The 144179-nt window shown below is 44.5% G+C and overlaps 1 protein-coding gene across 2 annotated transcripts; it reads left to right on the top strand.

Moving 5' to 3' along the window:
• Positions 1 to 36891: 36891 nt before the first annotated feature.
• HTR2A (5-hydroxytryptamine receptor 2A) lies at positions 36892 to 114332 on the top strand. Of its 2 annotated transcripts, none has more exons than XM_075591150.1 (4): positions 36892 to 37303; positions 37734 to 38525; positions 41857 to 42057; positions 112711 to 114332. In XM_075591150.1, exons 2-4 carry the CDS (start codon positions 38075 to 38077, stop codon positions 113508 to 113510), a joined length of 1452 nt encoding a protein of 483 aa, XP_075447265.1. In that variant the 5' UTR covers positions 36892 to 37303; positions 37734 to 38074; the 3' UTR covers positions 113511 to 114332. The 2 variants fall into 2 exon arrangements, with proteins under 2 accessions (XP_075447265.1, XP_075447266.1); XM_075591151.1 differs by having other exon boundaries at positions 37693 to 38525.
• The last annotated feature ends 29847 nt before the right edge of the window (positions 114333 to 144179 follow it).

Here is a 144179-nt window from a genome sequence, read left to right as displayed (position 1 = left end):
CCACTTTTGAAGATTGGGACAACTCTGGCAGTTTTCCAGGTCTTAGGGATATGGCCTGCAGACAGAATAGAGTTGACTATGGAAGCAATTGGTTTGGCAATGGCTGGTGCACCAAGTCTTAGGAACCTAGATTGTAGTAAATCGGGTCCACATTGGCTGCTTAGTTTTAATTTGAGGAGCGCTTCTGTAATCTCCTCTTTGGATACTGAGCCAAATTGAAAATTGTGGGCAGTGTTGGGAGGGGTGGGGCTATATGGGTACTCCCAGGATGAGATTCAGGTTTGTGGTTTAGGTTGCGTTTCACTAATAAATTAGTAGCACACCCCACAAAGTAATCATTGAATGCATTTGCAATGTCAGTGATGTTTGTCAGAGTAATATCCCCCTTAGTGATATTACTTGGCTGTTGATGGTTAGAAGGCTGGAATATATTGTTGATACCCTTCCAGAAGTTAGCTGGGTTTGATGTATTCTGGAGGAGATTGTCAGAGTAATATTGTGCTTTTGCATGCCTTGTTTGACTTGTGCACATGTTCCACAGGCATCTGTAGTGGTTGAGATCCTTCGTAGCCAGTTACTTTGTAGCTTTTCCACAAGGCATCCATGAACTGGTAGAGTGCTATAAGGTCAGTTGAAGCCCATGGAAGGTGGGCCCCCCATACCCTTATTCTGAGTAGTGGAGCATGGGTATCACAGAGTTTTAAGAACTCGGATTGGAAATAGTCGAGCGCAGAATCAGGGTCGGGAATTAAATTGATTCTGTGCCAAGGGCAGTTGGTAAGGTCAGCCAGAAACTGTTGTGGGTTAAAGTTTTTAAATGTTCTAGTGAGGAGAACTTTAGGGCTTGAATGGGGTGGTTTAATTTTCCTTACACAGTACACTATTGCATGGTCACTGAAAATGTCAGGAAGGATGCCAGATGATTGAATTCTTCTGGGATTTGAGGGAAGAATCCAGTCTAGCAAGGAATGGTTGTGCGATTTCAGATTTGTCCATGTGGGTTGGGAAATGAGTTGAGATAGGTTAAGTGACTTGAGTTGTATCTGGATTTTGTGGTTTTTAGGGTCAAGCCAATTGAAGTTGAAATCCCCAAGAACTAGCAGCTCACTCTTCTTTTATATATTTTTTTATTTTATAAAGTTTTTAGGGGAATAAGTGGGGGTTTACATTTAAAATATATGGGATATCATATCATAGTATATTGTGCAAAATTAACGGGAAAAAGGGACTGCTTACATTTAGATTTCAAGAGACACTAGTATCATTTCTGCACAGTATTGCGACCAATGCTAAAACTCCCGGCCACGAAACACTCGCGAGTCAATTGTGAACAGCTTACAAAACATCAGGAGATCAGACGTAATTCAAGAGACCCCAGCGAAAGTTAATGACGTATATACATTTGTATATAGGGTATATACATTTCAATATACAGATATTTAAAGAAATATATATCTAAGTTATATATTTTCTGTATAGAGATGTATATCTGTATACTATTAATAACTATTAATAACTATTAAGAACCCTCCAGTAATATTGTATTGTAAAACAATCTAATTTATACAGAAAGTATAAAGTTTTTAGCAGCACCTAAAATAAAGCACATGAAGAGTTAAATACATGAGTGGTGCACGGGAACAGGGAGGAACCCTGATTTCCTCCAGGCGTCCTGCAGTCGGTGTATTCAGTTGGCAGTCTGTTGATTTGGTTTGATATTTTCTTGCTCTCTAGAGAGATATCTTTAGACTGGTTGTTTACCATCTGTTTGAATCTTGCCACAGTATCTGGAATAGACTATTGCTTCTCAAATTACTAATGCATTAGCACAAGTTAATTTACTTAAAATTTGTCTTATCTAATAACTGGAGAAATCTATACTGCATTGTATGAGACAGTCTGTATCTATAGAGGTAGTGTCTGCTACAAGTGTTGTAGGTGCTACCTCACTGTGGGATACCTATTGACAGACATTACTCATATATGTATCCATTGATGCTTAATTTCATGGTATTTGGGAGCACTTTTTTATGACAGGGGTAAGCGAAGTACTTAGATCGGATTAGTCTAAGGCAGTGATGGCAAACCTTTTTGAGCCCAAGTGCCCAAACTGCAAACCAAAACGACTTATTTTTTTCAAAGTGCCAACACTGCAATTAAACCTCACACGCCCCTCTATTAGGGTGACCAGATTTTGAAAATGAAAAACCGGGACACAAAAAAAATTATTAATACAACAAAAAACATTACTAAAAAAGAATATTATAATTATATTTATCTAATAGTGTCACCATTGATGCTGTATTATTCATTCTACCTCTTCCCATTCTCTCTCTACCATCTCCCCCATCACTGCCGCCAACAGAAATCATGCGCCCCCCCCCCCCCAAAGGGAGGGAGGTGGGAGGGAGGTGACAGGGAGGGAGGAAGGTGACAGGGAGGGAGGGAGGTGACAGGGAGGGAGGGAGAGAGAGAGGTGACAGGGAGGGAGGGAGGTGACAGGGAGGGAGGGAGGGAGGAAGGGAGAGAGGTGACAGGGAGGGAGAGAGGTGACAGGGAGGGAGGGAGAGAGGTGACGGAGGGAGGGAGGGAGAGAGGGGTGACAGGGAGGGAGGGAGAGAGGGGTGACAGGGAGGGAGGGAGGGAGAGAGGGGTGACAGGGAGGGAGGGAGAGAGGGGTGACAGGGAGGGAGGAAGGTGACAGGGAGGGAGGAAGGTGACAGGGAGGGAGGTGACAGGGAGGGAGGGAGGGAGAGAGAGAGGTGACAGGGAGAGAGGGGTGACAGGGAGGGAGGGAGGGAGAGAGGGGTGACAGGGAGGGAGGGAGGGAGAGAGGGGTGACAGGGAGGGAGGGAGGGAGAGAGGGGTGACAGTGAGGGAGGTAGGGAGAGAGGGGTGACAGGGAGGGAGGGAGGGGTGACAGGGAGGGAGGGAGGGGTGACAGGGAGGGAGGGAGTGACGGAGGGAGTGACAGGGAGGGAGGGAGGGGTGACAGGGAGGGAGGGTGGGGTGGCAGGGAGGGAGGGAGGGGTGACAGGGAGGGAGGGAGAGAGGGGTGACAGGGAGGGAGGGAGGGAGAGAGGGGTGACAGGGAGGGAGGGAGGGAGTGACGGAGGGAGTGACAGGGAGGGAGTGACAGGGAGGGAGGGAGGTGACAGGGAGGGAGGGAGGTGACAGGGAGGGAGGGAGGTGACAGGGAGGGAGGGAGGGAGAGAGGTGACAGGGAGGGAGGGAGGGAGGGAGAGAGGTGACAGGGAGGGAGGAAGGGAGAGAGGTGACAGGGAGGGAGAGAGGTGACGGAGGGAGGGAGGGAGGGAGAGAGGGGTGATGGAGGGAGGGAGGGAGAGAGGGGTGACAGGGAGGGAGGGAGAGAGGGGTGACAGGGAGGGAGGGAGAGAGGGGTGACAGGGAGGGAGGAAGGTGACAGGGAGGGAGGTGACAGGGAGGGAGGAAGGTGACAGGGAGGGAGGGAGGTGACAGGGAGGGAGGTGACAGGGAGGGAGGGAGAGAGGGAGGTGACAGGGAGGGAGGGAGGGAGAGAGGGGTGACAGGGAGGGAGGGAGAGAGGGGTGACAGGGAGGGAGGAAGGTGACAGGGAGGGAGGGAGGTGACAGGGAGGGAGGAAGGTGACAGGGAGGGAGGAAGGGAGAGAGGTGACAGGGAGGGAGAGAGGTGACGGAGGGAGGGAGGGAGGGAGGGGTGATGGAGGGAGGGAGAGAGGGGTGACAGGGAGGGAGGGAGAGAGGGGTGACAGGGAGGGAGGTGACAGGGAGGGAGGAAGGTGACAGGGAGGGAGGGAGGTGACAGGGAGGGAGGTGACAGGGAGGGAGGGAGAGAGGGAGGTGACAGGGAGGGAGGGAGGGAGGGAGAGAGGGGTGACAGGGAGGGAGGGAGAGAGGGGTGACAGGGAGGGAGGAAGGTGACAGGGAGGGAGGGAGGTGACAGGGAGGGAGGAAGGTGACAGGGAGGGAGGGAGGTGACAGGGAGGGAGGGAGGTGACAGGGAGGGAGGGAGGTGACAGGGAGGGAGGTGACAGGGAGGGAGGGAGAGAGGTGACAGGGAGGGAGGAAGGGAGAGAGAGAGGAGACAGGGAGGGAGAGAGGTGAGAGGGAGGGAGAGAGGTGACGGAGGGAGAGAGGGGTGACAGGGAGGGAGGGGTGACAGGGAGGGAGGGAGAGAGGGGTGACAGGGAGGGAGAGAGGGGTGACAGGGAGGGAGGGAGTGACGGAGGGAGTGACAGGGAGGGAGGGAGGGAGGGAGAGAGGGGTGACAGGGAGGGAGGGAGGGAGAGAGGGGTGACAGGGAGGGAGGGAGGGGTGACAGGGAGGGAGGGAGTGACGGAGGGAGTGACAGGGAGGGAGGGAGGTGACAGGGAGGGAGGTGACAGGGAGGGAGAGAGGTGACAGGGAGGGAGGGAGGTGACTGGGAGGGAGGGAGGTGACTGGGAGGGAGGGAGGGAGAGAGGTGACTGGGAGGGAGGGAGAGAGGTGACTGGGAGGGAGGGAGGGAGAGAGGTGACTGGGAGGGAGGGAGAGAGGTGACTGGGAGGGAGGGAGAGATAGAGGTGACTGGGAGGGAGGAAGAGATAGAGGTGACTGGGAGGGAGGGAGAGATAGAGGTGACTGGGAGGGAGGGAGAGATAGAGGTGACTGGGAGGGAGGGAGAGATAGAGGTGACTGGGAGGGGGAGGGAGGTGACAGGGAGGGAGGGAGCTGACGGAGGGAGGGGGTGCGAGAGGTGACAGGGAGGGAGGGAGGTGACAGGGAGGGAGGGAGAGAGGTGACATGGAGGGAGGGAGGTGACAGGGAGGGAGGGAGAGAGGTGACATGGAGGGAGGGAGAGAGGTGACATGGAGGGAGGGAGAGAGGTGACATGGAGGGAGGGAGAGAGGTGACAGGGAGGGAGATGACAGGGAGGGAGGGAGGTGACAGGGAGGGAGGTGACAGGGAGGGAGGGAGAGAGAGGCGACAGGGAGAGAGGTGACAGGGAGGGAGGGAGAGGTGACAGGGAGGGAGAGGGGTGAAAGGGAGAGAGGTGACAGGGAGAGAGGTGACAGGGAGGGAGGTGACAGGGAGGGAGGGAGGGAGAGAGAGAGGGGGAGAGGTGACAGGGAGGTGGAGAGAGAGGGAGAGCTGACAGGTATGGAGAGGATGACAGGGGGGGGAGAGAGAGACACACACACAGACAGAGACACACACCCAGACAGAGACACACACCCAGAAAATTATATAAATAATTTATTGACATTAATTAAAATTAAATAAAAAATGAAGACATTAATTGGACATTCCTCATTGTCATTCCTGACCTGACCTTGGGGCTTGTTTATATAATATAAAAATGTGCTAAATAAATAGCAGGGGAAAGCAGAAATATGGTTGTGCATTATTATAAATATATATGTTGCTACTTACACTTACAGTACTTATTGTACAGACTGTGTCACACGTGCAGCAGCAGCAGCAGCAGCAGCAGCAGCAGCAGCAGCAGCAGCAGCAGCAGCAGCAGCAGCAGCAGCAGCAGCAGCAGCAGCAGCAGCAGCAGCAGCTCTGCCTCTGAGCAGCTCCAGACTGTGACACACCTTCTCCTGTGCTCCTCGTGGCAGTCACTGTCACAGGTCAGTGACATCACTGCCATCCCATGGATCACTGCGGCCCCTCCCACCCGGCATCTGTCCAATCCCCTGCCGTCTTGCTGAGCTGCTCCCATCCTCCTCAAATGGCCACCAATCTCCTGCACCATTACTCCCTGGTAGTGTAGTGTGGTGTGCTCTGCTCATACTCTGCCCCCGGCTCTCGGCATTCTCACCCAATCCCCTGCAGCCTAGCATTCTACTATGAAGGAGTATGCCGGGGCAGGGCTTTGTAGAATGCCGGCCGGCACGCAGGGGAGGCAATTCAACAAGCGGGAAGCCAGTGGCCTGTAAATTCAAGAGCCCTCCTCCGCCTTCACCATCGCGCTGCACGCGTAGGTTTGAATAGACAGCGAAATCCAAACGACTGCCTTCAACAGCCGCTCTCATCTGCTGCACCCTCCCGCTGCCTGTCTCTTTAAATGGAGGCCGCGCCCCCTTCTGCGTCATTACGCGTCTGCACTTTCAGACCATCAAGCCTCCCGCGCTGAAATATCGTTCGGCTTCAAGAAAAAAATAAGAGAGGCTGGGCCGCGTGGGCGTCCTAACGGCTCCTCCTCCATTCCACCTCCCTCCAAGCTTCTACGTCACTGCCCCCCCTTCGCGCTCCGCGACCGGCCGCTCGTGGTGCGTCATCGTGCCGCGCGGTTGCCATAGAGACCAGGCTCCGCCGGGTGCATTGAGCGGCTTCCTCCCCCCTGACGGCGAAATCCAAAGGCGTGCCCACAGAGACGGCTCGGCGTGCCGGCAGCGGCACGCGTGCCACGCGTTCGCCATCACTGGTCTAAGGGAATGGGCCAGAAGAAGGGGCTAGGTGCCCCGAAACATTGCCCCCCTTATTCCCCAGTTTTATCCCCATTCCCCTTTCTTTCCCCTTGTCTATCTCTACCGTGCCTTCCTTCCCTATTACACTTTGTCGATCTTGTAAACCTCAGTAGTTTGTGACATAGCATTATGCATTTCTGATTTGTTATTTCACCTACATCATTATCATGGATATGTGTTTTTGTTTGCTTCATATAATTTACTATATATATATATATATATATATATATATATATATTATATTTATATATATAATTATATATTTTTACATATTCTATTGCAATCATTTTGTCTTTGAGTGCTGGGAACATAACCGCGTGTTCTGCGATTTAATTTATACAGGTTACTATTTTAAGTTAACCAGATCTCTCTTTCTCATAACTAGCCAACCGTCTTCAAATGGATCCTCAATTGGTATCTTTCAACTAAATATTACTGACAATACACTGGAATAGAGACATCTAGGATCGATATTTTAGGGCATCCATCCTAGAGGAGCGATATGTATAACTTGGAATTAATCTGATTCCTCATTTTTAGGTAACAGAGAGATTGGGGATCAAAGGATCAATTCAATCGAGGAACAAACCAGAAAAGGTGGTTCCCAAAAAAACATTTTTCTCTCTTGAGGGATGTTTCCAGGATAGCATCACCCCTAAGGAGAAATAGAGGCCGCGGCAAGGCTCCAGAGGAGGCAGTAGGAGGTGCATAAAAAAAGAGGAAGTTATAGCCCCAAAGGGGATTTTTAATTTAAGTGATTTGGTACTCTCTAAGTATCAAACTGCAGTACTGAATAAAGGTCTTCATGTTGCACCTTCCTTGAGACCTAACTCGTTTAAATTATTTGTTGATGCAAATAAGTTTCTAAGGAAAAATGAAAATGAAGTTCATAAACAATTGCAATCCAATAAGGAAATAGTAATTAAGCAAGCGGACAAAAGGTATGGGGTTGTAATTATGAGTTCTGAATACGATCTACAAAAAACAGAATTCTTGGGGACTCTAAGAGGGGAGTGATCTTTATTCCCTGTGCCCCCTTGCCGGGTGTACCCCTCTCTGCACACACACCCCTTCCCCCCTCTTTCCTCGGCTCCAGTGTCTGTGCATCATGACATCACATTGCCATGGCAACGTGATGTCACATGACCCTGCAGCGTCATTTCACGCTGTGTTGCCATGGCAACGCGTCTCAAGAAGTTGTCTGAGCCAAGGTAAGTGCTGTTAAGTGCACTTAATTTAAGTGCCTTTGGGAAGCGCGCGGGGCTTCAGTAAACCCCATGCCCCCCGCAGACAATCCTTACCTCACTTACGAGATACTACTCAAATAATTTATCTTTTGGACAAAATGATTTATGGAAAAGATTTTTTTGTTTGCGACTTGCGATGCCACAGCCCTTTACACAAGTATTGATCATAAACAAGGTGTAAAGGCTATAGATGAATTTCTTATAAGGGATAAAGAGATAAAGATGAAGAGGCTGAATTAATCATCAAAGGTATTGAGTTTATGCTTAAAAAATAATTTTTTTTGGTTTGATGACCGCTACTACCTCCAGATATGTGGCACGGCCATGGGAACCAGGTTCATGCCAAGCTATGCAAACCAATTCATGGGAATGTGGGAGGAGAACCATGGGCCTCATGCACTAAGCGCCGAATAAATGCATTCGCCAAGTGCTCCCTATCGGCATGATTTTGGTGATTTGCCCTCGCAGTATTCAGTAAGGGCTGAATCCATGCTGAATCCCTGCCGAATCACTGCGAAAGCAAAACGCAGATGAGCCGGTGATAAAAAAGCCTGGCTCCTGATAGCCTGGCGATAGGCCGTTTCTGCCGATATGTGTTTGCAGCAGAGAGAGATCTGCCGCTCTCTCTGCTCAAACATCGTCAAAATAAAAACATATCAAAACAACTTTTATTCATAGTGTAGATGTGCAGGGGGTCTCCGGAGCTGAACCGCATTGGTTTCAGGTACGGGGACCCCCTGCTTCCCGAGATACAGGCCCCTTTATGAGGTGCCGGTATCCCTCTGCATTTAATTGTCCCGATCACGTGACCGCGGAATGTAAACAAAGCATAGGGATACCGGCACCCCATAAAGGGGCCTGTATCTCGGGAAGCAGGGGGTCCCCGGACCTAAAACCAAAGTGGTTCAGTTCCGGAAACCCTCTGCACATCTACACTATGAGTAAAACACACATATAAATAAACAATCATTCCTTACCTTAGCGGCTATCCGCTATGGTAATTAAGCAGCCTTAATGTATTTTTAATAATATTGTGCGGGAGAAGGGGGTCCCCTGAGCTGAACCGCATTGATTTTTGGCTCAGGGACCCCCTGCTTCCCGAGTTACAGGCCCCGGTAAGGGGCATCGTGTGCCAGTGTCGCCGCCATCTTTATAGAGCCCACGTCACGTCTTGGACGCTATAAAGATGGCGGCGACACTGGAACCGATCCCCCAAACCGGGGCCTGTAACTCGGGAAGCAGGGGGTCCCTGAGCCACAAATCAATGCGGTTTAGCTCAGGGGACCCCTTGCTTCCGCACAATATTATTAAAATACATTAATGCTGCTTCATTACCATAGCGGATAGCCACTAAGGCAATGAAGGGGTTAAGGCATAATACAGTAATCGGCAAAATTACTATTATCCACAAATGGATAATAGTGCATTTGTCCATTTAAAATACATAAAGAACAATAAATACATTAAATACATATAGCCCTCACCCTTGTCCGGCTGCCACGATGAAGGCCATCCTCATCTTCATCCTGCCCATGCCCCCTCTGCTGCTGCAAAACAGAAACAAGAATAAAAACATCCAATGTAGTGTCCCCTAACCCCTTAATCACCATAGCGATTATTAACCGCTACAGTCATTAAGGGGTTAACCCACCCTCACCCACCACTCGGGAGGCCTACATACCCTCCCCCACTAACCCCCCACCCCATGAGGCCTAACCACCCTCACCCACTAGTCAGCCAGGAGGCCTACCCACATACCCTTGGGGCCAATACTCCCTCCCCCTACCCCCAGTACCCACAATAAAAACAATACACTGCCCCACAATACACATCATTCTATTTATTAAATACATAACCCACCCCCTGTACCCCCCATAAATACATGATTTATTCTTTTACATACAGGGTTCATACCCCAGGCCCCCGCGAGTCCCCGGTGGGCCTGACGGGTCACCTGACAGACCTACAGGGTACCAGCAACTTGTTTCATATAGGTTCTGGAGGCCTGTTGGTGGGTCCCGCCAGGCGCCATGGCCCCCAGGTGGTCTCCGCGGGTCACTCTGGGTCACAATTGGGTCCCCACGGTAGGCCCGCGGATGTCTGGGAGCCCCGGGTCAGACCCACAGGTGTCTGCGGGGCCTCGGGTGGTTCCCATGGGGGTCTGGGGACCCACAGGTGGGCACTACGGGTCTGCAGTGCCCCCACAAATGTGGGGCCACCAGTTCTTCCCCGCAGGTGCCCCTCATGGACCCACCAGCCTGATACCCGTGAGATACCAGAGGATTACCATGTGACAGGGTTTCAATGACGTCACATCCGTTCTCCCCAAGCCTCTGTCACATGGTCTACTAGAGCCAATCAGAGTTGGGATGGAGTTCCCACGCTCTGATTGGCTACCGCACCATGTGAGGCCGGCCATCTTTCTTTTCATGACGTCATCTTAAAGGCAATTGAAGCACAGCCATTCTGATTGGCTGTGCTTTCATTGCCTTTAAATGACGTCAACATTTTTTTTATCGGACAAAACACATGGTTTTCACGGCCCAATCAGGGCCGTGGGAACCATATGACGAAAATGTGACGTCATAGGCCTTTAAAAGCCTATGTCTTCTCATTTTGAAGGCAGACGCCGAGAAGGAAGGACCTCCTACGGAAGAAAAAGGCCAAGACGTGGCCGAAGAAGACAAGAAGACCCCGAAAGAGACCGGAAAAAGATACAAGAAAGAAGAATGAAGATGGATTACAAATAGAAGACCCGTGGATTGATTTGGTTTTTAATTTTAATGTTTATTATTTTATGGTTTATTATTTTATGGGTTCCTGTGCGTGGATTGGTTCGAGAGTAAGCTGTTCAACGGTAGTCGGGAGTTAATGGTAAGTGAACAAAAGAAATGTATTTTATTTAACTTGTTTTTGGTTTTTAACATGTGTATTTTTTATTTTTTTTGGTATATCATTTCTTGCCACTGTATGTATGTATGTATGTCTAGATCGATATATACATACAGGGTAAGAAATTATGTTGTTTTAAAAGATTGTTTTGCTGTGTTTAAAATGTTTTTGGCTATGCTGCTATGCATAAATGTGTGTGTCATGTATTTTACAATTAGAGAGATGTAATTTTTGCTATTGTATGGTGTACCTTAGGTCAGGGTGAGGCTTGCTTTTGTATATTGTATTCCTTTTGGTACTTATATTTTGTTTGAGGATAACTTGTTCTGTTCAACGATTCAATTAGTTAATTGTTTAATTGTTATGGATGGAATTTAAATTGTTTAGTGATTTAATTAATAAATGCTAATTGATTTATGGTTACTGGATTGGTTTAAATAGTATACTTGTTTGGATGTATTGGTATTTTGTTTGGAATATGTTATTGTTAACATTCATTTGCAATATGTACATGGTGCATAGATTGTATGCATCATGTATACAATGTAAATGCAATGTTTTGAGTGGCATTTGAGGCTTTTGATTGGCATTTGAGGATTTTGACTGGAAGATGAGATTGGATTTTTTAAGGAAATTGATTTAATTGTACTGTGTCTGTATGGAGAAGTGGTATTTGTAGTAGAGCATGTTTTTGATAACCCTTCTACATTTATTTGTATATTGGTTCATCGTGTGTGTATATATATATATATATATATATATATATATATATATATATATCTATTATATATATATATATATATGTATATATATATAGGTGCATGATGAAGCCACTGTACAAATGAATGGGTGAAGGGTGGGTATCGGGCCAGTGTGGCTTAACCCCTTAATTACCTTTGCGGTTATTATCCGATAAGGTGATTAAGGGGTTAATTGATATCTGAATGTAATTGCAATGTATTGGCTATGTGTTGGCTATGTATTTTGTGGGCAACGGAGGACAAGGATTGTGCTGGCGACGGGGGCTTCTTATTGATGAGCTCAGTAGTACTTTATTTATTTTAATATGCTAGTTAATGTGTTTAATAATGGACACATAATCTACTGCACCGACACACTTTATTCGAGCAAATACCCAGTATGTACCTGGCAGATACCTGGAATGCGCCGCTCCTCACCTCTGACAAGCCCCGTTGCGTTTGCCTTCCCAGCCTGGGTTCATGCCTGGCTGACGGGCGGCTAATCTGTTAAATGATAATGATAAGGATTTAATAGGCTGCAATGCTTCGCGTGTCTACCAGATGGCATAAATTCATGAATTGTAATGCAGTATATATATATATACTGTGCAGTATTGCAGCCAGCGGGAATAAAATGCTTCAATCCCTGCCGGAAAATAACTCAATGCACTCGGGCAGAAAACAGTCACAAACCTCAATACACCCGGGTATACCCGAATTCGTGGGACTAGCCAAGCTCGAATAAAGTGTGTCGCCAGTGTATTATCCCTATCTGGATAATAGTTATTTTGCACATTATTGTACTGTAGGTGTTGGGGGGGGGAGGATTGATGTATTGAATGTATAGGTCAGGTTAATTTATTTTACATAAATAACTTGTGAGATACCGCTCACCACAATATAAATGTAATTAAGAAGCATAGTGTAGTATAGTTCCTGCTTGTGCAAAGAGGATAACGTTTGACAGACAAAAACACACAAGGAGACAGGGAATCCTCCTGAAAGATCCTCATTAACTGCACAACAAAGCTAGGAATGGTTAGCAGGGTTTAAATACCCACTGTATGAGTAATTTGATTAGCTGTGAAGGTACAGGTAAGCAATCGCTCCCAGCACTGTGGGAGGGCAATTGCCACTAAAAGCCAAATGGCAAAAATAATAAATATTTTATTAATGAACCAAAGTAACACATATTAAATAGCACATACTCTAAACTATCATAAAAACAATTAAAACATATATGTAATGGGTGAATGGATTTCTATGGCATGTAACAGCTCGAATATACAACCTAGGGGGCTCCAGGTATATAGCATAAAACTAGATGTTCGTTTTGACCTATTGGGCGGACAGCATAGGTTAGATCATTCCTACAATATTAAGACACACAAATAAGTATATGTTTGTCTTGTATATGATATACGTATATAACTTAACCATGAATTAGTATGGATATAAATATATATTGGCCCTCATTAAATGCCACCCCTTTGACCAGTACCCCCTGTATAGGGTGATTATTGGATATACTTTTACTATTTAGCTATCCATAAATGCACTTATCGCCTGAAAAGCTTAGTTCTCACAACCCCATTGGATCATTTATTGTATGTGACTAGAACCGAGGAGTAACCAGTAAATGAGGACACTATATGTATAATCCCCACTTTACTTATTTATTTATGAAATTTCTGTACCTATGAGGTTAATATAGCTGTCTACCACTCTAATTGAGAGGTAGAGGTACCTTTAAGGATCGCACAGCACAGGAGCATATAAGAGGGCAGCTCTACTCTGTTGAACACCTCCCACCTTGAGAAAGCGCCACCCCCTATGTGCGAAACGTACGTCGGCATGACGTCCTCGGATTGACGTCGTGGATGAGGAAGTAACGGGTGAGATCGTTCTGATTGCAGTGGTAGTCACTGGTTGCTTATTGCAATAACTATATATGTTTATATTGGGCGCAGCTCATTGTTTGCTGTTTGTATCTGCCCTGCTATACACTTTTGAGCATACCGGTGAGTACTTTGACATGATGATGTGCCTTATGGCACAGGACTACTTACACTGTATTATATTCCACCCTGAGGTATAGAGACGTGATATGCACTAGCATCCTGACCTCAATTAATTGATTGTGTCTTACCTACCACGATCCATTGACCTGGTTCAGGGATTCATTTTGAGAGTAAATTGGATCTAACCACGGTTATCCCTGGACTGGCTGTCACCCGTTACATATATGTTTTAATTGTTTTTAATTGTTTTTATGATAGTTTAGAGTATGTGCTATTTAATATGTGTTACTTTGGTTCATTAATAAAATATTAATTATTTTTGCCATTTGGCTTTTAGTGGCAATTGCCCTCCCACAGTGCTGGGAGCGATTGCTTACCTGTACCTTCACAGCTAATCAAATTACTCATACAGTGAGTATTTAAACCCTGCTAACCATTCCTAGCTTTGTTGTGCAGTTAATGAGGATCTTTCAGGAGGATTCTCTGTCTCCTTATGTGTTTTTATTTATTTTACATTCAGGGTTTGTTCCTTTTGGTTCTGCGTGAGACCTCTGGAGACCACCTGCAGTATCCTTGGGTATCTCACAGGTATCAGGCTGCGTGGTCCATGGGGGACACCTGCGGGGAAGAACCGGTGGCCCCACATAGGTGGGGGCATCGCAGACCTGTAGTCTGTGGGGAAGAACCGGTGGCCTCACATCTGTGAGGGCACCGCGGACCCTTAGTGCCTACCCGTGGGTCCCCAGACCCCCGTGGGAACCACCCGAGGCCCCGCAGACACCTGTGGGTCTGACCCGGGGCTCCCAGACATCCATGGGAACCCAATTGTGGCCCACGGTGACCCATGGAGACAGCCTGGGGGCCATGGCGCCTGGCGGAACCCACCAACAGGCCTCCAGAACCTGTTTGAATCAAGTTGCTGGTACCCTGTAGGTCTGTCAGGTGACCCGTCAGGCCCACGAGGACTCGCGTGGGCCTGGGGTATGAACCCTGTATGTAAAAGGATAAATCATGTATTTATGGGGGGGGCACAGGGAGTGGGTAATGTATTTAATAAATAGAATGATGTGTATTGTGGGGCAGTGTATTGTTTTTATTGTGGGTACTGGGGGAGGGGAAGGGGGTATTGGCCCCAAGGGTATGTGGGTAGGCCTCCCGGCTGGGTAGTGGCTGAGGGTGGTTAGGCCTCACGGGGTGGGGGTTAGTGGGGGAGGGTATGTAGGCCTCCCGAGTGGTGGGTGATGATGGGTTAACCCCTTAATGATTGTAGCGGTTAATAACCGCTATGGTGATTAAGGGGTTAGGGGACATTACATTGGATGTTTTTATTCTTGTTTCTGTTTTGCAGCAGCGGAGGGGTCATGGGCAGGATGAAGATGAGGATCGCCTTCATCGTGGCAGCCGGACAAGGGTGAGTGCTATATGTATTTAATGTATTTATTGTTCTTTATGTATTTAAAATGGGCACATTCACTATTATCCATTTGTGGATAATAGAATTTGTGCCCATTACTATACTGTATGTGTTAGGGGGGGTTATTTCTTTATAAGTACAGGCATACCCCGGTTTAAGAACACTCACTTTAAGTACACTCGCGAGTAAGTACATTTCGCTCAATAGGCAAACAGCAGCTCACGCATGCGCCTGTCAGCACGTCCTGAACAGCAATACTGGCTCCCTACCTGTACCGAAGCTGTGCGCAAGCGGGGAGACTATAGACCCTGTTACACATGCGTTATTTACATCAGTTATGCGCGTATATGACAATTGCAGCACAGTACATGTATTGAAAGTGGGAAAAAGGTAGTGCTTCACTTTAAATACATTTTCACTTTACATACATGCTCCGGTCCCATTGCGTACGTTAATGCGGGGTATGCCTGTATGTATGTGTTTTGACATTAATTGGGTGGGGGCACAGAATTGGTACTGCAGGCCTGCGGGTAACACCCGAGGGCCCCCGCCGGCCTCTAGTATCATTGATTTGCATATATGTGTATGTTAGGGGGGTATAGGGGTTGTTGGGGTAATATATATATATATATATATATATATATTTATTTATTTATATTTATTTATTTATTTTAGTGTGGGGCTGTTGCTTGTGTATTTTTTTTATTGTGGGTAGCGGGGGTGGGTGAAGGGGGTATTAGCCCCAACGGTGGTTGTTTAGGGCTTGCGGGTGGGTAGTGGGAGGGCTTAACCCCTTCATGACTGTAGTGGTATTAACCGCTACGGTCGTAAAGGGGTTAAATGCACCCGCAACCCCCCCTCAAGCCCTAAACAACCACCAAGGGCCAAATACCCCCTTCACCCACCCCCGCTACCCACAATAAACCTGGCACGGCGGGTTAACCTCTTCATTGCCTTAGCGGTTAGCCGCTAAGGTAAGGAAGTGGGCTTTAAATGCATTTTTCCTGCCTTGGATGCATGCCGGGGGGCTCCAGTGCTGCTATTAGCGGGTATCAGCTCCGGAGACCCCGGCATCAATCCCAGGCAGGAAAAAGGCCTGATTTTTTCTAAGTGTCGACCTTGCCGATGCTTATACACCACCGACGGATTGGCGATAAATTCACTTTTTGGCAGTGCCGATCAGCAGCGAAAACCTGATCGGGGCTACCTGAATTCAGCCGAGTTCAAAAAGTGCCGATAAGTGGCTTATTGGCAACCGCCTGCCGATAATTTTTTATCGGGAAGAAAAAATGCCGATTTTGGCCACTTATTGGCGCTTACTGAATCGCAAAGGCTTTTTGTGGCGAGAAAATGGCGATAAAACGCTTTTCGGCGCTTAGTGCATGAGACCCCATGTGTGGGTTGGTGGTGAGCTCGGAGTGGGCTTGGTCCTATGGTATCGATATATATATATATATATATATATATATATATATATATATATATATATATATATATATATATCAATGATATTATCTTTATTTGGAGAGGAAAAGCGGAAGCAGCTTTGGCGTTTATAAATAATTTAAACCACAATCATCCCAATTTAAAATTTATCTACAATATGATTAGAGGTGAGATGCAATTTTTGGATTTAAATCTGTATGTCCACAAAGGCAAAATCAATGAAAAAACACATTTTAAAATTGCTCATAAAAAAAAATCACTGAGGCAGCGGTGATAAGCCACTTATCCCAGCTTTTCGTCATATTCATAAACTCGCGCAATTCTAGTAGCAGTGATTAGGTTATGAACGCCTATCACCGCTCTAGAATGGTGATTTTATCACAAATCCTCACGCCAGAAAAAGTTGGCGTAAAGGTGTTGGAAACCTGCAGAGAAGCGGTGAGATGGGACTTTGAAAAAAAAATGCATTTTTTCTGCATAGGATTGATGCCGGGAATCTCTGGAGCTGATATCCATTAATATTAGCACCAGAGACCCCTGGCATGAATCCTATGCAATAAAAATGCATTTACAGTAAACTTAAATACATAGCGGATAGCCTCAAGAACCCCCTACTTACCGAGATACAGGCCCCGTTATGGGGTGCCAGTATCTCCTATGCGTTTAAATGTCCACGGCCATGGGAATAAAATGCATAGGAGATACCGGCACCCCATAATGGGGCCTGTATCTTGGGAAGTGGGGGGTCCCTGAGGCTGAAACCAATGCGGTTCAGCTCAGGAGACCCCCTGCTCATCTAAACTATTAACAAAATTTTAATTTATACACATAAATTTCGGGCGATATTTGCACAGGGAGAGACGGCTCTCTCAGAGCAGCTCTCTCTGCAGCAGATACAACTCGCCGGGTAAGGCCTTTTCAGAGGGTCATTCATCAGATCACCGCTAATCGCCCGTTTTGTGAATTTTGCTATGACAGGTAATGAAGGCTTTCTGAATACTGTGATAGCAACGCTCATAAAAACGGTGATTTAAATGACCCAGTGATTTTTTTTATGAACCTTTAGTGCATGAGGCCCATAGTGTTCTTTCCTCCTGTTACTTCACACATTTTAATTATTCCGATTGTCTCTGTTCCCATCAGTTTTGTATTTTTGTATTTTTGTATGTGTACATTTATTCACATATACAATTAATTTTACATACTGTATACTTAAAAAGATATATCATATAGATATTTTTTAATCCAAATTTTCTAAATTCATTTTTGGCATTATAGTTATTTTTAAGAAATTTCCTTTTTTGATCATCCATTGGATGTATCATCATTTTGACAAAATGACTCTCACTCTGGACATTTAATCTCTTGCTTATAATTGGATTTATTAACCTTCTGTTAATTATTGCAGGAGGTTCAGTAGAATACAGTAAGAATTTGACTGATTGTCAGTTACGGTAACATCATTTATACTGGCTGTCACATGTAGATCCAATTACTGTTTGTTTAAACATTATGCATATTGGTGACTAACCATTGTTTGTCTTTTTATTGTAGCTATTCACAACTATGATCAATTTAATATATCCATTGAATTAATGTTGTGTTGTATTCACAGATTGTGCTAGGATTAGAATTCCTTTTTATCTATGTTAGGTGCTCATGAAATTAAAAATGTTCCTTATATAATCTATGATTGTGCATTTAGGATTTTTGTATTATATAAAGTATATACAGTATGTTCGTAATACTATTCATTACAGTGATTATTGTGTTAGGTCAATTGTATATTCGTAGTCAGGAGAAAGGAAAAATGGCAAACAGCCAAAGGAGTGGGTCACCAACAGATTGAATGAAAAAATAATCCTTTATTGGTCCATATTGAAACCGGAGGTAGACACCCTCCTACTCGTTTCATGTATCACTCCTTGATAAAGTGTATTTTGATACACGAAACGCATAGGAGGGTGTCTACCTCCGTTTTCAATATGGACCAATAATGGATTATTTTTTCATTCAATCTGTTGGTGACCCACTCCTTTGGCTGTGTGCCAGTTTTCCTTTCTCCTCGTTACATCAAGCACTTGGCTGCATGCCAACCAGGACAATTGGATTGGGGCACATATGTGAGTATTATTCTCTTTATTTGTGCATTGTTTTATACTGTGAGTCCAGGGACCATCCCTATGAAGATTTGGCAGGGGACATTGCTATCTACCCCATATCTAGGGACAATTGGTCTCCTAGGGGACTTTACATCTTTATATATCTCAGTAGCCCCAATTCCAACACCTACCTGCATTATTTGAATTACATGGATCCAGCGCTGGAGCACATTAATCACTAACCATTCCTCCAATATCCGAAGTCAGTTTGATTTGTGCTGATCATAGAAATTTTGTAATAATTGGATCAAGCTGAAACTAATGTGGTCATTTAGACTAAGGGTTTAAATACCATGGAACTGCGATGATCTAACAGAAACCCTGAGGAAGCCAAGGATTTCGGTGAAACGTGTAGGGTCTTTTAGTTCCTTGAGGCCACCGTACCTGGAGCTAAGTTAGCTGACGTCCTACATTCTCGCAGTTCAGAATACAGAGAGGTGGACCAGGCAGCCGTGTGCACGAAGGACCAGAGCTAGGAGCCAGGTTGGAGTGCGCCTCAAGTCGCTCACTGTTTTCAAACAGTGGGGAAAGTGTGTGTGTTTCCTTTCCCCCCTGTGTTGTATGTGACCTATAGTAAAACTTTATTATACCATCTGCGTTTCTAAATGTGTCTCTCTCTGCATGAAGTTTTACTATATTCCAGAATATGTGATTCAGCTCTATAATGGCATGGAAGAAACTGCTGTAGAAGATCAGTGATGTATTTGGCATGCATTTGTAATTGCCCAGTTTTATTGTCACAATTTTTAATTCACTTATTTAACTAGTATGTGCTGTGGATACCTATCTGTTGCATATATATAACAATAACTATTATAGTATACTATTACTACTAGTATACTATTATAGTATAATATCTTCGTTCTTACCTTTATAAACATTATATTATAACGATAAAGATGAAGCTATATTGGGTATTATTGATTGTTTCGAGTCCCGGGCACAGAATGTAGTCATTAATAGGGATATGGTGGATGTAGGTCTTTTAGTTGATACACAATATCTCAGAAACAGCACTGGCTTTTATTTTTGATACTTATTGTGACAGAATTGCTTCACACTGTTTGTGCCTATCAGGCGATTACCTATCTAACAGGGCATTAGCAAACTGTTCAATCAGTCTATTTATTTTATTTCATGGTACTTAAAAAAGGTTACCTTTTATATCCTAATAATGTATCACTTTTTGAGGTGTGTGTGTGTGTAAGGATCCGTGATCGGCGGCACGCTCAGCATGGTGTCCACCTACCCCAACCCGCGATCGGGTGCTCCGTATCCTCCTCCTCCCGTGACACCGGTGCCGCTGGTGCTGTCCGTCAGCCTCGGCTCGGGTGTGGATCCCACGCTGGAGGAAATACTGTCTCTGCTGGCCCCACTTCCAGGCTATGTCCTCCAAGTGACATCACCAGCATGCAGCTTGCACGCACTGTGTGCGATGGCGCACACGCGCGCAGAATAGGATCCTGGCTTCTGTTCACTACTCCACAGCTGCCTCCTACTCTGCCTATCACATCGAGGGATATTGGTGAGTCCTTCCTTGCAGCCTCTCTTTTGGCCCAGGGCACTATATATGCTCAGACAGAACCTTGGCAAGATTGCTGAGCATAAGACTTAATTCAGTGCGAAGTGCTTACTGTAATTCCTGCCTCAGTGTCTGGTACCTGTGTCTACTGTTCCTAGCTCTGTCTTGTCTGACCTTGGCTTTTTCTGGACTCCTTACTTCTCTACTCCTGACCCCGGCTTACCAACGACGATCCGCACCTCTCCAAACCCGACCACGGCAAAGTACCTACGACGATCCCAACCTATCCAATCCCGACCTCGGCAAGTATCTTCTACCACTCTGACCTCTATAACCCCGACCCAGCTACAACTACCAATCTACACTCTGGACACACACTCGCGGCTGGAGGTTGGTGTTTTTGTCAATCCCCACCTCAGCCCTGCGGTCACGTCCTGTTTGTGGGGAGCACTCCATTACAGTATGCTCAGCCCTACAAACATGGACCCCGCTAAGGTGGAGCAAGTCTTGAGCACGCACGCTGGCATGTTGTCCAATATTGAAAAATATTTAGAACAAAACAACCGACGCATGGAGTTGAGGCAACAAAACCTCCTATCTCTCACCAACTGGGTGCAAGCGTCTCCTCCTAGTCCTGTTCCTTCGGGGGCTTCTGCCCCTGTCCTTACTTTGGTGTCCATGACCACGACCTCAGAACCACGACTTCCTACCCCCAATCGTTATAGTGGCGACCCGCATGGGTGCCGGGGCTTTTTGAACCAATGTTTAATCCAATTCGACTTAATAACTTCTCGATTTATTTATCAATGATCCAAGGTGGCGTACATTATTTCACTGCTTACCGATGATGCCCTGGCCTGGGTCTCATCCATCTGGGAACGGAGATCGGATCTCACCCATGATAATCGCATGATTTACCCTGGAATTCTGCAGAGTGTTCGACATGCCTGGCTACAAGGTAACTGCTGCTTCTTCTCTTTTGCACATTTCCCAGGGAAACCGCCCCATTGCTAGATATGCCCTTGAGTTCTGCACCATTGCCGCTGAGACTTGATGGAAAGATGAGGCGTTGACGGCCACCTTCTGAGACTCAAATGGACGAGCTTGCCGCACTAGAACATCCCACCGATCTCAACACATCCGCGTTGACCAACGATTGCAGGAGAGGAGATCCAAAAGACCCCATCACCGGCAAGCCACTCCAAGATTCAGTAGTCTGTATGCCGTTACGGCTGAACCGCTCCCGCCAGATATCCAGGAGCCCATGCAACTTGGCGGCATTAACAAAGGTCTGAGACTGTTTAATAAAACAAGTGAACTGATAAAGCTAATAGAATTTAACAATAGATATCGGCAAAGACCGTTGTTGAGGCTTTCTTACTTCAGTATTGGAGATGCAACCGTGTATGAGCTCCAAGAGCATAGATAATAGATGCCAAGCAGGGCAAAGTCAGTATTGAATATTGTTAAGTGGAGTTGACACCGGGATATATATAGCGGGTACAGACTGTAATAATGGAGCAAAAAGCTAATAACGGGTATAGCAAGAGAGGGCTGCAATAACGGGGAACACAAGGTACTCACTCAGTCCCTAGCCCTGGCGATTCTGCCCGGTGTGGAGTCCATGCGACTCACAAGGAATCACCGCTCTGCTCTCCTCCTTCCAGCTCCAGTCCTGTGTAGAGCCGTCTCCCTCTGTGTCTGCGGCTGCTTCCGCTTCCGGTGGTGAACGCTGATCCTCGCATGTGACAGCAGAGAAGGGGAAGGATCCGTGGTCCATCCGCTCCAGGCAAAAAGGTAAGAACTCACCAGCAAAAGGGGTTAAAAGCTAATTTATTGGGCTACATAAAAACAAAAAAACAGACAGTACAAACTCTCCCACGCGTTTTTGAAAAAGCGCCATAGTAGGCGTGAAATGCGTGGGAGAGTTTGTACTGTCTGTTTTTTTTGTTTTTATGTAGCCCAATAAATTAGCTTTTAACCCCTTTTGCTGGTGAGTTCTTACCTTTTTGCCTGGAGCGGATGGACCACGGATCCTTCCCCTTCTCTGCTTTCTTACTTCAGTATACTGATGTTTGGTTCCCAAATTTGTACACCATAGATATCTTAGAGGTATTACGGAATCCGTTACAAGCAGTATACATGCTTTACTAAAATCATAGGCTACTATATCATAGAATAGGGTACATCCACTGTGCTACGGAAAAAAACTATATGCTCTATTTAGTTATCCAGTGCACTTCAATCACGGAGCACGCCTCGAAATTTGTAGCGAGTACGCAGTACTTTCACTTTCACGGCTCACTCAGACTCTAGGATTTAGCCTCAAGATTACGTATGATACATTTGGAAAATAAACATGCTATACTATTATGCGATATGCCTATGAAATCATTCGATAACCTGTCACATCTTTAATTGACTTTAGATTTATCTACTCACATTTAGGAAGGCTATCAATCCTCCCATCTGGCTCCTTTCAGCGACAAAGAGTTACTGATCATTACTATATTTTCAGCAACTACGGAGCATGCGCAGTGATAGTCTACCGAACTAATCACCTAGCCACCTTTACTATTTCAACTCAGGACAAACACTAGCCCTATAATAGGCATATAACATTATCTTGTTGAATTATCCACTATATATCCACAGGACACAAATAAGCCTAAATGCAGCACTTTCATTTAGGTGTTAAATCGACCCTAACGAACCTACACTAGGATCGTGTTATTCTGTGACTGTCTGCATTAATACCACTCTTTAGTAACAGGAGTTTAGCCTACCGATTTGCATCTAATTGGACACCACTCTCCTCAGTGCATTTACTCGCTGTTTTTTGAAGATCCTTCTTTGTAGAGGTTCCTGGTATCTAAGGTGTAGCAACCTTAGTCAATAAGAACATGGAACAAATTCTTTCCCAGATTTTATTCAGAGACAAGTTCAGAGCGCAGCATCACAGCGTCAAATTATACAGGCATCCTTAGCACAGGTTATGGATGGAGAATTATTCAATTATAGGCAGTTGTATGATAATTCTGACAGCTTCTTAATAATTCTGAAGACTCTAACAACCTTAATAATTCTGAAGTCTCCTCCCACAAATCCACATCTTTATACCCCTTTAACGGATTTCCGATAAAGCCAAATAAGTACTTGTTTTTCCCCAAAAGTGTTACTTTTCCAGGTGTTCCTCATCAAATTGTGTCATACATTCCTACTCTGTCTCATCCTCATTATTTCTTAACCCGTTTACCTTTCTTGATACCTGGCAATATCCTGTTTTTCCAATTATCTTTTTCTACTGATATACTTGAACTTCATCCCAGAATTTTATCTCTTAATGGTGAAAGTTGAGAGGCCCTCTTGATTATATTTTCATGAATATATTTTTCCTTTTCTTTTTAACTTCATATGTACCAGATAGTTATAAAGAGACAATATGGCGTCTCTCTGGTTTTAGATATACATGTAAGAATAGTGTGCAAGATATATTTGTATCTCAGAATATGTGAAGAGATCTCATACTATATCTCTTTATGAGTTTCAGGTTTGGCTTTCTTTTGTCTAGTTAATATCACACCATTCTTCAGTCCCCCCTTTAGTTCATAAACGAACCTGCATTAATGAACTACCCTTTTGTTCCTCTGAATACAAGAGATCTCCGTCAATGTATTCACATCTTTCTCTGTTATCTAGACCTAGTCCTGCAATGTGTTCACACATAAGAATACATATTATGGTGTAACATAGTATTTGTGTTATGGTGTGAGATGTGGCACCATATTGGGTGTTATATGACTTATTTTGTGGCAGTGGTTTGCCTGTTTTGTCCATCGGTATAGTCTTTTTCATTCCGGATTGGAATTCTTCATTCCCACTTCTTGGTTGTGTTGTCATCATTAGTGTTGGTTCCGGTTCAGTTGTCATCTCTGGTTCCGGTTCAGAAATTAGTCTCTGTACTTCATGGAATGGAAGGGGTGGGGTCCCGAAGAGCCGTTGGTACCATGGCTGCGGTGGTACTTGTGGGGTACCTACATCAGATCGTCTGGGGTCATCTGGTACCATATGGTGAGGGTATCCAAGGAACTTCCGGTACATCTACTCCGGATCCATATCCTGAAAAACAACAAGTACAGCATCACTCCTTATCAGTGGCAACCTGAAGTGGCAGAAGCCTGCCTTTGTACAATTTGCATTGATCAATGTGTACCCACATAGTGGTACCTTTATGAGGTTTACAACCGTTGCTGTGTCTCTGAGACACTTTTTCCACATGTATCACTGTAGAGCCCAATTTATCAAGAATTTTGTATGGGCCTTCCCAATTTGCCTCCCAGGGGCCTGGCTTACAAAATGTCTTTATCAAAACTATCCCCCCTTTGATAAATTTGTCAGCACCATTGGCGGTAGTAGCAACTGGTTTTGCCATGTTGCAAGCTGCAAATTGAGACAAACTTTGAAATTGTGTCTGTAAATCTTTCAACCATTCTGATCGTGCAGCCGCTGCGATCATTGGTCCAGATAAAGTTGGTTCATTAGGGAACCACACTGGCATTTTTCTTCCTGTCATGAGTTCAAATGGTGACACTTGTGTTGCCTGAGATGGTGTTGCCCTAATGCTTAGTAATACTGCGGGGATGTGTAGGGCCCAATCTTTACCTTGGTCTAAAAGGCATTTGCGTATATGTGTCTTGAGTGTACGGTTCATACGCTCTACTATTCCTGCAGATTGTGGATGGTAGGGTATGTGGAATCTCTGTTGTATTCCCAGTAAACCACATAGGGCCTTTGTGATGTTTCCTACAAAATGTGGGCCGTTATCACATTCCATTACCTTTGGGAAACCCCAATGACTGAAAATATGAGTCCACAGGGCCTTGGCTGTTGTTAGAGCAGTGCAATTACGCACAGGGATAACCTCAGGCCATTTAGTGAATACATCTACAACCACCAACCCATAGGCATACCCACCCTTAGCTTTTGGAAGTGGGCCTATAAAATCAATTTGGATGTTTTCCCATGGTCCACCTGCAATAGGTACTCTCTGTACCTGGGGCTTTTGACCCTTGGGTCTCGGATGTGTTTGGGCACAGATAAAACATTCAGCACAAACATTTTTACATGTCTGCACTAGTGTGGCACTCCAAAACTTGTCTTGCATTACTTTAGTTAACAAATCTGTGCCAATGTGGCCCATTGTGTCATGATTGTACTTGACTAATAAAGGCTCTAAATGTGCGGGCAAAATGGGTAGTAAGCAACCCGTGTTAGTTTGTTTACACAAAATTCCTTCCTGATCAGATAATGAAGTGTCAGTGGACATTGTGTTTCTCAAATGTTTGATGTTGGGGTCTTTTGCCTGTTCTCCTTCAAATGCAACTGACTCAATAAAAATTGTGGGTAGGCCCTTACTCACAGAGCTAATATCCTGTATTCTCACTATAGGATATAAAGTTTCCCCATATCTGGCGGCATCCTTGGCTGCAATGTCCGCCTCAAAGTTTCCCATAATTATAGGATCCTCTGAAATTCCTTGATGAGCTTTTACTTTTAACACTGCTACTCTGTCAGGTGCATCAAGGCCTTCCTGGTACAGTTTTTCTAGTATGGCTGCATGTTGTAAGCCTTTACCTGATGCATCAACTAAACCTCGTTTACACCACAGAGGTAAATGTTCTGTTAATGCTCGCACTACATATGAGCTATCACTGTAGATGTTTATCTTTCCTTCCACATTCTCAATAACCCATTTAACAGCTTCAAGCTCAGCCCGCTGTGCGGAGTATGAAGGTGGCAGCTGGAATTTAAACATTTTCTTTCCCTCAGGGTCGTTCACTGCAAACCCTGTCCAAAACTGCCCATCCTCCCAGTAACGAGCTCCATCTACAAATACAGCAGGAGCCGTCTCATCCTTTTCCTTAGCAAAGGGAGAGGCTTTTTCCCGCTGGACTTGAGTGTGACAATCGTGTAATGTACCCTCGTACTGCATAAGCTGAGGTAGAATGTACTCTCAATAGCATGTGTTTTTGTTCTAGAGGGCTGGACCCTCCAGATACATGTATTAGGATAATCAATAAGCCATCCTTCTCTCTGCATGACCTCTGAACCCAAGATAGTAGCATGCATAGCCTCCGTTTTCCACATTGCAACACAGATAACATGATCTTTTAAATAAACCACTACCTCCGGGCACAAAACAGCCGGGGTAGCTTTGCCATTGAAGCTCACCAAGACCGCTTCTTCAGCAGCCTCGGGGACCCTCAAAGGCAAACCTGTTGTAGAAACGGATGCCCCACTATCAATGAGTATTTCAACCTTTATCCCCTCTATCACTCCTAGGAGATGTGGTCTCCCGTCACCTGCTAAGGATATATTTGCAACAAATGACAGAGTGACAGGGGGGGCACACCCCTATGCTGAACTCACGGGGTTGCCCTTCTCCATGTTTCCCATTCCCTGCTCCCCAGTCCCTACTATTGCTTCTAGCATTTTCTGTGCCTGGTGATAGGGACTTGTGTTTGGCATGGGGTTGTGTTGGTCTTTATATTGTGGTACTGGTGCGGGGGGTGAATACTGTTGTTGCATAGGGGACATGGGTGGTGCTGTGGGCTGTGGGGGTCCCCTATGCTGTGGGTAAAGCCCATTCTCATTACCCTCTGATCCCCCTTTGTACCCTTCTTGTGCCTGATCATACATCAAAGATCTACAATCCCTTCTCATGTGTCCTGGCTTGCCACAATAATAACATACAAAAGGAGCATTTTGTCCCTGTCCTCCCCGCCCCCTCCCCATACCTCTTCCTCTACCACGTCTGGCGTTTGGATTGTATGTGGGATTAGGGTAGGTCGGGTTGTAGTCATTACCATAGGCATCAGGACCTGTATTATTATACCCAAAAAGTTGTCTCAATTGTGTTCCCCCTTCTGAAACCAACCCTTTGTTTATCAAAACTTGTGCAGCTGCTTCTACACTTGGGGCTGCCATAGCCAACACTTTTATGGCAGGGTCAAATTCCTTTATTTTCTGCAAAAACTCAATTATGCATTGTTTGTTATCTTCCTCAGTCATTTGTACAGACTCTTTCCCCATAACCAATTTCCAAGCATTTTCCCAGCTTATAGCACATGCCTGTAGATCATCATGTGGACCAATTCTAAAGGAATCCAGGGCAGTATGTCCCAGTTGGGGTACTCCCGTGACAGCCTTTACAATGGTGCGCAATCTTTGACCTGCATTCATATACGTATTGGTACCCAAACCTGCTGTACCTTCTTCTATGGGTTTTCCCACCTGTTCTACCTTGTTAGCAACATGCAATGGGAGCCACAAAATCAGTGCTTGGCAAGCTATCTGATCTGACCAATTTAGCCTGCGTCTCCATCCCTCAAAACATTCCATATTCTGAAAAGGTCCCTTAGCATTGTCATAAGGTGTTATAGATTTGACTGCCTTCATAATATTCTGACCTCCTGTCAGTGTGTCGATGTCTGGTGCAGGTGAGGGTGTGGAAGTCTTTCTAGGTAGAGGGAATCCTTTGGGAGTTAAAGGAGCGGCAAGAAAATCTTTGCTTGCAAACCCTTTAAACACAGACTCTGCATTAGTGGATTCCCCAAACCTTTTAATGCAATCATCTTTGTGTTGTAACTGGGCTTGCATTTCCCTCAGTTCATCTTGTAACTGATGTAAATGTTGATTGGCTCCTTCTCTATACTCGGCGTATTCTTTCATCGTAATCTTATGCTGTTGTTTTAAAGTTTCAAATTCCTCATCCCTATCTGATTCCTGGGCTTCCTCCCCCTGTTTTGCCTCTAACCCAGCGATTTTTCTTGTGTGTAAGTTACTTCTAATAGTCATCTGATCCTGCAAGAATTTTAATTGACGCCATAAATCAGGACATCTTGTGCAATTTGGATCAGTTTGTACAGCTTGCGCATAGCTTTGAATTAAAGCTGTACCTGTCATTTGCTGTTCATAAATAAAAACCAGTTTAGTCAATAGCTGGAATTTTTTTATGTTCTTATTCTTGCTTAATTTTTTTGCATCAATATCTTTAAAAGCATTCATAACCTGTTTCAACAGAGAGTACCACAAATCTGCACAACCCACATTCTCTGGGGGTGTGAGGGGTAATTTACTCTGATTAGCCTGTTCTTGGATAAAATCCATACTGTAAATTAAGTGAATCAACGTTACTCACGTACTGTTTTAGTGATGCTGCCTCTATGAGCCCTGGCGCTGGAAAAATCCTTGTCGACTAGGATTCTCACAAGCTCTGCCAGGCTTTCAAAAGGCAGGCGATCAACTCCTTGCGAATCCTCGATTGCACAGACCTGGAGTGTCTCTCCGTGATCGCTTTTGGTCTTGGTGGCCACCAATAAATTCCACTGGATAAAGATATCCGTCCGATGCTTCTTTTCTTTTCTTTTCCTCAGGTTCTTTTATCCGGACCCCTACTCACACGATTGTGGGTGAGAGGAAGAAGGACTCACCCCTCCTGGGGCTCACCCCTTCTCCCCCCCTTTGTGAGTAGAGTTAAGTCACGGACTCAGGCACTGGCTCGCCATTGAAGATCCTTCTTTGTAGAGGTTCCTGGTATCTAAGGTGTAGCAACCTTAGTCAATAAGAACATGGAACAAATTCTTTCCCAGATTTTATTCAGAGACAAGTTCAGAGCGCAGCATCACAGCGTCAAATTATACAGGCATCCTTAGCACAGGTTATGGATGGAGAATTATTCAATTATAGGCAGTTGTATGATAATTCTGACAGCTTCTTAATAATTCTGAAGACTCTAACAACCTTAATAATTCTGAAGTCTCCTCCCACAAATCCACATCTTTATACCCCTTTAACGGATTTCCGATAAAGCCAAATAAGTACTTGTTTTTCCCCAAAAGTGTTACTTTTCCAGGTGTTCCTCATCAAATTGTGTCATACATTCCTACTCTGTCTCATCCTCATTATTTCTTAACCCGTTTACCTTTCTTGATACCTGGCAATATCCTGTTTTTCCAATTATCTTTTTCTACTGATATACTTGAACTTCATCCCAGAATTTTATCTCTTAATGGTGAAAGTTGAGAGGCCCTCTTGATTATATTTTCATGAATATATTTTTCCTTTTCTTTTTAACTTCATATGTACCAGATAGTTATAAAGAGACAATATGGCGTCTCTCTGGTTTTAGATATACATGTAAGAATAGTGTGCAAGATATATTTGTATCTCAGAATATGTGAAGAGATCTCATACTATATCTCTTTATGAGTTTCAGGTTTGGCTTTCTTTTGTCTAGTTAATATCACACCATTCTTCATTTTTCAGCAACAGAGCTTCAATATCTCTCTCATGTACTGCGGAGTATGCGAAGTAAACACCTCTCTGCACGGCTTACCTTTAAAAGCAGTATAGCACTTACTACAGGCAGCGGATCTGCCCCTATATCAGCAGTAGTGACTACACCACTGAAGTTTATCATAATAAGAACTTCTTTAACCTTGTGCTATACCCCTCCTCTTGTTCTAGTTTACCACTACGACATACTATATCCATCAGTATACAAGGTGTTTATACCAAGAGCCTACTCTTGGGCTTTTTTAGCTTCAGTTAAACATTTATTAATCATAGAACAACAGTGACATTAGCTAATAGACGTTTACCAATCACACCACACACACTGTTTTAATGTACACTATTTATTAATAAAATATTTTAAATACATTTTTTCACCCCTGACCGCATTATTCTATAAAGGTCTGCAGTGCGCCTGTATCAGGGATCTCCCTGTACCTCCCTCTGGTACATCCACATGCTCAATTATAGACTGGACTGACATGGAACCTTTCCTGTGGAGTCCTCTATGCTTCACGAACTGCGCCGTGCTTGTACAGAGAATATGTGGGGTTTACGTTCCTGGAGAAGAGAAGATAAGCCTACCTGATGCTTGCATAGAATTCTTCTCCCTCAGGCTTGTGCACAGCCTGGTTTCCTCTTCCTGGTCTTGGTCTACGCATGTGTTGGTATCTCTGCTGATTTCTTAGTGCTGGTTGGGCAAAGCACTGTCTCCCAGAGATATGGTGGCTCAGAGTGTCCAAAAAACAAACGCGTTTCACCTGTTGGCTTCCTCAGTGATGTAATGTGGTAGGGGTAATACAGCATATTTATAGCAGTTTTCAGTCTGATCTTAGCTCCTCCCAGCTGTCAGTTTAATCTCTTATTCAGCTGTTTCTACATGATTCCAATGATTTTGCTTGTCTATCACAATGCGGATTATAACTCTTGTAATTACTGCAGTGACTTTAAAAAGGTAGGGTTCAATTGAATTATTAAGGGATGTGTCAAACCATAATATACAAATATAAAAATGGATATTAACCTATTGGAATAAAATCTTATTAGACCACAAATATACAACCTATACACTACAAAATGGACTAGTGTCCAACAATATAGCCAACACATGCACAGACCAAGACCAGGAAGAGGAAACCAGGCTGTGCACAAGCCTGAGGGAGCCTCTGCATGCTGTGGGGACTAGCTGACGACTGGAAGCTGGAACAGTGACTGCACAGACATCCCAGGAGAAGGGATCAGCATAGAGAGACTGCACAAGAGGATACATGCTGCAAAGCCAAATCACAAAGCTTTTGCGTTTGGACGTTTGTGAGTGCATGTTTTATCTTTATTTTATTGTGATTAAAACGTCATTATGCCATATTCTTCTCCTCTCTATTTTCAAGTCACCATTAAGAATAACCTGGAGGAGTACATATAGTGGAAACTAAGCACAGGCAAGTGTTAAGTTTTTTTCTGTCATTTAAACTGATACCTACCTATATTATACCACTCGTTTGTGTATGTGTTTTCTTTCTCTCCTACATACAGTATACACTGGAGATGAAGAAATAGAACCACGTGCTGGAGGACTCTATTTTTTCTAGGTGAGTGGAAGACGGCCTTCAATACTCGAGATGGCCATTATGAGTACCTCTCATGCCATTCAGCATCTGCAACGCCCCTGCCATTTTTCAGGATTTCATTAACTACATTTTCAGAGATCTGCTCAACCAATACGTCATAGTATACTAGGATGGCATAATGTTTTTTTCCAAGTCTCTACAGGAACATTTGGGTCATGTCAAGCAGGTACTTCTACACCTACGTGAAAAACACATGTTTTCCAAACTGGAAAAGTGTCAGTTCCACCACAGCCTTTTTGGGTACATCATCTCTGACACCGGCCTTGCCATGGATCCAGCCAAGGTGAAAGCGGTCCTGGATTGGCCTCGTCCCAGAACCTTTAAAGCCGTACCACGCTTCCTGGGCTTCGCGAAATACTAACGCAGATTCATCCAGAATCTCTCTTCTGCGGTAGCACCCATTACGGCCCTGACCAAAAAAGGTGCGGATCCAACTTCATGGTCTTCGGTGGCCATTCAAGCCTTCGACCACCTGAAAACTGCCTTCACACCCATCCTCATACATCTGGACCCCAACCTACCTTTTACCTTAGAAGTAGATGCACCTGACATCGGGGCCGGAGCTATTCTGTCACAGAGGAAGACTCCCCACGCCAGACTCCATCCGTGTGCATTTTTTTCTAAAAACAATTCTACCGCCAAGCAGAATTATGACGTAGGTAACCGGGAAAATCTAGCCATCAAGTTAGTCCTAAAAGAGTGGAGACACCACCTACAGGGCACGGGAAACCCTATTACCATTTTGACAGACCACAAAAACCTGCTCTACATCGAAGGCGCTCGACAGGCTCGATGGACACTTTTTTTTCCCGTTTCAATTTTTTTATCTCATACTTACCGGGCTCGAATAATGTGAAGGCCGATGACCTCTCCCATCAGTTTCTGGTGGAGGACAAGACCGAGGACCAACAGGAGACCATACTCCCCTCTAAATGCGTAATTTCCCCCAACACTTTCGATGCCTTGGAGAATATTGTACAAGATCAGTCTCACATCCCTGAGGGTTTCCAAGTCCCAGAGGGTCGATTCTTTACTGCACCGGCCTATCGGGGGAAGGTACTGGAATAGGATAATTCTTCCAAATCATCAGGACATCCAGGTACTAGGAGAACTACCGACTTTTTGGAGCTGACCTTTTGGTGGCCCGGTATGCAAAAGGATATCAAGGAATTTGTTGCTGTGTGCTCTACATGTGCTCGTAATAAGACTCCCCGGAACAAACCGCCAGGCTTTTTTTGACCTCTTCCCATCCCAGACCGTCCATGGACTTCATAGGGGAATTACCCAGTTCCAAAGGGATGAACACCATCTTGGTAGTGGTGGACCACTTCTCCAAGCAGACTCAGTTTGTTCTGTTGAAAGGTATTCCCAACGCCTCCAAACTAGCAGATGTCTTTATTAAGGAAATGTTTCATCTCCATGGGGTACCACACGTCATAGTTTCCGATCGAGGTTCACAATTCATTTTTAAGTTTTGGCGCTCATTCTCTCGAGTTACCAGCCCCAACCAATGGTCAGACGGAGTGTACCAACTAGTCGCTAGAGCAGTACATTCGATGCTTTGTCTTGGACACCCAGGATGACTGGACTGACCTTTTGCCCTGGGCTAAGTTCGCGCACAATAATGTTCACAGTGAATCTACTATGGAGTCGCCCTTCTTCATAAACGATGTTTCCACCCATCTCTTCTTCCCATCTCTACACCCAGATCTGGGGTGCCAGCTGCAGACAACAGAGTATGTTAAAAAAAAAACACAAAACAGCGCACAACGCTCATAGTGCATTAAAATTTATATTAATCAAATAGGTATGACAGATAAGTATTATGCGTACATCAATTATGAGTTAAAACAGCAAGTCAAGGGATGTTACCCAAGCGCCAACCAGGTATCGCCAGCAAGATGTCATCTGGAATCATCACAGGTAAGTGCCTCCCGGTCTTAGGGGATATCTTTGGTGCCTTTGAGTAGGATCTCCTGCTCACACAAGTTCCGTTTCTTCATCTGTTTCGAAACGCGTTGGAATAACTATGATTTTAGTCTATGAGTGGACTAGTGCATCCTGAAGTTCATCATTTAGCTGTAAGGAGATTGCGGTGCATGTTATACACCGTCGCGGGGGAGTGACATCACGAGCTGTGAGACAGAGAGACAAGTGGCTGCAGACACACAGTATACCACTGCCTGTCAATACTCCCATAAACGGAACATAAAAGGATTTGGGCCAGAGGAACGTTCCTTGATACCTCGACATGCTCCCAGACTCATCCGGTCCTTTCATTCTAAATACCCTCACAAGCCATCTTGAGACTCCCGGAGGTCGCTCCTGAGGGGGTACTGTAAGGATCTGTGATCGGCGGAGCGCTCAGCGCGGTGTCCGCCTACCCCAACCCATGATCGAGAGCTCCGTTTCCTCCTGTGTCGCTGGTGCCGTCCGTCAGCCTCGGCTCGCACGCAGATTCTGCGCTGGAGGAAATACTGTCTGTGTTGGCCATGCCTCCAGGCTACGTCCTCGCGGTGACATCACCAGCGTGCAGCGCACATGCACTGTGCGTGGATAGCGCGCACACGCCGAATCAGGTCCTGGCTTCTGTTCACTACTCCACAGCTGCTGCTGCCTCCTACTCTGCCTATCACAGCGAGGGATATTGGTGAGTCCTTCCTTGCAGCCTCTCTATTGGCCCAGGGCACTATATATGCTCAGACAGAACCTTGGCAAGATGGCTGAGCATAAGTTCTTCATTCATTGCAAAGTGGTTACTGCAATTCCTGCCTCCGTGTCTTGTACCTGTGTCTACTGTTCCTAGCTCTGTCTTGTCTGACCGTGGCTTTTTCTGGACTTCCTACTTCTCTACTCCTGACCCCGGCTTACCAACGACGATCCACAACTCTCCAACCCCCACCTCGGCAAGTATCTTCTACCACTCTGACCTCTATAACCCCGACCCGGCTACCACTACCAATCTACATTCCGGACGCGCTCTCTCGGTTGGAGGTTGGTGTTTTTGTCAATCCCCACCTCGGCCCGCGGTCACGTCCTGTTTGTCTTGAGCACTCAGTTACAGTGCGCCATTATAGGGGTTTTTTTCTTCTATTGTGAATACAGTGCTACATTGAAAAAAAATATTGCAGGAATCCCAATTTTTAATAATGCTCAATTTTAATGCAACTCCTTTTAGTGAATCTAGCCCAAAGTGTTCCAAAATGCAACCTTACTTCTATAGTGGTAGTTGTTTTCTTTTTTTGCATGAGCTTTGTAGGATTTCCTGGTGAAATATTGTTGTCGGTAGCCAGCTTTCGACGGCAGAGTGTTTAGTAAATAATACATTTTGTGTAATTACTCATTTGCATGCTTATTTGCATATGCAGCATTAAACATAGCACTGCCATATCTCCACAGGAAAAGAAAACCTTATCTCTGCTTTACCACTGGCAATATGGCTTTAGCACATGTCAATAAATACAATTGGTGTTAAACAAAATAACAGTATTTTTTTATATATAAACCTTTAGTGAATGAAGGCCTTTCATAGAACATTTGTTGCCATCCAGGAATACATTCCCCATTATTCCCTCTCACAAACTACTACTGAATATGTTGTGTTGAAAATGAAAAGTGGTGTTTCTTAAAATCTCCTTATGGGAGAAACTGTTGTGGGGGAGGGGGGAGCCTGCCGTAGAGTAAAAGCTGTGCTATCCGGCATTTTACCAACTGGCAGGCTTTAGTATCCGGAATTTCTGATATACCCCTATACAAATCTTCAGTGTAGTAACCGGAATCCATCCCGAAGCTGCCCGACACCTCCAGATCGCTCAGAGTATTTCCGAGTGCACTCGGATGTTTACAGTATTACAGTGGTATTGCTATTTGATTGGGGAGTACCTGTATATTATATTACATTTTAAACGTTATAATCTATTGTCATTCTTTGAACATTTGGAATACAGGTATGGTATTACTTAAGTAATAATCCATGAAGAACAGGGCATTACTGGCCAATAATTCCCTGTTCTGCGGGGATTATTACTATTATAGGCTAAATGTAGGCCTTTTTTTAATTTTTCATAAAAAATGATACATATTTGTAGTCATTGATTTTTATCAGTGTATATACCTGTGTAGAAAAAAGTAGTAAAGTAGATGAGAGGGCTGAGGGGTGGGAGAGAGAGAGGTTTAGGGGGGAAGAGAGGTGTAGGGGGAGAGAGGTGAAGGAGGGGGAGAAGAGAGAGGTGAAAGAGGGGGAGAAGAGAAAGGTGAAGGGGGGAAGAGAGAGGTGAGGGGGGGAAAGAGAGAAGTGAAGGAGGGGGGAAGAGAGAAGTGGTGGGGGGGGAGAGAGGTGAGGGGTAAGAGGAGGTGAGGCTTAAGAGGGACGTGAGGGGTAAGAGGGTAGTGAGGGGGAGGAAGAGGGAGGTGAGGGGGAGGAAGAGGGAGGTGAGGGGGAGGAAGAGGGAGGTGAGGGGGGGGAAGAGAGAGGTGAGGGGTGGGGGAAGAGAGAGGTGAGGGGGGGAGAGAGAGGCGAGGGGGGGAAGAGAGAGGTGAGGGGGAGAGAGGTGAGAGGGGAGATAGGTGAGAGAGAGAGAGAGAGGTGAAGTGGGAGAGAGAGGTGTGGGGGGAGAGGTGAGGGGGGAGAGGTGAGGGGAGAAAAGAGAGAGGTGAGGGAAGAAAAGGGGTGAGGGGGAGAATTGGGGGGAATGGAGGGGGAGAGGTGGGTGGAGGGGGCGTGGGAGAGAAGTGGGGGGACTGTGATAATAACTATAACTAAATAAAAAGAAATACAAATTACTTTACAGTAGCACAGGCAATAGATGTGGTGAGAAATATTACTTTGTTGCAAGCAACAAAGTTACCAGTTGGGACAAGGCAGCTTCTGACAGCACTAGGGGGAGAGAGGGGAGAGAGGCTGCTTGTGCTGCTTGTTCAGTGTGATCAGTGAGAAGAGCAGAGGTGCTGCAGTTAAGATTTAAACTTGCCGGGTTTTTTCAGCGTGAGCCCCTGCTTCTCTGCTTTGAGGTGAGTTGGCAAGTTGTCAAAAATTCCGGGCATTACTGAATGAATAATGCCCGGAATTCTGACCAATCAGAGAGCAGGGATTTCAGTAATGCCTGGAATTTTACTGCTTTAGCCTATAATCTTCGTTAACCGGAATTTGTGCTTATATGCCACCTCTCATGTCCAGCACATGCTACATAACAAAGCTTTTGCTGTATGTAGTATTTACAGTAGTTCTATCCAATAAAATGTTTTTCTTTTGCTAAGTTTTGCTAAGCTTTTTTTCTAATTTTTGTAGCCTGAAGACTTTGATAAATAGACCCTAATGTTTTCATCATACTATGGAAGTAGATTGACTTTGAAATTAAGATAAGGCATGTAATAATGTCTTTAGTGTCCAAAGAAGCCTGCAAAGCTGTTTTAAGTAAATGTTTTGCAAGCCCTCTTGGCACTGATAAGGTTCCTAAAGATTGTAATGGTATCATGTTGAGCTATAGAAATTATGTAACAAAACAATATTACAACAGATAGATTGCTGGGGATAGATAAATCACCAAACATGCCTAAGGAGAATATTTTATTCAGAGAGCTGATGTATAATTGTGCAAATACTGTCCCTGGAGAAAATCCTAAATTTAGATTTTGTATAAATTGACTTTTATTTCCACCAGTTTGCCAGCAAGCTTGTGTATAACTGAGTAAAGAACCAAAGAGAACCTAAAAATGTAAAAATATATCATATTTAATACCATATACAATATGGTTAGGTTACCCTATGTGATACAAATACATGTTATTTTCAAGCATACATTTGTTTCTAGCTATGTTTTCAATGTCCCTTGTTCAACACTGTATTACTGTATGTGTAGCACACACCTTTTTTGCATCATTCTTAAAAATGCTAGTTTTTCTGTATCTTTTCTAATATGAGACAACTATAGTGAACAGCAAAGCTTGAACTGTAGTAGATAAACAACTATTGGGTCTGCTCCTTTATGCTGTTGCTACCTAGCAGTTTATGACATGTTATGTAGTGGGAGGTCTGAAAACTGAACAAGACATTCTGCAAGAAATTACATTCCAGTTGCAATCAGTATGTAATCCCATTGTGAAGACTGCTCTTTCTAGTTAGTGTAATGGTGCCATGTGTGTTTTATTTGAAAGAAAACTGTGGTTTTGGATGCATAGCCTTTCATAACAATGTCTAAAGATAAAGCCAACAAGCTGGACAGATCTGGGAAGGAAAAACAAGATCCACATTACAGGGGCTGGTTTCATTCTGACATGCATTTGCTAAGTCAATGAAATTGTGGCTGGAACAATATTGCATAAGGAGTTATAAAGAAAACGGACCTACTGTAACACTGGCTTACTGTAGTAAAGATGCATCCTGGCATGGAATTCACTTAATGCAATAAGTGTCTTCATTATGTAAGTACTGGTTTTTTTTAATGTTTTTTTTTCTCATGTGTAATGTAGAAAGATGCTGGGTTGTGTTGAGTATTGTGTTGTGTGATAGGGACAGTTTACTCATGTTCTGCTAATAACGTCTCTGTTTTACAGATGTTATTTTTAAACACAGCCGTTCAACAGCATAATCAATAGGGGGAGTCAATTTTAATCTATTTGGGAGAATGTAAAACGATTCAGGCAACCTGGTTATTTGCATACACACATTTGAGACTTAATTAGTCATTATAATGAACATGGTATGTAATTAAGAGATTTACAGTTCTACAAGGGTTGAATATTAGGGTCATGTTTTTTTTTGAAGTACAGTAGCTCACACAACTTAGATTTTTGTTCTGTTCCCTTCGCAGGTCGTTCTAATACTGTTATGTTTTCAACTGTGTTTTGTCAGATTCTAATAGAAGGGCATCATGGGCAAAAAAGAAGAATGGTTTCCATTTGGAATGTGCTTGTCCTTTATGAAACTCCAAATCCATATTATTTAACCTCAGCTGAAGCCTTAGACCTTATCATGGATTGAACACTGTACATCTCTGTTCTGATGCTTGACTTTAAAAGAAACAGAAGAAAAATGTGCTGAACCTCAAATCATTGTTCGTGGCAATGAATGTGTTCTTTTAATTGCTTTGATCTTCCAAAATAAATGGATTGAAAAGCAAAGAGAATCAATGTAAAAACTCAGGGTCATCATCATTTTCGATTTCTCGCCAGTGAAAGAGAAAAAAAAGACCAATGCTGGAAAAAAGTTATTCATTGTTCTTCTTTCAGATTATTTCTCTGCACAACTCAGGTTTAAATATGGATATTTTTGATAAGGAGAAGTTTGTGAATATTACTAAGAGCTCCTTGATCCAACTGAATCATGACAGAAGATTTTACAGAAGTGATGTTGGAGCAGGAGGAGCTAACACATCTGAAATATTTAACTGGACCATGGCTTCGGAAAATCTAACACATCTCACATCAAAGGGAAGTTCATTTTCTTTAGAAAAGAACTGGCCAGCTCTTTTGACAGTTACAGTGATTGTGGTGACCATTGCTGGGAATATACTAGTCATTCTGGCAGTGTCACTAGAGAAAAAGCTACAGAACGCCACCAACTATTTCCTGATGTCCCTTGCCATAGCTGATATGCTTTTGGGCTGCCTTGTTATGCCCGTCTCTATGTTAAACATGCTGTATGGTAAGTATCAACTATCTAAAGTACAATGCACAGCAGTTGTTCAACCTCTCGTTTGCCAACAGGGCCTGCAGTATTTTGCACAGTGATGTCTTGTAGGCACTGCAGGCAACGAATCGGTTAAGAAGTTTTAATTGGGCTGCATTTGGGGATTCCGTGTTAGAGGAAATTGCTACATACTCGTATATTCTGTAAGGCCCATGGAATGTAACGTGAAAGAAATTAACTGCAGTATATCTGTATGAAAAAAACACACAACTATATTTACTTTATCAGAGAAAAAATTAACTAGCAATATATGTGAGCTATATGTTATTCCACTGATTTGTGAGCATAGGTATGGGTTATCCAATATCAACGTAGCATAATAAGTATAGTATGTTTTCAAGCATGGTACAGTGAATACACACACACACACACACACACACACAGACACACACACATTGCTATAGTTTATTACTAGTGTACCCAATATTTGGCATCGTAATCAGACTCTTAACCGTCATTTACAGTACTTAACAGAATACAATTATTATTTCAGTCAAATAAACATAGTATATTTTCTCAGATCAAATGTACATATGAACCTCTTACTTGTAGTTGATCACAGTTCTATTTTTGTATGGTGCGTATACTGTAGATAATTAACATAGAAACGTGTGTGTGGGAAATATTTCTCCTTCACAGTCCCCAGATTGCAACAATCTTCCATAATTAATTATTTTGCAATTACATAACTAGGGGGGAGTTAAAAGCGTAAAATGTTAAAACAGTTTTAAAAAGAATATACACTTGCTTGCATACACCCCCCACTCTTGTGTATTATGATAACCCCATAGACCAGAAAAACTTGTCCCTTGTTGGTATAATTTTGAATGCGTGAAATTAAAAGGTTCCATATCAGTGAGGGATGTGCGAACCTCATTAAAACCCTGTCAGTGCAGAAGCATTTGAGAGAAACATGGGAGGCTTAATATGGCATGTACAGTACTGCACTGGAGATTATAACTTCCAATACAATGTCTTCTGCTCAACTCTGAGAAATTATCTGCATTATCCATTTTATATTTGTAATGACTATCCGATTAGTCAAATTGGAAGCAGCAGTGTTCAACTGCGAAGGACAGTGGGTGGTGTGAAAATAGCAAATGGCATATTAAACTGTGAATTTTAACACATGCATACAATAGGCAAGAATGCTCATGCTAATAGAAGTTTACAATGTGACATTAATATCAATTCAAGACAATATGCATTATAAGCAGACATTTACATTTAATGAAGTCCTTTACATGTAGTGGAAAGAAATTATAGTTTTTCTAGGCATGAGTCACACATACTGTAAGAACATAAGAATAACAATGTTCTAAAGTGATATATATATATATATATATATATATATATATATATATATATATATATATATATCACAATGTAACAGTATTGCACACTAGTCTCCTCAATAATCCTGATGCTTGTCACAGAGCATAACATAAAAATATATAGTTAACAGAACTAGTCCGATGACAGGCAGCAGGTTAGAAAAAAGCAATTATATTTAAGAATAACAGGACACCAAAACCAACGTTTCGGTCCTCAACAGGGAGCTTCCTCAATTGTTTTTTTTCTAACCACTGTCTCTCTGTCATCAGACTAGTTCTAGTAAAACAATTATATATAATGAAAATGAGCACACCATGCCACTTTTTGTCTTAAATCCATGGATTTAGGACAAAAGGTGGCACTGTGTGCTCATTTGCATATAATTTCCCAGAATCCATTGCTGAAGTGGAAGCACTGTATGCTAGGTGATAATGGTGAAAAGCAGGTTGCAGACCTGTCTAAGACATGTAAATGGGCTCACAAGTAATATTTTTATTTGCTACAGTATATGCTATACTGTGGAGGGTTTTCAGTCACCTTTTCACCCACCATAATACATATACATATATAATATATATTTTAAGCATGATTAACATTGAGATAGATAGCAGTTGTACCATTGAGACAAGACAGCAGGTTTAGATGATCTATTGCAGAGATGCAGCACCACTTGCTGGATGTTCTGTATCTCTGTAGCCTTTGGTAACAAAAGATCTGAACATTGAAAAGATAAATCCTTAAAGCTTCTCCAGACTACAGAATAATAATAGTAAAAATAATATTTTTTCACATAATGTTGGCAATATAGACAGCGCTGTATTTATAATTTTTCAGACAGGAACCTTTGTCCCGTAGAGCTTACAATCTAATTTTTTAGTGTTTGGGGCAAAGGGAGATAAACTGATTTGCCCAAGGTCACAATAAGAGCTCACATTGGGACTTAAACCAGGTATACATTTTCTTTTTGTTTTAATGCAGAACAGTTTTTATAGCCAGTTTAGGGCTTTAAGGGGCACAATAATGTCACAATGAACCTCATAAATGGTTTAAGATACACTACAAAAAAAACTTTAAATCACATGTTAAAGAAGTATTTTGAACATGCATCTCTAAACATCAATATATAATGGAAGATTTCGCTGCTCAATGTGTGCGACTTGTATGGGGTGAAGGTTATCAGATTAGAGTAGTTACCAGATACACGTATACCGGTAGATGCATTTATAAATTATGAATATTCAATTCTGTATCTAGGACCTACACTTTGATTGTAATGCTTTTATCAGAAATCTCCCTCAAGTATGAGTTAGTATACAGTAAGGTGCTCTGAGTAATGATCTACAACTACATCAATATAGACACTTGTGGATGCAAGCAGAACAAACTGAACTCCACATCTACCATTATGTGCATTATACACTATGAGACCTTTATACATATCCCAAAAAGTGTTGAACAGTTTCGACTGAATAAAGAAGCATAATCTAATTTGCTTGTCTTGCGCTGGTCTCCATTGTCAGTGCTACTTTGCAACTGACACAGCAGATTGTATTTCTGTATTTATACATTGCTACAGGTTTACTTATCACTATAACACACACAGGTTTTTTTGTATTTTTTTTTTTTTACAAAAAAATTGTTTACTACTCGAACAAGATTTTTTTTCACCATAAACAAGGAATTGACTGCAAATTATTAAATGTATTAACTATTTTAATGAAGTTTTGCATTTTTATAAGTATACTACCTATACCATATCCTTTTGGTTAATAAGGTTCTTGTTACTGCATGTTGGCTAACCATTTCCATTTTTCTTTTTGGCCTGCCTTCAAATGGTATTGTACAGTTCCTTGGAAATTGGAATAACACCTACATGTCAAGATGTAAAAAATAGATTATGACTGTAAAGACCTGAATCCAATGATTTACAATAATTGCTTTTACCTTGCAGATTATGAATGGCCTCTACATAGGAACCTTTGTCTTGTTTGGATTTATTTGGATGTACTCTTCTCGACTGCTTCTATCATGCACCTCTGTGCAATTTCTCTGGATCGGTATATTGCAATACGAAACCCCATCCATCACAGCCGCTTCAACTCAAGAACTAAGGCTTTCGCCAAAATAATTGCTGTGTGGACTATATCTGTTGGTAAGTGCAGTACTACAGTATTTCAGATTGCCAACTCCTAATTATCAAGAAAAAAACTGTGACAAAGTAATAGTTACAGAGTGAACACCAGGGATTTTGTAGTATTCATACAACTGTGTTCTTTTTTATTGAAGTCTTTAATCCCTTAGCTTTATGGCTCTTATGGTATTGTTACCTATCAAACCTGTCAACCTATTAAGTTCAATTTACAGTAGTGGGGCCCTTATCCAATAGTAACCCAGTTCCTATTATTCCTTGCTTCCATTATACCCATTCAAAAGATGATGATAAAAGCTCAGGATAGAAAGCATAGATTGTGTGCTAATCCTGCAACAAAACTGCAGGGTAAGGTTTAAGCAACCAGCTGCCAGAAAAATAAGGAGTTTTTTTTAAAGATCATAGCAAGCTGCCTTGCAATTTCTATTAAACAAAAAAGGCTATGGGGGTCATGCACTAAGCTCCTGTTAAGTCGTTTTTAGAGCGCAAAGTGCTCTTAGAACGTGATGTTGCGCTGAACACGATGCACTAAGCCGCGCAAACAGGCACTTTGCGCTCTAAAACTGACCTTTTTCAGGAAATTTTTCTAAGTCCAACTTTACTCGTTCGTTACCCTGTTTGCGTTAAATTCTGCCCTTAAGCGGGATGCACTAAGCAACGCAACCTTAGCGTACGCGAAAGTTGCGTTCAACAGACCACGTCAGCTCAAGGTAGATGCAAAAAAAGCTGGACTTTGAAAAATTTCTTGCTTTACATTTTGGCATGCGCAACACCCATACAACAGGCCGGCGGGTGTCCCCGGCTGACCCAGCGGTGATCCCCGAGTGAGGCCGGAGGTGCGCGGGTGTCCCCGGCTGACCCCGCGGCCATCCCGGGGTCCCCGCTGGAGTCCCGGGGTACCCGCGGGCCTGCGGTACCAATGTTGTGCCTACAAAAATACTAAACATTATTTCTAACTAAATACACCCCCCTAACACATACAGTACAATAATGTGCAAAATAACTATTATCCAGATATGGATAATAGATTATTTGCCCATTATTAAACACTGCATTAGCATACCTAAATAAAAACTGTAGCCAGCTAATCCAATGAACACAAGCAGTAACAAGATCAACAATGAATTAATTAAACCATTAACCAATGAAACCAATTAATTCCTAAACCAACTCAAAATGAATAGTAACACTAACCAATCAAACCAATGAATTACTACAACATTAATGAATGTAAACATTAAAAGACAAAGAAATACATTCAAACAATATCTGAAATAACCATAAAACGCATTAGCTAACATAATACAACATTAACTATAAACGAACACCAATCGCAAACATTTTATTACATTAAGCGGGAAAAAAACAAACTATCACATCCACATAAGAAATTGAAATTAAAAAAACCAACAGCAATACCAAGCCACAAATGCCCCCCAAATATTGTCATAATAATGTATTAATATGTACCCTAAAGTGGTACAAATTAATATATTATCAGTCAATGTGCCTCCCCCAAAAATTCAAAAAACACATCCAATGAAGAAACATGTAAAAAGAGACATTTACAAACATTCAATATATTACTGACCAATAGCTGCGGGGGCCCTCCGATTCCCGGGGTAACAGGAAGCTCACGTACCTTGAAGGCCTCCAACAGCATCCGATGCCATCCGCCATGAAGATCCGGATCAGGTACCCAAATCTTCTTTTTTCTTTCTTTAATCACCTTCTTCTATCTTCATCTGTCACCATTTCTTGATCTTTATCTTCTATATTCATCTGTCAATCCAAAAAACCCCATGGTAAATCCCAACCGATGTTGTCTCGTCGTCTTCTTGGGCTCAAATGAGGCGTTGCGGCCTTAAATAGGGCTTGTGACGTCACATTTAGCCTCAAAATTGTTAACAGCCACCTGATTGGCTGTTCAAACCATGTTCCGACTTTAATTTTTTTTTTTACATGACATCACTTAAGGGGAATGATGCCAGCCAATCAGAATGGCTGTGCTTCATTTGCCTTTAAGATGACTTCACTAAATCCAAGATGGCCGGCGTCACATGGTATTTCAGCCAATCAGAGTGTGGAATTGGTTCCCATGATCTGATTGGCTGAAATACCATGTGACGCCGGCTTCGTCACATCATCTTAAAGGCAAATGAAGCACAGCCATTCTGATTGGCTGACATCATTCCCTTTAAGTGACGTCATGTAAAAAAAAAAAAATTAAAGTCGGAACATGGTTTGAACAGCCAATCAGGTGGCTGTTAACATTTTGAGGCTAAATGTGACGTCACAAGCCCTATTTAAGGCCATGAGGTCTCATTTGAGCCCAAGAAGACGACGAGGCAACATCGGTTGGGATTTACCATGGGGTTTTTTGGATTGACAGATGAAGATAGAAGATAAAGAAGATCAAGAAATGGTGACAGATGAAGATAGAAGAAGGTGATTAAAGAAAGAAAAAGAAGAAATTGGGTACCTGATCCGGATCTTCATGGCGGATGGCATTGGATGCTGTTGGAGGCCTTCAAGGTACGTGAGCTTCCTGTTAACCCGGGAGTCGGAGGGCTACCGCTTCTAATGGTAAGTAATATATTGAATGTTTGTAAATGTTTCTTTTTACAGGTTTCTTCATTGGATGTGTTTTTTGATTTTTTTGGGGAAGGCACATTGACTGATAATATATTAATCAGGGTACAGATTAATACATTATTATGACAATATTTGGGGGGCATTTGTGGCTTGGTATTGCTGTTGGTTTTTTTAATTTCAATTTCTTATGTGGATGTGGTTGTATGTTTTTTCCCGCTTAATGTAATAAAATGTTTGCGATTGGTGTTCGTTTGTAGTTAATGTTGTATTACGTTACTTAATGCGTTTTATGGTTATTTCAGATATTGTTTGAATGTATTTCTTTGTCTTTTAATGTTTACATTCATTAATGTTGTAGTAATTCATTGGTTTGATTGGTTAGTGTTACTATTAATTTTGAGTTGGTTTAGGAATTAATTGGTTTCATTGGTTAATGGTTTAATTAATTCATTGTTGATGTTGTTACTGCTTGTATGCATTGGATTAGCTGGCTACTGTTTTTATTTACTTTATATAGGTATGCTAATGCAGTGTTTAATAATGGGCAAATAATCTATTATCCATATCTGGATAATAGTAATTTGCCCATTATTGTACTGTATGTGTTAGGGCGGAGGGGGGGAGGGGTTGTGTATTGATGTTTGTTAATTCTTTTTTTAATATAAATGTGTTTCATAGTGTAGATGTGCAGGGGGTCTCCGGAGCTGAACAGCATTGATTTCAGGTCCGAGGACCCCCTACTTCAGGAGATACAGGCCCCATTATGGGGTGCCGGTATCCCCTGCCCTTTCAAGCATCCACGTCACGTGACCGGGACATTGAAATTCTGCAGGAGATACCGGCACCCCATAACGAGGCCTGTATCTCCTGAAGTAGGGGGTCCTCGGACCTGAAACCAATGCTGTTCAGCTCCGGAGACCCCCTGCTCATGTACACTATTATTAAAATGATTTTAATTAGTGTACGATCGCCTGTAACAGCCTTGCATGGAGATGGCAAATCTCCATGCAAATGTTACATGCGGCTTTTTTTTTCTATCAGCTAGCGTACGTGAAGTTTAAGAACGCTAGCAGGGGGGGGGAAAGCAACACGTACGCTGTGGGTGTTTTGAGCACGTACGTTAAAAAATGGGCTGAAGGCCTTAGTGAATCGCGTATCCGGCCTCACTTTTTAACGGACGTGCTTTTTTTGAACATCAGAACGCAAACCCATTGAGCTTAGTGCATAGCCCCTATGTTCATTAAGAGAAGGATTCCACCTGCTGGACAGAAAAGTATTAGTGCCAGACTAGATAACGGTAGAGTTGTATCCATAAGCTCTTTTCTTGTGCACAAGATTTTGCAGAGTTACATTAAGACACTTAACAGCTATTTATCAAGCTGTCCATACGTGTGACACAGCTCATACAGTATAAATGTACTTCTTGTCTGCTTCTACCAATGCCAAACGTCTTTCTAACATTTCCGATAAACTCCTAAATGCAGAGATGAACACCTTGTGGATTCAACAAAGGCTTGTTATATAGCGTGTGCGGCAATGCGCGCGCGCGTGCCAGTGCGAACGCGCGTGCACGAGCCCCATGCTTTTTGTGTGTATGCTGTGAGCTGAGAAGGCACTGTGTGTTTATGTGTGTATGTATGTATGTGTATGTATATGTGTATGTATATGTGTATGTATGTGTAATTTATTATTTATTTAAAAAAAACACATTGGTAAAAATAAAATATGTATTAACATTGTGCAGACACACATACATACACACATACACATACACACACACACACATATATATATATATATATATATATATATATATATATATATATATATATATATATAAATATATACAACAAACACAAAAATTAATACCGCATCAACAACCAATGAATAAATGCATTATCTAAACCTATCTTTACCAGAAAAATAACTGAAAAGAAATTACAGAAAAATTAACTGCTAGGCGGTGCTAGAGGCATAAAGTAAATATGAAAACACAGAAAAAGAAACCTCTAAAGAGCACTCAGACAATTTATGCAAAGTAATAATAGTAATTTATTAAATCAAAATATGATGAAAAACAAAAAAACAGCTGACTGAAAACCTGCCTGACTAAGCAACAATAAATTGAAATTGGACAAACCCAAGGAGAACTAAATTACCATATAGGAACAAAACATAATATGATCAATACCTAAGATGATATGACCACCATGGGGACAAAGTACCCATAGTGATCTGCAACCGGCCGGTCGTATTGAATGGATACTGAACAAAAAATTAATAAAGGAAAATAAATAATAAACCTTTAAAGAAAATAAATAAACAAAATATGGTAAAAAATAACAGGCATGCTATACCAGTGTGCGGGGCACTAAATAAGGAAGACCTGTAGGCATGAGACTATACATATAGTACATGGCATCAAAAACATTATTTGAAAGGTACTTCAGTGACCCAAACACAGATGTCAGAGGGAAACTTATAAAGGAGAGAGACCCATAAAATTAAAAGCAGTGTTATAACTGCAGATAGATAGATTTATAGGAAGATACTCAGCTCCTGTGAGATTGTAGTAACACTGCAGTCTCTGGTAAACAAAGCCACGATCAAAGGATTACTTCCAAGGGTAAGCAAAGTAAGGATAAAGTCCAAATAGAGTGCTAGCAGGCAGGGCCAGCAGCATGAAAGTCCCAGTCCCTGGTGGGACTTTGCTTACCCTTGGAAGTAATCCTTTGATCGTGGCTTTGTTTACCAGAGACTGCAGTGTTACTACAATCTCACAGGAGCTGAGTATCTTCCTATAAATCTATCTATCTGCAGTTATAACACTGCTTTTAATTTTATGGGTCTCTCTCCTTTATATGTTTCCCTCTGACATCTGTGTTTGGGTCACTGAAGTACCTTTCAAATAATGTTTTTGATGCCATGTACTATATGTATAGTCTCATGCCTACAGGTCTTCCTTATTTAGTGCCCCGCACACTGGTATAGCATGCCTGTTATTTTTTACCATATTTTGTTTATTTATTTTCTTTAAAGGTTTATTATTTATTTTCCTTTATTAATTTTTTGTTCAGTATCCATTCAATACGACCGGCCGGTTGCAGATCACTATGGGTACTTTGTCCCCATGGTGGTCATATCATCTTAGGTATTGATCATATTATGTTTTGTTCCTATATGGTAATTTAGTTCTCCTTGGGTTTGTCCAATTTCAATTTATTGTTGCTTAGTCAGGCAGGTTTTCAGTCAGCTGTTTTTTTGTTTTTCATCATATTTTGATTTAATAAATTACTATTATTACTTTGCATAAATTGTCTGAGTGCTCTTTAGAGGTTTCTTTTTCTGTGTTTTCATATATATATATACACACACACACATATACATACATTTCAGCACCGGTAGCGGAGCAAAATCATTCTATTCCCCGTCTTCCCTGCTGTAGGCCGGATGCACGGTCACTGCTGTACGTGCGCGGTCCTTGGATAGAAGGGCTGACTAACCTCAGCCAATTATAAGTGCCGCACGCGCGCACGACGTAGCGCATGCGGCCACTATATAACAGCCCTAATGCATACTGTAGAAACAGGGAAAAAAAACTTCACTGGAAATAAGTTGAGGCAAAGCTTTCACATTGAGGTATCTCACAACATGATACTCCTAGCATCAAGATAACAATAAAAGTCATTGCTTCATTTATAATCCTGAGAGGTAAATCAGAGCAAACTTTCATACAGTTCAATATGCTTTGAGTAGAGATGGGCAAATTTATTGCCAGAATTCGAGTCCACCACAGATTGGCCAGTTCCTTTCAATTGTGGATTTCGGTGGTTCAGTCTCAAAAAGGCAGATTTGGTTGGGGGGGTTTTTGTTCACTAAAAACCCACCCAATAGGTTTCAGGTCTCTGTGTGTCTCTGTGTGTCTCTGTGTGTCTCTGTGTGTCTCTGTGTCTCGCAGCAGGGCTCAAACATAGATTACTTCAATAAACCCTGTTTGCTGTTTCACAAGACCACAATTTGAGTGCTGTTCATACGTTTAGTCTCCAGTTGTTACTCCTTTACAGTGGAAGGATGTACATCCGTTGCAATACATACTTGGATTTGTGAGTGCTCCTAATTTTTTTAATTGTCCTAAGTGGTTTAACAGACGAAGATAGTTGGAATGGGCACATCACATTTTCAATCACAATGTTCTTATTTGGCCATGATACAATGGCCATATATATATACTCATATGATTAAAAATCTGAAGTGCCCATTGCTTCTATCTGCTTTTATTCATAATGCCCCCCCCCATGCATTTTGTGTTCAGTCCTATTTTTCAATTGTACAGGCTAATTGCTGCATCCACTGTTTTCATCACAGTGTAAGGTATATACTGTAACTTGTAAGTATTTTTAAGGCTTAAGTTGCACATCAGCCTGAAGGTGCATGATTATGATTAGCACATCTGTAACTGACAGAGATAGGGGCCTATGTACTGAGTATCAAACACTGCCTTTTTGGTGCAAAATGAGTGCACAGAAATCCCATTTTAAATTGCACTTGCACACATCTATGTCAGTGGTTTTCAACCTTTTTTTTGGTCAAGGAAACCTAAGTGAAATTCCGAGGAATCCCCAACCATCTCCAATAGCAACTCTGTGATCAGATGCATTGTACATTCTTCTGCATTTGATACGATTTTCAAATGACCAGAAAATTGCAGTGAACCCTTTATGGATGTCCAGGGAACCCAAGGATTCCTAGGAACCCCGGTTGAAAAACATTGATCTATGTACTAACCGGAAACATTTTTATTCGTTTTCTCATTGCTGTTGAGCACAGAAAAGGATTGCGGCAGGCGTACAAATGTTAATGTTATTCACTAAAAAATACTGTTTCAGTGTGCCAGAAACATGGTAGAACGTGTTAAGTTCAACTTTGTCAAGTTCAACTTTGGTGTAAACCCCAATAAGAATGTTAGTTTTATCACAGAATGAAATTGCTATGTATCCCCCAAAAATTAATGACGCAGCACGGATGTTTCATTATATAGGCTAACAAAACATATTATATTCCCAGTATGGCTATTATAAATTATATGACACTATTATTATATATTTACGGAGACTAGTTCTAAATAAAAAAAAATACACATAATACAGTTTTCATTTGAGTTGTATCAATCGGGTATTCAACATTATACGCAATACATAATTTGTTGTGTGAAATTAATTTTGATGCATCATGTGTATGAAGCCTTCATATATATGATGCACATTTTATAAAGGTTTGTACTACTTTTTAGCACTAAAATGTTGACGCGCAAAAACAATTCCAATATGATACAGTAAGTCCAATTGTGGCTATTACAGGAGGTTACCATTTAGGGGCCTATTCATTCAGGTAACTTCGATAAGATCACTGCCATATCGATCAGTTTGGCATGTTGTTACCTCATGGTATGAAACTTGTGTAAAAACGGTATTCAGTAAGATTTATCGCTTGGTAGATACCTTTTGGTACATAAATGCCATACCGCTCCACTTAGCAGTTACTCTTTCAGAGATCTTACTATGCCATATTTCTGCAGTCAGTAAGAGCTGTGCAGAGAGCTGCATCTCCTTGCACAGCTCTTACAGACGATCGTATTGTTTTATTTTAATTTAAATTACATAGTATTGAAGCAGCGGGTCTCCAGAGCTTAACCACATTAATTTCAGGTACAGGGACCCCCTGCTTCCTGAGTTACAGGCCTCTGTATGGGGTGCCGGTATCTCTGGCAAGTTTAAATTTCCCGGTCACATGACGCGGGAGAATTAAACTTGCCAGGGATACCTGCACCCCATACTGGGGCCTGTACCTCAGGAAGCAGGGTGTCCCCAGACCTAAAAGGAATGCGGTTCCGGTCTGGTTGTCATTTAAATGAAAATAAAACCAGGGTGACTACCTTAGCAGCTAAATGCCAAGTTTAATTGCCACTACCTGGTTTGTTTGTGGGAGAAGGGGTGGGTGAAGATTATAGTTGCCCCAGGGTGGGTGGTTAGGCCTCCCGGGAGGGATTAACCCCTCCATTACCATAGCAGTTACAACCGCAAAGGTAATGAAGGGGGTTAACCCCCACCACAAGGCCTAACCACCCACTCTGGGGCAACTACCACCATCATCCACCCCCTCTACCCCCACTGCCACACAGGAATGGGCAAAGGTGCTATTAGCCAAATATGTCTGGTAGCGCTTTTGCCCAGTCAATTAAACAATACAGTAACTTTACTATAAAATATAATAAAATACATTACGATAAAAAAAAATACACTATCCATTTAATTCAGTGATTGTCACTGTGGTCATCTATGCCCTCAACAGAGCATACATATTCATATTGGCAACCAATGGCCACCCCAGTACGCCCCTCTTCTACCCCCAACACCCCCTCTCCCCACAACACATCCAGTGATGGGCAAAAAAGCCCTATTATCCATATTTGGATAATAGTGCATTTGCCGTTAAAAATAAAACATTAGCCAGCCAACATATAGTAAATACTAGTATGTACCCTGCCAGTATTAAGGTCATCCTCGTCCTCCTCTTCCATGGCACCAACAGCATAATAAATAAAAATAGATACTGGCCTGTAAACCCTTAATCACCTTAGCAGTTATTAACCGCTATGGTAATTAAGGGGTTAAACATAGCCCACTGCTACCCACCCAGGAGGTCTAACCACCCTCCCTGTGGCAACTACCGAATCCCTCAAACCTCCTTCCCCCTTCACCACACATACAAATGGGCAAAAACACTAGTAGCCAAATATGGCTTATAGCACTTTTTGCAAATAATGATAATATGTTGCACACCAATAAATTGAAAAAACAATACATACGTTACCGGTGCTCCTGACTCAAGGAATACCTGTCAAAGTAATCCAGAATCAGTGGAAAAAAGGTGATTCAGTGCCCTGACTCAATAGGACTTTTGCCCATTTGTTTTGAAATAAATAAAAAATTACAAATTAAATAAAAATGGCATTTCAATACATTAAAATAAATAGTAGTCAGTAAACCCATTGATTCTCACTTTGATTATCTATGCCCTCAAAGGGTGCACAAAGAGCCACATTGGCAACCTAAAAAAAAAATACATTACAATAAAATAAAAACAAACATTTGCCAAAAAATGCATTGATAGTCACTGTGGTTATCTATACCATCAACAGGCACAGATAACCACATTGGCAATTAATGGGCAACATAAAAAAATGTAATTAAATTAAATTCAATCAATGTGTATCTTACCCTTGCCAGGATGAAGCCCTGTTGTTGGCTATTGGCACTTTTGCACACTACTATGTGTGGTGCTGATGGTATAGGGGATTGGGTGAGGAGGGTAGTTGCCCCAGGGTGGGTGTTTAGACCTCGCCAAATGGGTTAACCCCTTCTTTACCTTAGCAGTTGTAACTGCTAAGGTCAGGGAGGGGTTAATCCCTCCCGGAGGCCTAAACCCCCTCCTGGGGCAACTATGAAGGTGGTATATGGCCTGGGGTGGGTGGCGAGGCCTCCCAAGTGGATAGCAGGAGGGGTTAACATGTCATTACCTTAGCGATAGTAACCGCTACGGTAATGGAGTTAGCCCGTTCCACAACCCACACAGAGGCCTAACCACCCACCCTTGGGCACCTACAACCTTCACTCCCTCTACCCCAACAAACCGGTCATTAAAAGCTGTTTCCATGTGATTTTGCCAAGTTATCAAAGCTTTCTGAATAGTTAAACATGTAAAATCGCTTGGAAAGCTACCTAAATAGGCCCCTTAGGGTCTATGTGCACATACATCATCAATATAGAAGCAACACACAGCATAGAGGTGATATTTGAACCTAAGAGATGTGACAAGGTCACTAGAGAGAGTGTGTAAAGAGAAGAGGTCCCAGGACAGAAGCCTAGGGTACACCACCAAAGAGATTGACAGAGAGATAAACAGAGAAGGAGGAGGAGGAGAAGGTGTTAGTAAATGCGATAATGAAAGTATGATGGGAAAGATAAGAGGAAATCCAGGGTACAGCTCTGTTACGGATACCAAGAGTATGGAGAATGTGAAGGAGAAGAGGCTGGTCCACAGTATCAAAGGCTGCAGAGAGGTCAAGTAGTTTGAGATGAGTGTAATGGCCTTTGTCTTTGGTAGCAGGGAAATTATTAGTTATTTTGGTGAGGGCTGTTTCAGTGGAATTAGCAGTGCAGAAACTAGATTGTAGAGTATCTAGGAAAGCATAGGTCGGGAGAAAATGTGAGAGAATACAAGGCATTCAAGGACTTTAGAGGCAAAAGGCAGGAGGGAGACAGGGTAATAATTAGAGAGACAAGCGTGTTGTTTTTGAGTAAGGCTATTACTGTTGTATACTTGAAGGAGGAGGGAATGGCAGCAGAGTAGAGGGAGGAATTGAAAATATGTGTGAGTGTAGGGATTAGAGTAGGAGCAAGAGGTTTGACAAGATGCAGGGAATGGGGTCAAGAGAGCAAGTGGTAGAGGGGGAGGAGGAGATCAACAGTGACACATACTCCTCTGTGACAGAGGAAAAAGAGCTGCAGCCCCTTTTTGTTACCGGGGGAGGGTCCCAGGTCATAGTCCCGGTGTGGGCAGTACTGAGTCCTTTGGCACACACCCCTGTCACACTAAGGAGCTTTTTACTGCAGCAGGGTATCCATTTAACCCTAACAATGCCTGTGCTGGTACCAAGACTTATGTGTTAGGCAGGAAAATTAGTAGCCCAGGAAATACCTGGCTACAATATGATTCAGAGAGAGAATCCAGGCACATCGGGGCATTAGTGATGAATCCTGATCACATATTTATTGACATTAACCCTTCATGGCAATAAGTATGTGATTAAAATGTCATCACTAATTCCCTGGTGTACATATTTATTTCTCTTTTTCTAAAATGACATACAATATCATAAGATTGTCTTTCTGTGTTATGTGTTTCACATACACATAAGCTACATGTGGAAGTTAATGCTTCTTATGCCATACTGTAAATTCTCCCATGATTCCCCATCATCTGTAATGCATGGATGCAACAAATGCTGCGGTATATTACATGTCAATTACATAAGCAACAACACACCACTACATTAACTAACAAAGCTATTCAGACAATAATACCTATTTGCTGTGCCTAAGAAATAGACATGTTGGTGGTTCCAAGCACAGTGAAAGGGACATATTAGAAGTTAGTTTTACCCTCTTGAATGCACTCTCAATTATGAAAAGGCATTAGTCGAAAGCAAGTAGATGTAAACTCTCGTTTCAATTGAGCCTGTGGGGTTTCAGTAAATGATGGATTAGAAGCATGGGGCTCCTGCTATCTTGATGAGGCTTAGCAGTGGGCAAGGAAGAGGAGTATGCATCAAGGGAGGTTTCTTCTCTGGCATGTTGCTTACTCTCTTCATTAAGAGAAAACTGAACATTGCTAAATATATTATTAGTATTTTTATTATCTTTTATTTATAACGCAGGAAAAATATTCCACAACGCAGTAAAATGGGGGAACAGAATTATATCAATTACTGCACATAAACAGAATGACATACAAAAATAAGGACAAAGAAACACAAACAGATACAATAGGTAACGAGGACCCTGATTGTGCGAGCTTTCAATCTAGTGCAAATAAATACCAATAAAAGTGGCTTCTCGTGGAACTGCCTCAGGATGGAGTTTGGACCAGCGAAATACTGTAGCTGGCCCCATTACAGTTTGGGGTGTGGATGTTAGGGGGTGTTAGCTAGTATTGAGTTAGGACCAGCCACACAGCTGGCTCCAATAGGTTTAGGGAAGGAAGGGTATGTTAGGGGGATGCGAGATATGCTTCCTTTAAAATAGGAGTTTTCAAGGAGCTTTTAAAAGTTTATATTCTGTAAAATATATATATTTTTTTATTGGTTTGAGATACCATTGTGTCAATACAAATAGATACTAAAGTCATACAGTATACCAGGAGCGTGCAAACTTTCCTCAGTGCACATCCCTGCCTGCTCCCGACTGCGGTTCGCGCACCCTCGCATCTGCTTGGCCCGGCGTCAAATGACGCGTGGGGTCACGTGACGTCACAATGCCATGGTAACGTGATGTCAAGTGACCCCGCGGCACCATTTGACGCTGGGTTACCATGACGATGCGTCGCTGGAAGGGAAGGTAAAGTGTGTTACTGAAGCCTCGCGCGGTCCCCTGCCATTCAATTTAAATGCATTGGCGGAGAGCTCTGTAACAGCCACGTCCCACCCCGAAAATCTAGAGCCCCTCCTGGGGGGCGTACCCCCCCAGTATGCGCATGCCTGCAGTATACCATAAGTAGTTGATGCAGTTTACCTAGGGCCAGTGATAAAAGCCTATTTACTAAGTGATGCTCTTATCAGAAGACACCTTCAAGTGGCAGAAAACACCTTAAAGATCATTCAAATGAATGGGCTGTAAGGTGCCTTCCTTGCGCCAGAAGGTGTCTATTAACCGCATGGCTGTGTAGATCTTGCCCTTAGCGTCAGAACATATATTATATCTAGGATTTTTTGTTAGGAGCATTCACATTTTTGCTACTGATATAGTACAGCAATAGCTTCATCAATCCTTAGAAATCACATATTTGAGTTATTCAGCTGCCAAAACTGGAGTCTACAAATACAGGGAGAGGTTAAATTCAGCAGAGTGTATGTATCAAGCTCCACCATGTGTGCTCTGCTCTCAAACTGTGAATGTGCTACATAAAATGTGTCTCTTGGATGTAATGTATTGTGTTGTTTTGAATACATTTTTACTGCAGTATTGCCATCTGCGTTAGCTACCGATCCATGGAGTGGTTATCGAGTAAAATTAACCATGTGCCATCAGATCGCCAGTTACATGTCTCAATTTTCCTTTGTTCAATATCCATTTTAATTTACATTAGTATTCAAATATGTTATATAAACATGTAAAAATGACCAAAAATTGTTGTATTTGATGCCGTACCAGAACGTGGAACTGTATTGTGTGACGCGCATGACAGTGCAGTTTTATTGATTACTTTTTTACAGGACTATAGTATAACATTTGGAGATGAGTAACAGGGGGCTGACAGCTAGACCCGCTGTCTCGGGCCCAGTGAGTGCAGAGAACTTGCCACCATGGGCCCAGTGGTGCCAGACCCTTCTTGTTCTGTCCGCCATGAGGTTCAGCAGGTGCCAGCACTGCACAGCCCTCGTAGGCCTTCATCAGTGCGGTGTCCCACAGATCACAGCCCATTGCTGCCCCTCTCCGGGTTAGCAACTCACCACAACCAAGCTTGACCTGCCCCCCCCCCCCCTCCCACTCAACAACATTTCATATTTCAAGTCTTGCTACAGTTGTAGATGAGCGATTACAACTTGTGTTCTTATGTCTACTTTTTCTACACCCTTAAATAGGTTTTGCAAGGTGTGAAAGAGAAAGGCCCTGAATATTACGTCTGGGTAACAGGAAGCAGTGCAATACTCAGGAGATGATTTTTACATTGCCAATACTAATGTGAGATATCTGTGTCTGAACTATTTTCCTTTACCAAAATGTCTGCTGCAGGAAATGTTGCAGTATATTAAATAATCAGAATGCAACTTTCCAACAATATTGATTTCTTGAATTCTTCCTGCAAATCTTCTAACCAAACAGTGCACACATTTCTATTATTTAGAACAGAGGTCCAAGCTTGATGGTACTAGGGCAGCGGTGCGCAAACTGGTGGGCGCGAGACTGCGTGTAGGGGGGCACACGGTTTACAGAGGCCCTGCGCACTTCCCGAAGGCACTACATAAAATACTTAAATTACACTACAGGCACTACAGAAATTAAATAAGTGCCAGGGGAGCTGCAGGGCTTCTGTAAACCTTTACTTACCTTGGCTCCACATGCGTCGCCATGGCAACGCGGCGTCAAATGACGCCGGAGCTCAGGTAAGTGGGGGGGAGGGGGGCGCGGGGGGGAGGTGACCGCCGGCAGGGAGGCACAGGGAAAAAAGTTTGCATCGCCTGCACTAGGGTGCATGGAGTAGCATGACTTTCTTATTTGCAAACCAGGAAAAGCACTATTTTTGAATTCACTTACTTGGAATTACTAAAGAAAAAGAGTACTAATTTTGCAAAAACGCTGCGTCTTTCTGTGTTTGGATCATTATCATGTGTAAACCTTTATAAAATAAGGTCCAAAGAGGCACTTCAACTATGCATGAAGAATAATACTTTTGAGCCCAAAAATTAAGCAAAACCAGTGCAAAAGATTTATACCGGTGGAAAAATTCCTATTGCTATCAATAGGATTCCTTTTCTGTTCCCCATATATGTTTTATGAATTACAGCTTATGGATGAGTGTGAATAATGTTGTGAGCAAAGAGCATTTAAATGTTAGTGTGTACATTGCATTCACAGGCAGGGAGCATCTCGACTTCTGAATGCAGAACTCAGACACTTGTTTTTGCACGAATCTGTCTATGCTTGTTATATATAAGTGCCACTTTGAAGATTAAGGGGCCTCTTCTAGTAGCTACGAAGTGTGACAATCCGATTCTAAAGTGCCATTTAGAAGTGGATTGGCGCATGCTTTTTATTCTTCTCGCATGTCCAATCCATGTACACAAGGCTATTTAGAAGTGGTTTCACTCTGACTCTCCTGATCTGAATGGTTTCTCAAAAAAGCCTCTAACTTGCATATTTTGTTTACCACTACTTTCTAGTAGCTCCGCTATGCAAACTGCTTTTAAAAAGTTAAAAAAATTTCACGCCACCTCAAGGGTGTCAAGATAACCTCACAAGATGTAGTTTTGCATCCTTTCAAGTCAGAGAAGCAATTTATTGACTGCAGACTATGAACTGTCTGACTACTGTACGTGTTATTAAGTATTCTATATTAATTTTCGCCATTTTACACAAAAGATTAACTCATGGTGTACATTATACAAATAGTTTTGTCCCCTATACAACTATTAATACACCACAAAACCGTACATAGAAACTAGCATCCCCACTAATATTACTAAGAAATTAAATACCAATAGCAATTCATATTATATGGTGCGGATTGTCCTGTCGGGCGATCGGGATTGCCCCTTTGAGCTGGTGCTGGGGAGCCAGCAGCAGTGTCTGGATAGTCCCCAGCTCTCCAGGCAGCAGCGTGGCGGTCACTGTCTGCAATACTCTCCCTCCTGTCGGTTCCGGGATCCAACCTCCGGCCAACCGGAGAAGGGAGCTGGAGGAGGGAGCTGCAGATTCCGCGGACGGGCGCAGGATCACTCCTCACCCCATGGTAACATTGTTGGTGTGATGTAGGGGAGGGGGAGGGGAGGGTGTATGCATGTATGTATTGTGACAAACGCCCCTCTTTTGTAGCGCTAACGTCTGTCTGGGCTCTTCACGACACAGTCTTCTAGGGTTAATTAGAGAAATAACAGGATAATACAAAGCATTACATTGCTTGACTCAGGCTTCTGCCTGCTTTCTTTTCATCCCACTAAGGGTACTAACAGGTATAGGCAGGAGGCACTCAGTCATTAACCTTCAGCGGTTTACTCATCAGTGATATAATATTTCACACACTGTCACTTTAAGAAACCAAATAAATCATATAAATAAAACCTGTCCCTTTCAGGGATCTAACTACACAGCAGAATAAGCCTCTCTAACTGTTGCTGGGCCAACTAACCTGGTTCCCCAGTTTAAACCCTCTCATTTAGGGTCACAATACAGATACAATACAATACAGATACAGCATAATAATATCCACAGTTTTTAGACACAGCTTAACTGATAGATGGGGACAGCGTCCCCAGAGTCCAGGAAATGCTTCATGAAGGGGGCGTCCTCCCCAAACTGGATACAGGGGAGCAGCGTGCCCCAGCATCCAGGCTCTAGAAGAGAGACTGAAAAAGTAACCCTCTCTGCTCTAAATACCTGTTCTAGGCCGTGCGTATAGTGCCCACAATGGGCAACGGCGACATCGCCCAAAAACAAATGCATTGCCGCCGCCGCGTGCGCTTATAGTAAGTGCGACGGCGACAGTGCGATGGAGCGTATTTTAGAAGCTGGCAATGTTTGATTTTTGAAGGGCTGTCGCCTCATGTGACAGCCCCAGAACCAATCAAATGCCAGTAAGACCGCGACGCTGCCGCAAAGCGAAATATAACTTTCGCTAGCGGCGACGGGTGACGTCACCTGTCCCGTCACGTCACCCGTCGCGGGGACTATACGAACGGCCCTAGTGATTAGGAGAATAGGTGAGGGAAAACCAGAACCACTAATCTCTGGCCTAGATCTTCTATCCCACAGTCTCAGCAACTGTGAAACTGTGGAATGGATCACTTCCATACTAAGTCTGCACTTTCTTCTATATATTAGACAGAAAGCTGCCCGTTATCCTACGACTATCTCACAGTATGTCTTTATTTATATATGTATGTATGTCTTTATTTATATAGCGCCATCAATGTGCATCTCAGTAGTAATACACATGACAATCATATAAATACCAAATAATACAAATAACAGGTCATGGGAATAAGTGCTTCAGACATAAAAGTAACATTTAGAAAAAGGAGTCCCTGCTCTAAAGAGCTTGCAATGTAATTGGTAGGAGGAACATACAGATACAGTATGAGGGCATTCTGGTAACTGCGTCTGCAAGGGGCCAAGCTTTTTGTATCGTGTATAGTATTACCCACGGTGCTACTCATATGCTTTGTTAAGCAGGTGGGTTTTTTTTTTAAGGTGGGTCTTAAAGGTGGATAGAGAGGGTGTTAGCTTGGTATTGAGGGGAAGGGCATTCCAGAGGTGCGGGGCAGTCAGTGAGAAAAGTTTAAGGTGGGAGAGGGCTTTGGACACAAAGGGGGTAGAGAGAAGACATCCTTGAGCAGAATGCAAGAGTCTGGATGGTGCATAGCGAGAAATTAGGGCTGAGATGTAAGGAGGAGCAGAAGAATGTAAAGCTTTAAAAGTGAGGAGGAGAATTGAATGTATGATACGGGATTTCATAGGAAGCCAGAAAAGGGATTTCAGCAGCAGAGGCGCTGATGCAGATTTAGGAAAGAGTAGAGTGATTCTGGCAGCAGCGTTTAGGATAGATTGTAGGGGAGACAGGTAAGAGGCAGGAAGTCCGGACAGCAGGAGGTTACAGTAATCGAGACGGGAGAGAATGAGGGCCTGAGTCAGGGTTTTAGCAGTGGAGCAACAGAGGAAAGGGCGTATCTTTGTGATATTGCAGAAGAAAAAGCGTCAGGTTTTAGATACATTTTAGATGTGAGAGAGGAGTCGAGTGTGACCCCTAGGCATCGTGCTTGCGCGACTGGGTGTATGACTGAACTTCAAACAGTAATGTGGAAGGAGGTAGTGGGGCCAAGTTTGGGAGGAAGTATGAGGAGCTCTGTTTTAGCCATGTTATGTTTAAGTCGGTGGGGGGCCATCCAGGATGATATCGCAGAGAGACATTCAGAAACTTTGGTCTTTACAGCAGGTGTAAGGTCAGGGGTTGAAAAGTAAATGTGTGTGTCGACATCATAGAGGTGATATTTGAACCCAAGAGATGTGATCTAGGTCACCTAGAGAGAGTGTGCACAGAGAAAAGTGGAGAGGTCCCAGGACAGAGCCCTGGGGTACCCCCACAGAGTGGTCAATAGAGGAGGAGGAGGAGGTGTTAGCAGAAGAGACGCTGAAAGTACGATGGAGCGGTAAGAGGAGATCCAGGATAGAGCTTTGTTATCAGTGCGTGTGTGTGCGTGTGCGTGTGTGTGTAAGAGAGATAGGGGGGTGTCTCTTACCTTTTCTGGAGTGACCCTCCTCCTGCAGCATTGTGACTCAATTTCAAATGACGCCGCGATGTCATATGGTGATGTGTTGCCATGACGATGTTAAATGCTTCTCTCTTTCAATCTGAAATTCCCAAGCCTTTTTATTCCCTTTTCCCAATTTTCCAACTCTATCTGTCCATAAAATCTGTGAATTGACTGTATAACTCTGTTCATTTAATGTAACCATGTATTGTTATAACTCTGCGCCCAGGACATACTTGAAAACGAGAGGTAACTCTCAATGTATTACTTCCTGGTAAAACATTTTTATAAAAAAAAATGTGACATCAGGTGGCAATGCGATGTCAAATGACACTGTATCGCTGCAGGAAGAGGGCCACTATTCATGGAATCGCTCGGGCTGTTATGTATCTGCAAGCCGTCTCGTAATATTATAATTAATAGTAACTACAATTAAAATAATTAATAATTGCAAAACCAATTAATAATAAAATCAGTACCCAATGCACACGTCTCTGCACCTTTTCTTTTTTTGTTAAAGTAACAAGGAGATCACACTGGGGGTTTGAACCAGGCTCTGCTGCAATGTTATTGTTTATTTATTCACTGTGCCACTCCTTCCACACAGAGTAGCAATGTGAAATCAGCAGTGTACTCAAAGGCATATTGCCCAATTAGCTCCCTACTGACACCCCCCATCAAACACTCACTTCATAAACCCTGCACGTCTCTGCCAACATTGAACTCAAATGTTCATATTTGGCAATCGAAAACATTTGTTTAATAGTACAGCTGGCATAAGTGTTTTAACCTTCTGTCATTATTCATCCGCAACCAAAGTAGAAATATCTTGTTGGTCACAATTGGTGCATACATATATATTGAAATTTGCTATATTGCAGGAGGCATATACATTTTCAAGATTATTAACGCCACATGTTTCAACATAATACACATGGTGCACACTCTGTTTAGACATAAGGGAAAACGTATGCCTAGTTAATTGTTAATATGGGAAATATGTTGCTTGTGTAACGGTGCTTCCCCCACCCGGTGGGAGATCTGGCCATTACTACGTATGTGGTGCATGATACCTGCTGTTAACAGGAGGGCTGAGTTGTCTGCCAATGGCAGTGGGGACACAGGACTAGGCTTCTGGGGTTCATACGCTACATATCTTTAGCAGTGCAGTGCCTCTATCTGCCGTAGGCTCCAGGGAACTGAAGATGATCTCACACGGTAGAACCCATTACCTCTCCCCCCAGTAAGATCACACACCAGGCCGGAGATATAATAATAGGAACTCTGTGCAGCACAGTACATGGCAGGGTTCTGCCCAATGCAGCAACTGTCAGCTACTCACTGAAGGATGGTCCCTGGACCTTCACTACAGGCCAAGGGCACCCGCAGCAATCCCAGCTCTTCTCTGCCCCTCTAGCAGGGACAGAGGTATAGTACACGCTCACTCTCCCCCAGAGGGAAGAGGACCAGAGAAGGCCCAATAGTCAGGCTCTTGGTTTTGTGACCTGCCTCTCTCAAGGAGATAGAGGCAGTACTGAATTTTGGACGGCCCTTAAGTACAGCCAGGAGGAGGGCACCAGATCCTGATCATGATTGGACATGCTCAGGCCTGATGTCACCCCTCCCACGGTCACTCAAGTGCAGCACCAATGAGGGGGAAACCCCCATGCTGACCACTGGCAGGCCTGCTCTTACCGGGGCTTACTGCCAGGAGAAGGACAGATTAGTATCCATAAATGGCATGGCTATACTTGTTTGCAATGCTACTCATTTGTGAGAATGTACACAATGGTTACCCACATATTTTTGGAGTAATGTTGCGATTGATTTGTTCCCCTGCGTTAATTGTAAATTTGTATCTATTACTGTTGATGAATAAGAATGTACTGTAATGTGATAAAAAAAATTATACCAGCTCAAAAGTTTCCATCAAAAATGTATTGTGAACCTCCGATCTTTACGACCATTTTTGTATTGTATTTTAGGGCAAGTTGCTTTTGCTGTTACAGCTGGTGGAACAGCTGTTGTTGCTGTGACATCAGCCATTGTTGGGGCAACATGCATCGATTGGGCAACAGGCATCGGCGGGGCAATAGACAATGCCTGGGGGACTTTCAAAAGAACTATTCATCCCAAGGGCAGTACAAAGGACACAGGGTCATCCCTTATGGTTGGAGGAAAGGAGATTTCACCAGCAACAAAGGAAAGGGTTCTTTACAGTAAGGGTAGTTAACATGTGGGATTCATTACCCATGGAGACTGTGATGGCAGATACAATAGATCTCTTAAAAAAAAGGTTGGACATCTTTTTTAGAAAGGAAAGAATACACGGATATACCAAATAAGTAAACATAGGAAGTATGTTGATCCAGAGGGTACTCTGATTGCCAATGTTGGAGTCAGGAAGGAATGTATTTTTCCCACTTATGAGACATCATTAGATAATGTTTAACTGGGGTTTTTTGTTTCCCTTCCTCTAGATAAAAATAATCTGAATACAAATATAGGATAAGTATCTGTCAGGGAGAACAGTGATTATATTCTTAGCTCCCTTGTCCTTAATCAGGGTTAATGACAACATTACATTACAACGCAGCTTAAACAAACATCTGCCAGTTAAATGTTTATAATTGATCATTTACTACACTTGAAAAACTGCTTACGTCTAATGCAGACATATTAGGGTGCTACTAGTGTTAGGAGTAATCCCAAATTAGTCATAAGAGACCATTACAAAAATGTTGTCAGTATAAACTTTATTATATGATACATTAAATGGCATAAAATACTGTAATTTGGGAAGGATATCAGTTAGCAAGAAACGTATGTTTGTTGCTTTCATTTCTTTTTGTCTTTGCAAACTCTTAGATATACAGTAGCAAGTTTCACTTCCAGTTTGATATAAAAGAATGTGCTACTGGACATTTCACTGTGTAGCCCTTTTTGTGACTGCCTGCACTAAGGAACTACGGGTGTTGCATGTACCTGTGGCTTCAGGAGCTCTGAGCCTCCGCTGTTTGGGAGCCTGGGGTCATACCCTTACCTATCACGGTGCAGCGCCTCCACTTGCCCAGGATCCCCATGATAGAGAATATACCCTAAGCAAGAACATAACAACCGTATTGTGCAACAGCAACCTTTTATGTATTATGCATACTGAACGGAATAAATGCAGAATATATATCTTAACGTTACACACACACAGTGGCTCGGCCACACCTTATCAGGGATAATGTTCTGTACACAGGTGGCTCTGCCACTCTCCCTAGGAGTATGTCCTATAACCAGTATCTGTATTGTACCATATGATTTCACACTGATGTCCCAATTAGTTAGTGGGAGGCGGGATCAGCGCCTGTTGACCGGTGTAGGTGCACTTGTAGACAATGATACCTTCCAGTCACTGCGATGACCGCCACACTCCACACAGGGTCCTTAGCGTTGTTCCAGCCTTTCGCCGACACTCCGTTATGCTGCGCCGTCTGTATCCAATCCAAGATGGCGACCGCAGCTCCGCAACTCAAACCGCACTAAAGGGAAACGTCCCTAACAGCTATGGCCGTCCCTACAAAACGGCACCCTACGATGACAGGGGAATGCTCCTCGGGCCTGGGGAATGTCTCTCACCTAAGCGGGAAGGTCACTGACCCTCCGCTCACGCACACGAGGTTCCGCCAACCTCCTCCTTCACCTCCCTCTCGTGTCTGACCCACCGCCCACACGCATCCTGTTCCTCTAACCAGAGTCTCGCACCCGATTGGTCCTCAGCCTCAGCTGACTCTCTCACAGTTCAGAGTTCAAAGTGCAACCCCCAAAGTCCCTCCAGATTGGTTGCCTTTCGCGCGCTTCCCTCGCGCATGCGCAGCCTGACTTTTCACGCAGTGACCTTGCTGGCAAAAGAACAGTATGGCACTTCCTATGTAAGTGACAGCGCGGAATCTATATATATATATACACATCCTTACATTCTCCCCTCTCCAGAATCCAACGTCCCGCTGGACTACCTAAACAACATATATGAACTATTTACACAGCCCTCTCTTTCCTAAATTAGGTTACACATTTCGTTGAACAGTACCATCATAGCTTGCATTCTATGCCGAGCCCACTGCTGAGCCTCATAATGGGGTGCCCCAAATTGATCGTATGCCATTCGCATAGGAGGCTGACTGGTTCTTTGACTTCGCCTAGGTTGATCCTCCTCTGCTTCCTCTGCAGAGTGCCCAGTCTCAACCGGTATTTCCATCTCTACCCTTGAGGGGTTTTCAGCATTGGTACAGTCTCTCTGGGGTGTGAAACATGGACTTTGTGGATCTAGGGGCTGACTCACTGGAGTCAAATGGTCAATGTTCGGGCCAAGAGGCTCTTTACCCGTAGCTCCTTCGGGAGATGCCCCCACGGCCGGAAGGCCCCTTTGAGAGGTTCCTTCCATTGGATCCTCAGAGGTGGCAATTTTTACAGTCTCTGGGCCATCCTCTGTGTGTTCAACTTCTCCATCTATGGGCGTGGCTGGAACTTCCAATTCGTCAGTCCCTACTTGAGGTATGGGAAGTAGATGATTCCTATGCCACACTTTTACGCGGCCTTCGGAATCCTTGATCCGATACACAGGAAGGCCAGGCATCTGTGACTCCACCTCATACACACCTTCCCGCCACCGGTCCGCCAATTTATGTTTCCCAGGAACACCTAAGTTGCGTAAGAGGACCGCGTCCCCAGGGTGAATTTCCTTGTGACGTACTTTGTGATCGTAGCATCTTTTATTTCCCGCATTCAATTGCGCTGTCGTTCGTTCAGCCAATTTATAGGCCAGCTGTAAACTGTCCCTTAGCCACTGTACATATCGAAAATGCGTTCTGTTGGATACCCCATCGGTAGATATCCGCAGCCGTACATCCACCGGTAACCGGGCTTCCCTTCCAAACATCAAAAAGTACGGGGTATACCCGGTGGACTCATGTCGGGTACAATTATACGCATGTACCAACGCCTCGACGTGTTTACTCCACTCCGTCTTCTGCGGGCTCGTCAGAGTTCCTAACATATCTAACAAAGTGCGATTGAACCGTTCGGGCAAGGCATCCCCTTCGGGGTGGTACGGGGTAGTACGCGACTTGGCAATGTTCAGTAGTGTGAGCAACTCCCGTATCAGTGTACTCTCAATATCCCTGCCCTGATCAGAGTGAAGACGATTGGGTAACCCATAGTGAATGAAATATTTCTCCCACAGTACTCGGGCCACCGTTACGGCCTTCTGGTCCTTCGTAGGGAACGCTTGGGCGTACCTGGTGTAGTGGTCAGTGATCACGAGAACATTACTAACGCCCCGACTGTCGGGCTCGATACAGAGAAAATCCATACACACCAAATCCATGGGGCCCGAGCTCTTCAAGTGTGCCATGGGGGCCGCCCTGGTGGGCAGTGTCTTCCTTTGTAAGCTGCGATTACACCTCCGACAATGCTGCTCCACGGACTCCCTCATTCTAGGCCAATAGAACCTATCCTGTAGTAGCCCAAATGTCTTGTCAATGCCCAGGTGGCCATGGTCATCGTGAAGGGCCCGAAGGACTAGGGTTCTCAAGCGTTCCGGCAAAAACAGCTGACGCCGATCGGGATGGTTATGATAGGGTATCACCCGATATAACAAACAATTGTCTATTTCGAACTTCCCAAACTCATTCGACAGGAGTTTCACCAAGTTTTTGGGGGCTCGCTTCAGTATAGAAGGGTTATCTTGTTGTACCGCTTGACGGGCTAGCTCCACTATGGGGTCTTGAGTTTGATAATGCACTAGATCCCTCCACGAGATGATATTATCTTCAGTGATATTCATCCCTTCTCGACCTTGATAGGCCCGAGGAATGGCCCGCGAATGACATCCCAACGAGTCAACAACCCGTAATTCCGAGAATGCTACTTGGTCGTCAACTACCGCAGCCACGGAGCAGAGGGCACGAATCCCGGGACCCGGTATCTCTTCCCAGACTTCCTCATCAGGGGTGGATTGAAGGCCAGGCCGACGAGACAGGGCGTCGGCACCTATGTTGGTGGGTCCGGGTTTGTATTTAAGGTTGAACCTGTAGTTGGCTAGAGCAGCTAACCAACGGTGCCCCGTGGCGTCTAATTTGGCGGATGTATTTATATAGGTCATGGGGTTGTTGTCCGTACGTACTTCGAACTGTACCCCATACAGGTAGTCATGCAGCTTGTCCACCACAGCCCATTTTAGAGCCAAGAATTCCAGTTTATGGACCGGATAGTTCTGTTCGCTAGGGGTCAAGCTTCGGCTCGCATAGGCCACCGGACGTAGCCCGGTCTCATACTTCTGATGCAGTACCGCTCCTAACCCGCTAAGGCTAGCATCGACATGTAGGACATATTCTCGTTCTGGATCCGCATAGGCCAAGACGGGAGCCTGAGTGAGGCTGGTTTTTAAGTTCCGGAAGGCCTGTTCACATTCCGGGGTCCATGTCTCCCCAAAGGGCGTCTGCGCCGTGATTCCCTTCCTCTCGGTTTCTCCCGGATATACCTTTAGAAGATCGTTCAATCGCTTGGCCTTGCTAGAATAGCCCTCAACGAACCGGCGATAATAGCCACAAAATCCCAAGAAGGACCGCAACTCTTGGACATTATGGGGTCTAGGCCAATTCCCCACCGCCTCTATCTTCCCTGGGTCGGTGGATACTCCATCAGCCGATACAATATGCCCCACATACGTCACGGAGGATCGACAGAACTTGCATTTGTCCAGAGACAGTTTTAGACCCTCCCCCTGAAGTCTGTCCAGCACCTTCATCAGCCTCTCGGAGTGCTCCTCTAGAGTCCGCCCGAACACTATAATGTCGTCCAGGTACACCAAGCATTCTCGCGGGTTCAGATCTCCGAGGGTTCTTTCCATTAATCTCTGGAACGTGGCCGGAGCCCCACAGATCCCTTGTGGCATGCGGGTAAATTGGTAAAATCCTAATGGGCAGATGAAGGCCGTTTTTTCTTGGTCTTCCTGGCCCATGGGTACTTGGTAGTACCCGGACCTGAGATCGAGCACACTGAACCATTTGCTTCCCGTCAGAGCGTTCAGGAGGTCCTCGATTCGGGGCAGTGTATACTGATCGGGGATGGTACGGGTGTTCAGGGTTCGGTAATCCACACAGAGGCGGACCGTCCCGTTCTTCTTGCGGACTACCACGATGGGTGAGGCGTAAGTTCTCCGAGATTCTTGCACGATGCCAGCCGTTTCCATCTCGGCGAGTAATCTCCTCACTTCTTCGACATCCCTGGGGGCAAGCCGGCGGGAGCGCTCCCGGAAGGGGGTAGCGTCGCTCATTCGGATGGTATGGTGGGCACTGCGACTGCACCCCACATCCATATCACTAGTGGAGAACACACTCCTTCGGTCGTGTAGCTCGGCCCGCAGTCTCTTCCTCCATTCATCCGGGAGCGGCGAGTCGCCGAAGTCAAATTCCAACAATGAATCAGAGGTAGTAGGGGAGCACCTAGATTGTTTCGTCGAAACCTCCTCCTCGGGAGTCACAGGGTATATTCTTCCCAGCGTCTGCCGCCGGTCAATAGTCATGGGATACGGGGAGATATTCTGCACGTACACCCAGGTGCGACTCGGAATCTTCCCGGGCCATTTCTTTACGGAGGCCAGTACTTTGTAGCCCAACCGTTGTTCGTCTTGGGCCACACTTTCCACGGTGAAGAGTTGATCCTCCGACCGTCGTCGGGGGTAGTGGCAAGCAGCGACCATCATTCGTCCTTCCCCCGGGGGAATTTGAGTCAGCCCCCATTCTTGGCTGTAAAGTACGCCATACTCCTCTTCAGTCGCAATTTTACCGCAGACCTCTTGGAGGGCGGGGCAGGCTGCTAGGGCCAGCAGCGGGGCTTCTCCCGCTTCTTGCAAAAACTGGCGGAATACCGCGCGCACAATGTCAGCGTTGGTCCCCAAGATGATTGGGGCGGTGGGGTGGTCCTGAGGTTCGGGGCACACCAAGGCCTCCACTTCCATGGGGTGATGTTTACCAGTGTTCAGCTGGAGAATATCTAACTGTACCTTTACTACTCCGTCTATGGGGTAATCCTCATGACTCAATCCCCGTAGTCGCAAGGCATCCGCAGATAGCAACGGCAATTGTTGTAGGTGTTGGTCGTAGAAGGGCCGGTATACGATGGTCACTTGGGATCCCGTATCCAACAATGCGGCGGCGTAGATGCCCTCGATAACTACCCGAATAATGGAGGCGGGGCCAATTCGGTGGCTCTGAGAGGGCGGTGATGCCTTTTCATCCTCCAGGGTTTGGCACGGCATTGACTGCGCCGGTCGGGACGACGTCTTCCGCAAGGTGGGGCAGCGGGCCCGTAAATGTCCCATCTTTCCGCATGCGTAGCACTGCATTTGGCTGAGGTAATCCTCGCCTCTCCTGGTTGGTGAACTTCGCCCGGTCGGGGGACGAGATCTGGGTGTCACTGAGGTAGTGACATCCTCGGGGTCGGGATCCCCAGCTTCGGGCACGTCGGCCTTGTGTTCCACTTTCTTGACTTCCTTACTCCCGGGCTGTGGCTTCTTCCCGGTGGCTAGGTCACGCCCTAACAACACCGTCTCGTGCGCTTGGACCCGATCCATTAGGTTGTGAAACGACAAGGCTTGTCCGGGCGTTAGGCAGCTACTGACCCGCACCGACACGGGGTGTAGGGGTAGGAGGCCCCTCAACAGCTGAGTGGTGCGTAATCCGTTGGCTTCTATCCTTGGCAACACGCCTTTCCTCACCAGATTCCATAGGTCCAGGTGTAGTCGCCTGAGAAAATCGGATACCATTTCCCCTTCCTTCTGGGCTAACGCATGGAATTTGGCCATCAAAGCATACGTATCCACCGGGGCTCCATACGCCTTTGTCAGGCAGTAGATGAGATCTGCCGCATCAGCTTCCGGATTGTCATCTCGGTAGTAGTGCACCATGTGGGACGCGGGGGGCCGTAAGCACTCAACGATGCGCTGTCTGCGGACCGCGTCCGTGCAGGTCCATTCAGGCAGTACCTGTTCGGTATGATCCAACCAGTCCTCTATCCCTACTTCCCCTTGGGGCGTGGGTTTCTCACCGGAGAAAGCCTTTAACTTCCTGTACTGGAGCGACTGGGTGGTGTTGTGGAGAGCGGCTGCTATGGCGGGAATAGAGGTGTCTCCCGGTAAGCTATCCCCGACTGCGGGGTAAGTGTCCAATCTTGATAAGCTAAGTCGGTTGAGGCCAGACCGCAGGCCGGACGGAGTGGATGAGGAGCCTAGGCTCAGGGCTGCCGGCCAGCGAGGGTGCAGGCCACGGTCAGGGGAGTGGTCTGGGCCTCCGGTCGCGGCACCTACAGCGGGTGTATACTCTCTCTGTGGGGTGGAAGTGGCCAGGGGCGCAGGGGTATCCGCCTGGACTATGGGGCAGTGCACCCCCGGGGCCTCGGGCAGCTGCAGTATACGGGGCAAGGCCTCGGGGCATATATCTGGTCGCGGTCATAGAAATGGTCTTGTACTTGGGCATTGTCCAGGAGCGGAAGCTTTCGGACCTGCTCGGTCACAGTGCCTAACGAGATCGTGGCGGGGACATGGCCCAGCGCGAAAGCACGATTCAAGGGAATTCCGCGCCGCTGGGCCCACTTGCGCACCTCGAGCGCCGAGGGCACCGACATGATGTGGGTTGGTTGCACAATAGCGACAAAAAAAAAATGTGGGGGCATCCCAGGTCAAGAATCTCAGCAGCGCCTCCAAATGTAGCCCTTTTTGTGACTGCCTGCACTAAGGAACTACGGGTGTTGCATGTACCTGTGGCTTCAGGAGCTCTGAGCCTCCGCTGTTTGGGAGCCTGGGGTCATACCCTTACCTATCACGGTGCAGCGCCTCCACTTGCCCAGGTTCCCCATGATAGAGAATATACCCTAAGCAAGAACATAACAACCGTATTGTGCAACAGCAACCTTTTATGTATTATGCATACTGAACGGAATAAATGCAGAATATATATCTTAACGTTACACACACACAGTGGCTCGGCCACACCTTATCAGGGATAATGTTCTGTACACAGGTGGCTCTGCCACTCTCCCTAGGAGTATGTCCTATAACCAGTATCTGTATTGTACCATATGATTTCACACTGATGTCCCAATTAGTTAGTGGGAGGCGGGATCAGCGCCTGTTGACCGGTGTAGGTGCACTTGTAGACAATGATACCTTCCAGTCACTGAGATGACCGCTACACTCCACAAAGGGTCCTTAGCGTTGTTCCAGCCTTTCGCCGACACTCCGTTATGCTGCGCCGTCTGTATCCAATCCAAGATGGCGACCGCAGCTCCGCAGCTCAAACCGCACTAAAGGGAAACGTCCCTAACAGCTATGGCCGTCCCTACAAAACGGCACCCTACGATGACAGGGGAATGCTCCTCGGGCCTGGGGAACGTCTCTCACCTAAGCGGGAAGGTCACTGACCCTCTGCTCACGCACACGAGGTTCCGCCAACCTCCTCCTTCACCTCCCTCTCGTGTCTGACCCACCGCCCACACGCATCCTGTTCCTCTAACCAGAGTCTCGCACCCGATTGGTCCTCAGCCTCAGCTGACTCTCTCACAGTTCAGAGTTCAAAGTGCAACCCCCAAAGTCCCTCCAGATTGGTTGCCTTTCGCGCGCTTCCCTCGCGCATGCGCAGCCTGACTTTTCACGCAGTGACCTTGCTGGCAAAAGAACAGTATGGCACTTCCTATGTAAGTGACAGCGCGGAACCTATATATATATATATACACATCCTTACAACTGCATAATTGGGATTCAGTGCCTCTGCTTTAGGCTGCGGTCCCAGTGCGTTCTACAGTGCACGCCTCGCTGTGCGCACAAGCACCGCCCCCAAATCTTTCCTGGCCAAGTACAAGTGTCGGCGCGCATTTAGCAGCCACGCAGTACTGCAAGTTTTCTTACATACAATTTTTTTGTATGTGGAACTTGCGACAGAGGCGTGGCCATGCCCCCGCCGGCGGTTCAGCCAATGAGGGCGAACCAACCGCGTGAGGTCATGACCACGCCCCTGCAAAACCCCACCACGCCCCCTCCCATCGCAAACTCTCTCTCCCAGGACGTGATCTGCAGTGAAGCGCTGTGCACGCGCCGCCCTCCCCCCCACCCGCCGGGCGCGCATGCTACAGAACGCACTGGGAGCGCAGCCTTACACGTAATGGTTGTATTATTGGATGAGCGAGCAAATGTACAAAGCGAAGACAACTAGAGTTGTGGACACTTTGGGTGTGTGTTTTTCCATCTGGTTTTTTTTTGTGTGTTCTCTCTCCACAGGCCAAACGCCTTGATTGATCCTGCTGAAATGTTGGGGGTACCTTTCTGTCATCCTAATTTAGATCTGCAAGAAGTTTCAACCAAATGGGTGCAGCCCCCAAGTGATAAAAAAAAAAAAATTAAACTGTACATCTCATCAATCAGATTCTTGATACAACACAGTAACAAACAGCACTGTACAACAGCAACCTGTAGATTTACTTTGACATCTAGGTGGCAGAGATAATTAGTCACTGCACAATAGGTTTTTGATTGGTTTTCCGCAGTACCCACAGCGTCCGTATAACTGTTCATATATCACGGCCTACTTGAGTATAATGAATTTTGTGTTATTTTCTGTTTTCAACTTTCGGAGAGTTAGTTGCGAATAAGATTCTCAGTGTTAGGCCTCGGCCATGTTCCCTGCATGGTGGCGGAAGCGCGCTAACGCGCGCTCCCACTCAGCACTGAGCCCCTACAGCCGCAATTAGAGTGGCTTTAGTAGGGGCTCACCTATGCTTCCGCAAGCGCGCGGAAGCGCAGGTCTTAGGGGAATTTAAAATTCCCCCGCTTGCCGGCGCGACAGGCCGGTCACATGAGCGGTTCGCCCAATGAGGGCGAACCAGCTCCGTGACGTCACTGGCCCGCCCCCGGCCAGTGACGTGCCCGCCCCCGGCCTGCCCCCTGACGGCCCCCTGACAGCACGTGCGGTAAGCAACTGCTTTCCCTGAGCCTCAGCGCGCCTCAGCGAGCAAGCAGGGAGCCTGGCCGAGGCCTTACAGGGAAGTGTTTTTCAGGTTGTGATACTGTATATTAAACATATTTTTTTTTTCAAGTCGCAATAATGTGAGCGTTAAAGTGGTATTCAGTATTTACATTTGTGTTTGACTTCAAGACAGGGCTTGATCGTTGTGACAGACAACAGCCGTCTTTCTGGACACGTTCTTTAACATGCCTACGACTGTCAGTGGAAACCAGGCTTATTAATACTGTAGGTTCGCATAATACCACACAATAGTGTGAGAATTAAATTGACCAGACATTACTGTTTTAAACTGAAGTTTCAGAATACTAGGACAATTTGATGACAAAATCCACAAATTGATGTTGTTTCACGTTTTGTTTTGCCCGTGCTTCATTCCGTGTTATGAATCGTTGTTCTATTAGGTTTACTTTAAAAAGTAAGGGGAATCCTGGGAAAGGTTTGAGCTTAAAGCACAAAGTGAATGCGCAGGGACTTTACTAATTCAATCAATAGTAAAAGTCCCATGTTTGCTAAAAACTGCAGTAAAAAAATATATATATATAAACGAGTTATCATAGACTGCATTTCTAAAGAGGGCTCAAATGGATTACTCAATAGCAATATAATTGTTCTAACAAAGCGATTTAATGGATGGCCCATTATTATTGTTGAAACGTTGTCCCCAACTCAATATGCTGTAACAGCATCTTCCCTTTGTTCATAAAGATTTTAGCTCCATCAATATAAATTAAATCTTTATAAAGGGAAGATAGCTTTTTGTTCTAACACTTAGGGGGCTATGCACTAAGCTCCGAGCTTTCGCGCTGGCCTGAAGCCGGCGTCACATGGTATTTCAGCCAATCAGATTTTGGGAACCAATTCCACACTCTGATTGGCTGAAATACCATGTGACGCCGGCCATCTTGGATTTCGTGACGTCATCTTAAAGGCAAATGAAGCACAGCCATTCTGATTGGCTGACATCATTCCTTTTAAATGACGTCATGTCAAAAAAAAAAATTAAGTCGGAACATGGTTTGAACAGCCAATCAGGTGGCTGTTAACCATTTTGAGGCTAAATGTGACGTCACAAGCCCTATTTAAGGCCGTGACGCCTCATTTGAGCCCAAGAAGCCGACGAGACAGCATCGGCTGGGATTTAACATGGGGTATTTTGGATTGACAGATGAAGAAAGAAGATAAAGAAGAACAAGAACTGGTTACAGATGAAGATAGAAGAATGTGATTAAAGAAAGAAAAAAGAAGATTGGGGTACCTGAGCCGGATCTTCATGGCGGATGGCATCGGATGCTGTTGGAGGCCTTCAAGGTACGTGAGCTTCCTGTTTCCCCGGGAGTCGGAGGGCCACCGCTTCTAATGGTAAGTGATATATTGAATGTTTGTAAATGTCTCTTTTTACAGGTTTCTTCATTGGGTGTGTTTTTTGAATTTTTGGGGGAGGCACATTGACTGATAATATATTAATCTGTACCACTTTAGGGTACAGATTAATACATTATTATGACAATATTTGGGCGGCATTTCTGGCTTGGTATTGCTGTTGGTTTTTTTAATGTCAGTTTCTTAGGTGGATGTCATTGTTTTTTTTTCATGCTTAATGTAATAAAATGTTTGCGACTGGTGTTCGTTTGTAGTTAATGTTGTATTATGTTGGCTAATGCATTTTATGGTTCTTTGAGAGATTGTTTGAATGTATTTCTTTGTCTTTTAATGTTACATTCATTAATGTTGTTGTAATTAATTGGTTTGATTGGTGAGTGTTACTATTCATTTTGAGTTGGTTTAGGAATTAATTGGTTTCATTGGTTAATGGTTTAATTAATTCATTGTTGATGTTGCTATTGCTTGTATTGATTGGATTAGATGGCTACTGTTTTTATTGACTTTATTTAGGTATGCTAATGCAGTGTTTAATAATGGGCAAATAATCTATTATCCATATCTGGATAATAGTTATTTTTCACATTATTGTACTGTATGTGTTAGGGCGGTGTATTTAGTTAGAAATAATGTTTAGTATTTTTGTTGGCACAACATTGGTACCGCAGGCCCGCGGTACCCTGGGACTCCCGCTGGGACCCCGGGACGGCCGCGGGGTCAGCCGGGGACACCCACGCAACACTCGGCCTCCCTCGGGGACCCCTGCGGGGTCAGCCGGGGACACCCGCCGGCCTGTTGTATTGGTTTTGCGCATGCAAAAAGGTAAACAAAGAATTTTTTCTAAGTCCAGCTTTTTTTATCACCTGCCTTTAGCTGGTGAGCTTTATTCAGCGCAACTTTAACGTACGATCAGTTTGCGTGGCTTAGTGAATCCCGCAGAAGGGCAGGATTCAGCGCAAACAGCTGATTGTACGATAAAATTTCAAGGAAAAGCCCGTTTTAGAGCGCAAAGTGCCTGTTTGCGCGGCTTAGTGCATAGCGCTCCATGGAACTTCACGTTCTAAAAGCACTTTGCGCTCTTAAAACGACTTATCACTGCTTAGTGCATAGCCCCCTTAAAGCTGCAGTTCAAGCAATGTCCTACTTGTATGTTGTTTTAATAAATCTGTTCTGTACTATGAGAAAATACTTGCAGCATATAAAAAAAAAATTTAAGACATTATTTTTAATATTTTTTTTCATTGTGTTTACAAACATTAAACAACAACATTACAATATTGGAAAAAATAATTTAAAAAAAAACAAGGAAAACCGAAAAACATACTTTTGCACAAAATAGTTTTTAGTATTGCTCATCATACTTATAATTTCAAAATTCGACACATTAACACAAATAATAATAACAAAAAGAAAAAACAGATAATAGCATTTTCAAAGACTAACATCAAAGCTATCACCACACAGCCTCCTAACATAATCTGGCATAAAACTCTCCATTCACCATCGCCCCATCAACAATATACAATCATATTTCCTCAAGGGCAAAATTATCTGTGACCTATCGCAATCAGTCTGAGGAGACGCAAGTCTGTATGATTGAATCCCTATCTTGTTGCGACATAGTATCGTACTTTTACCATTTAAAAAAGAATTCATTCATATATTCATTTCACCATCACTGTTTGCCTTACTGCACGCAAGACATTCTCTGCTAGCCTTAGGACATTGGGCCTCATGCAGCAAGCGCCGAAAAAGTGCTCTCGGCAGGGGTTCAATATCGGCATGATTTTGGCGATTTGCCCTCGCAGTATTCAGGAAGGGCCGAATCCCTGGCGAATCACTGCGAAAGCAAAACGCAGAGTAGCCGGTGGCGAGACAGTCTGTCTCCCGATAACCTGGCGATACGCCGTCCCCTGCCGATATGTGTTTGCAGCAGAGAGAGATCCGCGACTCTCTCTGCGCAAACATCGGCAAAATAAAAATGTATCAAAACAATTTTTATTCATAGTGTACATATGCAGGGGGTCTCCGGAGCTGAACCGCATTAGTTTCAGGTCCGGGGACCCCCTGCTTCCCGAGATACAGGCCCCTTTATGAGGTGCCGGTATCCCTCTGCATTTAAATGTCCCGATCACGTGACCACGGAATGTAAACAAAGCAGAGGGATACCGGCACCCCATAAAGATACCTGTATCTCGGGAAGCAGGGGGTCCCCGGACCTAAAACCAAAGCAGTTCAGCTCCGGAGACCCTCTGCACATTTACACTATGAGTAAAACACACATATAAATAAACAATCATTCCTTACCTTTGCGGCTATCTGCTATGGTAATGAAGCAGCATTAATGTATTTTTAATAATAGAGTACGGGAGCAGGGGGTCCCCTGAGCTGAACCACATTGAATTGTGGATCAGGGACCCCCTGCTTCCCGAGGTTACAGGCCATGGTATGGGTCATCGGGTGCCAGTGTCCCCGCCATCTTTATAGAGCCCACGTCGCGTCTTGGACGCTATAAAGATGGCGGCGACATTGGCCTCCGATGCCCCATACCGGGGCCTGTAACTCGGGAAGCAGGGGGTCCCTGAGCCACAAATCAATGCGGTTCAGCTCAGGGGACCCCCTGCTCCCGCACAATATTATTAAAATACATTAATGCTGCTTCATTACCATAGCGGATAGCCGCTAAGGCAATGAAGGGGTGAAGGCATAATAGCATGTTTATTGGGGACAATTGCCCCCAATAAACATTGCCATAAACAACATACACCCCCTGTGCCCCCAACAACCCCTATACCCCCATTACATATATTACATTTTTGGGATGCACAGCAATGATACTAGAGGCCGACGGTGGCCCTCGGGTTTTCCCTGCAGGCCTGCAGTACCAATTCTATGCCCCCCCCAAAAAAATCCAACAACACAAATACTTTACAATAAATACACCCCCCCCCCAACACATACAGTACAGTAATGTGCAAAATTACTATTATCCACATATGGATAATAGTGAATGTGCCCATTTTAAATACATAAAGAACAATAAATACATTAAATACATATTGCACTCACCCATGTCCGGCTGCCACGATGAAGGCCATCCTCATCTTCATAACCGTCCATGCCCCCTCCGATGCTGCAAAACATAAACCAAAATAAAAACATCCAATGTAATGTCCCCTAACCCCTTAATCACCATAGCGGTTATTAACCGCTACAGTCATTAAAGGGTTAACCCACCCTCACCCACCACTCGGGATGCCTAAATACCCTCCCCCACTACCACCCCACCCCGTGAGGCCTAACCACCTACACACACTACCCAGCCGGGAGGCCTACCCACATACCCTTGGGACCAATACCCCCTTCCACCACCCCCAGTACCTTCAATAAAAACAATACACAGCCGCACAATAAACATCGTTATATTTATTACATACATAACCAACCCCCTGTGCCCTCCCATAAATACATGATTTATTATTTTACATACAGGGTTAATACCCCAGGCCCACGGGAGTCCCCGGTGGGCCTGACGAGTCACCTCACAGACCTACAGTAGCCCAGCACCTGGTTTCAAACAGAGTCTGGAGGGCTGCAGGTGGTCCCCGCCAGGCACCATGGTCCACCAGGTGGTCACCGTGGGCCACAATGGGGTCCCCAGGGTAGGCCCATGGCTGTCTGGTGGGCCCCGGGTCAGACCCACAGGTGTCTGAGGGGCCTTGGGTGCTTCACACGGGGGTCTGGGGGCCCTCTGGTGGTCCCTACGGGTCCATGGTGCCTCCACAGATGCGGGGCCACCGGTTCTTCCCCGCAGGTGTCCCCCGTGGACCCGGCAGCCGTTTACCCGTGAGAAGTCCGAGGAGACCTCAGGTGGTCTCCATAGGTCTCCCCCAGACCTGAGGAAAAAAACATGTATGTAAAAATAAATAAACATGTCCTATACATTAAATTCATCAATCCCCCCCCAACACATACAGTACAATAATGTGCAAAATAACTATTATCCAGATACTGATAATAGATTATTTGCCCATTATTAAACACATTAAGTAGCATAATAAAAGAAATCAAGTTCTACTGACCTGATCAATATGAAGCCCCCTCGACAGCAAAATCCGTGTCCTCCGTTGCCAATAAAATACATAGCCAATATATTGCTATTACATTCTGATATCAATTAACTCCTTAATCACCTTATCGGATAATAACCGCAAAGGTAATAAAGGGGTTAACCCACCCTTCACCCATTCATTTGTACAGTGGCTTCATCATGCAACTAGATATATAATATATATATATATATATATATATATATATATATATATATATATAAAATCAAAAAATAAATAGATGATACCGTTCTGTGGCAAACGAAATGCTTTTATTTGTGCGAGCTTTCGAGATACACTGATCTCTTCTTCCGGCGATGTTACAATGCATGAAGCAAGCAAAAGCTATACTATAAACAGTGTCTATTGGAATGTTATCTGTGCTGGTCCTTCCCCCGGTGTGGATGTGTTTTATGGCTGGAGGTGTCAAAGGGTTCCTGAAAGCAAGTGATGAAAGAGTGTGTATGTGTATCAGTGTGAATTAACATGAATGGAGAGCCCACAGTATATACAGTGCTTTACAAAAGGTGTGTGTGGAGTGGGAGCAGATATAAATGGTGTGGGTGGGTGTGGAAATGTGAGAGTTAGTAGCATAACTAAAAGTGTGTGTGGATACTATGTGGTCCCTATTGGTGTATAGGGATGGAAAAACAAGGAGTATAAGTATGTGTGAGAGACAGCTGTGTGTGCATACATATAGCACAGTATGTAAAGACATGGCCTATAGCGCTCATGGGAAGAGAGTTCACTTGTGTCAGTAATGACTCATAAAATTTCGATCTCTGTTTAGGCCACTGCTAAGTGTCCCGAACAGTTGCATAAATTTGTATTCATGCAACCGTCTCTCTTTCGGTGTTTTAAGATTACCTTTGAGTATGGGAACCCTCAGATCGTTCATCTTATGGCCAGAGTCAGAGAAATGTTCGCCAACAGGACTGTCTCTTGTTCCGCATGTGATGCTGTGGCGGTGCAAGTTCATTCTCTGGTTTAGCCCCTGCCCTGTCTCACCTATGTAGCAGCCCCCTGGGCATTTCATGCACATGATGAGGTACACGACACTGCTGAATACTTTACTCCTCACCATAATATTCTTGAGATTCAGCAGTACAACTGAATGCGGGACAAAACCATGCCAGGACCCAAGATGCAAAACCTGCGCAATGCTCTACACAGCGGACACAATACAAATACCACACAGGAATCGGGAATACAAAATCAGAGGAAGGTTCACCTGTTCCTCCAGCAATGTCGTGTACCTCATCATGTGCATGAAATGCCCAGGGGGCATGGTGAGACAGGGCAGGGGCTAAACAAGAGAATGAACCTGCACCGCCACAGCCTCACATGCGGAACAAGAGACAGTCCTGTTGGCGAACATTTCTCTGACTCTGGCCATAAGATGAACGATCTGAGGGTTTCCATACTCAAAGGTAATCTTAAAACACCGAAAGAGAGACGGTTGCATGAATACAAATTTATGCAACTGTTCGGGACACTTAGCAGTGGCCTAAACAGAGATCGAAATTTTATGAGTCATTACTGACACAAGTGAACTCTCTTCCCATGAGCGCTATAGGCCATGTCTTTACATACTGTGCTATATGTATGCACACACAGCTGTCTCTCACACATACTTATACTCCTTGTTTTTCCATCCCTATACACCAAAAGGGACCACATAGTATCCACACACACTTTTAGTTATGCTACTAACTCTCACATTTCCACACCCACCCACACCATTTATATCCGCTCCCACTCCACACACACCTTTTGTAAAGCACTGTATATACTGTGGGCTCTCCATTCATGTTAATTCACACTGATACACATACACACTCTTTCATCACTTGCTTTCAGGAACCTTTTGACACCTCCAGCCATAAAACACATCCACACCGGGGGAAGGACCAGCACAGATAACATTCCAATAGACACTGTTTATAGTATAGGTTTTGCTTGCTTCATTCATTGCAACATCGCCGGAAGAAGAGATCAGTGTATCTCGAAAGCTCGCACAAATTAAAGCATATCGTTAGCCACAGAACGGTATCATCTATTTATTTTTTGATTATATATATATATATGTGGGAGACCTATGGAGACCACCTGAGGTCTCCTCGGACTTCTCACGGGTAAACGGCTGCCGGGTCCACATGGGGACACCGGCGGGGAAGAACCGGTGGCCCCGCATCTGTGGGGGCACCATGGACCCGTAGGGACCACCAGAGGGTCCACAGACCCCTGTGTGAAGCACCCAGGGCCACTCAGACACCTGTGGGTCTGACAGCCACGGACCTACCGTAGGGATCCCATTGTGGCCCACGGTGACCCGCGGAGACCACCTGGTGGACCATGGTGCCTGGCGGGGACCACCCGCAGCCCTCCAGACCCTGTTTGAAACCAGGTGCTGGGCTACTGTAGGTCTGTGAGGTGACCTGTCAGGCCCACCGGGGACTCCCAACGGGCCTGGGGTATTATCCCTGTATGTAAAATAATAAATCATATATTTATGGGGGGGCACAGGGGGTGGGTTATGTATTTAATAAATATAATGATGTTTATTGTGGGGCTGTGTATTGTTTTTATTGAGGGTACTGTGGGTGGGGGAAGGGGGTATTGGCCCCAATGGTATGTGGGTAGGCCTCACGGCTGGGTATTGGGTGAGTGAGGGTGGTTAGGCCTCACGGGGTGGGGGGGTAGTGGGGGAGGGTATGTAGGCCTCCCGAGTGGTGGGTGAGGGTGGGTTAACCCCTTAATGACTGTAGCGGTTAATAACCGCTATGGTGATTAAGGGGTTAGGGGACATTACATTGGCTGTTTTTATTCTTGTTTATGTTTTGCTGCATCGGAGGGGGCATGGAAGGTTATGAAGAAGAGGATGGCCTTCATCGTGGCAGCCGGACAAGGGTGAGTGCAATATGTATTTAATGTTTTTATTGTTCTTTATGTATTTTAAATGGGCAAATGCACTACACAGGCGGCACACTTTATTTGAGTGTGTCTCATTCCGCAAGCCGGGATATGTCCCGGCTTGCGAGCCGCACTCCCTCGGCGTGCCGCGCATCACCGATGCGCGGTCACGCGTCATCGGGTGCCTGTGCCGCCTGTACGCGTGCCCAGGGCTCCCCGAGGGAGCCCTGGTGTCGCGCGGATGTGAGGACGGCGGCGGGACATTCCGGGGGACCCGGCGGACCCGGTGAGGAGAGGGGGAAGCCCCGATCGGTGGGCCTCTCCTCCGAGGCTTCGGCGCGCCCGGGACATCCCGGCGCGCGCCAGGTTACTGTCGCGGCCGAGACCGGGCAAATGCTCAAATAAACTCGGCCGCGACAGTATTATCCATTTGTGGATAATAGTAATTGTGTCCATTACTATACTGTATGTGTTAGGGGGGGGGGTTATTTCTTTATAAGTATGTATGTGTTTTAAAATTAATTTGGGGGGGCACAGAATTGGTACTGCAGGGCCGCGGGTAACACCTGAGGGCCCCCGCCGGCCTATAGTATCATTGCTGTGCATATATGTACTGTATGTTAGGGGGGTATAGGGGTTGTTGGTGTAATAATGAATATGGGCTTAAAGTGCAGTCTATCAGCTTTAATTTGAGGGTATTCACATCCAAATTGGAGGAAGGGTTTAGGAATTACAATTTTGTAGCCCCCTATTTTTCAAGGGACCAAAAGTAATTGGACAATTGACTGAAAAGCTGTTTCATGGACAGGTGTGGGCTATTCCTTCGTTATTTCATCATCAATTAAGCAGGTAAAAGGTCTGGAGTTGATTCCAGGTTTGGCATTCGCATTTGGAAGTTGTTGCTGTGAACCCACAACATGCGGTCAAAGGAGCTCTCAATGCAAGTGAAACAGGGCATCCGTAGGCTGCAAAAAAAAAACCAAATCCATCAGAGAGATAGCAGGAACATTAGGAGTGGCCAAATCAAAAGTTTTGTACATTCTGAGAAAAAAAGAACGCACTGGTGAGCTCTGCAACACAAAAAGGCCTGGACGTCCACGGAAGACAACAGTGGTGGATGATCATAGGATCCTTTCCATGATAAAGAAAAACCCCTTCACAACATCCAGCCAAGTGAAGAACACTCTCCAGGAGGTAGGCATATCATTATCCAAGTCTGCCATAAAGAGAAGACTTCACGAGAGCAAATACAGAGGGTTCACCACAAGGTGCAAACCATTCATAAACCTCAAGATTAGAAAGGCCAGATTAGACTTTGCCAAACAATATCTAAAAAAAGCCAGTCCAGTTCTAGAAAAGCATTCTTTGGACAGATGAAACTAAGATCAACCTGTACCAGAATGATGGAAAGAAAAAAGTATGGAGAAGGCTTGGAACGGCTCATGATCCGAAGCATACCACATCATCTGTAAAACACGGTGGAGGCAGTGTGATGGCATGGGCATGCATGGCTTACAATGGCACTGGGTCACTAGTATTTATTGATGATGTGACAGAAGACAGAAGCAGCCGGATGAATTCTGAAGTGTATTGGGAAATATTGTCTGCTCAGATTCAGCCAAATTCAGTGAAGTTGATTGGGCGGCGCTTCACTTTACAGATGGACAATGACCCAAAACATACTGCGAAAGCAACCCAGGAGTTTTTTAAGGCAAAGAAGTGGAATATTCTGCAATGGCCGAGTCAATCACCTAATCTCAACCCGAGCGAGCAGGCATTTCACTTGCTGAAGACAAAATTTAAGGCAGAAAGACCTACGAACAAACAACAACTGAAGACAGCTGCAGTAAAGGCCTGGCAAAGCATCACAAAGGAGGAAACCCAGCGTTTGGTGATGTCCATGCGTTCCAGACTTCAAGCAGTCATTGCCTAAAAAAAGGATTTTCGACAAAGTATTAAAAATGAACATTTTATTTGTGATTGTGTTAATTTGTCCAATTACATTTGAACCCCTGAAATAAGGGGACTGTGTATGAAAATGGTTGCAATTCCTGAACGTTTCATACGATATTTTTGTTCAACCCCTTGAATTAAAGCTGAAAGTCTGCACTTCTATTGCATCTCGGTTGTTTCATTTCAAATCCATTGTGGTGGCCTTCAGAGCCAAAATTATGAAAATTGTGTCAGTGTCCAATTATTTCCGGACCTAACTGAAGTGGGTATTAGCCCTAACGGTGGTTGTTTAGGGCTTGCAAGTGGGTAGCAGGAGGGCGTAGCGGTATGAACCGCTAAGGTTATGAATGGGTTAAGTCCACCCGCAACCCCCCCGCATGCCCTAAACACCCACCGAGGGCCAAATACCCCCTTCACTCACCCCCGCTACCCAAAAATAAACCTGGCACGGCAGGTTAACCCCTTCATTGCCTTAGCGGTTAGCCACTAAGGTAATGAAGTGGGCTTTAAATGCATTTTTCCTGCCTCGGATGCATGCCAGGGGGCTCCGGTGCTGGTATTAATGGGTATCAGCTCCGGAGACCCCCGGCATCAATCCCAGGCAGGAAAAAGGCCTGATTTTTTCTAAGTGTCGACCTTGCCGATGCTTCTCCACCACCAACTTGCCAACTTTAGTTGGCGGGCTGGATTGGCGTAAAAATCTCAATTCTAGAGTGCCGATCAGCAGCGAAAAGCTGATCGGGGCTACTAGAATTCAGCTTTAAAAAAGTGGCGAAAAAGTTTTTTTCGGGAAAAAAAATTGCCGATTTTGGCCACTTTTCGGCGCTTACTGAATCGGAAAGGCTATTTTGGTGAGAAAATGTTGAAAAAAGCCTTTTAGGCGCTTACTACATAGAGCCAATTGTTCCTTACATTAACCTCTTTCCATCTTTCTATATTTCCAAACAGCAAGGCGCTAAGGGCTCTTTTATTGTAGTTACCCCAATAACTTCTTGTATATACTGCAGAACTTTATCCCAACAATCAGAAATAACCAGACAATCCCACAAACAGTGTTTTACATCTGCTCTTTCCTGGGAGCACTTGGGGCACTTATTTTTAGATTTCGCTATCCCCTTATAATTAATATCAAAAGCATTATAGGCCCTATGCAGTATCTTATATTGCATCCCTCTCCACTCCTCAGAAATTATAATTTTCCTATCCCGAGTTAACCCTTAGAGTAATAGATCAACTCCTTAAATTCCTTTTCCCATCTAGTGAACATTTTTCTTAGATCCTTCCCATAATCCTTGTCCCTAATCCAATCATATAAATCTGAGATAGAATATTTGGTACTATTAGCATCCTTATAAAAGGCATCAAAAACATCTATTCCCAAGAGATCTGATTTATAGCTTTCCATACTCTTGCAATAATGCATTACTTGTATATAAGGGAAGGGATTTGTTTGAGACAGTCCCATTTGTTCTTTCAGTTCTTGTTACGTCAAAAACCTACCATTGTTCACATCTTCCAACTGGCCCAGAGTTCTAATCCCCTTGTGTCTCCATATCTGAAAAGAAGCCTGCATCTTTGCCAGGGGAAACCTTGCATTCACTTTTATTGTTAAAAATTGAACAAGTATATGAAATAACAAATTGTTTTCTCAATATTCTCCAAGTAGCCCATGTATCCTTAATTAGCGGGTTTCTTTTGGCTTCCATTGGTATTTCTCTCCATTTTATATGTAAAATCCCCGGGAGACTATATTGGGATACCAACTGCTCCTCTAATTCTAGGCATGAGTAATAGCTATTTCCAGTTATCCAATCTCTGACATGTGAAGACATTTTTAATGTATTATAATGTAACAAGCATTTTCTGTTAATATAGCAACCATTTACAAAGTCACATCCCTTTCCTCTTCTGAAACAGGCTCTGGTACACACCCGTTTATGTGCCGTACCCTCTCTCTAGCAGTGCACTAATTGTATTTAGTGACTGCCTGGTCACATGATCTTCCCCACAGAACTTTCATCTTTGGTCCTCTTCTGCTGCACTGATGGCCATTTAGGGAACCACCGAGCCGAATCTTCTGATTTGAGAGTGATTTTATCGAAGCATCTAGAATGAGGCCCTATGCATGCAATTGAAATGTGTATTTCCACAGTGCTAATATATTTTATATATAATTTAAAGGTTTGATAATAACTATGTGGCGATAGAACAAACTATTATATTTTCTATTGCCAAAACTTTAAAGGGATCACAGAAATATATAAACATTTGATTACATTCTAGAATTGTGTACATAAATTATGTGAATATTTTACTTGAATGTAAAAATTGTTATTCAACTTGAGAAAAGCACATTTATTATTAAAGCGTGTGACTATTACATAAAACACAAATAAATTACCATGAAAGTGCCATATGGTCAAGCAGACCTTGATGTCTCAGATTTTGAGAACATATTTATATTTAGTGGTATGTCTAAATAAATTATAGTTTTGTGATGTTACTTTTTGAGCTTCTAGGGGCTCAGAAGTTTCCAAAAGAGCTTGCTGGGGTTCTGTGTTTTGTTAACCCATTCTCAGCTGTTCCAGCTGGTGGAGGTTAGTGGCTCCTCCTTCCCAGGTTTTAAGCCCGCCCCTCCCCACTTCCCTAGTTTGCAAGTTCCTCATTCTGCTGGATATAGTCCCACTGTGGTCTTTCTCCCTCCTAATAGAGGTAAATGAGAATTTTAATCCTAATAGAGGTATATTAGTATTTTATCTGGTAGTGTTAGGACTTGCGAACAGGTGTCTGCCTTGATGTGGCTCGCAAGCTTACAACGCTTTGGCCAAAGGGTTAAACTAAATGACCCAATTTCAAGAGACTATATAAGTATTTTACTGTGTATTTCTGTCATGTTGGATGTAGCATTGGGCTTCTCTGTCGTCTGTTGTATACATATGCCACGCTCAATAGCACTCCATTTTGACACATATACATTTATATATTTTGTGGGGGCTCAGGGGTTTCCAAAAAGAGCTTGCTGGGGTTCTGTGTTTTGAATATACCAGTAGACTGAAATTGAACTTGAGTCTTCTGCAAAGTTGTTTTGGCTGTTTTGTGTGCTTTCTTACGTTCCTCCTCCCCCCCCCCCCCACACACAAATCTTATATCCCTAAGCCTTCTACATGTCTCACTTTGACAATTCAACAACAAATATGAGGGAGGAAGGGACTCATTATCGAGGAAAGATTATTAAATATGTAGATTTGTGTTAAAACTCCTCCTAGTAAAAGTCTCAGATGAAAAAAAAATTCTTCAAAGCTTGACGTGCCTAGGAAATTGATCTGCTAGATTTCTTCGTAATTTTGTCCTTTTATTTATTTTCATCTTGATCTGATACATTTAAAATCCCTTATTTGCCGATGGCACATCTTATTATCTTAATAGCAGAAAAGTGAAAATATGTCCAGAAGTGGTTCACAATTGTTTTTTTTATATATATATATATTTTTTACGTGAATTTTGCCAAAGTTTGTAAAATGTAGTAGTACTGCAGACATTCCTGTAGATCATTTGCAGTTTTACCAAGTCTTTTTACGATATTCCAAAAGACTGTTCATGGTCCCAAGGTCATCAAAGTATCCGGCCGCTCCTCCTTCTCTTACCGTGCACCCCAAAACTGGAACAATCTACCGGAGACTCTCACAGCCACCACCAGTCTAAGTTCTTTTCAAAACTAAGACTGTCAAACATTTTAATCTGGTCAGTAACTGTTACATACGCCTATAATATATATTATCTCTAACTGTGCATGCTATGTCTTGCATATAATGTATACTCTGTTCACTTATGTCACTATGTATTGTAAACATGTATTATTTGTCATCTTAACTCTATGCCCAGGACATATTGAAAAATAGAGGTAACTCTCAATGTATTACTTCCTGGTAAAACATTTTATAAATACAAATAAATAAATAATTCCAGACCCTAAAATAAGGCTTTTGCTAGAGAGGAGCACAGAAGGCATATTTCAGGGTTCGTATTAAAAAGGCATGGAGAGACAACTGAAAAAAATGTTCACAGCTGAAAAAGAACATCCCTATTGTGTTTCCTTTTATACATTCCATTGAAGATTTATTGGGTAAGTCCATCCCTATGCTTGAATGATTCAAGTGTGTTGCTATGTCCAGCTTTGTTTAATTTACCAGTGTGTTGATCAATAAATCTAAAACTCCAATAATAGAACGTCTAGGTAATAATTGCAAAAAATGATGTGACTTTTAGAGGTATTGATGGAGTGCATAAAACATAAGTGGGGGTGGGGGGGAGATTTGGATAGAAACCTGCTGCAGGCAGAAACTAAATGGATCTACAGTATCAATTACTGTAGGTACCAACAGCCCAGACCAGGATGACTCAATGAAGAGTTTCATTTTAAATATCAACATAATTGCAAAACCAATGGCTTGACTTTTAGAGGTCTATAAAACTGCTGCAGGCAGAAATTAAATGAATCTACCAATAGGCACTAGGTGCCCAGAAGGTATTTCATTTTAATGTATTTGTTGGAAATAGTTCAATGATCTGTATATATTGATATTCAATTTACAGTATTATTTGTTTCAAATGTAGTTACTTATAGCTTTTTGATGTATTGTTATTTAGATACTCAAGGATGTGATGGCTTTGAAGGGGTTAACACATTAGCCCAGATACACAAAGCTCTACTATTGACTTAATTGGTGTTAACCCAGGGATTTAACGATGCATTACTTAGGTCAGGGGCAAGCAAACGTTTTTTGCGGCGCCCCCCCCTGCCTTAACTTCTCCGTTGGCCGGCCCCCTCCTTACCTCGCGCGGTGTCAAATGACGCTGCAGGGTCATGTGATGTCACGTGACCCACGGCGTCATTTGACGTCACGTTACCATAGCAACCGTGATGTCACATGACCTCGCACATTGCCATGGTCATGCGGCTGAAGCCGGCAGAATCCTGGTAAGTAGAGGCCTTGCGCGATCCCCCGGCATTTAATTTAAATGCCTGGGGGGAGAGAGCGGGACCTCTGCAACCACCCGTGCCCCCCCAAAGAAATCTCCCCCCGCTGGGGGTCGCACACAAAATTTGCGCACCGCTGACTTAGGTCATAGCTAAAGGTGCCGGACGCTCACTCCAGAAACTGAAATGTGGGGTTTGCTGAAGAGAATAGATAGAAAGGTCTATTTTGGTAGAGGGGCAAGTGCTATGTATATCCCCTCAAACCACCTCCAACCAACACATGGAGAGACACCTGCACACAAAAAGGAGCACACAAGAGATACTTGGGATAAATGCTAATATATGTGCAAAGTATATTTAAATGACCCCTATTAGCATATAACCCAGGTATCTCAGGTGTGCACTTTTTTGTGCGCATGTGTCTCTCCATGTGTTGTTTCAAGGTGGGTTTGAGGGGATATATAGCACTTAGGACCCCTCCTCCTCCTCCCCCTCCTCCTCCTCCCCCTCCTCCTTCCCCTCCCCCTCCTCCCCCTCTGCCTCCTTCCCCTCCCCATGCTCCCCCTCCCTCTCCCCCTCTTCCTCCCCCTCCTCCTCCTCCCCCTCCCTCTGCCTTATCTTCCCCTCTCCGCTCTTCCTCCCCTGTCTCATGCTAAGGAGATCACTAACAGCTGTTGTTTTTGCATATATTTAGCCTTGTGGATTGGCGTTAACCTCAGGGAACATCAATCTGGAATGTTAAGCGTACACATTATTTCATTGCTTGTTATGCTGAGTTACATCAAAGAAGAAATATGTCATATGTTTTGTACGTGTTTGTGAAAAATCATAATAGGAGGGATGAACCTCAGGATACTGTATTCTTTTTCAAAGGAATTTGATATTTGTACTTGGGGAAAAACATAATTCGTTAAGGGAATTATAAATGACTGTTGGATCAGATGAATTTGACTGACGTTATGCCAAATTATGAGTGGAGTGGGAAACTAAGAAAAACTATGAGTAAAGTGAAGTTTATGTTACAGTAATCAGTACATTATTTAGCTTTAGAAATACAGGCGCTGACACGACTCAGATTATCTAATGTAACCATTATTCCCCCTCCCCCTCCCGCCCCCCCCAATCTCACATAGGGTCTCCTTGGGAATATACTGCTCCGGCTACATGTCTTAGTGTGGTGCATACCTGCTGGAAACGGGGAGCCCTGAGTCTCCCACATGATGGTATAGGGGATGGACAGGACAGGCTTCTGGGCTTGTGCCTCAATCTCACTTAATGGTGCAGGGCCTCCATCTCGTGCAGCCCCCAGCTGTATGGGGTGAAGTATCTGCAAAAGAATGATGCTCCCCTACTCCCGATATACTTCACTCTCAGGCAGGAGTATAGGTAAAACTGCAGTGCCTATTTATTTGATCTCTTCTTCTATTCAGCAGCCAGATCATACAGCAGGCTGTCTCCCTCAGGATGTCCCTGAACTCACTCCCAGCCAAGGGCACCGAGAGTGGTTCCTGCTCTTCCCCTATCCTCTGGTAGGATAGGAGGTATGTGGTATACCCTCACTCCCTGTAGGGAGGCCTCAAGCCTGCCAGAGCCCTGGCAGCTTGGTCTGGGTTACCTTGCCCCTCTCACGGTAGGGGCAGACTGACTAAATAGGAAGTGCTATGCAGTAAGTAACTCCAGCAGGCACCACCCCTGTGTCTTCTAATTGGACACAGAGCCTGATGACACTGCCTTCACTGACTCACTGCACTGCATGAAGTGGGGAAAACCCATGATTGCTCCTGGCAAACCTGCCCTTACGCAGGTATTACTGCCAGGAGGAGGGCAGACCTATAGCCCAAACCACACAGGGCTACACTAACAATTGGTCAGATTTTATCTTGAACGTAATAAACATTGTGACTATATCCCTGTTTCCTCATTTAGGATAGGTCCTGTAACCTCAAGCACATCCATGTGTTTTCTGCTTTTTGATTTAATAATAATAATAATTTCATGATGAAGACTCTAATCAGTGGTGCCTGTGTAGTGAAAAAGTTCCGGAACCATAAGCAAAGAGAAAGTAATTCATTAATTCAGTCTTAAAAACAGACAACCCATTTCTTCAAAGGGCTGGTCTCCTCAAAGACAGAGATACAAAGTAAAGCTCTACTCACAAGTTCATAATGAAGCTCTCCATTTAATGTGACAACCAAGAACAGTGGAACAACAACATTTCAGGTCCCATATGGACCTTCCATCTTTGAAGGGATTTTTTTGTCTGTGTTGTGTTGGCTGCACAAGCAGGTTTCTCCTCACCTGAGGTTGTTTCCCCGTACTTTGGAATTGAGCTTTAAATACAGAAATGCAGTAGAAACTGAATGTTAGTATTCCAGCCCCATTCCTATTAATTTCATAATTAATATATTTTTTGTTTTGTGTTAATTCGTAAAACAAATGTGGAATTATTATCACCCCGGGGGGAAAAAATTACGGCCATTATTACCGCTATTTTAAATTCGTACACGGTACATCAACATTGCAGTAATAATGTACCAGGTGCAATATTTGGCCCAAACTCATTTCCCGCATTGTGTTAATATTTATATCATAGTCTTCTGTAATATCTATTATTACAGAAGCCTCTGATAGAAATAACATTAATGTTTTTGATGTCTGAGGTTACCATTGTATACCACAGGCACCAAAGGGGTTAATACATTTTAAAAATACACTACCTAACCCCATTGGCCACCTTAGTGCCTCGTAAAGCACAGCAATGCTTTACTAACCAATAAGGTAATCAAATGGTTAACCCCTACTACCACCGCCCCTTGAGAGGCCTAACAACCCTCCCTGGCGTAAATACCTCCATCAATAATAATGTCCAATATCCGTATTAGCCAAATGTGGCTAATAGTGGTTTTGGGCATTAAGCATAAAAAATTAGAGGTATAAAAAAAATAGACCAGAACATTAAAAATACATTTCAGCCATAAAACAATTGATTACCACTGTGGCTACCTAAGCCCTCTCAGTGGGTGTCTAGATAGCCACATTGGCAATCAATAGTAAGCTAGAATAAAGATAAATGTACAATATTAAAATTGCTGAGATTCATATGGAGTCTCAAGTTCTTACTTGCTTCGGTAAGTTCTCAAATTCGTTGCTGGAGGACATCTGGACTTGTGGCAAAAAAAAACAATGTAATCTGCAATCGTATATGACTCAAATATTTGCTGTTGCTTTTGATTCCGAAGCAAGAAAGAACTTGAGACTCCACATGAATCTCAGCAATTTTAATATTGTGCATCTTTATTCTGTGGCGACCGCCCTCCTTGCTGCCGCCCTCCTTCTCCTTTTGAATCGCAGCATCAAATGACGCCACGGATGTCCCCAAAGTAACGTCACCCTGCATCTCGTTGCCATGGCAATGCTGCGTCACAGTGTCAAATGACATCATGACGTCACGTTACCATGGCTCTGCAATTCAGAAGGAAAAGGACGGCGGCAGCAAGGAGCTGGCCGCCACAGCTAAGTGCCTAGGAGATGCCTTGGTTGTATCCACTGCAAATTTCCGCTTGTTCTGTAGGCTGGGCAAAGTCCAGGGTCTGTTTTGCCGATTTGTGAGTATCTTCATAAACATCTTCTAAGTGATTGGGAGTACTGTAGACTGATTGGTCTGTAGTTCTTGAGGTCTTATTTGTCTCCTTTCTTGTGGAGGAGGATAACTATGAACTATAACTTAATTGCTCTGAAATGTTCCTGTTCTTCAAGCAGCATGTAAAGAGTTTTGCAAGGATTCTTTCTAGATGTCCTTTGTATTTCCATCTCCTCCGGGAGCCTTCCCATTAGTCATTGATTTCATTGCTTTTGCCACTTCTTCGGATGGACCAATGGTACATCATTAGTGGCTTCTTCTCACTTCTCCTCTGCTTGATTATGCCTCCGCCATTAGGAGCCTGATCGCATATCCACCTCGGTGCAGCACCTTCAGCTGAAAGGGATCCTGATGCAGCAGGATAAGCCCCTCCCAGGAACAATACCAGTAATACACACACACGTCTGTATATATAATAACAACCTTTACTACACACCATAAACAGTGCCCTGTACCACACAGTGTAACAACCCAACTCTGTACCACCAATGAGTGTCCCGAAAGTACATTAGGTGCTAGGCACCAATACCCTGATGTCCTTTTCCCCAATGTCCGGGCCCACCCAAAAGTGTATGGAGTAGCGCTACCCCGTGAGTTGTTGGTGCACTTTGTTGAGGTACCTGCCGAGTACTCCAGTACTCGTGTGGCCAACTTAGAAATGAGTATCCGCTGATCCAGCGACGTCATCGTCCACCTCTGCGTAGGGTGGTCTCCGGTAGGAGAGTCCCACCTTTAAGAGTGTCTGCACATAGGTGGTCTGGTCAATATCACAGGCCACAAATCACCACGTGGCATCTTCACTGTGTCCCTGACACCAAACAGTAAAAGGGGGAAGAGTCCCTATCTAAGGGGCCTTCCCTGAAGGAACCACAAACTATACGTGAGCCGGGTCCTATCTGGGGCCTAAGGTTCCAAACTAGGCCTAGCCTCAGAGCCACAGGCTCCTGAGACACTACCTACTTGTCTGGCTCCCTTCTCCAACTGGCGTGGTCCCTCCAAGTGTGCCAAATGTATCTCTCTCACTCCCGAGATCCTAGCAGCCCTATTGGCTGATGCACGTCACCTGACGAACAGCCCCCTGAGGCTGCTGGGAGTTGTAGTTTCCTCACGGAGCTTTAGGTGCAATGGCTGCAGCTACACTAGCTCCTGCGCTTGCGTGAGGTGGAACAAGATGGCCGCCATGCAACGCCTATTCTTCTGCGCATGCGTGAACCATCTGCGCATACGTGCACCAAACAACATGGTGGCGCCCTGTAAAGGGAGCTGCCGGGAGCCTCCGGCGATCCGGTCACCTTCCCTACTGCCGCAACACCTCCTGCAATGCTAGCGAAGGTAAGGGAGAGCCAAGGGAAGCCCAGAAGGGGACCTGGCTACATCTGTGCTCACATACAATTTCATGTAGAAGTCCTCAACTTTTTTTATGATGTGCACAGTCTTTTATGGTTGATCCATAATCTTGTTTGAGTGCAAAAATGTGCTTGTTCCCAACTATAAATTGTTGCTTTGTCTTCTCTAAGCTTTTGTTATCTTCAATAGTCTTCTTCTCCATATCATAGTTACATTGTCTTGTGGATTGTCTTGCACAGCTTTGCATATTCAATTCTTATTCTTTCGTTTTGGGAGTGCTTAATTTCTTGTCGTCTCATTAACTGGTTTTTCTTATCCTGTTTTTTGTTAGCAATTCCTCCAATATTTTCTGAGCTTTCAACTACAATCTTGATAAACTCTTCCTAATCTACATAAAAGTGTCTCTATGCATCTTGAGCAAGATTAAGTGATTTTTCAGTTCTATTTGGAATTCTCTGCTGTTATTCATGAGGTTATTGATGTTGATTGTTTTTACCTACTTTTTAATCAGTTTTCTTCTTTCCAACTTTGCATTCAGATATAATCTGCAGCAAACCAATCAGTGATCACTCCTTAACCTAAAAATGGTTAAGGAGTGTGCAGTCTTCAATCACGTGTTTCTTGTTAATTAGGATATAGTCAATTTTATTCTTGAGTCCAGTGGGTCAATTTTCTATTTGGAATCTTCTAGGAGAATGAATTCATGATGTAGAAGTCTTTACATTCTGCAAATTCCTCCAATCTGTCCCCATCCTTGATGGAGAAATATTTAGGAGTGCTTGTAGACAGCAGGCTTAGCAATAGTGCCCAAAGTCATGCAGTAGCTGCAAAGACAAACAATATCTTATCTTGCATTAAACAGGCAATGGATGGAAGGGAAGTAAACATAATGATGCCCCTTTATAAAGCATTAGTAAGACCACACCTTGAATATGGAGTACACTTTGAGGCACCTCTCCTTAGACAAGACATTATGGAACTAGAGAGTGCAGAGAAGAGCCACCAAATTAGTAAATGGGATGGACAATCTAACTTATGAGGAGAGGCTAGCTAAATTAGATTTATTTACATTAGAAAAGAGGCGTCTAAGATGGGATATGATAACTATATACAAATATACTCGGGGACAGTACAAGGAGCTTTCAAAAGAACTATTCATCCCAAGGGCAGTACAAAGGACACAGGGTCATCCCTTAAGGTTGGAGAAAAGGAGATTTCACCAACAACAAAGAAATGGTTCTTTACAGTAAGGACAGTTAAAATCTGGAATGCATTACCCATGGAGACTGTGAAGACAGATACAATAGATTTGTTCAAAAAAGGTTGAACATTTTTTTAGAAAGGAAAGGTATACAGGGATATACCAAATAAGTATACATGGGAAGGCTGTTGATCCAGGGATTAATCCGATTGCCAACTCTTGGAGTCAGGAAGGAATTTATTTTTCCCTTTATGAGAAATCATTGGATGATATGTCACTGGGGTTTTCTGTTTGCCTTCCTCTGGATCAATACACTGTAAGTACGGATATACAGTAAGATAAAGTATCTGTCGTCTAAATTTAGCATAGGATGAACTTGATGGGCGCATGTCTTTTTTCAACCTCATCTACAGTACTATGTAACTATGTATCGATCTCCTTAATACGTAATGCTGACAATGTTATAGAAAGACTCAGCACATGATATGGTGTGAACATCTCCCTTTGAGGAAGCAACAAATCATGCCAGGAAAAAAAAACAATTCTACGCCTAGTCATTCCCATGAAAATACTTTTATTAGATTTACTAGAAAAGCACTTTATGTCAGTAGTTTCCGATCTGTAAAGACTATGTTATAGCCTAACCCAATCTGACAGACAATAGTAAAAATATATATAATTACTGCTATTTTTCTTGATCCTCATTTAAGTTGCCACAATTTCCACCCACTTACATTTGCTACACTATTCTCTGTTCAGCACTGAATGAGCCAGCAATACAATTTGTGCCACTCAATACCCGACTAGCCCCCTCGCTATCCACCTTTAAGACCCACCTTAAGACACACTTGCTTAAAGAAGCATATGAATAGCACTGGATAATCATGGACACATGATACATAAAGCTTGGCCCCCTGCAGACGCACTTACTAGAATTCCCTCCTACTGTCTCTGTACGTTCCCCCTACCTACCAATTAGATTGTAAGCTCCTCGGAGCAGGGACTCCTTCCTTAATGTTACTTTTACAGTATGTCTGAAGCACTTATTCCCATGATCTGTTATTTATATTATTTGTTATTTATATGATATGTATTACTACTGTGAAGCGCTATGTACATTTATGGCGCTATATAAATAAAGACATACAATACAATACAATACACTATGTGGCTGGTCTCTGAAACGCTTTATAGATTAACCCCTTCACTGCCAGAGGGGCTAGCAACACATTTCTCTACTATGCTTTTCTGCCCTCTCCCTCAGACCACCCCCAGAAGCAAAGGGGTTAAACTTAGCAACTACAGCCCTTGAATGTACTGCTTGTATTTGAACACTGACCAAAACCTTTTTTTGTTTGTTTGTTTAATAACTGTGCTCAGCTCAGACCCCCCACTGGTAATTTAGACATACAGAGTTTTTCTTACGTATAAAAAGTATTGGTTAATTATTTAAATGAAAATAGTCCATATGCACTCTGGTTTCTTGCTCTGTTCTTAGAGTCTGGATTTCTCAGCTCTGCCAGATCCCTCCAGGGGATCCCCACGTGGAGTAAAGAAAATATAGGACAAGTGCATCCAGGTTTTAGAGAAAGATCATATATTAAAATCAGTGATAGCACACAGTTCTCTGTTGCATTTTGATACTGTATGAACAATCAGTAGCTCCAATGCATGAGGTGTAATGTGGTATAGAGGGTGTACTCACCACGGGTGGATCACTGAATACAAAATACCAAGGACTCTGTTCCCATCTGGGTTACATTCAAAACAGGTCGCCCTCCACGTCCACAGGTACGCTACTCCCCTTTAGCTTCTCTTATCACCCTAAACCCCTTTTTTAGTAAGACAAAAAAACAGGGCGTCCCCGGAGCTGAACAGTGTTAATTTCAGCCCTTGGGACCCCGTGGTTTCCAATATACTTACCGTTAAAGGCACCCCAGGTACTTCCAGTTTATTAAAATCCCCTCCATCATGCAGGCCAATGGGAAGCCGTGACAGATTATGTCATTGCTTCTTATTGGCCTGTCTAACACAGGAGATTTAACACCTCCATTTTGTTTCTCTGGAGGCGATGCTACGGTGACACCTTCCCCAGTAAGTGTCTCAGGAACCATGGCATCCCCAGAGCTGAAATTAACACAGTGGATTACTGGGAATTAAATTAAAACAGAGAAGGATGTAGTTCAAAGTTCTAGTAACAATATTGATCCTCTAAACATGAAGACACCTGTCCATTTTTCAAATCTCTCTACACTATGATTTAATTTATGAAGAACTGTAATGTTGGTCCTGAAAAAGATATCACATACTATAATGAAACAGCCAAGGAATATTATGCCCACCATTAATATCTCCAGACCTAATCTTATAATAATCCAGGACTAATAAAAGATAATAAAACATAAGGGGTTGTAGGATGTAGCACTGTGTGCACAAATTAATCACCAAATGAGCAGTTTTCAAGAAATATAATACATATATTGTTCAAGGTAATGGGGTATATATTAATTTCCAATTTAAATAACAAAAACAAAATAAAAGATGTCCTTTATTAAAAAAAAAACACGTTGTTTAGCAACTCTTTGAAAACCGGTGGCACTTGAGTGATCTCTTGGGGTAGTGATCATCTGGCCACAAGCAGACCCTCCTGGACATGATCAAAAGTGGAGGTGAACGCGATCTCTCCCAAAAATAACAATAATTTTTAGCATGTCCTGCCCTTATGACGTTCAGGGTACGTCATGGGACACTGAAAGGGTTAAACTATTGATCAAAGAACAAGCAGCATTTTGCTCTGGGTGTCTGTGCTTCCTTCGCTGTCACCAATACTGCAAATTTTTAAAATATTGTGCAAACACAGGATTTTGGACGGCCATCTGCATAAGTTACATTTCTCAAAAATGTTGCAATCATCAGAGCTACTGCAGAAATGAGCAGTACAGTATAAATTATAACAAACACACCGCAGTGACGCAATCAAATCAGTTCCAAAAAGTCATATATACCAAAAACCAGAAATTAGGGTTTGAAAAAATACCCTATGGGGGTGCTAAAGACCCAAAAATATGGGACACACACAAAGAGAAAAAAGAAGGTTTACAAAAAGCACTCAAAATAGATGGAAAAATAAGATGGATTTTATTAACAACACAGAAAAAATAAAAAACATATAAAACAACACCAAACAACACCAAAAAGTACTGTAGTTAAATATGTAAATACAGAAATAACAACAATCACTAAATCCCCTAATGAGCACAAAAAATACGTAAATGGAAATCAAAATACCTAAAAATACATTGATACATTGATACAAGGAGAAAGAAAATAATTCAGTGATAAACAATTACGGCGTAGCCGAATGAATTCACCATTGGGTACATCCCTAATCTGATAAGGAGGATGGATACTGCTTGCATGCAATATCGTGTTAGTGGACGTTTCCTTGCAGTAAATGTACGTCATGATACGTCCAGCTAGGCCTATTGTGATGCTCAAATCAAGGAACTTTACATTAATGTCACTATGTTGAAAAGTTAACTTTAATACTGTTGTGGTTGAGATCATTGATGAACTGGCTAAGTAGTTGGGCTGTGCCCTGCCATAGTATAAAAATAGCATCGATGTATCTCAACCACAACAGTACATTTGATGTGAACTCACAGTTTGCCTCTGAGAAAACCTCTTCTCGTTCCCACCACCCCAGGAATAGGTTGGCATAGGAGGGTGCGCATGTAGCGCCCATTGCCGTTCCCCTGATCAGTAAATAATATGAATTTTTAAACACAAAATAATTATACAACAGACGACAGACAAGGCAGACACCCGTCGTGGCTCACAAGCTTACAACGCTTTGGCCAAAGGGTTAAACTAAATTACCCTTTTACAAGAGAATATATAAGTATTTTACTGTGTATTTCTGTCATGTTGGATGTAACATTGGGCTTCTCTGTCATCTGTTGTATACATATGCCACGCTCCATTTTGACACTTAAATACATATATATATTTTGTGGGGACTCAGGGGTTCCCAAAAAGAGCTTGCTGGGGTTTTGTGTTCTGTTAACAAAATAATTATGTTTTAAAACAAAATCCAAAAATTGCATTAATGTATTTGTTAGATTTCACTGAGATTTTGCATGGATAGAAAGAATTTTGAGACAAAAATGCCATCCTCATGGCAAATACAAGTATAAAGTGTTTCTACATCACATGTGACAAGTACTTTGGAGATTAGCGGTTGGTGTTGTTTTATATGGGTTTTTTTTTTTTTTGTGTTGTTCATAAAATCCATCTTATTTTTCCATCTATTTTGTGTGCTTTTTGTAGACCTTCTTTTTTTTCTCCGTGTGTGTACAGTATAAATTATGTTTACCATTATTTCCTATACACATGTAGCATCAAGTACCTGTATATGGTTAGCCATTAATGCATAATTGTTGTGAACCTGATTTGACAGAAGATGTACAAGATCAGCACCGCTTATCACAGCATAAAACAGTTAACTAAATGCATTAAACTGTAGGCTAGAACCTAATATGGTAGAATCTGTAGCATGCCATCTTACAGCTCTTACAAGAAGCAACTTTGATTATTTATTTAATATAGATCACATCTTTTTTTCAGTCCCTATTCTGTTAGGATTTAAAACTCCCAACCAAACAAACTAATGATACCCCTAATTATTGATGGTGTCCACTGTGAAGCATCTGGCTGGGGCTGATGCATTTGTGGCTGGGCCATTTATTACACTGTAATCTCATTGTCTTTATTAGTCTTCTGATAAAACCAATGATATAGAAATGATAATAGAAATATAAGCAAATACAAATTAGTGTCATTCTTTGATGCAAGATTTTGACTTATATTGCGTACAATATTCAGGTATTACAGTTTATATGTTACAAGCTAATTATTAAAAAATGTCTAAATATACTTAACCATTAAAAAAATGGCATGAGATATTTCATTTAAGTTAAGAATGAGTCTATATTCTAGACGTGGGTTTGAAATCTGACCTTTGTGAACTTTAATGTTTTTTCAGGAACCTTGAGTCGAACTTAAGGATAAATGTTTAAATCCAAGCAAAATTCAAGCTAAAACCGAGAATGGCTTCATCCTCTGATTCCTTTGTTGTTTGTGTGTTGTAATAAATTGAGTGAACTTTGACCAACGAAAAAACCCACACAATTGTGTAAAAAAGTAAGAAGTTTGAAAAGGTTGCACATTTAAAAAGTAAATAAATACTGCTTATTTTAAGAAAAATCCAAAAAAAACAATGGAGTTCCAGCAAAGCCAAAGGACAAAGTATTTTTTTTTCAATTAAACCAAAAACACCAGTGAGAGTGTCCACCCTTCATTTAAATAAACTAGGCAAATGCTATATTTTATACCACGTTGTGGGTTGATCGATTTAACTTTGCTTTGATTATATGTGCAGGGTCAGTATTCTGTTTTATCTGAAAAATCACAAGTCAGGTTCTAAAGCCAATCAGCAGCTTTTAGCAAGAAACCAATTTATATCATCCACATTTTCAACATTCTAAATTTGGATTAATCGTAATAACTTCTCTATCCGTCACCGAAACACAATAAGTTGAATACAATATCTCATCTGCCATTTTCCTATCACTGCCACCCAGGTGTCAAAGTAAATCTACAGTTTGTTATAGTACAGTGTTATTTCTTACCGTGGTTACCAATTTAGTTTAATTTTGAATATTTCATTTCTCTGAAACGGTTCAAGCTAATTGTTTGAAAATGTAGTGCAAGTTGCAAAATAATAAATGTAATGTTTTGTATCAAGTATCCGGTCAATAAGATGTACCCTTTAATTTTTTTATTACTTCAAAAAACTAAACATTAATTCCAAGATGGGGGCTGCACCGATTTGGTAGTAACTTCTGGCAGAAAGGTACACTAAAAATGTCATCAGAGTCAGTTAAGGCATTTGGCCTGTAGAGACAGAAAACATGAATAAAACAACACACACCCAAAGTGTCCACAGAGTCTAGTTGATGTCTTCGCTTTGATCGCTCGCTCATCCAATCATTCTGCAGACACTTTGTAGAGAGAAAATTTAGGACATTTAACTGTCCCTACCGGCTTGAGATCCACTACATATTATAGACAGACCTGCTAGTAAAAGGGTGTGTATGAACCGATCACCACCTATTGATTCTTGCGTGTTCAAAAGCTTTATGCCTCATTTGAAACACATTCAGGCTTCTCACAGACAAATTGTGAGTGGCACATTAATGTTCATTGTAATCGCTCTTAATATGCCTTTCAATTTGCACAATGTAGCAAATGATACTTCAAAATATGTGAGTGCATTTACAAATTAAATAATCTCTCATTTGAATATTATGCCCTTTACATTGATGTATGTGAAAAATATTATGAGTGTTACAATGTTATTCTAATAGCAACAGTTTATGTAGGAAAATGTACTGTGTACTTGTTGTAGATGTAACCCTTCTATGGTACCCCACCCGACATGAGATTGTGGGGTACACTCCTACTGGTCACTCTGAGTGGTCTGGGTGCTGTGACCTGCTGGTAAACAGGAGGGCTGAGTGCTCCGCGGTGTTGTGGGGAGAACCCAGGACAGGGACAGGAGGTGTGGGACAGGTTACCTTGTTCTCTCAGGGTGCACAGCGCCTCCAGCCAGCAGAGATCCCCTGGGCTCTCCAGAGGAGAGACCCCCACTGACACTCAATTCTCCATACACAGGAACAGGGACACACACAGCAGCCTCTTTTCTCTTGGTTCTTTATTCAGCATGGATGAGCAGACAGCAGACAGCAATCTCTGCCTTTCTGCTGAAGGCAGCTTAAATTCCCCCCCCCTTGCCCAGGTGGGGCAAGAGAGGGAGACCTTTTCTTGGCTTCTGATCTATCTCAGCTCTTTCTCTAGACTAACTGATCACTAACTGAATTTGGGAATATGTCTCAATTTGAATATCCTCAGGGAGTGTCTCTAGCTTTGAATCATTACAACTCAAAGCTGGATACCGATTGGCTCACACACACACATACAGTATCCAACCCATATCCACCCTTTGGATTAACACATTCAAATGTTGCTTAGGTCTGCCCCTGAATATTGCTACATACTCAGAGCTGAAATTCAAAACAAACCAACTGAAGGAATTAACCTTTCCACTGCCTGTTCTAACAGGACTGAGAGAGGAAAGGCCCAGAAGAATACATAGCTGCCGAAGGCCAGGCTATATACTCCCTCTGGTAAAACTCCAACCGTCCCGGCTTGGACTACAGTAGGTAGAACCCTTACCATACTGTGCAACACCTGTGAATTTACATGAGCTGAAATGCATTACCTCCTATACATTCCAGCATAACATAACGGCATTCACTGCATTACACAGATACATTGCAATACAGGACTGAATAGAACCATTTCTACTACAGCAGTAATAGAACACATTAATAGTAATTAGCAGGGTCAGGCTTTCTGACCATTCTACCCTGACTGCCAGGCACTTTAGTTGAATAACATCTTCTCTGCCCAGAAGAAGGAATACATTCTACCCTGTCCATGTAGATGCTACGATCCACTTTCCATTCCCTTAGCAACCTCTGTATTGCAGCTTGTTCTGTAGCCTTGCACTGACCCTCCTCCCCTTGTGGTGATACCCTTAACATAGGTGTGACATGCATGACAGGTATATTACCACCATTACTCATTGGGGTATCAGGCAATACAGTTGACACAGGCATAGGGATCACAGAGTTAACACTAAGACTGACAGCATCATGGAGCACTGGAACAGGGCAGGGCGGACCGGGCACATTACAGTCACTTGAGCGGGAGACTAAGGAGACCTCCCGAAGCGAGCCATAACAGTGTCCACAGTCCCGGCAAGGGTCTGTAGGCCAGAGCCTCTAGCAGCACTTAATTCAGCCGCAACAGCAGCTGCAACATTATGGGAGCGCCGTTCTTCTGTTATCCCCCGGGCAGGGCAGGGAAAAATAGTCCACAGACTCAGTACTCACCGGGGAGGCAGCAGCAGAAGTCACACCCATCCGGCTGGACGGTTTTGCAGCCTTCCCTTCTCCCGGTGATGGAGCAGCAACAAATACACTGGGGCTGGCATTCCGAGTACTGCCGGCCGGCACTCCCGGAAGAAATTCTCCCAGCAGCCCCAGTGCGGCGTAGTGGCGTTCCGCCTCTCCCATATACGCGACAGCCCTGGCGTGGGCCTCGCGCATCTCTTTGCAGCGGAGGGTAAGTGATGTCACATCGCGGACATCAGGATTGGTGCCAGCCTTAGGACCAGGCACCGGTAGAACGAGTGGCAATTCGGGAGTGTTGGAAGCCCCGATCGGTACCTCATGGGTTGTAGCACCCGCGCTGGCAGCGTGGATCTGTTGGAAGGCACCAGCAATGGTTACTGGAACCTGCAGCTCCGCAGCATTCTCGGGTACGGTGGAGGTAATGGCAGGGACCTCAGTGATGTCATCAGCCTCTGACTCGCATATTTCTCCATCCTGGAGCAGCCTACCAGAGCGTAGTAGGAGGCACCATGCAGTGTGAAGGTGGTGCATTTCCGCGGGCTCAGATGTTTGGCTACTCAGAAAGTTACACAATGAACACAGTTCTGGAGCGGGGTGATATCGCCAGGGTTTGGGAAAGCACTCACCCAAACTCTTCTGTAGATGCTGACAGATTTCTCAGCACACTGGCCCAAAGTTCACACTAGGCCACATTCTCTCATAGTGGAGCAAGTAAGGCAGCAGTTCAGAGGCACAACTGCTATCTCCATAGTACACGTGCATCTGGCTCCTCACTTCCTGTGGGTTCCTTCATTCACACTCGGCCCCTCCCCCTGGTAAATAGGATAGTCCAATCCAGAACAAGCAAAGGGGGAGGGGTTTGAATAGTTCCCGCTTTTTCTTGCAAGCTGAATATCAGCATAAGCTTGCAAAAATGCAGAAATCCTTGCAGCACAGCACATGGCTTCCCTGGTAAGGCGGGAAGCGCCATTTTGAGCACAAAGAGAGTCCATGCGGCCCCCAGTGGAGCTGGAGCCGCCATTTTGAGAGCACAAAATACATGACATCCCTGTAGGTGCAGGAAACGCCAGTTTGAACATAGTCCAGCACAGTGTGGTCTCCGTTTGCATTCAGGAGCCATAAATACATTTCTGTCCCTGAAATCTTTGAGTATCACGCACCCTGGGGTAGCATCAGGGAACGCCTCGCACAGGGACGGCAGTAATTCTTACTGCTGGGTGCACAGGGAACTACAGACATTTCCCATGTAGTCCCTGCCCCCTTACCTCTCTCTTCGTTGTGGGTGCAGAATGGTCATCACTCTTCCCTGGTATAGCCGCCCCAACTGCAGTGCCATTAAGGGACCGTCAGCTCCCTGGTGAAGCATCAGGGACCTGTCTCCCTTTTCTTCTTAGATGGGGTGCACAGGGGGCATAGGCGTAATCCCAGCATTCCCTGTCCCCCTCACTCTCCGTGGTGGGATAAAGTAGGGTGCCCACGCTTCCCTGGAGGCACCTCAGGGAAGTCTCCCCTGCTGCAGTGCCATTAATAGGCAGCCAGCTCCCTGGTGAAGCCTCAGGAACCGGCCCCTATTTTCTTCTTGGTAAGGTAGATGGGTGCACAGAGGTCCCTATGCAATCTTAGTGCAACCTCTGTCCCCTTGAAGGCATGTAAAGACATTCGCTCCCTGGTGCATAGCCACCAGCAATGGTCCCACAGCAAGGTCTTCTTAATTAGGGTAACCCCCTCCCTGGGGGAGCTTCAAGGAGGGGTTCCCTCATGGCAGAGTCTATGGCTGCTGTTCTGTGCTGCATACAAAGTCTTTGAAACTGCTGCATGGTCCTCTGTCATTGAAAACCTGTCCCGTTGAAAAACCTGTAGTGTCCTGGGGAGCAGTCCTCATCTCAGCAGCACCTCCAAATGTAACCCTTCTATGGTACCCCACCTGACATGAGATTGGGGGGTGCACTCCTTCTGGTCACTCTGATTGGTCTGGGTGCTGTGACCTGCTGGTAAACAGGAGGGCTGAGTGCTCTGCGGTGTTGTGGGCAGAACCCAGGACAGGGAAAGGAGGTGTGGTGTGGGATGGGTTACCTTGTTCTCTCATGGTGTACAGTGCCTCCAGCCAGCAGGGATCCCCTTTGATCTCCAGAGGAGAGACCCCCACTGACACTCAATTCTCCATACACAGGAATAGGGACACACACAGCAGCCTCTTTTCTCTTGGTTCTTTGTTCAGCATGGATGTGCAGGCAGCATACAGCATACAGCATATAGCATACAACATACAGCATACAACATACAGCATACAGCATGGTGTAATCTCTGCCTTTCTGCTCAAGTCATCTTAAATTCCCCCCCTCCTTGCCCAGGTGGGGCAAGAGGGGCAGACCTTTTCTTGGCTTCTGATCTCTCTCAGCTCTTTCTCTAGACTAACTGATCACTAACTGAATTTGGGAATATGTCTCAATTTGAATATCCTCAGGGAGTGTCTCTAGCTTTGAATCATTACAACTCAAAGCTGGATACCGATTGGCTCACACACACACACACATCAGGGGGTGTTCCAACCCATATCCACCCTTTGGATTAACACATTCAAATGTTGCTTAGGCCTGCCCCTGAATATTGCTACATACTCAGAGCTGAAAGGAATTAACCTTTCCACTGCCTGTTCTAACAGGACTGACAGAGGAAAGGCCCAGAAGAATACATAACTGCTGAAGGCCAGGCTATATAGACAAAAACTTGACTTTTGTGGAGTGATGCCTTTAGAATATGAGTATAAAAATAAAAGCTTGTCTGAGATCAGGTGTCTGTAACAAGGATCCTTGTCGGAAGGTGTCTGGACTCGTCTGCTCCCTCTCTCCGGTAAGTGGACCACCATCTTGGTTACAGCTGGGGTGGTTCACCGGTAGGCGCATCGCCACCGCTGAGACGCCATCATCCTCCTCTGAAGATATTATGATTGGATCCATCGCAAGGGAGTCACTGGGTTCTTGGGCGGTACCGCCAGTGGGTAGTGGTACAAAATGGGCTCGCTCTGGTACCTCCACTGCAGTCACGCTCTCCTCCGCCGACGGTTCTCTCGGCTCTGTAGCTGGCTGGGCCTTGGTTCCTACTGCATGGGTGACGCGGGGAACTAGGGCAGCCTCATCTCTTGTCTCCGCCACCTCCGTTAGTGTTCCCGGAGAGGCACCCCGCGGGGTCTCGATCAATGGCCATGGCTCGTTAGGCCACAGGTAGTACATGTCACATTTAGAGCATCGTGCTTTCGTGCTTGGGACCGGTCCGGGTGTCCCGCAGTGGACGCACAGGCACCGGAGGTACTTGTGGCCCTCAATCTCCACTACCAGTAAGCCGCCTGGAAGCTGGTAAATCATGGTACTCAGTTCTGACATAGTTAGTTCAGGGGTGGAACAGTTCAATGTTTCAGCTCCTTGCTCTTCGAATGTCAGACAGAAGTGAAGCTCCTCGCTTTCACTTCCTGCCCCTCCCTTCGCTGGGGATGACTCTTCTGATTGGCTTTACTTGTGCCCCCTCCCTCTGGTGGAAACAAGAGGAGGGGCACTCCTTCTCTCAGTGTGACGTGGCCTTGTCTGTTGGCCAGTCACAGCACAGGTGGGTGGGCTTTCGGCTTTCGCGCCGCTCCTCTTGCAGGGAATCTGGATTTGGTGCCAAACCCCTGCACATCTCTCTCCACGTTTCTCGCACAGTCTCTTTGCACGATTCACGTGCGCGCTCCAGGATTGGCAGGACTCGCCATTTTAGTTCGGCTGCTAACTGCTAGGCCGTGGATGTCGCTGCGGTCGCCATTTTGGATTCCTTCTTGCTCCGCGGAGCACATATAGTGATGGCCGCCATCTTTGATGAGCCCACCAAATGTATATCACCGCTATTCTCAGTGTCTAGTGCAAACCTCGTTCCTAGACACTGACTGTACTCACTGACACTCTCTGATGCTTTCTGCATGCTATCTTTCATTGCTTTACCCACAAGTATGATGTGGCATACCCCAGGCTAGGCAGAACTCCTTCTCTGTGCACCGCACAGCTGACGGTTCCTACAAGTGCTCTGTGGTGTGTTTTATGTGGGTGCTGGCTAGTGTACCGGGCATCTCCCTAAGTACGGGCGTCTCCTACTGTTGGCCACTCATAGTGCGGGCCCTGGGCCATGGTCCCTGGACTAGTTAACAGGCTAACCCCCTCAGTTGCCTTACACTACCTGCCTTAAGGGACTAGGACAGCAATAGCCATACACCCATCTTACATCACCCATCTAGGGCACCCAGGGTGTACTGTGCGGGAGTCCACGCTCCCCTGACTTCCCCTGGTATGATATGCCCTACCCTCCATAGCACTTGCACGGAAGGTGCACTTCACTCCTCCCGTTCTGCTTCGCTGAAAGCCTGACCTGTTCTGGATCTCAGCAGCTCGCCTCCAAATGTAACCCATGTCCCCCCCCCCCCCCAGACACAGATAGCATATCTAGGGTGTAGTGAGGGCTGGCTACATGTACTTGGTGGTGCATACCTGCGTGGAACAGGAGGGCCTGAGTCTCCCGCGGTGGTATTGGGGACAACAGGACCAGGCTTCAGGGGTATATGCCTCCATCTCTTTAGCAACAATCATGCAGCGCCTCCATCTCCGCAAGTCCCAGGGATATGGGATAGGACCCTTACAGAAAACCCTGGTCCCAGGGGGAATGATCCAACTCACACAGTCTCTTAGTGTAAAACAGCAGCAGTGTCTTTATTGTCTTGTAACACTTTGAGGTAGTACACAGCAGTTCATGCACTTCAGCAGTTCCAATACAGCAGTGCTCCCAAATATGATCCCTCCTTCTTTCCTCTCCTTCTCCTCCAGACTATGTCCCTGCAGGATGGTCTGGATGGGGCCTCAATACCCCTGCCTCCACTCCCCCCAGTGCGGTAGGCCCTCTGGGTGAGGCTAGATGACTTTCTCCTCACACCCTGAACAGGGTGAGGGGCCTTGGTCCACCTCTTTAGTCCTGTCCGCTCTACTCAGAGGGGCTCTGAGGTCTCTCCTACAAATATCACTCTCACATTGGGCAGGGCCTCTCAGGTCAGGCATGCACTCTGCTGGGTATTACTACACTTCAGACCAGCACTCTCCTCCGCTCCAGGACATCACTCCACATACTCCCTCCAGGCTCTCCACAAACTGCCAGTCCTGACACTCTGCTCTCCAGACTCTGCTCCAGCTCAGACTGACATCCTCACAGAACTGGGCCTTCTGAACTGTCACCTCTTCCTCTCAGCTCTGACTCACTCACAGCCCGAACTCACAGAACCAACTGAACAGACACACACAGGACAGCCCACTAAATAGAGTCAGCCCTGCCCCTCCTGATGTCAGCAGGACCTCCCCTCTGTCTAGGCCTGCACAGAGTCAGGGGGCCCGCCTCCATCACTCCAGGCAGGGCTTGAAGGGGGGAAAACCCATGGTTACTACTGGCGCCTGCCCTTACCAGGGCTTACTCCAGTAGGAGAAGGAGAAGTAGCCCGCTCTTACTTACAGGGGCTACATATATATACAGTGTTCGACAAATCACCCAAAAATCTACTCGCCCAACCAAAAAATCTACTCGCCACCTAGTCCCGCCCCCAACCCCACCCCTAGTCCCGCCCCCAACCATAGTCCCGCCCCCAACCCCACTTTAAAATAAAATATATAAATGAAATACATTTAATAAATTCCTAGTCAGAACAACATTCGTTATTGACATAAATGTATTTATTGTATTACATTAAACTACAATTAGGCCTTGTTACGTGTGTGTGTGCGTAAATGTCGGATCTAGAAATAAAAGCCCGGTGTGAATGACTAGTTTCCTGAACCCCTTAACCAGTGTCTGGACGTCCCCGCTTCACAATATCTAAAGCAGCAATCCTGCCTGGGATCTTACCTGATCCGCAGTCCCTCAATGTCCAGGTACCCTCATTCCCGCACTGTTATATATTGGAGGGGATGTGTTCCCTACCTCTCTTCTGGGTTAGGAGGGGTTCCGATGTCTTCCGTGTGAAGCTTGAGTCAGATGTGGAAGAAAGCAGTATAGGTTATTTCGGTGAAGTATAGGGCAAGTAAGATATATAGGGTAAATAAGAGATCCAGAGTGTGGGGGAGAGAGAGAGAGTGTGGGGGAGAAAGAGAGAGTGTGGGGGAGAGAGAGTGTGGGGGGGAGACACAGAGGGGAGAAACGGTGGGTGATACACAGAGTGGAGGGGGTGACTGGGGTGACTGACTGGGGGGGTGACTGACGGGGGGTGACTGACTGGGGAAGGGGGTGACTGACTGGGGGGGTGACTGACTGGGGGGGGGGTGACTGACTGGGGGGGGTGACTGACTAGGGGGGGTGACTGACTGGGGGGGGTGACTAACTGGGGGGGGGTGACTGACTGGGGGAGTGACTGACTGGGGGGGTGACTGACTGGGGGGGTGACTGACTGGGGGGGTTACTGACTGGAGGGGGTGACTGACTGGGGGGGTGACTGACTGGGGGGGTGACTGACTGGGGGGTGACTGACAGGGGGGGTGACTGACCGGGGGGGTGACTGACTGAGGGGGGTGACTGAATGGGGGGGTGACTGACTGGGGGGGGTGACTGACTGGGGGGGAGAGGTTACTGATTGGGGGGGAGAGGTTACTGATTGGGGGGGAGAGGTTACTGATTGGGGGGGAGAGGTTACTGATTGGGGGGGAGGTTACTGATTGGGGGGGGAGGTTACTGATTGGGGGGGTACCTCTGGTGTCACACACATACACATACTCCCATACACACATACACATTCATTCACATACACACACATTCTCCCACACACACACACACACACACACACACACACAGAGGAGGAAAGGCCACGACCAGCACCACGCTCCTTGCCCACCCACCCGCACCCATCTCCCGCTCGGGGCGGGGGGCGGGCCAACATCCCCCCCCAATCAGCAGGGTGGGTGGGAGGCACATGGCAAGGTATCCCCTAGCGGGCACCCCAGGGGACAGTCAGCCCCGCCGTGGCCGCCATTGCCCTGCTCCCCTCGCCGGCATGTTGTCACAGTGCGTGGCCAAGCAGCTTTGCAGGCTGCTTCTTCCCCCCAGCCCGTGGCGGCATGAAGCTCATGGGGGGGGAGGGGCAGGCCGACATCCCCCCCAGCTCATGCGGCGGCTGCGCCGTCATGAAGCTAGCTGGCGCATGGGAGGCACATGGTGAGGGGTGAGGGCCGAGCCCCCCCCCCGCATGCCAACCGGGCTGCAGCAGTGGGGACCTCCCGCCCCGGGCAGCGATCGGTGGATCGAGGGGAAGGGGACAGGAGCAGGAGGAGGGGACAGGAGCAGGGGACAGGAGGAGGGGAAGGGGACAGGAGCAGGGGACAGGAGAGCTGCCGCGGTGGGGAGTAGGGAGTCATGTGGGGACCAGGGGGATCGCAGGGAAGGAGCAGAGGGGCCGCAGCATGGCGAGTACTTACCCTGGCCGCTCGTTGGGGGCGGGCTCATATAGAGCCTGGCCGCGCGCCCACAAAGCCTGGGAGCGCGCGCCAATCAGCTGTCAGGTAGGGGGAGTTTTTTTTTTGTTTTTTTGCGCGAGCAGGGAAAATTTCAGCGCGAGCAGGGAAATTAAAAAAAAAAACACGTGTGCTGCTTGGGCCAATATTTACTCGCCCGGGGGGTTAAATCCACATGCCCCGGGCGTGTAAATGTATAGGATTGTCGAACACTGTATATATATATATATATATATATATATATATATATATATATATATATATGAAAAAAGAAAAGAAACAGGCGCACACCTAGTGCATTAAAGTATAACAAATAGTTTATAGAACAATAAAAACAGTCAAATGCCCACTCACAAAAGTACAGGGTTTAAAAGCAGGTATGAGATAGGCTCTCATAAGCCAGTACTGCCGTCTGGTATCAGCAATGGAGTCCTCTCCTGTCTGCTCTCCGCATGGTCTGAGCAATAATCCAAATTACTGAGCCCCCCACAGCAGTCCAACTGTGCAGCAGCAGCAGCCGAATGTGCCAGCCTGGCCAGAGCAAAATCCAAAGCAATGCTAATGTGACAGACACGTGTCAGGACATGGGCTGCCCCTGGGGTCACACAGCAAAGGTCCCAGAAATAATCCCTTCTGTGAAAGCATCCTGGAGGAGATTCCGAAACTCCAACTGATAAACCTCAGAAGGATCTTCGGTTAAGGTCTGATGGGATGTGGTGTCAAGCAGAAGAAACGCTGGATCCTCTTCCCCTGATGTCTCACTGACCAGAAGCAAGAAACTGGAAGTGCTAGTTCCCGGAGGGATTTCCTGTGTGGTGCACCCGACCGGAGGGACGTCATTTCCGGTTGCTCAGACCATGCGGAGAGCAGACAGGAGAGGACTCCATTGCTGATACCAGATGGCAGTACTGGCTTATGAGATCCTATCTCATACCTGCTTTTAAACCCTGTACTTTTGTGAGTGGGCATTTGACTGTTTTTATTGTTCTATAAACTATTTGTTATACTTTAATGCACTAGGTGTGCGCCTGTTTCTTTTCTTTTCTTTTTTCATAGGTATCAACAGGGAGTAGTGACCCCTTTGAAACGGGCTGCCATATATCTGGATGCTTTGTTCTGGAACAGAACTTTGTGCTTTCTGAGGTTTTTTAGGTTTTTTCATTAATTTAAAAAAAAAAAAAATATTACAATTTTTACATTTTTTATTATATACTTTTTATATGTTATGGTTATTTAGTATTTTTTGTATATTAAAGTATTAGGTCTTTGTTATTGAACATTCTAATTACGTTTTAGAACCTATTACCCTTGGTTAGTACTAGTTTGGATTTAATTTACCCACATATGCCACCCCATTGGATGCTTTCATAGTTGGTTTTCATTAATCACAGTTTTGTATAGGCTGTATTAGAGGCGCTACTTCGTTCTTTTTGTTTTGTTTGATATATATATATATATAGATATATATATATATATATATATATATGTAGCCCCTTTACCCCACCCTAAGTGAGATTAGGTCTGCTACTCCATTTGTACTGTGGTGTGGTGTGGTGTGTACCTGTGAGGCAACAGGAGGGCTGAGCACTTCCGCTGTGGTGTGGGGACAGGTTTAACAGGGTATCTTATTCGTGGTTGCAGCATCTCCAGTCAGCGTGGATCCTCTGGATAGAAGTAGGATGACCCAGACAGACACCTTTCTTTAACCCAAGATAGTGTATCACACGTGTATCTGGTTCCATGGTATTTATTGCAATGTTAAAGATCTTACACAGCAAGTACATCTCTTGCTTCCCCTAAGAAGGTCACTTCAAGGCTTGAGGCCCATCCAAGTTTCCTCCTGCATGGTGCTCCTCCTGAGTCTCCTTGTGAGACCAGGGAAGTTGTTGTTCACTCCACAGAGGGAGGAAAGAGACACACCCACTTTTGGGAAAGAGTCAGTATTTATACCCTGGGGTTTTGCTTGTAAACCTGCCCTATAACAGGGCAGGTCTAGATACTGACAGGCTATCACATCCAGCATGTGACCCAACCAGTATCCACCCCTCAGGCTGACACTTTCTGGCTGTTGCTAGGCCCGCCCTTGAATACATCAAATGCATCAAAGGCTGCAAAAGCACACAAGGCCTTTCTGAAGGAATTAATCCATCTACTGCCTGCACTTCACATGACTTACACTGTTAGGGCCCAGGAAAATAAGTAGCGGCCGGTGGCTATGCTACATTCTCCTCCTGGTGAAATTCCTACTTAATATTTTGTACAATTCCACATTACATTTTATCTTGTTTTAGAAATACCATACCCACAATTGCGAAATGTTAACTGGACTTTATGCTGCCTGCTCTCAGCTATTTTTGCATGATTCTCCCTGTCTCTATCCTTGCATGATTCTCCCTATCTCTTTATCCTTGCATGATTCTCCCTGTCTCTCTCTATCCTTGCATGATTCTCCCTGGCTCTCTCTATCCTTGCATGATTCTCCCTGGCTCTCTCTATCCTTGCATGATCCTCCCTGTCTCTCACTCTATCCTTGCATGACCCTCACTGTTTCTCTCTCTCTCTCTCTCTCTCTCTCTCTCTCTCTCTCTCTCTCTCTCTCTCTCTCTCTCTCTCTCTCTCTCTCTCTCTATCCTTGCATGATTCTCCCTCTCCTCTATCCTTGCATGATTCACAAACTTGGGCTAAAACGTTGAACACAATAATTTTCTTTTTTACATTTAATATGATATTGATGTTGCGTGCCTCTGTTTTGCTAGTGTCATATCTAATTTTATGAAGTATTAAGTAAAGAATCAAAGTGTATGCACAATTTCTTATTGGCAATTGTGGGTTAGAGGACTATTTTCTTTAGGATAGAGTGTCATTCAATATAATACTGCCCATAAAGCAGTAGCAAAACAGTGAAAGCAGTACCCAGGAATTCTTGTCATCACAAATAGAACTCACTGCCTTATGGTTCTACATACATAATGATATGATGCAAATTTTCTTTTAATAGAGAATAAACAGACTATACCTTATAAAATTGTTTAAATTGTTATTTTGAGGTGAAGCCGTTCATGCTAAATTATCTATGGAACATTTCTTATGAATGTTCCGTTTAACACATTTTTATCTCATTGTCTTCTCCAGGTATTTCCATGCCAGTGCCTGTGTTTGGACTACAAGATGACAGCAAAGTGTTCAACCAACAAAACTGCTGTTTGTCAGATGATAATTTTATCCTCGTTGGATCATTCATTGCATTTTTTATACCTTTGATCATAATGGTGGTCACCTACTTTTTAACTATAAGGTCACTGCAGAAAGAAGCCACCCTGTGTTTTAACAACCTTGGGGCAAAGAGCAAACTCGCTTTGTTCAGCTTTCTCCCCCAAAGCTCACTTTCTTCTGAAAAACTATTTCAGCGTTCTTTGCAAAAGGAATTAGCTCCATATGGAAGGAAAACTATGCAGTCTATCAGCAATGAACAAAAAGCCTCCAAGGTCTTGGGCATTGTCTTTTTTCTTTTCGTTGTTATGTGGTGTCCATTTTTCGTCACTAATGTGATGGCAGTAATTTGTAAGGAGTCCTGTAATGAGCATATCATTGGAGAACTGCTGAAAGTTTTTGTCTGGATTGGCTACCTGTCTTCAGCGGTCAACCCTCTGGTATATACACTCTTCAACCAAACCTATCGCTCCGCTTTCTCGCGCTATATTCAGTGTCGATACAGAGAAGAAAAGAAGCCTTTTCAATTAATCTTAGTGAACACTATCCCTGCATTGGCTTATAACTCAGGCCAGTTACAGCTCGCACAAATGAAGCTCTTAAAAAAAGAAGCGAAAATGAAGACTAATGACTATTCGTTGGTAACTATAGGATTACATTCTTTAGACAAAGCATCGAAGACTGGTGTGGGACCACTAAATGAAAATGTTAGCTGTTTGTGAAGGTGGCACTATTCGAAGGTCACCATTGCAAATACTCTATGTTGTGTACACTGAGAGCATAAAATGGCTGGAGCATGTGGTGATGTTGATAACATTTACCTGTGTAACACAAAGGACTTTCAACAAAAACATCTTACCCCTCATTTTATTGTTTATGGAAACCAGGGTGGACATACTGTACTGTCAATTCAGAAATGCCCTTAATAATATATTTATTTTATGAGATTAAGAATGGGCTGATAATCAGTCAACGTGAATCATTTTATGCTGATAAAACATTGGTTTTGGACGAGACATACTGTACATTAGTTGTCTTACCACAAAGAACTGCTCTGCATTTTACTGTGAATGGGCACTTTACGAATTTTACAGCAAAGCAAAACAGGGAGGTTTACATACCATTAGTAGAAATAAAATAATTTATACGAAGGTTATCAATAATCAATTTATTATGTGAATCTTTTGGTAATTGTACTTTTATGATTACATTTTCCAAATGGTATCCATATTCATTGGATTGCTATTTTGCCATTTGTTCTGTACTCTAGTTTAAGTTAACTATCCTAAAAACATTTTGAAATTGAATGTACCCATGTCACTAGTACCCTTAACCTGTACATCTTAATGTTTTATTTCCATCTGCTAATTCATCTCTTGGTGTTTCCCATTTTTACAACAAATTCAAATGGGTTATTTAAATTATGTAAAAACAAGTGCATTGTATATTTTAAGCAATATTACAGATATAAAATTGATTATTAAATCAATGCAGTTATTTTTAATGATGTTTCATATGTTATCGTCAGTTTGACATAATTGTACATAATTAAAATGTTCAACAGATAAATGGGATATTTTTTAAATCGTTATCATTTAAACTATGGTTGTCGTTTATTGTTTTCATAACTACTAGAAGGAACATTTTACCTAAAAGCTATTTACAGTTCTTATATAATTAACAACATAGGAGATTTGTATTGTAACTCTTCTACCAATATGACTGTTTTAATGTATTCTATGTACAGTAGTACAAGTACAGAAGATATTGATTGTATACAAAAATTTGGATACCTAATTCAATTCACACTAAAAAAGGATTGATTAGTAGATACCAAATTGTAAACAAAGTCGTGCTCCAACTAACTTCCTGTAGAAGCTGTATTAAAGCATTGCTTCTTAACCGGTGTGCCGCAGAACCCTATCGAGCCACATCGAACCAGCCATGCAACTCTGAGAGGCCTGGAGACGTAAATTATGCAACCCACCTCTCCTCTCTGAGACCAGCACAGAAGAGAGAGAGGAGTCTCTTCGGCTCCAAATAGTGTGTGAGAAGGTTGGACGAAAGAGGGAAGTAGAGCATTGTGTTTGGAGGAGAATGGTGGCCTTCTGTGAGAACATGGTACTAGGTTAAGGCTTTATCTGGGGTGAGAGAAGGTGTGTGATGTAAATAAGAGAAAGGGGGGGGAGTGGTGTTTATAATTAAGAAACAGGGTAAGTTTGTTGTGTGACAAGGGATAAATGTGGAGTGTGTGTGGAGTGAAAGGATGAGAATGACATGTACGGCTGTATGTGGAGTGTGTAAGAAGAGGGTGTGTGTGTGTTGGGTGTGTACTTATGAAAAAGAGGGTGAGTGTGTATGCATGTAAGCGAGGAGGGGATGAGTGAGGTCATAATAGCACGGGTGCCCTGGATTTTAAAAATCATTCATGGGTGCCCTGTGACAGGGTGACGTCAGCCACTAGCAGTTATGCCTGGGAGACATTCGTCTGAGTGCTTCATCCAGCACTCAAAGGGTTAACACAGGAGAAAAAGCTGAACAATCAGGAAGTAAACAGACACCTGACAACCTATGGCTATGCTGTTGGGGGAGGGATAGTAAGGCCACTAGCAAGGAAGGTGGCCGCCATAAAGGAAGTCCCCACCCCACAGACAAAGACACAGGTCCACTCCCTTTTGGGGTTAGAAGGGTATTACAGACGGTTTATACCAAATTTTTAGAAATGACTGCACCCCTAACAGATCTAACAAAAAGAGTGCCCGACACAAGTTAGATGGTCTTGGGAGTGACAAAACGCCTTTGACGGGCTAAAAAAGTGCCTGTCAGAGGACCCCACTCTTCGGAGCCCAAATTTTAAAGAGCCCTTCATAATCCAGATGGATGCCTCCGAGGTAGGACTGGGAGCAGTGCTGTCCCAACAATTTGATGGTGTTGAACACCCCATATTGTTCATCAGCCGGAAGCTGTTCCCAAGGGAAGTGAGGTATTCCGTTATTGAGAAGGAGTGCCACGCTGTAAAATGAGCAATTGAGTCCTTGAGACATTATGTCGCCGGGGTACACTTCACCCTGGTCACTGACCATGCGCCCTTGAAATGGTTAAACACCATGAAGGACACAAACTCGAGGCTGACCAGGTGGTATATGGCCCTCCAGCTTTTCTCTTTTGATATACAGCATAGGCCTGGGAAGGACCATGGAAATGCCGATTTTTTGTCAAGAGAAGGAGTGGAGGGCCAGGCTTCAGCTGTGTGGGGCCCTAGCCACACACAAACAGGGGAGGTATGTGACAGGGTGAAGTCCGCCACTAACCGTTATGCCTGGGAGACATATGTCTGAGTGCTTCATCCAGCACTCAGAGGGTTAACTCAGGAGAAAAAGCTGGACAATCAGGAAGTAAGCAGACACCTGACAACCAGCATGATGGGATATAAGGAAGTCTTGGCTGGTAGTCAGGTGGCTCTCTCTCAGACAAGATCCTAGACAAGCTGCTATGCAGATGGATTCATAAGTACCTCTCTAAACCACAGTAAGATCTGTTCATATTTTTTCGGACTGTTTGTTATATATATAAAAGGTTTGGTTATGGATTAGCCAGCCAGCCTGATAGATAAGCTTGCAGTGTTAGTAAGCTCTCCCAATGTGGAGCAGGTTTTATTTTGCAATGTTTATGCCTTAAAAGGACAGTGTGCCCACATGATTAGTTATGCTGTGGAGCAATAAAGCCATTCAACGTTTGCTCTAAACCTGAAAGTACACGTGTGGACTATTGTCTGACCTCGGCTACAGGCCGTCCTGCACAGGTGGTGTTAGAAGTGGGATCCGGACAGCCCCTGTAAGTGCCACACACTTTAAAAAAATGGAGAATTTTTTTTTCTCAGTTCCTGGAGCAACAGCTCCAGCTAGCAGAGAAACAAGCTGAGCAACAGGCCCAGCAAACAGAATGGCAGGCCAAGCAAGCAGAAAACCAGGCCCAGCAAACAGAATGGCAGGCCAAGCAAGCAGAAAACCAGGCCCTGCAAACAGAAAAGCTCCTCCAAATGTTGACTCAAAGGCCAGCCCTGGTCAGACCAGAGATTCCAAATAACTGCCTAAAATGAAGCCAACCGAGGACCCAGAGGCATTCCTCCTCAATTTTGAAAGGGTAGCCACGGCTGGACAGTTGATCGCTGGGTAATGACTCTGGCTCCACTCCTCATAAGAGAAGCTCAGGCAGCCTACCAGGCTCTTCTGGCAGATGAGGCCATGGACTATCAGCAACTAAAGGCTGCTATTCTGGATAGCCTAGGCCTCACCCCAGAGACGTACCGGGGGTGGTTCCGGACGGGCAAGTATACAAACAGAGACAGACCCCGGGTTACAGCCCACCGCTTGGTATACTTATGTACCAGGTGGATACAACCAGAGAAGCATAGCAAGGCAGAGATCCTTCAACACTTTGTGCTCGAGCAGTTCATACAAATACTGCCCCCCTCCTCCCGCTCCTGGGTAAAAAGACATGCTGCATTTTCCCTGGATTCAGCGGTCCGCTTGGTGGAAAACTTCCTTGGTGACGACAGCCAACAGTATAGCTGGGATCAGTCCGTGCAAACACCAGCTGCTTCCTGTGATGCCAGAGGCAGGAGAACAGACAATCAGGGGGTCTACAACCCGCCAGCTCGGGAGGTCCAGTCAACCCGATCGGAAGACACTTTCCAATCTCGGAGGGGTCCTGGAACAAACTCCCGCAGAGACGCCCGTCCCGGATCTGAGGCCACTGGATCACTCAAGGGAGGACGCCACCAACAATATTCCCCGAGGACCTGGACTCCCATCACCCATCCGATGGAGAGGATTCCACCACCAAACAGAAGGGAGGATCCCGTCCCAGAGCGGAGAGGTCAAAACGCTGAACCCCGTCGAGAGCTTCCACTGTCGACCGAGTTTGCAGACTCCGGAGATGATGAGATGGACTGTTCATTTGGCAGAACCACTGCCACAACTTCTCTCTGAGGGGACCACGATCCGGGGGTGGTCCCTGCATCTCAGGAGGGGAAAACTGTGAAAGCCCTGGTGGGCTCGGGATCTGGAAAAACTCTGATCCTAGAGGGCCTAATTCCCAACAACCGACTATCTTATGACGCTCCATGGAATATCGAATGTAACCATGGTGATACAAAGAAATACCCGATGGCGAACATCCTCCTCCGCATCGATGATCGGGAGGCTAGACTGCTAGTCGGAGTTGCTCCTTGACTACCTGCTCCTGTTCTACTTGGCCGAGACTGGCCCCACTTCGGAACATTGTTGGCCCCTACTCTTACAGGGCCTACTTCCCCGGTTCAGGAGAAGCCCGGGGACTTGTTCCCTTTTTCCCCAGAGATTTTTCCCCATAGACACCGCGTCCCAAAGACACGTAAAACAGAGGCGTGTGGAAAAAGAGGACTGGTTAAGAAAGGCTGAGACTCTTGGTAACGTTAGTTAGCCCAAAAGACTGCTAGTCATGGCAGGAGATGACAAGGATAGATACGGGAATTTTGCCAGACCTGGATCTTCCTGACTTCCGTCAGAGGCAGAGGGAAGACCCAGCTCTGGCTAGACAATATGAGAAGGTGGTACAGGTCAACGACAACATAATGGATGAACAAGGTGTAAGAGTGTTTCCACATTTAGAACTATTGTATGACATCCTATATCGTGTGAATAATGTTACACAAACGGGAGGTAATTCAACAAATATTAGTCCCTAAAGGTTTGATTAAAACAGTGTTTATCCTTGCCCATACCCTCCTATGGGGTGGTCATTTGGGCAGAGATAAGACCACGTACCGCATCTCATCCCGGTTTTACTGGCCAGGCATACATGGTGACATCATGAAACTATGTGAGACATGTCCGGAATGCCAGTTAACTAGCCAAAAGGGACAGCAGCTGGCTCCTTTGGTTTCTCTGCCCTTGGTATCAGTCCCATTCAAGAGGATTGGTGTAGATCTGGTAGGACCTTTAGAACCCTCTGCAAAGGGACATAAGTTCATTCTAGTTGTCGTAGATTATGCCACCAGATATCCTGAGGCCTTCCCTCTGAGATCAGCCACTGCTAAACAGGTTGCTCACAGGCTGTTAGAGCTGTTCTCTCGGGTAGGACTTTCCCAAGTAATGTTAACTGACCAGGGAACAAATTTCATGGCAAAGTTAATGCAGGATGTCCTGAAGTTGTTGGAGGTTAAATCCATCCGGACCTCAGTCTACCATCCTCAGACTGATGGGTTGGTAGAGAGGTTTAACCGTACTTTAAAAACCCTGCTTAGGAAGTTTGTGGACACTGAAAAGCGAGCTTGGGATGAACTTCTCCCTTTCCTATTGTTTGCGGTACGAGAAGTTCCCCTATCATCCACAGGCTTCTCCCAATTTGAGCTCCTATATGGACGCCAACCTCGGGGTATTCTCGACCTACTGAAGGAATCCTGGGAGGAGGATCCCTCCCCCTCCAAGAATACCCTTCAGTATGTCATAGACCATAGAAACCGCCTGGACATGATAGGTCGGTTTGCTAAAGAAAATCTTAAATCTGCTCAAGAACGTCAAGAGAGGCAGTATAACCAAAATGCCCGCTTAAGGGTCTTCCAACCTGAGAAACAAGTGATGCTGCTACTACCGACTTCAGAGAGTAAACGCCTTACAAAGTGGCAGGGTCCTTTCCAAGTTCTCCGCCGCACTGGGGAGGTGAACTATGAGATCTCTCAACCAGGGTCCAGGAAAGGTAAACAAATCTACCATGTAAACCTCCTGAAACCCTGGAAAATGATGAGATCACTGTTCATCCACCCTCAGGAAGGAGAGACAGATTTGGGTCCACAGCCTCCAAAGGGGAGTACGTACAATGACCAGCAGGTTCCCATGGGAGAGCAGTTAACAACCGAAAAAAGGTCAGACTTATTGGAATTATGTGACCAGTTTCCCAATGTTTTTTCTGAGCTGGCAGGGCAAACTGATTTAGTCTCCCACAGGATCGAGACGGAACCTGGCGCAAAAACACGATCCCATCCTTATAGATTGCCAGAGGGCAGAAAAGACCTTGTAGAGAGGGAGATAATAGACATGTTGGAATTGGGCGTGATCGAGGAGTCCCACAGCGAATGGTGTAGCCCTATAGTGTTGGTCCCTAAACCAGATGGGAAGGTGAGGTTCTGCGTGGATCTCCGAAAGGTACATGCTGTATCCAGATTCGATGCATACCCAATGCCTAGGGTGGATGAATTGCTTGATTCTCTTGGCAAAGCAGAGTATATCTCCATACTAGATCTCACGAAAGGATATTGGCAGATACCTTTAGCGGAAGAATCCAAATGCAAAACTGGCTTCGCCACCCCTTTCGGTTTATACCAATTCGTCACTATGCCATTTGGGTTACATGGGACTCCAACCACATTCCAAATGTTAATGGACAAGGTGCTACGACCCCATAGGGCATATGCCGCGGCCTACTTGGATGACATCGTCATCTATAGTAGGCATTAGTGGTCCCAAATAAAAAGGTTAAGGGCAGTCCTTACGTCCTTAAGAGAAGCAGGGCTCAATGCCAATCCAAAAAATGTGCCCTGGGAAAAGCCACTACAAAATACTTGGGCTATGCCATTGGGGGAGGGGTAGTAAGGCCACTAGCCAGGAAGGTGGCCGCCATAAAGGAAGTCCCCACCCCACAGGCAAAGACACAGGTCGCTCCCTTTTGGGGTTAGCAGGGTATTACAGACGGTTTAGACCAAATTTTTCAGAAATTACTGAACCCCTAACAGATCTAACAAGAAAGAGTGCCCGACACAAGTTATATGGTCTTGGGAATGACAAAACGCCTTTGACGGGTTAAAAAAGTGCCTGTCAGAGGGCCCCGATCTTCGGAACCCAAATTTTAAAGAGCCCTTCATAATCCAGACGTGTGCCTCCCAACAATTTGATGGTGTTGAACACCCCATATTGTTCATTAGCCGGAAACTGTTCCCAAGGGAAGTGACGTATTACGTTATTGAGAAGGAGTGCCTCGCTGTAAAATACGCAAATGAAGCCTTGAGACATTATGTCGCCGGGGTACACTTCACCCTGGTCACTGACCATGCGCCCTTGAAATGGTTAAACACCATGAAGGACACAAACTCGAGGTTGACCAGGTGGTATATGGCCCTCCAGCTTTTCTCTTTTGATATACAGCATAGGCCTGGGAAGGACCATGGAAATGCCGATTTTTTGTTGAGAAGGAGTGGAGGGCCGGGCTTCAGCCGTGTGGGGCCCTAGCCACACACAAACAGGGGAGGTATGTGACAGGGTGAAGTCAGCCACTAACCGTTATGCCTGGGAGACATACGTCTGAGTGCTTCATCCAGCACTCAAAGGGTTAACTCAGGAGAAAAAGCTGGACAATCAGGAAGTAAGCAGACACCTGAGAACCAGCATGATGGGATATAAGGAAGTCTTGGCTGGTAGTCAGGTGGCTCTCTCTCAGAAAAAATCCTAGACAAGCTGCTATGCAGATGGGTTCATAAGTACCTTTCTAAACCACAGTAAGATCTGTTCATATTGTTTTCGGACTGTTTGTTATATATATAAAAGGTTTGGTTATGGATTAGCCAGCCCGCCTGATAGATAGGCTTGCAGTGTTAGTTAGCTCTCCCAATGTGGAGCAGGTTTTATTTTCCAATGTTTATGCCTTAAGGGACAGTGTTTAGATATGCTGTGGAGCAATAAAGCCATTCAACGTTTGCTCTAAACCTGAAAGTACACATGTGGACTATTGTCTGACCTCGGCTACAGGCCGTCCTGCCACATGCCCCTACTCAAACAAGGTTATATAACTAGTGAATGAATACAAGGACAGATAATCCAACAGGTCACAAAAGTAATGTAAAAACGAAAATATTATTTTATTATGTGCTACTATGATTAATGGTGGGCACTTTTTTTAAATTCAGTTTCGTTTTTTTCTGAAACTCGATAAGATTTGGTTTTGGGTTGGGATTTTTATAGAAAACGTATTTTTCCTTTCAGCGATATTTTCAGGCTTTTCTGCTAAAGTTTTTTTTTTTTTGTTATGTGGTGTCAACACAAATTGGGATGTGCACACCAAATGGATAAGAAAAAGTCAAGCACTTTTGTTAACCGGAAAATAGTGCAGAGGTGCATTGGGTGGTGCATTGGTGCATCCAAACCAATGCGTCCCCCCCACTAGAAACATTTTACAAGAATAAAGGTAATTTCAGCGACTCTTCACATTGCTTATAATGCCATTTATTACAAATCCAAGATATAAATTCCAAAATATAAGTCCCCTATTGCCATCGTGCAGATTTTAGACAAGAAAAAGATCCATATCGAGAGGACCCACAATTATCCCTGCGGCCCATCTTCCGATGGGTTCTGAGCACCAAGTGTGTGGTCTACAACTGGTGCAGTTTATAAAAGGTACTATCATAGTTACATATATAGTTACATAGTAGATGAGGTTGAAAAAAGACATGCGTCCATCAAGTTTTCATCCAATAATATCTCAAAAGGGGAAAAATAAATTCCTTCCTGACTCCAAGAATTGGCAATCAGATTATACCCTGGATCAACAGCCTTCCCATATTTACTTATTAGGGATATCCATGTACTGTATACCTTTCCTTTCTACAAAGATCTCCAGCCTTTTTTTGACCATATCCATTGTATCTGCCATCACAGTTTCCATGGGTAATGAATTCCACATTTTAACTGCCCTTACTGTAAAGAACCATTTCCTTTGTTGCTGGTGAAATTTCCTTTCCTCCAACCTTAAGGGATGGCCCAGAGTCCTTTGTACTGCCCTTGGATGAATAGTTCTTTTGAAAGCTCCTTGTACTGTCCCCGAATATATTTGTATATATTTATCATATCCCCTCTTAGATGCCTCTTTTCTAATGTAGATAAATCTAATTTAGCTAGCCTCTCCTCATAAGATAGATTGTCCATCCCCTTTATTTATTTGGTGGCTCATCTCTGCCCTTTCTCTAGTTCCATAATTTTTTTTCCAAGGAGTGGTGCCCAAAAATGTACTCCATATTCAAGGTTTGGTCTTACTAATGCTTTATAAAGGGGCATAATTATGTTTACTTCCCTTCCATCCATTGCCCGTTAAATGCAGGATAAGATCTTGTTTGCCTCTGCAGCTACTGCATGACTTTGGGCACTATTGCTAAGCCTGCTGTTTACACGCACTCCTAAATCCTTCTCCATCAAGGAATCCCCTAATTTGTCCCCATTTCATACTTACCTGCTCAAAGAAACTAATAAGGTTAGTTTGGCATGACCTATCTTCATAAATCCATGTTGACTGATACTAATAATTTTGTTGTGAAAGATGTATAGGTGGAGGGAAAGAGAGATGAAGACGTGGATAGGAGGAGAGTGGGGAAGTTCGAGAGAATAAAAAGTTTACAAAAGAGTGAGGAAACAGCAAACACAAAAAGCAATAGGGAGGACATAATGAGATGCAGGGAGAGAAAGGTAGGAGGGCAGTTCCCAGGTATTGGAGAATATGAAGAGTCGAAGTTGAAAGAGCAGGTGTATAAATCAGGCCTGGGAGGGCAGTGTAGCACTGAAGGTTAAACAGCAACTTAGATGTTTTTAAATTATCAGAGAATTTAGAAAGTCAAGTTCCTACAGTTGCAGGGTTGTTGTTGAAGTGCATAATCCAGTTCCACTTGTATATTTCACCTCCAATTCAACTTCAATTTTATCTCCACAGACACTTAATAAGTGACACTTACGATGTTACACAGCCATATGGCACAGTCAATATAGACTGAGTTAAATATTCTAATTATGTCACATGGCAATAGAAATTAAGGGAGGGACTGTGCCTAATCAACTCAGACAGACATAACAAAGAGATGTTAATGTGATAATAGTTCTGTTGCAGTTGCATAGTTATATTTGAAGGTGAGCACGTCCTGGTTTCAGTGTAGTGAACAGTAGTTCTCTAACTGTGTCTGAATGTGACCCTGTCCCTGTATAACAGTGTGACATTTGTTTTTTCTCCAGGAATCATGGATAAAGTGCACTGAATCATCATCTGAGAAGGTATGTGAAGCCAACAAACAAAGACGAGCTTGAAAAGGGGATCATGAAGTACTGTAAGGAGTCTCTAACTGTGGAAACATACAATAATTACATAAATCCTATAAATAATGTGTTACCAATGGTTATTGAAAGAAACAGAATTGAAACCGTGATGTGAATTTAAAAAAAATCTGTCTTGTATTTCAACTAAACAATTTAATTTTTTTTATCTTTTTTTACTCTTTCAGATAACGTTTTGATAACAGAAATCAAGTATCGGCCACTAAAAGGGTTGATTTGACCTTTGGTAAAGAAAATGATGGTTGATCGGTGCGATAATCGTTCTCGCTTTTAACAATGTATGCTATCAGTGTATAGCAGGCAACCTTTATTGCACATGCTATGCCCAGATCAGATACGAACACTCAGGGGGAGGGGTGACTACAATCAGAGGAATGAGTCATGCTGAATGTGAGAGTGTGCACTCTTTGCCTATAATGATTATTAAGAGAAGGCGAAATTGTGCTGTGCCGTTTAATTTAAAAAAAAAAAAGTGTATGTGTGTGCCGAGCACGCGCATTTTAAGTGAAACTTCTTTGTCTTTTGTCACTGGTTTGTCACAGAAATTGTATTTGTGATGGTGATGTTTATAATTAAAAATCAAAAACAAATTTCAGTGCCAAAACGCAAAGAAGTTTGACTTAGGACACATTTTTTTTAGCTATTTGCACTTCTATATTTAAAGTAACTGTGAATTCCTTGTGTGTGTGCGTCACTGTGTGTGTGTGCATCACGGTGAGTGTGTGCTTCCGTCAGTGTGTGTAGGCGTGCGGGAAGCGCAGGTGTCGCCGTGTGTGAAAATAGTGATGAATATATATATGGTGTGGTCTATTTAACAAGAAAAAATAGCAAGTGAGTCCCCATTTGCTATTTTTTCTTGTTAAATAGACCACACCATATATATATTCATCACTATTTTCACACACGGCGACACCTGCGCTTCCCACAAGTCTTTTACCTAGAATCAACAAAAGGGAAATTGGACTTTCCCTTCAGGGTTAAGCTGCAAAGTCTACCGGTTTTTATATTAATTCTATTATCACCATTATTATTTATCACTAATTGTAATTGTTACACCTCTAATAGTAGCGCCTCACATCCCTTTGTTTGCACTGTGTAGGCGTGCGTCAGTCAGTATGTGTGTGCGCGTGTGTGCGTCAGTCAGTGTGTGTGTGCGCATCAGTCAGTGTGTGTGCGTCAGTCAGTTTGTGTGTGTGCGCGCCAGTCAGTGTGTGTGCGTGCGTGCGTCAGTGTGTGTGCGTATCAGTCAGTGTGTGTGTGTGCATGCGCATCAGTCAGTGTGTGTGCGCGTGTCAGTCAGTGTGTGTGAGCGCCAGTCAGTGTGTGTGTGTGTGCGCGCATCAGTCAGTCAGTGTGTGTGTGCATGCGTCAGTCTGTGTGTGCACGCGCCACTCAGTGTGTGTGTCACTGTGTGTGTGTCAGTCAGTCAGTGTGTGTGTGTGTGTGTGTGTATCACTGTGTGTGTGTCAGTGTGGCGCTGGGGTAGAGAGTGTGCTTAGCTTGTCCTGCAGGCTCTCCAAGTGCTCCCTCCCCCTCTGAGGACACCACGCTTAACGCTAGAGGGACACGAAGTGCTCAGCGCTCTCCCCTCTCCCTCCGATCTATGGGGACATGGCGCACTCAGCACTGTCCCCCCTCCATCCATCAAAGTAACGGCGCGGTCAGCGCGCAGCGCTCTCTCCCCCCCCCCCCTCTAATGATGCTGCGGGGGATGCGGTGCTGTGGGGGACGCGGCGCGCTCAACCCCCTCCTCCCCGTTACCGGACATGTGCAGCCCCCCTCCCTCTCTCCCCCGAGCGGAACTGCGGGGACATCTCGGGGAGGGGTGTGTGTGTGTGTGTGTGTGTGTGTGTGTGTGTGTCGTCCGTCCAACGCTGACTCTTCCTGGTGGAAGTTGTCAACACTGGCGGCCTCTTCTGCCAGCAGTGATGCCACTTCCGTCACCACTGACTTCCATCTCCAATCAACACATTCACACTGCTGAAGAAGTTTCACTTAAAAAAATGAATTAAAATAATTTGCGGCAGATGAAATCACTTGAACCTCCAGCATGCCCAAAGATACAACCAGAGACCAATTGTAAGCTTATTTTTGTGGGTTCGTTCAGGAATCCTTGCCCCATTTTTTGTCACGTACTGTATGTCTTTTGTGACAGAGTCCCTGACTCAGTAAGCTGGAATGGAGGATGTGTGTACTTTCCAGCACTAAACCAGTTAACCCACGGTTGGAGAACTGCATACACCTGCAGCCTAATTAAGCAGGATGCCTGAGAGACTGCAGGTTTAAAAAGCAGGAACTGGCTCACACAAGGTGAGCTTGTTTTTCCCCAGGAGGGTGGAGAGACTTCTCCTGGCTAGGAAGCCCTAGCTGTTGCTCTGGTCCCCCCAGTCCTGCGAGGAGCTTTGCTGCTGGGACCAGCTGGGACCCCAACCCAGGATAAAGATAAAGATTGCTGCGAGCTGGACACAGCCTGCTCCCCGGAACCGGCATTCCTGTTTGCTATTGGAGCTACAATACAGATAAGACTTTATTGTTATACTTTGTGGAGCACATGTTTTGGGCATAACCAGATTAGCTGGCTGCCCTGTTAGTAAGGGCTCAAGAAGTTGAGTTAATTTCCCTAACAGGAATAGGTTTTATTTTCTATAATTTGGTTTCTTAAAGGGACGGTGCACCCGTACTTTATTTGGTTGTGGCTAATAAACCACTACAGTTTAAAGTTTCCCATCGTGTCTAGCATCTTACTGACCCCTCCGCGAGGCTGGCCTGCCACAGGTGATGTCAGAAGTGGGATGCTACGCCTCTGGGGGTCAGTAGATGAAGATGTGTTGAGACACTGAACTCAAGCAGAAAACCAAAAAAAAAGGATTTTTGCTGAAGCATGGAATTTACAGCTAGCAAGTGCTGAGTGTAAAGTTTGCCCCGTCGAGTAGGAAAGGATTGCTGTGTAAAGCTAATGCCTTTTGCTGAAGCGAGTGAATTTGCAGCTAGCAAGTGCTATGAGTAAAGTTTGCCCTGTCTGGTATAAAAGAAAGCGAAAATGGATTTTTTCAAAGAAGTTGCCCTAGGAAGAACCCAGAAGGTTAAAATATTGTAAAGCAAGTACAACTTACGTGTATTGTGCAAAGTCTGCCCCGTCGGGTGTGAAAAAAACCCACAAAAAAGGGGTTTTAAAATGGCCGCCGTCAAGTGTCCGTTTTGCAATTTACGTAATCATACAAAACAGTGTCGCTTCAGGCCATATGATGATGATGATGATGACAACTCGTGCGTGGCCACAGGAAGAGAGCTGTACCCGCAGATGAAAGCTGCAAAAGTGACCAGCGTCCAGAGCACAGGACCCCATAACCTTGGAGTCAGTGACCAGGAATTCGGAGCCGTGCCGGCTAGAAGGAAACCAGGTGACTTTCTAAAGGAGACAGTATGCTGGGCCTGTCATGAACCAGGTCACACGGGAGAGGTGTGTCCCCAAATTCTCAAATATAAACAGTGGCAACAGGAGCAACATGATGAATATTGTCTCCCACAGCTGCAAAAGCAAGCAACGCATTGTGAGTACAAGCAAGATGTGGAAGCTGATACCAGTGTGTGTGTGCCCAGTACCACAGATGCCTCTGGAGCTAATAAAGAGAAGAAGAAGAAGATTTCTCAAGACACAGAGGAAGTGACCGAACCACTTGAGCCTGCGATTTCAAGACAACAGGCGTCAGCAAGCCACCGAGATATGCTGCAGACCGGAGTGATGGGCAGAATTGTCACGGGAACGGTGGCAAAGGAAAAGAAGGAGCAAAGGGAAGCTGAATTCTTGATTCAGGACAAAGAGGCCTTAATTTCGGCACTCTAAACTGCCCACCGTGATTATGATGTCTTGCAGGAGCAATTGAATAGGGAGCGAGAAGCGAACGCCGAGGTACAGAGGTGTATACTCCCAGCTATAAAAGAGTTTGAGGCTTTAAAGAAAACAGAACGTCTCTTACGGAGTGAGTTGGAGGAGCTGACGACAAGTTTGGATAAGGCCAACACCGCAATTGCAACCATGGATGAAAAGCAGAACAAGTCTGATGGACTAATTGCTAATATGAAACAGAAATATGGGAAGGCTCTACAAGAGGTGCACAATCTCAGCACAGAGGTGAAACACTCACGCCAGGAGGGCCACTGTCTAAATACAGAGCTGGGTACTTTGAAGAAAGCCAATGAGACGGTCCTAAGGGATATAGAGACTGTGAAATGGAGAACATAAACCTGAAGGAAGAGGTTTTAAACCTGACAGGTCAGATCAGTGATGGGACTGAGAAGCTTCACCAAGCACAGGTAGGGAAGACGCAATTGGCGCAAGAAAAATTAGAAGTACAGGCTGCACTGCAGAATGCAGAGAGAATGCTGGAAAAAGAATGCCTCGCCCTGGAGCAGCTGAAGGTCACGTTGAGCGCCACAAGAGCATCGCTGGAGCTTAGAAGCCAGGTGACTATGTATGTGAGGGAACACGAGAAGGTCCAGCGACAGAAGCAAGAGCTGGAGAAACAGAGAGGCAACTCATTCCCATGAGTCAGTATACCAAGGAGAAAGACGCCTGGAAAAAAGAAGCAGCAGCGATCCTAGCGACAAACTGCAGAGCTCCAAAGGATGGAGACGCTGATGCGAACCCAGATCAAGCACCGGCCTTTCTCCCTCCCTCCCTTTTTACTGTTAATAAAAAAATATATATATGTTGCTTTGCTTCAAATTATTTGTTCAGATGTCATCATAAATATAATCTGTGTGTATATAATATATACTGTGTGTATAGTAAAAATGTGGAACTACTTACTGTACACACTATATTTTATATACATACTATAGTATAGTATATTATATATACAGTATAAATTATATACACTGTGTGTAAGCCACCCCTTATTCACATAAAACACTTTTTCAAGTATGACATTTATATTAGAGTAAATTAGAGCTTAAATGTAAATAACAAAGACTTTGTGAACAAATACAATATGTACAGCCTGTACAAGTTATTTAGTTATTTTCTCCATCACCCTACCTGGTGAGGACTGGTTCTTGACTACCAGTCTGCCCTCACTGGCTGTAAGCCCTGGTAAGCAGGCCTGCCAGTACTTATCATGGGTTTTCCCCACTCCCAGCAGTGTCCTTGAGTGACAGGGGAGGAAGAGGAACCAGGCCTTGGTTCACCCAATACTGGGTCAGACCAGGTGCCCTCCTCCTGGCTGTACTTAAGGGGATTGCCGCCCAAATTGAGTCAGTGCCTCTACCCACTTGAGAGAGGAAGGTCACACACAGGTTGCCTGAATACTGGCCTTCCCTGTTCCTCTACGCTTAGGGGGAGCGCGAGTGGATACCTTTCCCCTGATTCTGATAGAGGATCAGGGAAGAGCAAGGACTGCTACAGGGCTCTTTTTGTGCAATGTGCTGTGCTAGGAGAGGATGTGATACATAGCATAGAGGTAACAACATTAGCCTTATACTAGTAAGAGTTACTAAGAAATCATTCATCATCTCAGGTTGTATTCTATACATCTATTTATCTCAGCCCTCGCAGCAAGTTTTAATCACATGTTCGTAATACTGCCATTATTTTTTTTATTATAGTTCACATTAAGGGTTCTTTATATGTGTAAACATCCCATTTTGGAGCACTTTTATCTTAGTAACAACACCATACTGTATCATTTCAAGTGTTTGTTACTGTCACGGGAGACCAGGTTAATTGTACACCTTTTACCAGGATCATATATTCAGCAAAACAAGATAATGAAATAAATTGAGGTTTATTCACAAAAATAGGCATGCACACAATGATACACAAAATGCAGACGAAAAGACACTTACTTGGGGTCTGGGGTCGAAAACTAGACTTTCCTAGCTGTATGACACACTAAATAAGAGTTTTTCCTTGACCGAGACTTAGCACCACACGTCCTGGAACTAAAATCGGCTTGAAATCCAAACCGCGACCACTACGTTCGTTTTTGAGAACTTGGTCCCAAAAAGCTGGACTTAGAACATTTTCCGGGCAGACTTTTCTGAAGCCGCTGATCTGCTATTTGCGTAAGAGCACTTTTGAAATGCCCGCCTGCTCTTCTGGTGCTCAGAATCTCTCCGGTGATTGGCTTAGGGGTTTCTTATAGTATTTTGCAGTTCATTCACGAAATACTACAGCCAATCAGAGTGTGGGAACTTTCTCAGCAGCCAATCAGAGGGAAGCCAGTCTGAAAAGCCGGGTAAGCGTGGAATCTGAATCTGCCAAGGGACAGGCGCAAGTTTGCCACCTTAGTCCCTTGCTATTCAGATGCCACCCACTGGATCAGGCTCCTCCAAGTCTGGTGAGACAAATGGCAACCGGGATGACTGCCATTCATCCCAGGACGTGGGTACTTGAGCCCTTCCCTGCTACCCAAATGGTCGTCACACCCCTGGTGGCTTTCAATGCCGAAGTTCAGAATACTTACTGGCATCAACATGGTAGCCCTAGTAGCCTATCTGAACATTGGTTCCAAAAGTCCATGCTCATATACCATGCACAACAATACATACAATATTAAACCCAATGTTAATAAAATATACATTTACTTTATCCTAAGTCTCTGTGTGTGGGGAATAGAATAGAAAGCTGCACGTTATTTTCTACTAGCCTTTATTCCCCACACTATCTAAGAGACTTGGACTGACTCTAAGAGACCCCTCAAAACCTTATATTTATGGTTGGAGTGCCCATGAACCCCAATACCGGTTCTGTGCTACCTTGGCATTAATTGGGTATCCCCCTTAACCTAAGGACCCCTCATAGTTACAGGGACACTTTGCATCCCTTTTCCCCATTTACCTTTCTGGACTGTGCTGAAGCAAGGAACCCTAGCGGTGAGTCGCGAAAGCGTTTTTTCAAGGGGAGATATTGCACTCCCAGTGGGGAGCTGCGAGCTGGGGAGGTATCTCCCCTTGCTCCATAGAGCCTTCCCTATACCTCAAAGGGACCGCTACCTGATCTCTTGCTACCTTTACCCTATCTGGAGCTCCAAGGGCTGAGACCCAGTCTGAGCCTATACCTGGGTCTGCAAGCAGATCCGCATCTACCCTCACCACCTCTGCTCCGATAGTTCCCTATGGGTCTCATTGTCTGAACAAAAGTCATAATGGGGATCAACACATACATGGGGACATTAGTCGGGCATGGTCTGGTCTCTCCATAGCCATAACCTCTCAAATAAGTTTTATGATATACCGCATGCTTGGAGAATCTATTTGTTTCCATTTAGCTGCAATAGAGCATCTGGCTACAAGCAAAATGTGGGAGATTCATTTACTTATTAAGTAGATACAATTACTAGAATATGCACACAGCAAAATGTGAGTTGAACACCGGATTACAGATGTCCTACCTGAGAAGAGAAAGATGAAGTCTGTTATGATCTTAAGAGATGAGTCCAATAATAATTATGCCTCTCAATACACACACTAAGTGCTCTGGCAGTCAGAAAGAGGGGATATTGAGAGAGAAGCCTTCCGGACCCTATACCTTAACACATAATGTGTCATCCAAGGTCCCCTAGACAGTCCCTATGGATATTGCTTCCAACGATAGACCACTCGCTCAAAACAATGGGACACCCAAAAAATAAAGCACAACTTCACTACAGGCAACTCGCCAATGACACCCTTTTTTGGTAATCCAGAGATCCAACTGTCAGGAATCTGCGTTCTCCTCGCTTCCCTCACAAAGCACTCCCTCTCCGCAGGGAGCCCCTGCACACACAAAACAATCCTGCCTTACCGGCCTCCACGGCTCCTCGCCCCTGCCGCCGTCGCGGGATCACTCCCCTCGGCGATTCCTCTACCCAGCGCCGGGCGCGTCCACACCCTCCTACACGCACGCAGACGTTATGTGCATGCATTCTCAGCTTACAGAGCACACGCCTAACAGAGCACTTTTAACCTCTGCTTCTGCAGTGAGGCGTCGCCCCCAAGCATCACACAGTTCAATGCAAAGCAATGATTACACTCAGCTGGGCTGTAACACCTCTCTCCTATCAGGGAGGACTCCCTGCAGTCCTCCAGGTCTGCCCCCTTTTCCCATTGGCCTGCCCAGCTTTATTATGCCTGTGCTTCCCATCACTCGTCGCTCGACATAGTTCTGTATGGAAGCATTTGACTATTCTCTCAGTGACTCCTCAGGTATTGACGCGGATTGGACGACTACCCCCTATGGCTCTCGACTTTGGCTCTACTTGGACTTCGTGACTTCTGGCATCCCTGATCTTGGCAACGGCAATAACCATTCCTTCTCTACTACCGGTACCGGCAAGTATTCTCTTCACTACTATACCTGGCCTGGCAACAATAACACCACACTCCGGACACGCTCCCTTTGCTGCGGGTGCGTGTATCCCTACGTCCCACCTCAGCACAGGGGACGGGTCTGGTCTGCGGGCAGCACCGGCGTAACATTAACCCAGGTTGCATCAGCAAACATGAGGCATGGCACAGGTTAGGCATTATCAAAATTAGGAACGAAAGAGGCTTCCATAGAGCGATAGATTCCGTTACCACCAACTAGTAGGATGGTATGCTCACCACCTCTGAGCTACAATTATTTTGAGAGCTTGTGCTCCAACGAGGCAGGAAGTGGAGGCTTGATCTCCTCAATTTACCAAATTATAATCAATCCCAACAGAGAGGTTAAGTGTGGGTTCATGACTGCCTGGGAAAAAGACCTTGGAGAGTCTATAGAGATGGAAGACTAGTTAGAGATTTGCGAAAACATATCTCATTGCTCCATACTGTATGTATGATGACTAAAAAAAAACATAATTAAAATGATAGATAAATGGTATCTGATGCCGGATAGGCTCCACAAAATGTACAACAGTGCTCCCCAGGAGTGTTTCAGAGCATGTGGGTAGATAGGCTCCATGGTCTATACCTGGTGGGAGGGTCCAATATTGCCCCTCAATGGTCCGAAATATTTGCTCTTATAAATAAAGAATTGGGGTCCTCCATATGCACAAACCCGTGGGTGGCCCTTTAAATAAACCAATATAAGAGCTCCCACACCTAGCCCAAAAATGAATCTCCCACATTGTACTTGCAGCCAGATGCTCTATTACAGCTAAATGGAAACAAATAGAATAACCAAGCATGCGGTATATCATAAAACTTATTTGGGAGGTGATGGCTATGGAGAGACTGACCAGCTGTATGTCGGACAGATGCAATAACTTGGGAACCATGGTTGGAAGCACAGGATAAACCGAGCGGAGGCAATGCAGAAATCCTCCTCTAAAATTTAACAGAAGTGCCAATACAGGTCAGCAAAGACAATAAAGACAAAGATTTCACTGTACAGGGAACATGGCCCCCTCCCAAATAATGACCCTAATTAGGTTGCTTCCATCTCCAATCAACAATGTTTTAGCTTAACCCTACCAGCATATGCAGTACTCTACCGCACATTTATGTTCTGTACCCCCCACATCATTTATCCATGTGCTTTTTATGTTTCTTTATTACTGTATATGTGAAAATGTAAAATTCTACTTTTTACTTAACAAACTAAGCGTTACAAAATTAAATCTAACACAAAATGACTAAGAGGTTCTTATTTCTCAGATGTCTAGAGATGCCATGACTGGTGCAGCATCTAATACTTTCCTGTCATATTACTTACCGCCTACCAACATCCCAACAAAAAAAATAAAAAAGGACACAACTGATTGCCACGTGATGTTAGATATATTCCTGTATTATACTGACTCTACTTATTAAATGTTTAATGGCTTCTATGACTATTCGGTTGACTATGACGATATTTTATTACACTGAAAAACTGAAGTAGACTGAGCTTTCTACTAATCACTCTGATTTCAGCTTCCTTTGGAGCCGCATATCCCATCCATCACCTTCTTCTTCACCGACTGTTTAATGTGGCAGCATCAAGGAAATGACAGATTTGTGCTATTCTAGAAGAAGCAAGAACCAGCCTGACAATTAATCTCTATGCACTTCACTCTTACCTTGTCATAAACTATATCATGAATAAAAAATGTCTGACTTCTAGCTCCTGAAAAAATGTGTATATATATTAAAAGAAGACAAATTCAGAGCTAAAAGATGTACAATGATATGATAAAACTAAAAATGTATATCAACACAACAAAAATGGCAGTATTCCAAAAAAGATATATGGTGTAGGATAGATGGCCCGGATGAATCTTGGGGTCTGAGCTGCTTCTGTGGAATGAACCAGTTCCAAACAAATCTAAAAAACAAAAAAACAGAAGTGCATGCCCCATATGTTTTACCATATTTAATATATATATTGCCAGGTTGGAGTAACCTTAAAAATGCACACACAAACAATCGTGATAAAATCGCAGTAGGAATGAACCTGATCTCAGCTACAGCTACTCAGCTGTATCAAGAAGCCACGCCAGAGCAGATTGTATCACCTCACTGATGTGCCCTCTGGTCAGGATAGCCTCCGACAGGTCCAGTTGTGGGCTGGATAGGGCTATTGCTAGCCTAGAGTAGGTGATAACATATTTACAGTATTTCTGGCGGGAATCCCGTTTTGATAAATGTCTGAACGTAATAAATGGCTGTTTATACAAAAACCATGGAGTATTAGCCCTCTTTATTATCGTATCTGATATTTTTAACGGATCCCAGAAAATGTGCGTTCATTTTGGTGGTGCACTATTTGCACTATAAAAATAATGCACATTTTTAGGTTACCGCAGTTTCATATATTCAGGCCATAGATGTTAATAAAACAAATGAATACGACCGGGGTTTTCTAATCTACTGATTCTCTGATCTACTGGTTCTCACTGGGGTTCTCTAATCTACAACAAAAGTTATCTGAATGCGATCCCGTGTTAACTGCAATTGACTTGAATAGTGTAAAGGTTTCAGTCCAGGCTTTGGCTGGAACCCGCCCTTACCTGGCTGAGGTGGACATTTTGATTTCTGGCAGCCTACTCTATTGGCTGCGCCTGTTCAAGGGCTTAAATAGCAGCAAGTGACTTCCAGTCCCCACCTGAGCATTGTATACGTTTCACCTGTGTTCCTGGCCACCTTGGGTTCTAATTACAGGGCCTTCCTTGTTCATGAGCCTTCCCTTTGTTCCTGGCCGCCCTGGGCTCTAGTTCCTGAGCCTTCTAAGTGGCTTGCAGTCCCTGTGGCTTGCCTATCCATGTGGCTTCCCTGTTCCAGAGGCCAGTCTGTTGCTGTGGCTTGCCTATCCCTGTGGCTTTCCTGTTCATTTGGAAATCTTGTTACTGACCCCGGACCATGACCCCGACCTCGCTGCCTGCCACCTGCCCTGACCCTTTGCTTGTTGCCTGGATTCTGCACCACTGCCGCCAACCCTGACCTCCTGCCATCTTACCGACTATGGATACTCTTACAGGACTCTGTCCCTGGGCTCATGGTCGGTTAATTTGCATCCCTACCTCAGCCCTGTGGGTCCGCTTCCTCATCGGAGACGAGCACCATCACAAATAGCAGTTAACGTGGTATTGCACTGGAATGGCCCATATTGGAAGTCAGTGAATCTTCCTTCTAGGTCGCAATGCGGGGTATAGCATCCTGATCCTGCGTTAATGATCATTTGCATCCCGACACGGCTTTAGCTGCCATTCAAGTCAATAGGAATTAACCCAGGATTGGGGTGAGATACCACACATCACAGTTTAGCGAATCCCAGCCTTAGAGTCAAATTCACTGATTTTCAGCATCAACATCTCATAAACTTCAATGGAGTTTCACTGATAAAAGACAGAATTTTCAAATGTTCTTGTCCAGAACCTCAAAATCACACTCCTTTGTGACCTTGAAAGATGGAATTTCTGGCTGTCCTTCTCTTACCATTAATGGTCCAGATGCACTAAGTTCAGTTGAATCCAGGCAAATAACGTGACCTAAAAAAGGTTGGGAGATTATTTTCCCTGATCTTAACACATATCCACAAAGGTAATCTACTACAGTATATATTTTGGAAAGTTGTTTCTCTGTTTGCTACTTTATGCATTTGAACACCTCTTAAGATATCGTAATAACATTTTTCATGCTGGTTCCTGAGATCAAGAAGCAGGTTTCTGTCTATGTTTTGATATAATTCACAAATGACATCACATAAAGCATCACAGATTACATGATCCATCACAAAACCCTCAAGCTACCACTTAAATCTTGGTCACCCTGAAAATCCAATTTGTAACGTTTGCAAAAATACAGGTATGATAATGATAATGTATATCTCCTCTCTCGCAAAAAACTATATTTAGGTATGACCTAAAAAGCCTAATGTTAATTCGCAACAAAAAAAAAATGTTACACTATAAGAATGAGTAAAACTGAGTTAATGTTATGTTATTCTCTTTACTGGATAAGTGTTATTATTAAAATGATGTTAATTAAGTAATAATCTAAGGGGACATTACTGGCCAATAATGTCTGGACTGGACTTGAAAAGTTGAAGGCCTGAGGCCTAATAGCATAGCATTAATTTGTCTGGTCAATAATACTAAATATAAGCTCAATGTATTTTTTCCATAAATTATAATATAGACACCGTTGTATCGCCATATTGATTTTTTTATTAAAATAATATTCTATATCTTATTAGACTTTTTGTTTTCTTTCTTGAACCTGAGAGCAGTCCCTGAGAGCTGCTGTTCTCTCTGACTGTAGGACAAGTGCTACAGCTCTGAAAACTGATTGGCTAGAATTTAAAAAGTGTCAACATACCAGAAATTATGACATTACGAGAAGAATAACGCACTGAAATCAGCCAATTAGCTTTCAGAGCTGATGGTATTATCAGTGTTTTAACCTATAATTGAAGTAAACACCACGTAAATAGCCTAACAGGGTTTAGTGCATCTGGGCCATTGTGTGAAGGTATGTTTTCTTTTTACAGGCATACCTCGCTTTAAGGACACTCACTTTAAGTACACTCGCGAGTAAGTACATATCGCTCAATAGGCAAACGGCAGCTCACGCATTCGCCTGTCAGCACGTCCTGAATAGCAATACCGGCTCCCTACCTGTACCGAAGCTGTGCGCAAGCGGGGAGATTATAGAGCCTGTTACAAAGGCGTTATTTACATCCGTTATGCACGTATATGACGCTTGCAGTACAGTACATGCATCGATAAGTGGGAAAAAGTAGTGCTTCACTTTAAGTACATTTTCGCTTTACATACATGCTCCGGTCCCATTGCGTATGTTAATGCGGGGTATGCCTGTATATGATATATGATATATCATGCTTTCTTTTTATATGATAATGGTAAATCAATTTCTCCTTTCCTTGCAGTACCACTTTTGGGGCACCAATAAAAACCTACCAGATGAGAGCAGGAATAAACAGATCATCTGAATATATTTACATCCAATATATACAACGACAGTAGCTAAGCATTTTTTTTTCTTTCATTTCATTAGGACATCATTATTTTTCAGTGACGCACATCCCTGAGATAATAGTCACCTTTATAAGTAGCCCTCAGAATCTTAAGCCACAAAAAGATTGAGACTAAAATAGATCATTTTTCTTACACTGTGTATTTAATGCAATCCAAGATAATTTTACCCGTTGCACTCTGCCAGGTGTATTGTATGATGCGCACAGACAAGTGGACAAAGCCATGCCAATCAGCAGTCCATGTGAAGTATGAATGTACATTAATGTGCTTGAAGGAGACAGGCTCTGAATACAAGAGTAGATCTTCTATTCTACAAAAATAATAGGACAGTGAATAGTGAGCACAGTGCTTTATGTGCTTTCAATGTTGATAAACTATACACAGGAAAGTAAACCCAGTTGTGGTCACTCTTTCCCCTGAAGTGGATGTGTTATGACGTACTGTAATTAAAAATACCTTTATTAGATGAATCATTAAAATGTAGGTAGTATTGACAACGACGCTTGGCTAGATCCTTCAAATTCAATGACGAATATTAGGATTTTGTGAATTAAAAAGGTTGTTGTTTTTTTTTATAAATACTAAACAACCTCTGGTACCACTATTTCACCAATAGTGAAAAATAAATGTCCCCTTAGTATATATAGGGACTAGAGATATATAGAGCTCCCACCGTAATCATCCTGATTGCCCTAGATGGGTTAAATATATATATAACCCTAATTCATAACCAGAGATATTGCTTGAATGTGGATTCATATCCCATGAATGGTAATATATATTCAATATACAGTGCATACAGGGTATCTAATAGTAGATGAGGTAGCGATATAGCAACAAAGTACCCGTAGCTTATATGGTATAACAGGATGTATTACGCAGGGAGTAGTCCTAGATATTAACAAAGACTAGCCATCTTGATCTGATCCCTGCATAATACATACTGTTATACCATATAAGCTACGGCCTACTCCCTGCATAATACATCCTGTTATACCATATAAGCTATGGGTATATTACCATCCATGGGATATGAATCCACATGCAAGCAATATCTCTGGTTAGGAATAAGGGTTATATATATTTTGAACCCATTTAAGTGTAGCCATGTGTAAAATTGGTGTACAGATCTCTCTCATGCTGGCAGTAATCCTGCTAAGAAGGCAGGGTTGCCAGTAACTATCATGGAGGTTTGCCCTCAAACCCTGGTGAATTGTCATGTGTAGCAAAGGAAGTGACGACATGCTTTGTGTCCACTGTTAGTGACATAGAGGTGGGTCTTTCTGGAGTCTATATATTACACAGCACTGCCTAAAGTTAGTCAGTCCAAGGTAATGTTCTTATGTTCATCCTGAGTGAAGTGTCTGCAGCAGTTCAAGTCTGTCTGTCAGAAGAGTCAAGTGCAAGCTGATTACACACTGTGTCCAGGGACCTGGCACAGCTGGTGGTCTCCCTTAGGGGAGAGGTGGAGAGCAACTCAGTTAAGAGAGGAGGAACCTTCTGCATGGAGTACCTCAACAAAATGAGCGGCTAAGTACGACCGCTATGATGGGCAGTCTGCCACGTAACATGCTATTAAAGATGTTTTGGTTCAAGAGATCCTTCCTGAGTGAGTCTGGAGTTATTCCACAGGAAGATGCACCAAGGAGTTCTCTGTCAGATACTCCTCCCTGCTGCCGTAGGGATCCTGATGGGGTGGAGGCGCTGTACCAAATGTGAGTAGGACTCAGCACACTACCTCAGACGCCTGTCATGGTGATATTCCCCATTACCAACCAGTGGGAGACTCAGGAGTCCTGTTGCCTGCAGGTGCACCACAACACACATACATGTAATTGGGAGCAGATTACACCCACAGGGGCCAATATGAGATTGGGTGGGGGTCTGACCGTTACATTTTTGGAGACGCTGCTGAGATACCTATCAACAGGACAGGCTTTGCTAGGCACACTGGGAAACAGGAGAGTGTATGCTGCCAGTCAGTGCTGTGGATGGGACAGGAGCCTAGGGGTAGTCAGGAAAGGTCTGGACGACTCGCAAAGCACACCCTAGGGCCCTGAGAGGAGTAAAGTGGGTCTGGAGACAGGGCTATAGCTGTTCTAATCACCTTGAGGCAGCTAGTTGTAGGATGCCTGAAGGGATAGCCTGGTTAACCTGGGTCAGGAATTCCTGAGATGGATCTGCGTTAGTGATAGCCAACAGTAGGTTGATGCCCTAGTACTGCATGGGAGAAGCCAGAGTACTCTAGCCAGTAGCCAGAACACTTACCACAGAGCACATACTGGAGGAAGATAGACACAGCATACAGAGAGAGAGTGAGCCTAGCCTGAGGTAGTAACATGAGTCAGACATACATGGGATACATGTAGGTGGTGCACTGGCATTCTTTATTGCATCGAAATGGCGGCTGCCCAGCAGAGAGGAGCACCATGTGCGATAGCAGTTATCAAGTAAAGATGGCGACCGCAAGTAGTGAAGTTCCACGCGGTGCGGAGAATCTAAGATGGCGGCCAGCGCCTGATGGAGAGAGCGCACATGGTGTGTGTATCACAGGAGAACAGACTACCGAAATGACTTTGGCTAGTTTGCTATGGAGTGGCGCTAAAGCAGTGGCTGCGCCGTTTTGGTCCTGCCTAGGATCCCGGGGTGCTGCCCTAGATGAGAGTGTGGAGGACATTGTTGTTATGTGTGGAGTGGATGGAGAACATGATTGCCAGACGGTGATCAACAGAAAAGTATCTACCTCAGTTGCTTATGTGAATGGCCGTGCAATCCAAGATGGCGGTTCCCGCTTCCCTGGGAGACCACGTGGGCCGATTGAAGAAAATTCTGCAAATCATGCTATTGCAAGGAGTTGGCCGGGATTGGCGTGAAATACAGAACCCCACCCTGCTGGGGGAAGTGGAGCGAAAGCTGTGGCCGTGCCCTCCTGGACTGTGACAGGCTCAGAGCCAATTCTGGGTAATCAAGTGAACCTGTGGGACCCTCCCTTAATATCTACCAGGGGGAGGGGTCCCTGTATCTGCCAATTGCGAACCGAGTTGGCTGAGGTTGGAGCTGGATGTGCGCTTCCTGCCCTTCAGTTGCGAGGAGCTGGTGAGCAGGCGAGACTACTGTGCAAAGTGTCTCCCTTTGCCAGTACAATTGAGAACGAGATGGACATTGCACTGCACCCCTATTCATTAGGTAGGAAAATTAGGGTGCTCAAACTCAGATGAAATCCATCCAACTCAGTGGATCATAAATCATAACCCTGGAGATACCAATGGGAGTGGGTGGGTGCAACATAGACTTGTAAGCATTAATGACAAATGTCAAACTTAACCATGATGGTCTAATACCCATAAAGAAACCCACTCACGTCATCTCCAGGGGTGATAAGCAGGCGTGCCAGCCATGAGGGATCCACAATCCAGGTGAAGGCAGAAGAAGAAGACGAATGGCGCACAGCCAGAGAGCCAGGTGTAGGATAAAACTGCTATTCTTTATTCGTGCATGCAGGAAGACAGGTAACCCCCTTGGGGGACAAAAACAGGAACCTCCTACGCGTTTCGGACCTGGGGGTCCTTTATCAAGGAGTATGGGGTGTGTTAGGATAAGGCCCCTTATATACCTGATTGATAATTGGTAAATTTAGAAAATCTGTGCGAAATCGCCGCCGCCACCCAGTGCGCATGTGCGTGACGTCACCTGAGGCGCCGCACCACCAAGCCAAAGGATTGTGGGTAAGTACCGCCCCCTTTCACTGTCCGCGCATGCTCACATCGGAGCGTGAGGCTGACAAGACTCATCTAGTCAGTGTCTCTGCTCCTGCCAGTAGTGACGTCATCGCGGGTCTCCCATAGGCCGGTACATGTCGCTGGCCCACCAATGAAAGTGGTGCACGGCAGACAATGCACCAATCGGAACGGGTCCCCCGCGCCCACACTAGAGGCAATCACGGAACACACAGGCTAGGACTAACCAAGGACAACTAAAATTTGTATATAACAGGGATGTGAAAACAAGGTCTAATAATTAGACTTTGTTTTCACATCCCTGTTATATACAAATTTTAGTTGTCCTTGGTTAGTCCTAGCCTGTGTGTTCCGTGATTGCCTCTAGTGTGGGCGCGGGGGACCCGTTCCGATTGGTGCATTGTCTGCCGTGCACCACTTTCATTGGTGGTCCAGCGACATGTACCGGCCTATGGGAGACCCGCGATGACGTCACTACTGGCAGGAGCAGAGACACTGACTAGATGAGTCTTGTCAGCCTCACGCTCCGATGTGAGCATGCGCGGACAGTGAAAGGGGGCGGTACTTACCCACAATCCTTTGGCTTGGTGGTGCGGTGCCTCAGGTGACGTCACGCGCATGCGCACTGGGTGGCGGCGGCGATTTCGCACAGATTTTCTAAATTTACCAATTATCAATCAGGTATATAAGGGGCCTTATCCTAACACACCCCATACTCCTTGATAAAGGACCCCCAGGTCCAAAACGCGTAGGAGGTTCCTGTTTTTGTCCCCCAAGGGGGTTACCTGTCTTCCTGCATGCACGAATAAAGAATAGCAGTTTTATCCTACACCTGGCTCTCTGGCTGTGCGCCATTCGTCTTCTTCTTCTTCTGCCTTCACCCCTATTCATTGCCAGGAGGCTTCCTGGTAGTAAAGGCTGGGGACAAAGAGACATTGCGATGCCTGTGCATGCAGTGTCCCCAATGTGGCATATATTATCTGTGGGCCGTGCAGCCCTTTATGCCTGGGCACGCCGCGTAGGCAGGAGGAGAAACAGCCAAGCTGACGGCTGGAGCCTCGTCCAAGGTAAAAACGGAGAAAGCTGATCCCGGAGAATGGGGATTGTTGATAATGATCGCTACGGAGAAGAAAGAGATTGGGGCCTGCAACTGCAGTGAGACCCCGGAACCTCACTGTCGGTCCCATGCAGAAGTACCACTACCAGCGTCGGAGTCTGTCTCATCGGACGAGGAGCAAGCAAGCCCGACATCGGTGGTGATGCGCCTACCGGCGGGCCACTACCGCGGTGCTGAAAAAGAACCAGGAAACGAGTTCTGATGTACCGCGATGGCCTGCGCTGATGCGACCGGAGCGGATGAGTCCTACGGCCGTGGCGACTCCCAGTGTGGAAGGAGAGGAGGACCCCATCACAAGCCGACGGGGCGGTGAGCCACCCCCTTACCCTCCACAGGCTCCAATGGATGCGACGGCGAAGGAAGGCCCAGCCAAGGCCCAAGCGGAGCAGCGGGAGGAACCATCACTTCCGGCGGCGGATGTCGATCTGGAGGAAGAGGTTCCGGTGGGGAACCCAACCCAAGATGGCGGTGCCTCGACCCGCAAGATTGATGATGTCACTTCCGGTGGACACAGCAGAACCGGTTGGAAGATGGCAGCGCCCTCGCGACCGCCGTGCTGTACCAAGTCGTCTGGAGGAGAGAAGAACAAGAGCTGGCAGGCCGTGCGGAAGCCTGGGAACAAGGAGACGGGTGAGCCTGATCTGCTCAACACTGGCACCGACAGAGGTATTGCCAAATTGCGGATAGTGATGCCACATCGCCAGCACATGTCCCCTTTTGTTCTGCCCTCGCCCATGGCCCAAACCCCTGCCCCTGTCACCTCATCATCCGGGTCCCTATCGAGCCAAGGGTTGTCTGGGGAGTCCCGGGATACCTCTGAGGAACGGACTGGGTCGAATCTGGACTGGGGGTATTGTTTTACTTTCGATGAAGGATCGGGGAGGGAAATGATTGCTTCAGGGGTGTCGTCGAGAACGAATTCGATTGATTGCAATGCCAATGTGAGGGGTAGGCCGAAACGCTTAGGGTCAGCCTCTAGGTCCACAGGGACATCAGGTGTGTCTTCTGGGGGGGAACCGGAGGAAAGTGAGATAACAGTGGCCGTAAAAGAGCAGGCTGTGGAGAAGGAAACCAGATGGTGGGCTCCTATGTTTTAGGGGTATGAGGCCTGATTGGATCGTACGCGATTCATATAAATAAGGAGTGACATAGTGGACCACTGGTGGGATGAGGGTGAGTACTCAGATGAGGAGCGCCTAGAAAATTTGAGGAAAAGATGGTACGATATTCAAAAGGGCTTAGTTACTCCCCGAGAGTCGTCCATACTATATGACGTGGTTGCTTCTGAAGAACCATTGTCATGGGTGCTGCCAGGCAGGGCAGGTAATAAGAAGCTTATCCGCATCAGCTGGGCTGAGAGAGCAATAGTTGCCAGATACAAAAGATCTCATGGTCTGGAATATCCGTATGTGCCTGAACCTCTCATGCAGGAGATAGAGGATAACAGGGATACATGGCTGAGGGAGACTGTTGAGGATTATATTATGTCTAAATCGGGTGGTCACGCACCGTACAAGACTGAGGAGAGGATATCTTACCTTATGAGGGTATGGAGTGTTGGGCGCAACATCTTCATGCATAAGATGGAGTATAGGCCAGAGAATGGGCCGCCCAGATCTTACAGCATTACAGTGAAAAATGCCAATGGGAGGGAGGTGCAGAAACCAGACCCTAGGCATTATTACTAAATTAGATTCTCCTTAGGAGCAGTAGAGTCTTGCAGGCCAGGATGTAGCTGTTATGTGATTATGTTTCTGATGTAAAAAAAATATATATGTGTTCTGTGATAATGTATTTTTATTCTAATGTATATTGATGTGTTGCAGTGCTACCTGAAGGAAGGTTCCGCAAATTTAGATCCTAGTCGGGCCGTTGGGTTCCACCGGGGGGAGATTGTAGCCATGTGTAAAATTGGTGTACAGATCTCTCTCATGCTGGCAGTAATCCTGCTAAGAAGGCAGGGTTGCCAGTA

The sequence above is a fragment of the Ascaphus truei genome, chromosome 3 (genome assembly GCF_040206685.1).
Source record: "Ascaphus truei isolate aAscTru1 chromosome 3, aAscTru1.hap1, whole genome shotgun sequence".
Taxonomy (NCBI): Eukaryota; Metazoa; Chordata; class Amphibia; order Anura; family Ascaphidae; genus Ascaphus; species Ascaphus truei.
This window is presented reverse-complemented; position numbering and strand designations above follow the sequence as displayed.

Bases quoted from the DNA above. Each gene is read 5' to 3' on its own strand.
- HTR2A (XM_075591150.1), top strand. From the start codon at position 38,075: ATGCTGGAAAAAAGTTATTCATTGTTCTTCTTTCAGATTATTTCTCTG. The intron at 38,526-41,856 runs GTAAGTATCAAC...TTTACCTTGCAG, and splicing joins TATGTTAAACATGCTGTATG to ATTATGAATGGCCTCTACAT. The intron at 42,058-112,710 runs GTAAGTGCAGTA...TGTCTTCTCCAG, and splicing joins TGTGTGGACTATATCTGTTG to GTATTTCCATGCCAGTGCCT.